A 144179-nucleotide genomic window follows, 5' to 3' on the forward strand; every position below is an offset into this window, starting at 1 on the left:
CTGTTTTCTTCTTGTATAAGTGTATATATATATATTTTGTTTGTTTGTTTGTTTTTTGTTTGTTTGTTTTTTGAGATGGAGTCTTGCTGTCACCCAGGCTAGAGTGCAGTGGTGTGATCTCGGCTCACTGCAACCTCCGCCTCCTGGGTTCAAGCGATTCTCCTGCATTAGCCTCCTTAGTAGCTGGGACTACAAGTGTGTGCCATCATGCCCAGCTGATTTTCTGTATTTTTAGTAGAGATGAGGCTTCACTGTGTTAGCCGGGATGGTCTCGATTTCCCGACCTTGTGATCTGCATGCCTTGGCCTCCCAAAGTGCAGGGATTAAAGGCATGAACCACCGTGCCCAGCCAAGCATATATTTTAATAAGGCTTTCAGTGTGAATTTGGGAACTATGAATTTTCTCATTTTTTAATACCTGAAAATATCTTTATCAGTCTTCTTGAATGTTAGTGTGGCCAAAAATAGAAATTTCAGTGGAAAGTTATTTTTCTTTGGCACATTAAGAACGTCATACTTTTGTCTTCCAGTATTTTTTTATTGCTGATAAGTATATTGAGAGTCTAGTTGTCTCTAATTTCTTTTTGGTGATCTGACTTTCTTCTCTATCTACATTTATAATTGATTATCTTTAATTTCTGATGAATGTCAGTTTTCTCTCAAGACTCAAGTATTTCACTGAGCTTTTGTTTCTTTAAATGATTTCCTACCATTAGGCCACGCTTCTTGGATTCCTGTTAGAGTTGAAGACTCTCAATTTATTCTTTATGTCTCTAAGCTGCTCCTTTATATTTTAAAAATTTACTTGTCTCCCATTACTGCACACCAAAATATTCCTCATTGATTTCTGTTAATTATTTGACTTTGTTCACATCTCTTCTATCGAATGTTTTTCTTCTAGAGATAATATGTTGATTTTTTAGATATTCACTCTATTCACTTTTTATATCATTTTTAATTGCTTTCTTTTCACTTTTGGAGTTGATTCTTTAATGATGCAATTCTTTTATTTAGCTTTCTACAGACTGAACATACTTGTTCCTGTTTTTATCTTTTAAAACACTTCGGTTATTTTCATTTTATCTGGCGTGAAAGCAACTTTCAAGTGTTAGTATTTTGGATCATTATTCTCATTGTTAGATTTGATTATTTATTCTGGATTTTTTATTTCAGGCTCAGTGGAGTGGGACTTTTCACTTTCTGTAAACTCTGCCTATCTTTTAGCTTTTTGGTTGACTGCACTCAATTGTTTAGGAATTCTAGTGCAGAATGAAATCTTAAATTAACAATTCTGATTTCCTGTCCAACAGTGATACTAGAAAACTTTGCATCTTCATATAATTTTCAGTAGCAGCAGAACATGGCAATTTTATCTGGCTTCATTTCATAAGAAATAACTTAAGGAATTGCATGGCTTGAAATAATGAGCTCAGTTCCCACCCTTGTCTTGCACTTTTGTTTTTTGACTACATGATAGCTTTATAATTTTTAACATTTTATAATTTATCCATTACTGTTACATGTATGGTAGTGTCTTGGAGTATAATATACAGTTAACTTGACTGAAAGTGCATGCTGCCTAATGTTTCATTGTTGTTTGAAGATATAGTGGAGTCATAATTTACATGGATGTTAGGTCCTAAAAAACAGCATGCGTTTTCATGAGTAACATGCAGTTACAATTCAATGCCATTCTACGTATTGTGTAATATTGGAAGGGACTTCCTTATTTATCTTTGTATAGTGCCTAGCACTCATTCCTGTTGAGCCAGTGAAGCAATAATTTTTTTTTATTTGCAACATTCCCTTTTGTTTCTCCTAATATAGGCAGAAGTTGACATTCTTTCACTTGAAAAGTAAATATTTCATTTTTTATACCTAAGGGAATAAATTTTCTCTTTCCTAAAGATAGTGACAGTCTCTCATAACATAGAGACTATGAATTATTGTTTTAGATAGACAATAATTTTGAGTAAAAAGTATTATAAGTGCTAAATATTTTTCTATGCAAAATATAGCATGTGACAATGGAGAAAGTTAATTAACTATTTTTGAGATTTTCCAGGGGAGACTCTTGAACGAATTTTAGAAAGACGCGTTTATAACTTCCAGGCAGAGAGAACAAAATTTGCCAAGGCAGGAAGTTATGAAATAGCATTACAAATTTGAGCAATGTACTTCTGACTTTGATATGTCAGATGTAGAAGTTTTCAAAGGGTATCCATGAACAATAAAGTTGAAGAGAAAGTCTGAGATAAATTCATGGAGACCTTTGTGTGCTGTGAAAAAGTGCTTGACATTTATCCAGTAGGCAATTGCAAGGCTTTAGAAAGAAGAGTGTTAATGAAATTTACAGGATAGAAAGCTACTTGATGGCAATGTGGAGAATGGATTGGAAAAGACCTGGGCTATAGTAGTTCAGGAGCTGATGAAAGGTACTAGTGAGAATCAAGAGAAGAGCACGTTTTTTTCTTTTAACATATCAAAATAAATGAAATTACATTTTTTATGAGCTATCAGGAATTTACGGTGAAGAAAAAAGATATTTCCTTTACAATTCTGTCAGCCTGACTATTCTTTGTTTTCCTTAATGGGCCTCGATACCAAAAGATCAGTGATAAGAAAAGATGATCTGGGTACCAGCAACAATGACAATATCAATAATAAATATGACCACTTCTTTAGCAATTAATGTTTCCCAAGGATTTTAGTGAGTGCTTTACGTATACAGCTCTGCCATTTACTACCTAGATGACCTCACCTGTAAAATGGGGACATGAGAAGCATTTACCTCACAGGCTATAGTGGGACTTAAACTGGTTAACAAAAGTAAAATGAAAAGAGTACACCATACATGGTGTGCATTATGCAAATGTTTAGTGCTACTATGGTTACAATGTTCTGATTGGTTCATATGGGACTGTCTGTTCTCCCTCTACCTTCCCTTGAAGCTCGTTAGTTCAATCAATCTGAGATTGCAAATGAAATAACGAATCACATTTTTGTATAAACTTTAAAATGTATAATAACAAGTAGAAACTTCTAATCACACTCCTATCCAGAAACCTGCATACATAAATTTAGTTCTTTTAAAGTTTATATTACAAAATAAGCTTGATTGATTAGTTCAGTTAGTTAGATCATGGTGGTAATAAAGATTTTATAACAAAATAAAACCAAAATATTGAAACAAAAGAGGACAATGTAATAAGCACTCATATATTAATATCTTTCACTCAGCAGTATCTCATAATTATGTCATTTCTTTAAATATTGTTTGAGGAGAGGTTAAACACCCCAGATAGAGTTGAAGGCTTCCTTGACTAAACCCAATCCTATAGTTTGCTATTCTGAGATGTAACTACTCTCATGAATCCAGTGCTTACTAACCTGATAAATGCTTTCAAATTTTTACAATATATTTCTGTTTCCTTTGCATAGATGTTCTATAAATATGTGTAATATTGCAAGCTTAAAATTTTATATAAATATTATTAGGCTGTTTAACTTTATGTAATTTGTTTCTGTGATCCAATATTGATGTGAAGGTTTAATACTGGACTCTAATTTAGTCACCTCCACTGCCTCTGCCCCACAAAGCTGTACCTCTTTCATTCTTTATTGTTTCTCTACATTGCATGTCATTAAGAAAAAAAAGACCGATTATTCTTTTTTCATATAGTCTATATTCCCCTACTATAACATAGATTGTAAGAATAGTCTGTACTTCTTTTCATTCTTTTTTGTTTCCCTACATTGTGTATCATTTAAAAATAAACAGATCAATTATTTTCTTCATATAGTCTATATTCCCTTACTATAACAGATTATAAGAATCCAGAAATTGTGTATGTTTTGTTAATTGTCCTCAGCACTTAGAATAATACCTAACACACAATTGCACATCAATAAATACTTGTTAAATGTTTGCATAAAATTCTTTTCCAGCTGTTAAAATATTTTAGTATGTAAGTTTTAGCATTTTTTGTTCTATTGGTGAGAATTTTGCTGTTTTTTTCTTTCTCACTTTTATTATCAACAAGGAAGGGATGAATATGTTTATACATGTCTTGTGAACATGTGCAAGACATAAGAAAATGAAGATTTTTCCCCCTTAATATCAAATTGTAAGAAATACAGTTTGAAAGGGCTGGAAAGGGCAAAAGTGGATGAACATTCTGCCACTGCATGGCAGAAGAACAAAAGAGAGCAAACCCACTTCCTCACATTTTTAAATAAGATCCTTAATTCCATCCATAATTACACTTTCCTCATGATTTAACTGCCTCCTAAAGGCCTCACTTATTTGCCATTACATTGGCAATCAAATTTCAACATATGAATTTTAGAGGACACATTCAGATCATAGCAATAGGTCATTATAAAATTTTTACATATCACCTAAATATTCATCTAGATTTTAATTGTTAATATGATATTATTGCCTTTTAAGCTCTAATATGTTTAGAAACTTGATTTAACATAGTCAATAAATATTCCCATGCATAAACTATTACAGATAATTCTGAATTTTTAATTCATAGAAATAAAATTTTTTACTTAAAAAGTCTGAATATATTTAGAGTTGCTTTATTGAGAATATTCCCAACACGCTCAGAAAATTATATTGGTTTACTTTTCTATACCACAAAATTTTATGCCAAACAATTTAGTGCAAATAAAGTAGAAATATGGTGATAACAAACATTAATGAGACAAGGGTTTGCTTTGAATGAGGCCACTGATAACCTTGTGGAATTTTCCATCTATGGCCAAGGCTTGATTGCTAGAAAAGGAATGAATTTAATCATGGATGAAGCAATAATAGAATTATCAGTTATCTCATTAAAATATTTCTGAATACACAGCAATTTAATTTTTAATATCAAGCACATTGAGTAGTTCTTACTATCTTACTTGCCCTCTTTAGCATTATTACATAGTTCATCACTCTTAATTTTTGACAACTCTTTTTCCTCTGACTCCTTTCTTTTAGAAATATATAGCTAAAATAGAAATATGGAAAACTTGAAGATAAATAATCTAAATGAACAGCAAAATATAATCAAAGAAAACAGAAGAAAAATAATAAAGGTAAGAGAATAAATTAGTGGAAGTAAGTGAATAAATTAATAAAATTATTAATGAATTAAATTAATGAAATAGACAAGACAAGCTAGTAAACATCAAATAAGGCAAAGTTTGGTTCAAAAAAATGCACTAAAACTTAATAAGCCTCCAGATCACTAGATCCACAAAAAGAGAGAAAAGAAAACATTTTTAAATTAATATCAAGAGCATAAAAGGAGACATCACGGCCGGGCGCGGTGGCTCACGCTTGTAATCCCAGCACTTTGGGAGGCCGAGGCGGGCGGATCACGAGGTCAGGAAATCGAGACCACGGTGAAACCCTGTCTGTACTAAAAATACAAAAAATTAGCCGGGCGTGGTGGCGGGCGCCTGTAGTCCCAGCTACTCGGAGAGGCTGAGGCAGGAGAATGGCGTGAACCTGGGAGGCGGAGCTTGCAGTGAGCTGAGACTGCGCCACTGCACTCCAGCCTGGGCGACAGAGCGAGACTCCGTCTCAAAAAAAAAAAAAAAAAAAAAAAAGAGACATCACGAAATATTATTCATTTATAAAGAGAATTGTATGAACAAGTATAGGTTAATACATTTGGAAATTTAGATAAAATATGCACATTTATTTAAATTAGAACTTAACCAAAACAGAAATAAAAAGACATGGGAAAATCTCGATTTAAAAACTGTTACAGAATGAAACCATAATGTGAGATCTTCAAATTCAAAAATTTCAAGACATTTCCAGTGAATTGCACTGAAAATTTAAGGAAAAATTATATCAAACTTAGACTTTCATAGAGTAGAAAAAGAGGGACAGCTTTTAAACTCATTAATGAGAGCAGCAAAACCTTGATCCAATATCCTGTTAAGGACTTTTCAAGAAGTAAACATCATAGGCCCATTTTCTTTAAAATAGAAATGCAAATATTCTATACAAAATATTTTTTAAAATTCTCATCATAGTATGTTAAAAGCATAATATATAAATGAGAAAGTTGGGTTTATATTGGGCAAATTTTTTTTTGTTTTAACTAGGAGTGGAGAGAAACATTTTTATAAAATGTTTATGTGAAAACCTATTGCCAATCTCATATCTAATGTTGACACATTGATAGTTTTGTCTGTAACATATTGAATAAATAAAGAATACATGATTTTCATTCATTATTGTACTGAGTGTCCTGGCCAGTAAAATAAGACAAAAAAGTAAATAAAAAATACAGAGTTGTAAGTATTAAACAATATATTCAATAATAATATAGCTTTGTATGTAGACTCTAAAGATGATAATTATAATTGAAAGACAGTATATCAAAGTTTATGGATACCAGACAATATAAAAGTTTGCTGTATTTTCATACTTTAGCACTGAATAATTGGAAAATGCAATTTATTAGAGATAATCTTGCAATATTGAAAGGTACAACTCAGCATACCTAATCAGTTACAGATTCATTTAAAAATACTCTGAGCAACAAAGGCTGATTAAATTTCAGTCTACAAACAAAATTCAATTCAAGGTGTGTTCATAATGCCCTTTATTAAAAACGCTAAATGGGTCAACGTGATCCTAGTAAATGTGTCAGTTGAGGAAAATGGCTCAAAGCAAAATGACTAAGAGTTTGGCTCACCCAAGAAAGCCTGATGACTTTAGACAGAGCCTTTTCATGAAAATAATTGTGGGTTTTTCTCTTGGCACATTTCCAACACTTAGACGAATAAAATGGACAAAAGTTCAATAATGTTTGAGAGGATTATACTGCCAAGCATAACCAGCCCGAATTAAGAGTGTCTCTTCAAGATGTATAATGGCCTAAGTTTCCTACATGTCTGCTCACAAGAGGCATTGCTCTTCAGATGTAGCTGAGGAGAAAAAAAAAAAACACACACACACACACACACACACACACACACACACACAGTACACAGAGAATAAAATCAAAAGAATAAGAACTGGGAGGCGACTCCCAGGAAACAAGCATAAGAGTCTAAGGAACACTCCTTATCATCAAGAAAAGCTCTCCTGCAGAATTGCCAGCAGGAATTCACAGTCACTATGGGTCTGTGTCCCTTGCTTGTTTTTGACAGAAGGGTTGGTTGTGATTATTGTTATAACTATACTTCTGAAATTGTTATGTCATCTTATGCACTTAAGTTTGGTAATTTAAACATAGAAACAGTTTCACATGGTCTGTTCTCATTTTACTTCTTTGGAATTTATGGTGGTATATTAGTCTGAGTTAAATGCAGAAAGCAGATGCACTTTATGTCTTCCAAGAAGTATTGGCTGTAACACAGGAAATTAGAGGTTTATGCATCCATTGAACTGGACTGGGGAGTAAAGTTCAGAAAAATTGCTGCTAGAGATTATAAAAATTACATTGCAGGCAATGTTTTCAGCTGCCTACAACCCTCAAATGTGAAATTTGCAGAACCCCCATACAAAATGTTATTACCTTGAACAATCTTGGGGAAACCTGCAGATCCCAGGTGCCCGTAAGCACTGAGATGCATAATTTACAGAAATTGTTTTGGATATTGCTGCAAACCTCCCATTTGCCACTTATCTGTATCCCTTGTTTGCAACTGTCATCAGAAAAAAAGGCTTCTCTCTTTTCTTCTCAGATCTCAACTGAGAGCCTCCCATTGTCAGATTTTGACCTAGGACCATCTTGGAAAGGGATTCTTCTGTGATTCAGAGGTGAAGGTAAGGAGTGAAGTCGGATGCGGAGTTGATGCAGACAAGTCAATAAATAGACAAAAGAACACATCCGATGTAATGAGGAGACATATTTAATTATTTTGGAATGTTTTGCTAGTCGGAATTCTTAGCTGTTGACAATTATAAATATCATCCTGAAACAAGTAATTTATTTAATATAAACAGAAACCATCAATGCAATAATCTCTTTTGATGTGAAGATATTTTGTTATTTTGATATATACTCAGCCACTCTACAATTTGTTATCAAGGACAACCAAAGGAAGTCCAGAAAAAAGGAGAATACACGATGAGAAAAAATTTTGTGTGTGACTGTAACAGACAAGCCACCATAATTTGGGTAGCAAATTTTAAGAGCAAAACCTTAATGTTTGCCAAATCTCTGGTTGATTCACTTAGTCATAGTGCTGTTTTAAAATAGCTCATAGATTTTAAAAAATATAAATAGGAAAATCACTATTTAACATGATTGCAACAGTTGCTTTTGAAATCCTATGTTTGTTTTCAGAATAGTAAAAACTTTAGGTTTTGCTTTGGAAAAACTGAAGGCTTTTAACATGAGTTAAAGATTTGTGTGTATAGAGTAATGTCACCATCTTGTGGTCTTTTAAGATATTGCTGCTACAAATATTGAGTATTTTTGTATTCATGAATAATATGAAGGCACTATCTTTTAGTACTTTTCTCTCAGTAAGATCAAATATATATAACCAATGAATCAACACTTTTAACCCTTATATAATGAACAACTGCTTTAAAAGTTATATAAATATGATATTATGTTTTTGAAAATATCTATTAAATGGAAGGCTTTTATTTAGTAAGTTGAATTCCACTTAAAAATCTTATTTGCTTGTTCATTTATTTATGATTATTTTCTGCCTCTCCCATAAAAATGTAAGTTACATGAAAAGAGAAATTTTTATCTTGTTCACAGCTGAATTCTAGAGAAAATAACAGGGCTGGGCACATAGCTGACCTAACAAATACTTAATGAATCAGTGAATACAGATGTGAATGAATGGATTCTATCTGTTATAAATATTTTAAGACAAATTAGTTCCAGAATGTTCTTGGTTTTGTAACAAACCACACAAATTAAAACTTAGTTTTGTTTAAACCAATCAAATGGGTAAGCTCCAAGAGATACTGGTGTTTGGTTTTGTGTTTTATCAAAGATATTGTAAGGGGACCTAGCTGGATGTTATATCATCAGCTTGATTTTGTTCTAATTCGCTACATTAGTGCATATGTAGGTTTGTAATTTAATTAATTTGGCTCGCTGTGGCTGACGCAATGTGGTGAAAAAGGGGTAGTCTTTGAAGTCAATCAAGCTGATGTTCACTTCTAGCTCTCCCAGAAATGTGTTTTGGGGAAACTAAAGTTTCTCAGCATTGATTTTCTTTTCTGATACTGGAAAAAATAATAACCTCCCTCGTAGCATGTATACAAACTAGAAATGTGAACTTTTACCATTTGAATGTTTAATTATTCTAAACCACATTTTGCCTCCACAAGTGGATCAGTTACCAAACATTTAAAGGTGAATCTATTTTATATTAGGCATAATCAGGGGAAGAACAAACATGTGAGATAGCGTTCCTTTTCAAAAGCTAATAGTCAATGGCTGTTGAATCAAAAATCTTATGAAAAGCAAATTACTATTCATTTGATTTGAAGTTCCAGTTAAGTCTGGGCCCTGACATTGATTAAAATGAATTTGTACTAATATGATAATTATGGAAATCTTATATGTTGTTTCAGGTGGATTCTCCACAGCTAGCTTCAATTCTGTCTTCCATCACATTCAGCATAGAGGGAGGGAGGAGAGGGAAAGTAATGCGGTAATCTTCATTTGTAGATTCTTTCTAGCTTCTGGGGTCTGGCAGATAGTTAAAGAGAATACTTCTGGGCCTTCAGGAGGGATATCTGCTGGGTCCCTCTCCCCTGAAGTTTCCTGATGTGGCTGATTATTTGTGACCCATTCCTCAGCCCCCAGGTATCAAGAGTCACAGCTCCAGCTTCCTTCTGCTCCCCAGTATGCAAGACTGTCATTCCTGGGAAACATTTATGTAACACGTCTGAAAACTCCTAGAGTGCAGAACTATCCCATGGCAATGGTATTCCTTGGATCTGCCACTGAAACATTCCTTGTTCTCTAGATTTTCCGGGTAGGAGTCATACACCCAATTCAAAGGTGAAGCAAAAGCCCTCAGCAAAGAAAACTTCTTTGTGAAATTTCTTTGATTATTTTATTTTCTCAGAATAGGTAAGGGGGTTCACCTACAGGTGAACTGACTGGTCTTCGAACCAAGTCTCATAGCTATTCTTTGGAAAATTATATTTTGGTCTGGCAGTTTGTGTCATAATTTCATGTCTATTGCAACTTGTGCTTCAGTGTAAAGTCCTATTTGAGCACTCAGTAAAAAGAGTACTGTATAAAATCATATTTGAACATTTTCTGATGTGCTATAACAAACTGTGCTTTGGGAAACTTTAATGCCTCAGTAAACAAACAGCCACGTCAATGTTACGTCACTCTACAAGATCCAAATAAAATTGTGTTTAAGGGATACAATTAATATTTACTTTCATTCTTTAGTAATATTTATCAATATCAGAGCATCTGCAACTGAAGTTTGATTTTTCCTTAAATGATTTCACACACCACATTAAATATATCTTATATGCAAAAAAAACGCATCACTGTTCATTTGAAAGAACAGATGTATTATAGAAGATTATCAGAGGCCAAGTAGAGAAAACATATCTGATGTTTTTGAGACTATCTGCTGCATAAGTGGACACTTAGTGGTGAGTAAATCAGGTAGCATGGATGAGAAAATTTTGTGTGAAATGTAGTGTTATAAATTAAATTACAGAATAAAAATAAAAGGACTTAATCAGAGACATTTATAAGTACAATGAGTCATTAAACTGCCAAGTGTCTGAAAGAGCCAAGACTGCAAAGACATCTTTTGCTCTTTTTATAGAATTCTCCAAGGATAAATTTCATTGAAGAGATTTTAGAAGAAAAAAATCAATAGACTTTTAAAATTCCAAAGTAATTCTTTGGCTGGATTAATATGGCTGTCTTTTTAAGAATTTAAGGCGAAAGATAAGGTGACTTAATTAAATGACCCCAAGTTTTCAAAATAATAAATATGAACAAACACTGAAACCATCTTTATTGTCATCATAGGGCCATCTTTTTTTTTCTCTTGTGGCTTTTTCATATTGATCCAAATATAATTTAAGGCAGCTGCACTAAATTTAGGCTGCACTAAATTTTTTTACGTGTATATTTTTTTCTGATAATTACGCCCATAAATGAGGTTAAAAGGAAATCAGGTAATAGAAAATTTTAGACTGGAGTAAGTCCTATTAGGTAAGGTCTACTTATTTTAACAAAACCAAATTAACCCTCTCGTAGTCCCTGTTAGTGTAAAAGGCCCTAAAGTAAAAACATGGTATTTATGGAGTGTTACTATGAAAATCAACATGCAAAAATAAAAAATTAGCATATTCAGTTGTACTACAACTAAGTTTTGATTAGTCAGGGGGCAGCTGTCTGAGCTCTTGCAAATGGAAGTATTTTATAGTTGAACACTAACATTTACAAATGGGTCGTTCAAGTCATCTTTCATATTTAAGAGAGGATCTGTTATTTCTTAGCATAGGAAAATCCCAAGACTTGTTTAAGAAGTAAAAAAAATTAGTTCTCTCAGGACAACTACTCTTAAAATCAAGCTACCCTTTCAAAGAACAGAATTATAATCTGTTAATGATAGCAAAGACCTCACATAATACAGTTATGACTGTTTAATGGTCAGTTTTTAAAACTAGTGCTGGACAATTATAACACAAATGTGTTCGATTACTTGTTACAGAATATGGTTATGCAGCCTATATTCTGACCTTACAAAAGCAGGGAAAGCGTAGAATTTCTTGCCTTAATTAAGATAAAATGGAGTTTGGAGAGTCCACATGAGATCAGGCTTCATGTCTGTGAGCTACAACAATATGTACTTTTCCAACAGAAAAATGTAATAGCTAGAGGAATGTAGATGAGGTCACTAGCTATAGTCCCCGGTATATTTTACTTGCCATAAATTGTAAAATCTTCTGTGGGTAAGTTTAAAATGTGTGACAATAGTTTCCTGCGATCATGCGCAGTCTATAACCTTTATCCTAGAAACCCAGCCCCCTTTCATAGCTGTCTCACTTTCTGGAATCACTGCTTTCTTTCCTTTGTGTCAAAGAAGAAATTGTAAGTTTTTACAGATAGCTACAATTCTTATAGGAACCTTCCCAGATCACAAGCTTTACGTCATCACTGCTTCATTACCTTAACTGACCCATAGTTTCCCCCCATCTGATTTTCAACTCCGCTCCAAATAATACATGTATATTGTTTTCAGATTAAGTTCTGTTACCAGTCAACTATTGTTGCAAAAATCCTGCCTAACAGTCACAGAATCTCATTGAAATAAAACAGTAAGGAATTATCATTACTGTCTGCAGACTTACATCTAGTAGGTAGCTGTTTCTCAGGCTGTATGTCTGCTTGGGATTGGGTCCTTACTGCTATTAATGTGTTAATTCTGTGGTCCAATGTAAAGGGGCACAACTATTGTCTCATTACAAAGTCAGAGACGCAAGAGAGCAAAATCCAATGTACAAGCTCATTTCACGTCTTTTCTTTGGCCAAAGCAAATCATACGACTAACTTTAACATCAATGGGTAGCAAATATTTCCTGAATAATCCAGATGATCAGAGATTTCTTGTTCTAATTACTATTGATATATACAAAATTCCTCGAAAAATTAGTGATTAAAAAACTATTTTGTTTTGTGCATGATTTTATAGGTCACACATTTGGAAAAGCCTTGCCTGCACTGTTCGTGTTTTTGGTGTCTCAGTTGTTGTAGTCAGATGGTAGCTGTGGCTGCAGTATGCTAGATAGAGCCCACTATCAAGCCCACTATGCCAGATACATATCCAAGATGACTCACTTGCATGGTTGGCCATTAATCTTGGCTGTTGGCTAAAGATTTGATGGGCAGTTAACTGAGGAGCTTCCTTTCCAGCACAGAGGCCACAGGATAGTGAGACTTCTTACATGGCAGAGTCCAAGCAGAGTGAGAGGGAATTGTAGCGAGAGTGGAAAAGTTAGGAACAAAAAGTGCCTCTATCGCCTTGTGATTGGATATTGGAGTTCTCCAGGCTTAACGGGTATTTAAAGCTGTCTTTTTTTTTTTTTGAGACAGAATCTCGCTCTGTCGCCCAGGCTGGAGTGCAGTGGCGCGATCTGGGCTCACTGCAAGCTCCACCTCCTGGGTTCACGCCATTCTCCTGCCTCAGCCTCCCGAGTAGATGGGACTACAGGCGCCCGCCACCACGCCTGGCTAATTTTTTGTATTTTTAGTGGAGACGGGGTTTCACCGTGGTCTCGATCTCCTGACCTCGAGATCCGCCTGCCTCGGCCTCCCAAAGTGCTGGGATTACAGGCATGAGCCACGGCGCCCAGCCTAAAGCTGTCTTTTTGGTGTGGGGAGATATTTTCAGATTTTTGGAGGTTCTCTAGTGTCAGAAACATTCTTAAAGTTTTAAAGGGCAATGCGTAGCCTCGGGAATGCTCTTTTACTACCGTACTTCCAGTGATTCTCTTCTTTAGGCTGAGGACATTTCCTCTGGAAGAAAAACCTCCTAAATGATCTCCAGACAACCTCCCATAAAGTCCAAGTAAGGTCTACAGGAAACAATACCTCTGACATGCAGATGTTGGACACAACAGCTGGATTCCGTTGTAACTATGTTTAATCACTCTGTTGACTCCAGAGAAAACTTTCCTCTAATTCTCAGGCATGAGTTAAATACAAATATTTAATGTATTCTCCAAACGTCAAGTTTCTGGTCCTGTTGCCTCAGGATTTTGCTCTCTAATTTCCAAGTCCTCTGGCACCTGTGAATTCCAACCTGTTGTCTCCTCAGACCAATAAGACCACTCATCTCTGTTTGTGCCGCTAGAATGGAACAAACTGGAAGGTCGCCTCAAGGACAAATGTGGATCAATGTGGAGCCTATTGTATGTTTCTTTTGTTTCAAGCATTACAGTCACTCTCTTTCCTGACTCCATTTCCTAATTGCTCCCCAGTGTCATCAAGTAGTTATGTGCCCCCTCTCTGCTTCTGTAATTGTTATTAAATTGAAGATCAGTTAGATTCAAACTACTCCATCATACACAAAAGTGTAAGCTAAATACTTATATCCTGTCATCTGTCCTTTGGTATTACCTAGGTAACAACTCAAGACTATTTTTTTTGGCAACTACACTACACTTAGTGCTTAAGTTGGCACTAACACTTGCTTATCTCTAGGATATCCTCATTTTTCTCTTTCAAAATTATTGCTTTTGTTTGTTAACAATGTGATATTTTTATTATATTTTATTTGGCACCACAGTTGGATCAATGGAGAGAGTTGTTTGGATAATTCTTAGTCTGCCAGATACTGGAAATGAAGTGATGGTGTTGCTAAAAATTAAATACAAGCATGTTATCCTCTGTTTGAACTTTATCATAACCTTCCCATTTCCTAAATTCTAAACTCCTCAAATGGCATGCACTGCCACACTTGAAAAGAATTGGATCCTGCCAGCCTTCTCAAATTCATTTTGACTGACTCTCTTTTCTTCTTTTTCAACAGCACAAAATTGCTTTTAGCCTAGACATCCCAAGCTACTTCATAGCCCAATGCCTTACTTTTGTTGCCTCATCTTCCAGGAGAACTTTACAGTTCTCACTGTCTGCTTCAGTTGATAAAGCTACTCATTTCAAGTACTAATTCTAGGAAGCCTTTCTTGACAGCTCTCCAACACACACACACACACACACACACACACACACACACACCCATACACACATCTCTATCATCATATTCAGTACAATTATAGATCCTGTGCCATGGAGTTTCTAGTCTCTTTTATAGTATATGTTCCTTCTTCAACTAGATTTTATACACCTTAAAATTCTAAGATGTTTCTTTTATAGTCTGCTACATATTAGAAGATTCTGTGCTTATAGTGGGGCATCATTCAGTGCTTTTTGGATTTACTTACAACTGTATTATACATAAACCAAAATACTATTTGCCTTTAAAAATCAGAATTGAAGCAATATTGTCTGATAATAATTCAGTGATTGGTCTTATCTTTTAAAATTCTCTTGCTTATACTGACAAACCACTCATATCTATGTATATTAAACATGAAAATTATTATTTTTTAATTGAATAGATGTATTAGTTCTCACACTGCTAATGAAGACATACCCAAGACTGTGTAATTTATAAAGAAAAAGAGGTTTAATGGACTCACAGTTCCACATGGCTGGAGAGGCCTCAATTATGGTTGAAGGCAAAGGAGAAGAAAGGCACATCTTACATGGTAGCAGGCAAGACAGCTTGTGCAGGGGAACACCCATTTATAATACCATCAGATCTCATGAGACTTATTCACTACAAGAATAGTATCAGAGAACACCAACTCTCCCGTGATTCAGTTATTTCCACTTGGCCCCACCCTTGACACATGTGAATTATTACAATTCAAGGTGAGATTTGGGTGGGGACACAGCCAAACCATATCAATAGTAAACTGAGAAATATAGCACATTATAATCATCATCAATTCTTTTTAAGATCAATGCTGGACTAATCTAGAGGACAATTAAACATTCGGCTGTCTGATTAAAATATTTTGTAAAATATTTACCACGTACAAATATAATTTAAAAAGAAATGTTACCTGTCTAATGTTGTATATATTTATGGTCCTAAAGGAGACTTTAGAAGAGGTGAGAGTATCTACATAGATGAATAATTTCATTGCTTTATGATTACACGGAGCTTATCTTTATCTTGTTTAACCCATATTCTCGGTTTTCATAGATTATCACTAGATATACAATGGGAAATTTATGCCACTCTCACAAATTTAAACTACTTTAGTAATCTCATGTTGTATTCAACACAGAAAGGGTTACTTTTGGAACATGGTTTAATATCAGTATCTATATGAATTATTTTAAACATTGTTATTTCATGTATATTCTCTATAATTTTTGGTTCCCATGTATCTCTTGTGCATAACTTTTCTTTATTTATTTTTATTTATTTATTTATTTGAGATAGAGTTTTGCTCTTATTGCCCAGGCTGGAGTGCAATGGTGCGATCTCGGCTTACCGCAACCTCTGCCCCCCAGGTTCAAGCGATTCTTCTGCCTCAGCTTCCCAAGTAGCTGGGAATACAGGCATGCACCACCATGCCTGTCTAATTTTGTGTTTTTAGTAGAGATGGGGTTTCTCCATGTTGGTCAGGCTGGTCTTGAACTCCCGACTTCAGGTGATCCACCCACTTCTGCCTCCCAAAGTGCTGGGATTAAAGGCATGAGCCACCGTGCCTGGCAAATAGTTTTTAAAATAAAACAAATATTTTGGAATATGGGTTGACTGAATTCTTTCAATCATGACTACATTTTGCGTATTTATTAAATATTTCTAAACTTTGCCCCAATAGCTTTACATTCAGAATGCATAAATGTAACATATTCATCCTATGTTCTTTCATGGTGATTATACCCTATTGAACTTTTTCATCTGGTACTTCTACTTGATGAATCCTATGGTAGTTTGCTCTTATCTAATTCCTAATTGCGCATCTTTGTCACCAATATTCTCGGTCCATCTTTGTCATTATGGTTTCATTTTAGTTGCTTAGACTATCTGATTGCTTCCAGTACTCATTAGTATCTAATTTATTCTATTGTTACACATAGTTCAGACATTTTTACACTTCTTAAAACTTGAAAACTTATATTAAGTGATTTTATGCTAAAATAATCAGTTCTTATAGTTACCTCCTTTTTTGTAAATTACAAGCAAATGCATCATGTGCTTGCATTGACAGGATGGAATAATTGTGTGAAATATATGTCCATTTAAATTTGGGTAAAATAAGCTACTTTTATATAGAAAGGTTTTTACACTTCTATAAATGTGTTTTTTTTTCTGCTGACAATGCCAGATTCTTAATTTTAAATATTAGAAATAAGTGCTTTTCCAGTAGTTTTATTTCGTTTTATCTGTAAAAGGTCTCTTTCCCACTAGTTCCCATCCAACCCGTGTTTCTGCTTGATATTTCATTAGACAAAGATAATACAAAGTCATGGATTTAGTAAACATGCTTATTTTTTCACTAAAACCTCAATTTCTAAAATGAAAGATGAAGGAAATTATGTGAAAATTTTAGTAGAGCCATTATTTTATTTTATTGCTACTCCGTGTGCCTCTTTTTAACCCCAAAATACCTCGTAAGATTAAGCTGAACAATTTTCACTTATGTAAAAAACCATGCAGGCATTTAATAAAAATGTATAACTTGAAAATTTTAAATTTGAAAGTGAAAATAGACATGATCTAGAGCAAGATGACAGCATGTGATGTCTTGAAAGTGGTGCAGGGATGTAAAATTAAAACCAAACAGCTAGTTTTCAGAATTATACGTTCACAGACTTTACATGATATGTCGTACATTAATAATGATAAAATAGCTATCCAAGCCAAATAAAAGTATAGCTCAGTTAAACTCCTTTGATTACAAATTTTGATTAGTACATTGGAATGGAAAATAGAAACCATGAAGATAAAGGTGTGAAATTTGGTATGAACATTTAAAACATTTGTATTCATTAAAATATTATCAATTAGAGATATGTGATAAGAAACTCAAATAAATAACAAATATGAGATACAAAATGAAAAATATGTAGTCATTGCAGGCACATTTTCAGTAGGATTTGATGTTAGGTATCTGACTAAATGAACTGAAACTCTTTTCAGACACATGTTATAAAACAAGTTCATCTACAAGTAATTTAATTTACATATGTGAAAAAGCTCAGCAGTGCTCTGTGTGGCATTAGGTGTCTTAGTCACATCACAAAAGCAATTAGATCATACTGGAAACCAGCTGTGCATCAAGTAGATTGTTTTCATCTAAGTGATAAAATCCTTGTAGAGTGTGAACAATACTGGGTATAAAATGTAACATTTTAATGAACAGCATAAAAGATGAATAGAATAAACAAGAGAAACAGCACATTTGCAGGGGACATGTACAGCTAGAGGAGGGGAAAAAGAAAGTGAGAAATGTTTTTACTGGGTTGAAATAAAACGTTCACCTGTACTGACTTTTAATCAGAAAGAGTTCAACATCATTTAATTAATTTATGAAATAAATAATCTCAATTTATAGTTTAGCTACTCTGGGCAAATTCAGAGTTTACAGATCATATTCTGAAAGAAGTCATCCATAAGGTTATCAATATTTATTCTTTACTAGCGAAGTTTTTGCAGTACAGAAGAAATGAAGGAAGAGGCATGGATGAAGAGTAAGAGAGAATTGAATTATTTTGAAGGACACTCCTGACCAAAAAAAGGCAAGTTCAGACAGGCCTGCTCATATCATTTAGACCAAGTACTATCATATTGTCTTCACTTAATAAAAGTTGGATTAATGAATGGATGGATGGGATACATTTACCTGAGTAGAAGTACATTGAAAGCCAAGAAAGAGAAAAAGAAAAATCAATAATACCACAAAGTTTTCTCAGTATTATTAAGAATATGATTTATTTTACTTTTTAACTTTCTATAGTGACTTTTAACATCTATCAAGTCTACTAAGAGATGTTACATTTTGAATAGTCTCAAACATTTTTAGAATACAAGAACACAATTGTAAACTGCATCTGATTACAGGAACTCACATAACCAGGGGAATTACAGTATTATTTCCCACTCTAAATTATTTATAATTGCTGCCACTTACTGAGCATTTACTATATGCCAAGCCATCTGCAAACCATATTAGGTTTAATTCATTTTATTTAGTCAACTCTCTTGAAGACTTAAATTGAATTTTAACAGCAATATCTAAGACATGACATTTTAAAGCTGTCATATGACCCTATGAATTACATAGCATACTTGTTTTCAACGTTTCCTCAAAATATATGTAAATATGCGAATATATTAAGAAGAATAATCACTAGCCCAACTGAGGAAGCTATGGGTGATTAAACAGACCTGATTTTAAAAAAATCAATGTTTTCCTTAAAACCAAATTCATGTTAATTCAGTGGTGTCAGTAGTTAAATGAAATTCTTAGTAGAATAGTGTAGTTACAGTTATGGAACTTCTTAAAAGGAACCAAATTTTCATATAACTGGCTCAGAAATAACCTGCAAATGAAAGGAGGAAGGAAGTATACAGAAAACAAGAATGTATAATAGTGTTTATTGTTCTTAAAATGTAATTGGTCTCTTGAAACACAAAGCCACACAAGCATTCACTCTTTTTATTTTTTCCTTAATATTTATATTCTACAATTATATACATGTAAAACAGTTGAAAAGGTGACCAAAATTGTAAGAAAAGAAATATAAAAGAATACTCTATGTACTTTCTATGATGATTGTAAAAGTATTTTAGTCAAAGAAGTAAAATGTAATGTGAAACTTACTGATAGAGACAGTTTGAAAATGTCCATGAATGTGACTTTAAGGTGCTGAAAGGAAGATAAATCACAAAAATTTCTAGATTCCAATTTTTCTTATTTCTAGATAGTTCACTTTTTTCAATACATATGGTAATTGTTGTATTAGTCCATTTCACACTGCTGATTAAGACATACCCAGGACTGGGTAAATTACAAAGAAAAAGAGGTGTATTGGACTTACAGTTCCACATGGCTGGAGAGGCCTCGAAATCATGGGAGAAGGCAAGGAGGAGCAAGTCCCATCTTATGTGGATGGCAGCAGGCAAAGAGAGAACATGTGCAGAGAAACTCCCATCTTTAAAACCATCAGTTCTCGTGAGACCCATTCACTAACACGAGAACAACAAAGGAAAGACCCACCCCCGTGATTCAATCATCTCCCACCAGGTCCCTCTCACAAGATGTGGGAATTATGGGAGCTATAGTGTGATATTTGGGTGAGGACACAGAGCCAAATCATATAATTCTGCCACTGGCCCCTCCCAAATCTCATATCTTCACATTTCAAAACCAATCATGCCGTCCCAACAGTCCCCCAAAGTCTCAACTCATTTCAGCATTAACTTAAAAGTCCACAGTCCAAAGTCTGATCTGAGACAAGGGACTTCTCTTCTGCCTATAAACTTGTAAAATCAAATGCAAGTTAGTTACTCCCTAGATACATTGAGACTACAGGTATTGGGCAAATGCAGCCATTCCAAATGGGAGAAATTGGCCAAAATGAAGGGGCTACAGGCTCCAGGCAATTCCGAAATCCAGCAGGGCAGTCAAATCTTAAAGCTCCAAAATGATCTCCTTTGACTCCAGGTCTCACATCCAGGTGACACTGATGCAAGATGTGGGTTCCCATGGTCTTGGGCAGGTCTGCTCCTGTAGCTTTGCAGGTTGCAGCCTCCCTCTTGGCTGCCTTCACGTGCTAGTGCTAGGTGTCTGCGGCACGTGGCACAAGCTGTCAGTGGATGTACCATATTGCGGTCTGGAGGATGGTGGCCCGCTTCTCACAGCTCCACTGGGCAGTGCCCCAGTAAGGGCTCTTTGTGGGGACTCTGACCCCACACTTCCCTTCTGCACTGCCCTAGCAGAGGTTCTCCATGAGGACCCTGCCCCTACAGCAAACTTCTGCCTAGGCATCCAGGCATTTCTACACATTTTCTGAAGTCTAGGTGGAGGTTTCCAAACCTCAATTATTGACTTCTATGCATTCACAGGCTCAACACCATGTGGAAGCTCGCAAGGCTTGAGGCTTGCACCTCTGAAGCCACAACCCGAGCTCTATGTTGGCCCCTTTCAGCCGCAGCTGAAGTGGCTGGGATGCAGGGCACCAAGTCCCTAGGCTGCACACAGCAGGAGGACCTTGGGCCTGGCCCATGGGACCACTTTTTCCTCCTAGGCCTCAGGAAGGGGCTGTCGCAAAGGTCTCTGACATGCCTTGGAGACATTTTCCCCATTGTCTTGGTGATTAACATTTGGCTTATTGTGAATTATGCAAATATCTGCAGCAGGCTTGAATTTCTCCTTAGAAAATGAGTTTTTCTTTTCTATTGCATTGTCAGGCTGCAAATTTTCCAAATTTTTATCCTCTGTTTCCCTTTTGAAACTGAATGTCTTTAACAGCACCCAAGTCAAGTCTTGAATGCATTGCTGCTTACAGATTTCTTCCACTAGATAACCTAAATCATCTCTCTCAAGTTCAAAGTTCCAAAAATCTTTAGGGTGGGGCAAAATGCCACCAGTATCTTTGCTAAAACACAATAAGAGTCACTTTTGCTCCAGTTCCCAACAAGTTACTCATCTCCATCGAGACCACTTCACCCTGGATTTCATTGTCCACATCATTATAAGCATTTTGGTCAAAACCATTCAACAAGTCTCCAGGGAGTTCCAAACTTTACCACATTTTCCTATCATTTTCTGAGCTCTCCAAACTGTTCCAATCTTTGCCTGTTACCCAGTTCCAAAGTCACCTCCAGATTTTGGGGTATCTTTTCAGCAGCACCCCACTCTACTGGTACCAATTTACTGTATTAGTCTGTTTTCACACTGCTAATAAAGATGTACCCAAGACTGGGCAATTTACAAAAGAAGGAGGTTTAATGGACTTACAGTTCTGGGAAGCCCCACAATCATGGCAGAAGAAAAGGAGGAGCAAGTCACATTTTACATGGATGGCAGCAAGCAGAGAGAGAGAGAGCTTGTGTAGAGAAACTTCCATTTTTAAAACCATCAGATCTCATGAGACCCATTCACTATCACTAGAACAGCATGGGAAAGACCCGCTCCCATGATTCAACCATCTCTCACTGGGTTCCTCATGGCAGGTGGAATTATGGGAGCTACAAGATAAAATTTGGGTGGGGTCACAGAGCCAAATCATAACAATTGTATTGAGCATTTCTTATCTTAGTTTTTCTAGTATTATTTTCTTCCAATCTCTGATGTGACTATCTTATGGAAAAAAGTTTTCTTACTTCTACTCCTCCATTCTGAAGACTACATTCTGAACACACAAAGGAAATCTCAAGTGGCTGGGTGTGGTGGCTCATGCCTGTAATCCCAGCACTTTGAGAGGCTGAGGTGGGTGGATCACGAAGTCAGGAGATCGAGACCATCCTGGCCAACATGGTGAAACCCCATCTCTACTAAAAATACAAGAAATAGCTGGGCATGGTGATGCATGCCTGTAATCCCAGCTACTCGGGAGGCTGAGGCGGGAGAATCGCTTGAACCAGGGAGTCAGAGGTTGCAGTGGGCCAAGATTGCACCACTGCACTCCAGCCTGGTGACAAAGAGAGGCTCTGTCTCAAATAAAAAAAAGGAAATCCTGAATCTGTGATATAAATTAAGGAATTCTATCAACTACATGCTGAAACCATTGTAATAGACATTGGACAGAGCTTATCAAATAGAAGCATCTTGAGCCAACTTGCAACTCTTTCTCCTGAGTGGGGAGGCAGTGTCCTTAGAAAGTCATATTAGAAAATCCAAACAAATAATTATATAACATTAGTCAAAGGATAAAAGTTTCTACATTTGATATACTGTATTATCTAATTTTATAGTATTATTTAAAAATTAATAATAAAGGCCAGGCATGGTGGCTCACGCCTGTAATCCCAGCACTTTGGGAGGCCGAGACGGGCGGATCACGAGGTCAGGAGATTGAGACCATCCTGGCTAACACGGTGAAACCCTGTCTCTACTAAAAATACAAAAAATTAGCTGGGCATGGTGGCGGGCGCCTGTAGTCCCAGCTACTTGGGAGGCTGAGGCAGGAGAATGGCATGAACCCAGGAGGTGGAGCTTGCAGTGAGCCGAGGTCACGCCACTGCACTCCAGCCTGGGTGAAAGAGCGAGACTCCGTCTCAAAAAATAAAAATAAAAATAAAAATAAAAATAAAACACAAACTTTTCTTACCACAACTAGAAACCATTACTTAACAACTTAATCATAAAATATTAAATTTTATACTTAATTTAGAACCATGAAAATATCATTCTAGAGATCATAGCCAATGCAATAAAATAGGAAAAAATATGCATTTATAAATTTTGAATAATTTTATAACTTATGAGTTATAATTATAGAAAAATAAAAGAAAAAACATATTTCTGTATTTTTTTTATTTTGAGATAAATAAGAAACAGGCTGAGCGTGGTGGCTCACACCTGTAATCCCAGCACTTTGGGAGGCTGAGGCAGGCAGATCACCTGAGGTTGGGAGTTTGAGACCAGCCTGACCAACATGGAGAAACCTTGTCTCTACTAAAAATACAAAATGAGTAGGCATGGTGGCACATGCCTGTAATCCCAGCTACTCAGGAGGCTGAGACAGGAGAATTGCTTGAACCCAGAGGCGGAGGTTGCAGGGGTCAGAGATCATGCCGTTGCACTCCAGCCTGGGTAACAAGAGCAAAACTCTGTCTCAAAAAAAAAAAAAGAAACAAAGTTAAAAAAATCTATTAATTCTACTGTACTGTGTTCAGTACATTGACAAAAATATTATCCTTACCTATATCAGAAATAACTAGTTAGAAAAACTGAAAGTAAAATATGTCACCACAAAATAACAGCATGTTATAAACTATCTAGGAAATCATTTTAAAAATACAATACCTATTTAATTTAATAGTGAAATGCTTTTTATAATTTTAAATAAATGAAGTAACTTGTAAGTTTCCTGTAAGGAATGATTCAATATTTAATTATATCAGCACCAGGCAGTATACCAATGGGACAAATCTGCACATGGATCTCCTGAATCTAAAAGTTGAAATTATAAAAATGTCTACCTTATACATTTTCAAAAAATGTAATTCTCTAAATAAAATTCTCATCATAAAATAGAGAAAACTGAGGAAAATTCCCAAAAAGTAGAAGGAAATAAGGGAGCATGAAAACCAATATTTTGAGAAATAAAAGTCAATTATTTAAGCTATAAAATAAAAATAAATAAATATGTTCCTACAAACACACTCATAGGCAGGCAGTTCTGGCTTTGCATGGTTCTAATATGCATTCATTTTAGTTATTGCAATTTAGTTAAATACTAGTCCCCCAACAACACAATTTATATTTTACTTACCATTTGTTCTTACCTGTAGGTAATTACATGAAGCACAAACTTTGCTATAAGTCTTACAGTCCACGCATTACTAAAAACAGATGCACATCACAATCTCTGACCAGTTGTCACTTCTTTGACAGTCTGTCAGTGATGAGTCTCTGGGTATCTGTTACTCAGTTCACCCTGAGACAGCAAAGTGTGTAGTTGTGTTGCCTCCTTATTTCCCAGTGAAAAATCTGTGATATTTACAAAAGTGGGTAACCAGAAAATGGCCACTGGCCAAAAAGATAAAAGTGCAGCAAGTAAATGAAAAGTGACAAGGCAGGAAATAAAACTAAAATAGATACAAATGAAGTTATAGAAAAAAAATGGCTGCTTTCAAGAATGTTGAAAATACTGTTGTCAGTGTAGATATGCAGGCAGACGCTTGTAGCAAAAGCAGATTTACCAACAATGAGGCAAGATGTCTCAAAGGAACTGCTGTTGATAAAAAATTCACATTAGAGGGACTCTCAGAGATATTTTGTGATAATATCTCAGAGATATTTCATGATAATAAAAGCTACAGAATAAAATGTTGGAAGCTGATTCAAATTTTAAAAGGAGTAATTCTATTTACTAAGGCATAGAGAGGATGCTTGCTTGTATTGTAATTTATGTGACCAAAGAAGCCATCTTTATTCAAAGTACTCTTGACAAGTATTTTTTTTTTACAAAGAAATCAAACACTAATGTTTCTAAAGTTTTACTTTAGAGTATACTAAAAACATATTTGTTTAACATTTTTTCACTTTCTTATAATCTTATAACTGTTAATAAGAAATTTTTTAATGTTTTGTGAAAAACAATAGTCTTGGGAAAAAGAATCACAATTTTCCTATTGATTATTAGGATTTCCTGTATTGTTCCAGCTGGCATGGTCATTCTTTTTTTTTTTTTTTTTTTTGAGACGGAGTCTCGCTCTGTCGCCCAGGCTGGAGTGCAGTGGCGCAATCTCGGCTCACTGCAAGCTCCGCCTCCCGGGTTCACGCCATTCTCCTGCCTCAGCCTCTCCGAGTAGCTGGGACTACAGGCGCCCGCCACCACGCCCGGCTAATTTTTTGTATTTTTTAGTAGAGATGGGGTTTCACCGTGGTCTCGATCTCCTGACCTTGTGATCTGCCCACCTCGGCCTCCCAAAGTGCTGGGATTACAAGCGTGAGTCACTGCGCCCGGCGCTGGCATGGTCATTCTTAGAGTCCCTCATTATCATCCAAAATGAGCACTGCCTACCAGACAATGAGATCATATTTAAGGGTCCTCCTATTATTTCTGGGAGTTTCCAAAGGAGTGCCTCACCTAAACCCACAGAGCATTGCTCTGTTTACAGCCACTTTGCAGTATCTTCCAGGAACCATCTTTCCTTTCCAAATCCACTTCTGCCTCTTGAATGTTACAAAGACACTGGAGAGTCTCATTTCTTTTACAGCTGTCAGCTCCTGTATGAGAATATCAACGGTAGTGACAAGGTTGCTATCCCTGCATGAGTATAAACTGCAGCTATTTAGACTGTCAAAGAGGAGTAAGATGTTCACAGTGATCATTGTGTGGGCTTTTTTCACAGCAATGGGCTACAAGTGATCCCTTGGAGATGACAAAGCAACTCTGACCATTGGTTGGGTCTCTCTAATTATCTCAAGACCTGTCTCCATCAGATCTTGGTCATCAATGAGTAGATAAGAGTCCTTGCTCGTCATATTTTTCCTTTGTGTAAGCCTTGCTCCCCTCAACCTCTATTTACCTTTCCAAGATAAAAAACTAAATCTTCACATGTCACTCTAAAGTAGCCAAACTGACTTGTCTTGAGTTACATGTAGGTCCTGACTAAACCAGTCAAAATGTTTTGTAACTGAAAGTATAAGAAAATTGCAGTAAAACCTAAAGAGTTTTTTAAAAAATATGACAAATTAGGTAAATATGAAAAAAGCAAAAAATGCTTCAAAGGATGTCAGATAATTGGAAACTATTATCAATGTCATAATTCTACTTAAGAGTGTGATCTTGATATAAGAATAACTAAAATAATACAAAGTGTGTACATGTGTGTTTGTGTGTGTGCGTATGTATCATGCCAATTGAGGTCATCCTTCTATTTACTACTATCTAGTTGGCAGTTCATTGCTTTTCTCTCAATTTCAGGACTTGTGTCTCATAATTACTTCAGCCTCAATTCCTGTCCTTGTTTTTCTTTTGTAAGACAAAAGGCCCAAGAATATGGGCCTAACTAGGTAACTCATCCCTGTTGCTTGAAATATTAGAATTTGTAGCAGAATATACAAGTTGGGGAATGAGAGTGCCTTAACAGGGCAGCAATGGAAACATTTTAGACTGTCTTTCTTAATTACCCACCTCACCTCACTTTTTCCATCAACCATATCCATTCTCTGTCTTATGTTTTAAATATTGGTGTCTGAAATTCTTAGTGATTCACTTGATTTTGTATCTATTATTTTTCTCTCATCTAGAATATAAGCTTTTGAGGGATTTATGACTCAATAGCGAATAATGTCTTTGCCATAAACATTTAGTAAATGTTTGTTGAGTTAAAAAAGGAAGAAATCTCCGTGTAAATATCCTTCAGCCACCAAGCAAGTGATTGTCTTTCACGTGAGACTTCCTCTATTACTTGACATTTTCCTCTCTCCTTCTTTCTACTACTCTCTTTTTTAGGAATTCCCTCTCCTTAATTTTTTTTTTCTTATTTCTTCAGAGCATACACCTCCTGCCACATGGTCTCAAAAAATCATCTTTCATCCCTAAGCAATTGTCAAAATATGTTTTTCATAAAAGAGGGTTCTATATTAAAATAATTTTTGTCACCAGTAATTGGAATAATATATATGATTTTTATCACATGTAAAACAAATAAGACCCCCTGTATCTAAAATAAATGATGAAAATTTGAAAACACAAAAAACTTGGTAATAATAAAGATTATATTTCAAGCCTTTGTGAAAGCATTAATTGTATATCATAGTTAAATAAAATTAAAATCATTCAATAATAGTTGTAGGATTATTAATTATTTTGACAGAAGCTTATAGAAATACCTCAAACTAGGCCCAGCGCGGTGGCTCACACCTGTAATCCCAGCACTTTGGGAGACCGAGGAGGGCAGATTACAAGGTCAGGAGATCGAGACCAGCCTGGCCAGCATGGTGAAACCCCGTCTCTATTAAAAATGCAAAAATTAGATGGGTATGGTGGCACGTGCCTGTAGTCCCAGCTACTCGGAAGGCTGAGGCAGGAGAATTGCTTGAACCTGGCAGGTGGAGGTTGCAGTGAGCCAAGATCATGCCACTGCACCCCAGCCTGGGTGACAGAGTGAGACTCCGTCTCAAAAATAAATAAATAAATACATACATATGAAATATCTCTAACTATGTATCAATAAATTTCAAATGAATTGAGATAAAGATAAAAATCATAATTAGATGGCTAGATAAGTAATTATCTGTTTAATGGTAAAATATTTTATATCCAGTAAGATACATAAAAGTATTAGTTAAAAACAGTTGACAATAAATTACCATTTTTGCGAATAAAGTTTGTACTGAGTAAAAATAAAATAATTGTACTTAGTGCTTGTGATTCAGAACTACCATCTACAAATATCTCAGCTAGATGAGATGCCTTTTCTGATGAGTGAACTGAAACCCGTGTATTTCCATGGGTTGAATCCTTGCTGGTCCTGACTTTCTTAGGTGAGCACTTTCAAATTTCCGGTGTACTAGCACTCTCAGAAGAGGAATACTAAGGGGTGTGTCAGTGATGACTTCTCAGTTTCAGGTATATTCTCCTTATCTTCATTGAGTAACTCTGGCTCCATTTCCCCTGAGAAATTAGAATCTGTCATACAGGCCAATACAGTGATCTCTCACTTTGCCTGTAGAATCAGGAGCACGGGGAACCCAGAATTGCCAGGAGTAGTCTCAGCTTTCAATTTAATAGGATCATGTGTACCCTACATTAACCTTTTATGAACTAAAACCTTCTGATCCACTGACTGAGTTCGCAGATATGTGTAAGTGGTTTACTTGTTGTCAATGAGACAGGCTGTTTTCTTTTCTTTTCCTTTGTTACTGGGGTAGATGGCCCTAGAGTAGATGACACCACATGTGGCCTCTGGTTTGAGGCATACATCACGTATTATAAGAGAGTGTTCTGAGTGTACAGCTGTTGTATCCCAGATGATGTTATAACTGAGCCTTCAGTAGGTGACCCCACCATCCCTTTGCCATGAAATGAGTTCCCTGATGATGTGTGGAATGTCAAATCAATCATGGAATGGCAAATCATCAGTTCCCTGATGATGTGTGGAATGTCAATCATGAATGGTGTTTCAGACAGGAAAAGCAAATCTGTAACTGAGATATGAATCTGTTCTTCTGAGTATAAATGATTGCTTCTGCAACAGTGCAAGGAGGTAATGGAAACAGCCTGCCACCATGGGTGGTGCTGCCAGGAAATCCTGCCAGATTAGGGGCTCATAACTTGTCATTGCAATTGAGACCTTAATGATAGTGGGAAGATCAGCCTTGGTGAGACATGTTCGGTATTTTGAGACCATGCACAGCGTTTCTTCCTGCTGCCATGGACTCTGTAAACACATATGGTCATGTCTCACAGGCTCTCCCAGAATGGGTTGTCTTACTTCATTATGAAGAGTTCCCTCTTCATGGATCCTTTCTGTTCAGCATGTTATAGAACACAGATTTCATAAAAAATATGTTTATGGCCGGGCGCGGTGGCTCATGCTTGTAATCCCAGCACTTTGGGAGGCCGAGGTGGGCGGGTCACGAGGTCAGGAGATCGAGACCACGGTGAAACCCCGTCTCTACTAAAAAATACAAAAAATTAGCCGGGCGTGGTGGCGGGCGCCTGTAGTCCCAGCTACTCGGAGAGGCTGAGGCAGGAGAATGGCGTGAACCTGGGCGGCGGAGCTTGCAGTGAGCCGAGATTGCGCCACTGCACTCCAGCCTGGGTGACAGAGCGAGACTCCGTCTCAAAAAAAAAAAAAAAAACGTTTATTTCCAGAGATATATACTTCTGCCTGAGACTACTTTCTCACCTGTCTTTTAATATTATAAAAACTGACTTCATTTTAATGTATATTACTTTAATTTTTATATTTTATTTATGTTTTTTGAGATGGAGTCTAGTTTTGTTGCTCAGGCTGGAGTGTGATGGCGTGAGCTCAGCTCACTGCAACCTCGGCTCACTGCAATTTCCGCCTCCCGGGCTCAAGCGATTCTCCTGCCTCAGCCTCCTGAGTAGGTGGGATTACAGACGCCTGCCACCATGCCCAGCTAATTTTTGTATTTTTAGTAGAGACAGAGTTTCACCATTCTGGTAAGGTGGGTCTTGAACTCCTGACCTCAAGTAATCCACCCACCTCGGCCTCCCAAAGTGCTGGGATTACAGGCATGAACAACTGCGCCCGGCCCTATATTACTTTAAAGGGCATATCAATCCAAGACTGAATCATTATAGGAAAAACTTCAAGAAAGTTATATACATTCAAAACAGTAACCAAGGCATAGTGTGATAAATGCTATTCTGGTAGAGTACACAATGAGATCATTAAATACATGGGAGATCAAATATATCAGATATACCTGGGTAAATTTGAAGGACAGAGTAAATTTTGAACTGGGCTTGATGAGTACTTGAATTTCAATAGCAGAAATATTCTTGCTCTTTACCTAAAGAGGACATGCATACTCCAGCTTCACAATATTCTTTCAACAATATATTTTTAAATTTCAACAGTCTTAGCAGGCAAGGACACACAATTATGACTATATAATAGAAATAATAATTTCGAGTTGCCAGGATTTGACTAACCAGTTTCATATTCCCATAATAGATCTTTTGTACTATTTTGAGAAAAGAACATTCTTTAGAGTTTTTGCCACCAAATTGTCAAAATAACATTGCTTTTCATCCCACCCTGGCTATAAAATAAGAAATGTATGGCCATCAATCATATAAACTTGAGGGTGAAATTTTCTAATATTTTAAAGTCCCAAAAGTCATGTGAATGTTGCCTTCAAAACCTGTGCCTGAGAAAGGTCAGTCCTGGTCTAAAAGTAGAAACATTAAAGTCACGAGTAGGTTCAGAACTTTTCAACCTCTGTTCTCTTGTTATGGTGGAAATGCTGATGTTTTAGAATAAACTTCTGCAAATACAGTTAGAGCTTCTTTATGTCAGAAGATCAGCGTCAGTATTAGAAAGTCAAATCACCTGTTTCTTAATGATAATAAAATCTCATGAAATTTAGAATACAGTCTTTTGTGGATTCATGATCATTTGGCTTTAGTAAAAATGTTAAATTTATAAATAAGAAGGTTAGTTAAAAGGCTGCAGCTTTTTAAAAGGTGGCAAATATATAAAGTAAGAAAATCAAGTATAAATTACACGTTTTACAGTAATATAAAACATTTACATGCCTTTTGGAAAGTTTTATATTATGAACCTTCTTTTTTTTTTTTCGAGATGGAGTCTCGCTCTGTCACCCAGGCTGGAGTGCAGTGGCGCGATCTCGGCTCACTGCTAGCTCTGCCTCCCGGGTTCACGCCATTCTCCTGCCTCAGCCTCTCCGAGTAGCTGGGACTACAGGCGCCCGCCACCACGCCCGGCTAATTTTTTGTATTTTTTAGTAGAGACGGGGTTTCACCGTGGTCTCGATCTCCTGACCTCGTGATCCGCCCGCCTCGGCCTCCCAAAGTGCTGGGATTACAAGCATGAGCCACCGCGCCCGGCCTATATTATGAACCTTCTAACTGTAAGAAATATTTTGAACTGTGTACAACATTTAAAAAGAATGGTGAACAATCCGGACTAATGAAGAAATGATTATACCTTCTTCTATATTGAAAATTTATTGAAATGCCTTATTATCCATTTATTGCAGTTAGCTTAGTTATTTGAAAATATGTGATGTATATTTTTCAGATTTCTTCAAATTACTTTTTTCTTAGGTTTCGCCAATGCACCTACATATTTAAGATAAAATCACAGCCGATAGCTTTGAAGCTGCACTCCTCTCTCTTTCCCTTCTACCCCACATCTGGGCAAGCTGATGAGAAAGCCAGAGTGCTTCCTGGTGCCTGCATGAAGTTCAAAGCCCAAAGGCCCTGGCACATGGGCACTGGACCCCTCACGCCAGCCCCACCCCTAATCCCACTAAAAGCTAAGATAGTGACAATTCCCTACTTATCTAAGGCATTTGGGCCTCCTTAAGAGGCTGCACTGTTCTTCCCAGAAAGCCTCATTATTTGAGTAATAAACCTTTCCATCCCCTATTGGTGTGGGTTACCCTTTTCAATATCCAAATCAAAATTTGAGTAGGGTAAATCCTGTGCCTGTGGGGGTGACTACAACACTTATTTATGAATAAAAACTTTCATGAAATCTATAATCATTCTTTAACTTAGTCTGTAACTAATTACATAACTATTTACTAATTACATATATAAATTTTGATATATTTATTCCTTATACTAATTGTGTATATATATTATTCATATATATGCTCATACATAATAGCTATTTAGTCTTAAAGATTAGCTTTTAAAGGAGAATAGTTTTTCATTAAAATAGAACACAATTTTTAAGATTATTTATTTATTTATATATTTCTTAGAGACAGGGTCTCTGTCACCCAAGCTGCAGTACAGTGGCATGATCATAGCTCACTGCAGCCTTGAGCTCCTGGGCACAAGTGATCTTCCTGTCTTGGCCTTCCAAAGTGCTTGGATTAGAGGTGTGAGACACTGTGCCCAACTGACAAACATTTTTTTTTTTTTGAGATGGAGTCTCACTCTGCCTCCAGGCTGGAGTGCGGTGGCGCCATCTCGGTTCACTGCAACCTCTGCCTCCCAGGTTTAAGCAATTTCCTGCCTTAGCCTCCCAAGTAGCTGGGATTAGAGGTGCCTGCCACCACACCCGGCTAATTTTGTATTTTTAGTAGAGACGGAGTTTTACTATGTTGGCCAGGATGGTCTCAATCTTCTGACCTCATGATCCACCCACCTTGGCCTCCCAAAGTGCTGGGATTGCAGGCGTGAGCCACTGCGCCCAGCCCACAATTTTTTAAAGTATATATTGTGCTATAATATTAAAGAGCAATAATCAAAGTAGTTCAGATAAGATAATACAACAGCCATAAAACATATTGACTTAGTAAGACGTAAAATTTCAAAGTGGTAATTTAGGAAAAAGAAGAATAGTCCAGATTAAAGTTTGACAAGTTTATAAGATCAAAACAATAAATTGGGAAAGCTCTAATGGAGGAATCCTTTAAAATACCTGTTAGTTAAAAGGGCTGAAATAGACAATCTCTGAGATCCCACTTTGTTACACATCCTATAGATCTATCGTGAAAAGTTGCTTTGAAATCAGTGACTCGCCTTCACTTCCTTCACTTGTCTCTCAAAATATCAATCATTGACATTCACATGTAAACCCTGGATAGGTACTGAGAATACATAGATGAAAAAGATATTATTCTTGGTCTTAATGAAAACTATCCACCTCTTTTATTGCACAGGGTCATGAATCCTTTTAGATAATACTAGTAGCGGTAGCACACAGATCCCTATTAAATTTTGAGAAGGGTTGCTCTAAAACACTGCAGACCAAGTCAGTGGCCCTAGTTTCTCATGTATAAACTAGTAATGTCTTTGCTTAACTCTTCTGCCTCTTCCCTACTATTCCATAAACTAAAGTAGTACTATCTTATACTTTTGTTTTGTTTTGGAGACGGAGTTTTGCTCTTGTCATCTAGGCTGGAGCGCAACAGCGTGATATCTGCTCACTGAAACCTCTGCCTCCCGGGTTCAAGCAATTCTCCTGCCTCAGCCTCCCGAGTAGCTGGGACTGCAGGCATGCACCACCACGCCCAACTAATTTTTGTATTTTTAGTAGAGATAGGGTTTTGCCATGTTAGCCAGGCTGGTCTCGATCTCCTGACTTCAGGTGATCTGCCCACCTCGGCCTCCCAAAGTGCTGGGATTATAGGTGTGAGCCACCCCGCGTTGGGCCTATCTTGTACTTTAATGTGCATAAGAATAACCTAGGGATTTTGTTTAAAGATAATTACTGATTCCCTAAGTCGGGAATAGGGCCTGTAATTCTATATTCTAATATACTTCCAGGTAATGTCGATGCTGCTGGTTAAGTGGTAGAGGCAGTCACCTGTAAAGGCTTTGTTTTTTTTTTTTTTTTTTTTTGAGACAGAGTCTGGCTCTGTCACCCAGGCTGGAGTGCAGTGGCGCGATCTCGGCTCACTGCAAGCTCCGCCTCCCGGGTTCACACCATTCTCCTGCCTCAGCCTCTCCGAGTAGTTGGGACTACAGGCGCCCGCCACCAAGCCCGGCCAATTTTTTTTTTGTATTTTTAGTAGAGACGGGGTTTCACCGTGGTCTCGATCTCCTGACCTCGTGATCCACCCGCCTCGGCCTCCCAAAGTGGTGGGATTACAAGCGTGAGCCACCGCGCCCGGCCTTGTAAAGGCTTTCTTTAGCTCTAAAAAGAAAATTTAAAATGATTGTTTTACCCTGTAAGTTATTTTATAATCTGCCCCTTGTCTATTTTTACATCATTTAATACAACTTATCCTCCTTAATTTACTACAGTAAATAGTATACATTTTCAGTTCCTCAAACATGGAAACATACAAAGTTGTTCACCATTTTGCAGTGCATGGTTTATGCTTCCATCTCTGGCATGACCACCATGTAAAGTACAATATAGGAGCACCCCATTCCATCAATCAAATGCATCAAATCTGGGACAATGACCATAAAATATACTTTGGCAGGCATTTGTTTGGAAACTGGAAAGTATGTATGAATGGTTGAGTGACCTCTGATGATGCTGGGCTACTCAGTAGCCCAGTAGGCCTCCCTAGACATCTCATCTACTTGGGAACTTTTATTTCAGCACCTGGAAGCTTGTTTTCCAATTACGTTGTAACCATCCACCATCTACTTCAAGATTATCTAGGTTATTTATTGAAATGCATTTTCTTGGGGAAGACCTCCACAAAAATTCTTATTTAGTGGGTTTGTGTGTGGCCCCAAAACCTGCATTTTGACAAATTCTCTAGGAATTTAAATGCTCTAAAGTATTAGAACTCCTAAGAGGAAACTATCCTTCTGGGTATACTGTTAGCTCAAGATTGTAACTCTATTGCAAAGAGACTATTCCAGCTCTCCTATTCTAGATTTTAGAAACTAAAGTGAATATTTGTTTGTTTGTAACTGTATATTTTGACACAACTTTTTTCTTCCCTTTGCTAGAATAAGAGAGCAGGAATAATCTCCTCAGCCTATCCTAAGACACTAGAGGCCTAAAGAATCATCAAGTCTCTAATTTCAAAAGCAATTGTGAGATAATAATGAGATGACACTTAAGTGCTTACTTTTTACAATAAGTTAATAATTTTTCCATAAGATCCTTGACAGAGTCACAATTATCATACCCATTTTATAGATAAAAAATTGAAATACAAAAAGGTGAAGCCAATTATCCAAAATTATATAGTAATGATTGATGGATACAGAGAATTCAGAGCTCAATCTGTTAACCACTACAATTTATTGTTGAATTTTCTATTACCGCAGCGGTCATTTCATCAAATGCAGGGCACTATAGAGACTGCACCTGTTATTTACAAAGTCAACTTTATTATAATATTCTATGTAAACTCATTTAACAGAAAATTTTCCTTCCACAGAGCAGATAAATTCTCTAAAACAGGCAAGTTGCTGACTTGAAATGACATTAACATTTTTGATTCGGTTTGCAAGTCTTATTGATCTATGAAATAGAGGTCTTAAAAATAATGTTAAAGATTAAAGCTGAGAGATAGTTTAGTTCTAAACACGGTGGTCTGAATTGACAAAAGTCTCATTGGGGAGATCATAAACTACTTGCCAAAGGCCAAAGCTGACAGGTGAATTACCTGGGAATTTAGTTCAAATATAAACACACATTGAATGGAGACAATCTATGAGCTAGGAGATGAAAATTGGGTCAGAAGTTATATATACCAGAGCCAAGGTCAGAAGCAAAAGTATATTTTTAAAAGTGAGCAGGATACTGGAAGGAGCGAGTACAAGTCGTTGTCTGAAATAGACAGAGAAAGGGTAAGTTGTGGATAAGAATAGTGTTTTTAATGGGTCTTTGATACAAGCATTCTGGAATTCATCCATGCTTGTTGGCTCTCCCAACCGGCTGGGTTGGGGAATTAAAGGGATCGCCTCCTAATAAAAATTATAGACTTTTAGTCCACTATTCCTAAAAGATGAGGTTACAGTACTCAAGATAACTGAACAGAAATCAAACTCTAAAAATTATGGAACACATATAAGACACACATCTGCTGCTACACCCTCAATTTTCTTTTGCTATATACAAGGATATTTCAAAATAAACTGAATTATTCTGAAGGTCATTTTGAGTGAAATTTTTACGATAGTTTTGAATTACAAAGATTGGAATTGCAACATATACAGACTAATTTTCTGGGCTCTAATTTTTTAAGAACACAATCAACTGAATCTAATTGGCATAATTATCCTTTCACAGATAGCTTTAAATTGTTTATTTGGATCATAGCTAAAATGAACAAGGGAAGCAGGAAACAGCAATTAATTTCATGAGTCCAGATTTTTGACTTTATGAAGCTTCAACGAGGCTGTTTAAAGATTGCACTTCTAAACAAATGTATACCTACAAACTACAAATAAGTCAGAAAATAAAATTAATTATTCTACATTTTTTATCTGACATTATTCAATATTATTTTCTACACTAAAGTGTGGAAATGCTTTGCTTAACTTTAAATTCAGTCACATACAGAGATTTTTAGAGCAATATTTTTGATGAAGAGCAAATAAAACTAAAAATGACACAAGTGACTATTAGAATTTTATTTCTTTGAAAAAGAAACTTTTCCAAATTAACTCCAAAACTGAATGCCTTTGTGGATAAATATGATTTCTACTTTATGCTGAGTTCCTTAATGAACCCCTTGACATAAGTTGTGAGTGAAAACATGAGACTATATCAGAATTTTATCCAAAAGACAGGCAATATCAAATGCTGGTGAGGATACGGAGCAAGCAGAACACCCCGTGGGAATGTAAATTTGTAGAGCCAATATGGAGAACAATATGGTGGTTCCTCAAAATAATAATAGAACTACTATATGATCTAGCAATCCCACTGATGGCTGTATATCTAAAGAAGGGAAATCAGTACATCGAAGAGATATCTGCATCCCCACCATTATTACAGCACTACTAACAATAGCCCAAATTTGGAATCAACTTGTGTCCACACCAGCAGATTAATGACTAAAGAAAAAAGTGGTACATACACACAATGGAATATTATTCAGCTGTAAAAAGAATGAAATCGTATCATTTGCAGCAACTTAGATGGAACTGGACATTACGTGAAGTGAAATAAGCCAGGCACAGAAAGACAAATAGCAAATTTTCACTCCGATATGGAAGCTAAAAAAATTGATTTCATGGACATAGAGAGTAGGATGATAGATATCAAGGGCTGTTAGGGATTTGTGGGTGAGTTGGAAGGATGAAGAGAGGCTGGTTAATGGATACAGACTTACAGTTGGATATAAGGAGTAAGTTTTAATGTTCATTAGCAGAGTCAGGTGACTACAATAAACAACAATGTATAGTGTATTTCAAAATAGCTAGAAGAGAGGAGTTGAAATGTTCACAACACATAGAATTGATAAATACTCGAGGTGATGGATCCCCTAAATGTATGACTTGATCATTACACATTCTGTGCATGTGACAAAATATCACATGTACCACACAAATATGTACAAATATTATGTATCTATTTTAAAAGATAGATGCTAGGGGAAAAAAGCCAGAGGAAGACATAGATTACCTTCAAAGACTGATAATTGATCCTGAATAGCAATAATGAAAGGCAGAATAAAATGGGATAATCATTTCAGAGGACAAAGATTAAATATGAGCCAAACAATATATATCCAAAGACACAATCTTTCAAGAACAAGAGAGAAATAAGGACACTTTCAGACAAAATAAGCATAGAGCTTACTTCCAACAGATTGTCAGTAGGCATTTATAAAATATATAATTTTGGGAGAAGAAAATTATTCTGTATGGAAGATCTGAAATGCAAGAGGCAATGGTAATCATTTGTATTATAAGATCAAATTTAAAACAAGTCAGTTGGACTGTGAAAATGAATAATGATAATGTCTGATTTTGAAAATTTAGAAAAATAATTTACTGTCAGCATTATTGAGTTTTAAATTATATGGCATTTGCAGAAGTTCATGCATATTTTTACCTAACAAAGTGTTACACAGGGCTATGGCTCTACAATCAGGTTCCTTTCAGGATAAGTATATTTGTTTTGTTCCCATTTGTTTTATTTTTAGTTTATTTTTAAATTTATTTTCAACTTTATTTTTGGTAATGTATTCAGTTTCTTGTTTTGGTTTTCTCTGTGAGATTTTTCAGTCCTGGATTTGAACCAACGAGTAGTTTGATGACATGAATCTTGATTTTTTATGTTTGGGTACATTCAAAAATTTTAAAAAAAACATAACTATGTTTTATATCATGTTAAAATTGTGAAATTCCTACAAATCTAAAATGAAATCACTTATATAAAGGTCTTTTAAATTTGTTGTTGCAGGGCACAAGTTCAGTCAGTTTTAGCTTATTTCTTCTGTTCTAACTTTGTATTTGATCACCTTTAAGTGGGGTGGGAATTCCTTCAGTTAACTACCACGTACAGAAATGCCTTTTGTCTTATTTTTGGCCATTTCACACATGTATGTTATTTGCTTGATACTTGAATGCATCTGAGTTATTGATTAGTGATTTACAATATGGCAACTGCCTGAAATAGGTGTATGCCAGATTTTAAAAAGTTGGAAATTTCCAAAATATGCCTGCACTTTTCTAGGAAAGCCCAAAGTAATTTTAATACCAAGACTTGTTTAAAGCATAGATTTGCCAATTTTTGATGTATAATTTTTTGATGAGATAGTTATTTAATGTCTATCTCTGCTTCCCATCTACAGAATAAATTTAATTATCAGTGCCCTGCTCATTTCAGCTTGCTTTATAGATAGATCTCTGTTATAAACATTTTCCCCCTAAAAATGAAAGACAGTCCATCTCTCTATAGAGACTGTCTAGGAGATACTAGTTCATATTCACATACAGGCAATCTTGTTTTCTCTTTCCTGAAACTAAGAATAATATCGGTGAGATTCCAGCCAATGACTATTTCATTATATACACAATGTTTCAACATAATATATTTTTTTCCCTAACAAAAGCAAATTCACCTAGGCTCTTGAAAATAGCTTTCCGTAGACGCTATCCTGGTTCATGTGCTTTTCAGGTAGTTTCTTTCTTTTCCTAAAAACCAAAGCCCAAATGCGTGGTGCCTTTGTAACCCCTCAGTTACTATCAACTGCTGTCCTTACTAATTAACTTTGGAGGTGAGGTGTTTTGGGCACTACATGGGCCACAAGAATGGACACAGGAAATATATGATATTCCCTGTTTCTCTGGATATGGTAATACAACCTAATTGTCAATAACCTGTTTAAAAGACACAAAATCTAAAATGTTCCATGTAGGCTTATGTACAAAGCAGTTTATTTAGTCAAAAGGTCAAAATTTTTCTATAATAGCTATCTCATATGATGCTTTCCATTCATCGACTATAGACAAACGTAACATACTGAGTTGCTTGCTTCATTTCAATTAATTAAATAATTAAGTATTTCTCATTGTATGCTTGGCTTCTCTGTGTTAATGATGTCTGGCCATCATCTTACTCTCAAATATAATAATATTGAAGCCCAAATTATCTTTCCTTCCCAGTTTTCCTGCTCCTGTTAATAAGGCAGTTAGTGTCCTACTATTTGAGACCTGAAAACTTTTCATCATCCTTTAACTCATTCCATTTCTGCAAACAAGTTTCCATGAATGTTTCTCTGAATTGCTTGTTCATCTTCATTACCACCAATCACCCACTGAATTATTTCTATCCATGCTTTTCCTGAACGTCTTTGAACATATTTTGTTTCTCTGTATTAATTTTGTTCTGACTCAGATAGATTTTATGGTATTATAAAAGCTGACTTGGTATCAATGATCACAGAGGAATAGGGCACCCCAGGCTGAAGGATATGCTTGCTTGAGATGGAAGTGGGTATAAAGATGGGTCTTTGCAGAGGAGCTGGACTTTCCAGGCGTAGGATCCAGTGGAGAAATACTGCTCAAATTTAGCTCCCCAAATGGTCATTATTACAGTTTTCAATCTGGTGTACAGGGAATAGTGGGAATGAATCCAAATTCTTAGGAACAGTAGCAAAATGGCTTTAGAAATGTTTCCATATAGGGAAGAAAACCAATCAAGGCATTGGTAATGTGGAAAAAGCCTTTGTTCTTTGGGAAGAAAATTGCTAGCCGTGTTCTTTATCAAATATACTTTGGGTGAATATTATTTTAAAGATTCCAATAACAAAATACAATTTCATTTGCAACATGTATGAAGAACACAGCTAAATTCTGACTTCCTTGAATTAATGAAAACAAGTCTAAGAATAATGACCATGAGGTTGCACAGATTTGCAAAAGGAAATTCTGTTTTGGATTCACATGGGAAAGTTTCTGTTCTCAGCTGGAGTTCCTTTGGGAAGAATTTAGTTATTAAAGTGAAGGAGAACTAGTCTTTGCTTAGATAAATAGCTAAATTCTATCAGAGATAAATGATTTCTCTATAACAGAAGTTATAATAACAACGTGACTATTTACATCTATTAAATTAAAATTCAGGAACTAATCTTAGGTTGATTGTATGCATTCAAAGATAGACAACACTCAATAAATGACAAATGGAATATCTACTATATGTTGAATTCTCTGCTATGTATTATAGGAATGTAATTTGTTTTAAAATTTGATTTCTGTAACATCTTCAGTTTTGTTATATAACACTATAAGCTGATTTTTACAAATCAATATGAACAAATGCTATGAACAAGAATCATTTAGCTTTGGGAAAAGATATCTCAATGTCAAGGGACAGCATGGTAGGATTACATGTCAGAGAAATTGAAGCTGGAATTCTAGCTTCTATTTCCTAAGAATATTTCCCTTGGCTATCTACTTAAAATGCCCTCTGGGCCTCAGTGTGCATGCCAATAAACTAGGAATAATATTATTTATAATTCTTATTTACACGGTTGTTAAAATAAGAAAAAGTATTTTATTTGATATGTTTTTTAAAGTTTACAAAATATGTAAGGTGCCTTGACTTAAGAAACTGTTTTTAAAACAAATGTGGAAAAGTCTATATAAACAGCATTCTCCTTTTTTCCAGAGATCAAAACAAATGTTTTTCAGAAACTCTTTCACTATCAATTTATAACCCCTGTTATAAAAGCAAACTTAACTCTTAACTCTTATCAAAACTTGTTTTGATAAGACAAACTGTATGCCTCATCACCTCTGCTTTTTCTCTTACTAGCTTTAGACTTGGACAGCCAACTCACTACTGGACAGATTCAGTTCACAGCCCCAACAGTAACTTAACATGTCTAAAACTGGAAACATCTGTTCCTTTGAACTATTTCTTGAAGTAAAAATAAGTAACAAAAATTAATGCAGTTAATGATACCACTATCAATGTAATTGTTTAAGTCAAAATTTAATTAAACTCTTCGCAGACCGAACCAGGTCCTGTTTCGTGTTCTCACAGCCCAATAACGAGATGCAGACCAACTGGGAAAGAAGAGAGTTTATTTCTGTAACCAGGCACAGGGAGAAGGTCAGAGATAATTCATCAGACCAACTCAGGATTCTAAAGTTTTTCCAGTCCTTTTATATGTTTTGAACTATATGCCTATGTGTGGGGTCATATTCGCCTATGTCTGTAGGTGATGAATTTTGTTTTAACTGAAACGTCAGAGGCTAGAACTGTCTTCTAAATCTACTTAATGCACGAGGTCCCTGGTTCTGGGATGATAAATGTCCCCTAAATCTACTTAATCTATGAGGCCTCTGGTACCAGGGTGATTACTTCTACCTTACGTTACCTATGGTTTGGGTCTAGAGAGTTGCCTCAGACCCCCAACAAATGTGTTGAATCCAAGACGGGTCTTGGTACAAGGAATGTAGGGCTGTCTTGACTCGCCCCAGGCTTTGTGGGCCCAAGACCGGTTCTCGTCGCGACAAGGAATTTAAGAAAATTTCCCTTATCTTGACTTGCCCTGGGCTTCAGCAGAAACCTGGCGAAAGGTCTTACCAAAGATATGTTTCATTTTTGTCTTTGGTGTCTGGGCATTGATTTCCCTAGGTCCATGTTACTTTCAGAGTAGAACATCTAATCAAAAACCTTTGCTCTAGTACTTAAAATTTCTTGATATCTCATTGTGTCCTTTAGGATAATGTCCATAGCGTGCCATATGAGGTCACCATGATTTCCCTTTTTCTTGTAAATGCGCCCCAATTCCCATGATTTCCTACCTAATTCTTGGCTCTCAATCAATGCAGAGGCATTTCAGTGCCCAGGATTTACCATACTGCATTCTACCTTCATGATTTTGCTCAAGCTGTTCTCTCTCTCTGCAATACCTTCAGTATTAGTTTTCTATGTCCTGTGACAAATTGCTGCAAACTTTGCAGCTTAAAACTACACACATCTATTCTTTCAGAGTTCTGGAGATCAGAGCTCAGTTTTACTATGTTGAAATCAAGGCATCTGTGGGGTCTCACCCTCAGCAACACCAGGGGAGAATTTTTTTCTTGCCTTTTTCAGCTTCTGGTGGCTCCAGTGTCCCTTGGCATGTGGCCACATAATTTCAATCTCTGCCTCTGTGGTCACATTGCCTTTTCTTCTGTGTCAAATCTCCTTCTGTCTCTTTTTTGTAAGGACACTTTTCATTGCATCTAGGGCTCACACTGGCAATCTAATATAATCTTCCTGTTTTACTCAGCTCAGGCAGTTACAACAAAATACCATAAACTGGATGGCTTAAATAGCAGATACCTTTTTCTCTCAGTCTGGAGGCTGGGAAATCCAACATCAAGGTGCCAGCAGACTCAGTGATTTGTTAGGGTGCTCTTCCTGGCTTGTAGAAAGCCACCTTCTTGCTGTCTGCACACATGGCCTTTCCTTAGTGAGAGCTCAAGATGGTGTAGAGAGACAGATCTGTCTTCCTCTACTTACAAGGGCACTAATTCCAATGTGAAGGTCCCACCTTATGAGCTAATCTAATCCTAATTACCTATCAAGAGCTCCACCTCTAAATACCATCACATTGGGAGTCCGGACTTCGACGCGTGAATTTTTGGAAGACTTGAACATTCAGCCCATGACGTTCCCATCTCAAGACTTTTAACTTAATGACATTTAAAAATAGCCTTTATCTATATAAAGCAACATTTATAGGTTCCCGGTTAGGTTCTAATATCTTTGGGGTCCATTATTTAGCCTACTGCTGCTTTCTTTTAGAATTTAGCAAGGTTTCTCTTATTGATGACCCTTGGCACTCTATGCTTACCTCTGAATTTACAGTTATTACATAAATATGAAATCTTTCTACCTAGAATGAACACTTCTCAAGGGCAGAGGATGTATATTTTATTCATTTTTCCTTTGCTACTCTCAATACCGTAGGATGGTGTCTGGCACATAGTAGGTGTTCAGCATGTATTTATTGAACTTTTGAAATGATGACATTTCTGATTTTAATGTTTCAAAATAAATGACTTAGCCAGTGGGAATGAACAAGAAAGGTAACATATGGTTGTCTCACTCTCTGGAGCACCTCATGGGCAACGTGGCTTGCTTCCTGACCCTAGCCAATGAAATACAGGTTTTCCTCATTTCACTGTGCTTTGTTTAATTGTGCTTCACAGATACTGCATTCTTCACAAATTGAAGGTTTGTGGGAACTCGGCATCAAGCAAGTCTATTGACACCATTTTTTTTCCAACAGCAGGTACTCACTTTGTATCTGTGTGTCAGCATTTTTGGGCAATGAAATACTTTTAAATCAAGATATGTACATTGATATTTTTTTGTATGTCATTGTATGACACACTTAATCAATTATAGTAAAAATGTAACTTTTATATGCGCTGACAAATAAAAAAATTGGTATGCCTTTCTTTATTGCCATGGTCTAGAACCAAACCCACAATATCACAGAGGTATGCCTGTAATACAAATAGAAATGCTTCATGTTTCAAATGCTGGTTTGTTAATTCACTTTTTTAGGACAAAAATTTTATAACATAATGGCCAATGAGATTATAGGGAGATTTCTGACTCAGAATATCACATTGAACACTAATTATGGCCACAAATGATTATCTATTAATGTAAAACGTGATCATTTTACCATCAATAATACTTTTTTTTGTGAACAGAACAAAATAAAGATATCTCTTGTTCAGAAGAAGTGTCAAATAAAAAGTTAAGGCATGTAACATACACACCTTTAAGTGATCCCAAGAATCTTAGTTTATTTTGTGCTGCCATAAACGGCAGAACACCTGAGCCAGGATAAATTATAAAGAACAGAAGTCTATTAACTCACAGGCTGGGAAGTTGAAGGTTAAGGTGCCACGAGGTTTGGTGTTTGATAAAGCCATTATCTTCTTCCAAAATGAAACCTTGTACACTGCATCCTTTTGGGGAAGGAGCACTAGATCTTCACATGGTGGAAGGCAGAAGGGCCAAGACAAAGAGCCTACTTCTAAAAGCTCTTTATATAATGACATAAACCGTTTATGAGGGTAGAGCTCTTATGGCCTAGCACCTCTTAAGGACCCAACATCCCAATGCTATTAGATTGGTAATTAAATTCCAACATCAGTTTTGAAGGGGGAACAAACATGCAAACCATAGCACCAAGTGAGTCACACTGTTGTATAATCTCCAACCCTGGAGTGCTGGCAGGACCAGTGACTTGCTTCTTTTTTTTATTTTTATTTGTATTTTTATTTTTTATTATTATACTTTAGGTTTTAGGGTACATGTGCACAATGTGCAGGTTTGTTACATATGTATTCATGTGCCATGTTGTTTTGCTGCACCCATTAACTCGTCATTTAGCATTAGGTATATCTCGTAATGCTGTCCCTCCCCCCTCCCCCCACCCCACAACAGTCCCTGGAGTGTGATGTTCCCCTTCCTGTGTCCATGAGTTCTCATTGTTCAATTCCCACCTATGAGTGAGAACATGCGGTGTTTGGTTTTTTGTCTTTGCAATAGTTTACTAAGAATGATGTTTTCCAGTTTCATCTATGTCCCTACAAAGGATATGAACTCATCATTTTTTATGGCTGCATAGTATTCCATGGTGTATATGTGCCACATTTTCTTAATCCAGTCTATCGTTGTTGGACATTTGGGTTGGTTCCAATTCTTTGCTATTGTGAATAGTGCCACAATAAACATACGTGTGCACATGTCTTTATAGCAGCATGATTTATAGTCCTTTGGGTATATACCCAGTAATGGGATGTCTGGGTCAAATGGCGATCCCTGGGGAATCGCCACACTGACTTCCACAATGGTTGAACTAGTTTACAGTCCCACCAACAGTCTAAAAGTGTTCCTATTTCTCCACATCCTCTCCAGCACCTGTTGTTTCCTGACTTTTTAATGATGGCCATTCTAACTGGTGTGAGATGGTATCTCACTGTGGTTTTGATTTGCATTTCTCTGATGGCCAGTGATGATGAGCACTTTTTCATGTGTTTTTTGGCTGCATAAATGTCTTCTTTTGAGAAGTGTCTGTTCATGTCCTTTGCCCACTTTTGATGGGGTTGTTTTTTTCTTGTAAATTTGTCTGAGTTCATTGTAGATTCTGGATATTAGCCCTTTGTCAGATGAGTAGGTTGCAAAAATTTTCTCCCATTCTGTAGGTTGCCTGTTCACTCTGATGGTAGTTTCTTTTGCTGTGCAGAAGCTCTTTAGTTTAATTAGATCCCATTTGTCAATTTTGGCTTTTGTTGCCATTGCTTTTGGTGTTGTAGACATGAAGTCCTTGCCCACGCCTATGTCCTGAATGGTATTGCCTAGGTTTTCTTGTAGGATTTTAATGGTTTTAGGTCTAACATTTAAGTCTTTAATCCATCTTGAATTAATTTTTGTATAAGGTATAAGGAAGGGATCCAGTTTTAGCTTTCTACATATGGCTAGCCAGTTTTCCCAGCACCACTTATTAAATAGGGAATCCTTTCCCCATTTCTTGTTTTTGTCAGGTTTGTCAAAGATCAGATAGTTGTAGATATGTGGCATCATTTCTGAGGACTCTGTTCTGTTCCATTGCTTCTAACCACTAGAGTATGGCATATGGCAAAAGTGATGGAATGTGACTTTTGTGAAATACACACATACACACAAATACACACAACCATATTTATATTCAATACATGCATGTTTACAGTGTTTTGCTTATGTATATGGCAGATTTTATTTATGTATACATTCAATGTATTATATCTATAAATTATCTATCTATCTATCCATCTATCCATCCTATCTTTCTTGTGTTTGCTAACATGCATGAGAGAGATTCCCCTTCATTACTGGCTTTGAAGCAGTAAGCTGTCACGTTGTGCAAGGACATATGAACAAGGCCAAGGGGCAAGGAACCATAGGAACCTCCAGGAGCTGAACGAGGCTGCTGGCCAACAGCCAGCAAGAAAACAGAATCCTACAATCACAAAAGAAAGGGAAGTGGCTGTTTTACCAGTTGGTCCTCAGAGAAGATCATAGGCCCACCTCACACTTGGGTTGCAGCCTGGTAAGGCTCTTCCAGGCTGCAACTCAATCACAAAACCCTCTTTAGCTATGCTCTCTGGACTTTTGGCCTGTAGAAAGTGTGAGATAATAATGTGTGTTACTTTAAGTCACTCAGTTGTGTTAAGGTATTATGCAGCAATAACAAACTAATCCAGGACACAACAGTCTGTGATGTAGATTTGGCGGAAATATAAGGGAGTTATTGCAGAAAATTAGAGTAGTAAAAACTATAGAAGAAAATACTTCATATAAAGCAAAACCAGCAATTCAATTGCTTTTACTTCCAATGAGAAAAAATAGAAGGAAACCTAAAAAAAACATGGCTTTGGGCTTATGAATATAGAGAGCTCCCTAAAGGGCTCAATTTTTGGAAAAATAGTCAAGAAGATGGTAAGAAATAAAACAAATATAAATATATACTGCAAACCTTTTAGAATAATGTCTTTGAGGCTAAAGCACAGGTGATTATAATTTTACAAAAAAGTCAAAGAAGGAAAAATCAATGTTTTATATAAAAATGATAAGCAGGAAATAAGAGATATGTGGTGGCTGGCAGTGTGTTATAGTGGAAAGACTGGGCTTATATTAATTTGGCTTCTATATTTACTATTTGAGTAATCTTCAGGAAATTGCATTTTGAAATATTTAATTAGGTATAAAGAAATCTCTTCAGAAATTTTATTTCTCAGTATCCTCCAGTAAACCCTAGAAAGATATATATGTATATATATCAATTTATTTACCCGTCTATCTACAGATATTTGTAATAGGAAGTTGGATTATGCAGTTCTAGAGGTTGGGAACTCCCAAGGTTTGAAGTTGGCAAGCTGGAAACCCAGAAAAGCCAATGGTGTAGCTCCAGTTCAATTCTGAAGGCCTGAGAACCAAAGCTAATGGTATAGTTTCAATATGAAGGTGGGCAGGTGATATGGTTTTGCTCTGTGTCCCCACCTAAATCTCCTCTGGAATTGTAATCCCCACATGTTGAGAAAGGGACCTGGTTGGAGGTGATTGGATCATGGGGGTGGTTTCTTCCATGTTGTTCTCATGAGAGTGAGTGAATTCTTATGAGCGCTGATGGTTTAAAAGCGTGTGGTGGTTCTCTCCTCTCTTTCTTTCTCGCTCTCTCGCCACGTTAGATGTACCTTGCCTCCCCTTCTCCTTCCATCATAATTGTGAGTTTCCTGGGGCCTCCCCAGCCATGTGGAACTGTAAGTCAATTGAACCTCTTTTATTTATAAGTTACACAGTCTCGGGTAGTTCTTTACAGCAGTGTGGAAATGGACTAATACAGAAAATTGGTGCTGGAAGTTTAGGGCACTGCTATAAAAATACCTTAAAATGTGGAAGTGACTTTGGAACTGGGTAATGGACAGAGGTTGGAACAGTTTGGAGGGCTCAGCAGACGAGAGGAAGATGTGGAAAAGTTTGGAACTTCCTAGATATCTGTTGAATCACCAAAATGCTAAGTCATATGGACAATTAAGTTCAGACTAAGGTGATCTCAAATGGAGATGAGGAGCTTATTGGGAACTGGAGCAAAGGTTACTCTTGCTATGCTTTAGCAAAGAGACTGGCAGCATTTTTCCCCTGTCCTAGAAATCTGTGGAACTTTGGACTTGAGAGAAGTTGATTTAGAGTGTCTGGCAGAAGAAATTTCTAAGCAGCAAAGCATTCAAGATATGACCTGGCTTTTTCTGAAAGCATACAGTCATATGTGTTCACAAAGAGATGATCTGCAATTGCAACTTATGTTTAAAAGGGAAGCAGAGCATAAACATTTGGAAAATTTACAGCCTGTCCATGTGGTAGAAAAGAAAAACTCATTTTCTGGGGAGAAATTGAAGCCCAAGCCGCTGCAGACATTTGCTTAAGTAATGAGGACCCCAGTGTTAATGGCCAAGACAATGAGGTACATGTCTCCAGGGCATTTAGAGATTTCACAGCAGCCCCTCCCATCACAGGCCTGGAGGCTCAGGGGGAAAAAATAGTTTCCTGGGCCAGGCCCAGCACCCAGCTGTTCTGTGCAGCCTGAGGACATGGTGCCCTGTTTCCCAGTTGCCCCAGCTCCCACCATAATTAAAAGGGGCCAAGGCACAGTTCAGGACCATGGCTTCAGAGGATGCAAGCCCCTTGGGAGCTTCCACATAGTGTTGGGCCTGCAGATACGCAGAAGACAATAGTTGAGGTTTGGGAACCTCTGCCTAGATTCCAAAGGAAATGTCTGGATGTCAAGGCAGAAGTTTGCTGCAGGGGCAAATCCCTCATGGAAAACCTCTACTAAAGCAAGCAGAGGAGAAATGTGGGGTTGGAGTCCCCACACAGTCTCCACTGGGGCACTGCCTAGTATCATGGTAAGAATAGGGCCACTGTCGACCTCAGAATGGAAGATCCACTGACAGCTTGTATCACGTGCTTGGAAAAGGTGCAGGCACTCAATGTCAGCCTGTGAAAGCAGTTGTAGGGGCTCTACCCTGCAGAGTCATAGGGATGGAGCTGCTGAAGGCTTTGGGAGCCCACCTCTTGCATCAGCATGCCCTGTATGTGAGACATTGTGTCAAAAGACATTATTTTGCAGCTTTAAGATTTAATGACTACCCTGCTGGGTTTTGGATTTGCATGGGGCCTGTAGCCCTTTTGTGTTGGCCAATTTCTCCTATGTGGAATGGGAGCATTTACCAAATGCCTCTACCCCACTGTATCTTGGAAGTAATTAACTTGCTTTAGATTTCACAGGCTCAGAGGCAGAAGGCATTTGCCATGTCTCAGATGAGATTTTGTACTTGGAATTTTGTGTTAATGCTCGATTGAGTTAGGACTTTGAGGGACTGTTGTTAAGGCATGTTTGGTTTTTAAATGTGTGGAGGATGTGGTATTTTGTTGGGGCTAGGGGCAAAATGTTATGGTTGGACTCTGTGTCCCCACCCAAATCTCATCTGGAATTGTAATCCTCATACATTGAGGGGGAGACCTGGTGAGAGGTGATTGGATCATGGGAGTGATTTTCCACATGCTGTTCTCTTGAGGGTGACTGAGTTCTCACGAGCTCTGATGATTTAAAAGTATGTGGTGGTTCCCTCACCTTGCTCTCTCTGTCTCTTCCGATGCCATGTAAGACATGCCTTGTTTTCCCTTCTCCTTCCACCATGATTGTAAGTTTCCTGAGGCCTCCCCAGCCATGCAGCACTCTGAGTCAATTAAACGTCTTTTCTTTATAAATTACCCAGTCTTAGGTATTTGTTTATAGGATGTGAAAGTGGACTAATATAGCAGGCTTGAGACACCAGAAGAGGCAATGTTTCAGTTCAAGTCTGAAGGCATGAAAAGACTGATGATCCAGCTTAATGAAGCCACACAGAAGGAAATTCCCTGTTCCTTGCAGGAGGTGGTCAGCCTTTTGTTCTGTTCAGTCCCTTCAACTGATTTGATGAGGCCCACTCACATGAGGAAGGACCATATGCTTTACTAGGTCTAACAATGAAAACATTTATATTATCCAAAAACACCCTCATAGGCGCACCCAGAATAATGATTGATCAAATATCTGGGTGCCCTGTGGCGAAGTCAAGTTGAAGTGGACAGGTTTTGAGCCAAGCAACCTTTAATCTACCTGTGCTTTAAAGACTGAGCATTTATGTCTTGTCAAAAAGAATGAATGCTACATCTCCAATAAAACCAGTCCTCGCTTTTCATCCTCCTTACTGTTTAGTATGCCATAAGTTTAAGTTCTAACCAACAGCTGGTGAACAAATAAACCTCTTCCAGGCTAGCCTACCAAACCTCCTGCATATGATTTGTCATGCTCTTCCCCTTCTACCACTGTGATGAAGAGTGTTCAGAAGCCAGACACTGAAGACTTTGAGAGAGATGTCCACTTATCAGAAACATCTATATAAAATTTTATGTGAGCAAGAAATATGCCTATCTTCTTTATGAACCATTGCATACATTAAGGTCTATTTTTAAAAGGCTTCCAAAAAATCAAACTTCTTTATACATTCTATCCTATGTAATTGTAGAAATAAGCTTGAACACTGAAAGTTTATTTCGAAATATTTATTTCTAGAGTAATAAAATGAGCAGAAAAATAAGAGTAACATATCCTTACCACATCTGCATTGTTCAGCCTTTTAAAAATCATGTTTTTGCAGAACTTGCACTCACTGAAGTGTTGCTCCCTCAAACTTCTTGTTCCAGCAGCTTCATTACAGAATGAAGAGCGTTTTTAAAGATCACAGTAACTTCTGTATTATTGACCAACCACAAGTGATTAAGAAGGAGCTAACTAGAATAGTAGCCTATTTTTGAGAAAAACTGTATTAGCTTAGAAGAAAATCACTTAGTGTCTACAGAAAGATTAACATAATTTTTACAGAAGGCAAAAAGGATGAATAGCTGAGTCGTAATTACTGTTAGTGATAATTTTAAAGGTATTATAAAATATTGGAAAACTAAAACCTTATGGAACAATAAACACCTCAAGAATAATTTAAAAGAGTAAAGTAAATACCAAATCATTACCTGTTGTGAGGTATTCATCATTTTACTTTTTCAAAAAAATAGGCCCTTGTACTTTAGTTAATTACTAACATTACACATAAAAATGATATTTCTTCAAATATGATACCTAAATGAAAGATTATCTTTCAAAGCATGTTTTAAAAGTATTTAGAGTTATGAAGACATACTTCTGTAGGTTAATTCTATTAATGATAACAGTTTTTAAGTTGCTTGGGAATGATAGAAACATCTCTATCCTCTTCACTTGAAATTTACACACAGACACAGATATATATTATATCACAAAAATCATACATGGTATATTGAAGTGTAACACAGAACAATTCTGGTTTGTGAAAGTGAATTTAAATATGATGGGAATTATGTACAGTTTAAAATTTTACTGCAGATGTTATTAATTTTTTTCAAAACAAATTAATGTATACAGTATTTCAATACAATAGCAGCACACAAGAAAACACTTAAATTGATATGTATTATAAATGTAACACATACATCACATACATAACATATGTATACACATATATCACATATATAGTATATATAGTATATAAATACATATGTATCACATGTTATATGTGTGATAATCTCTATATGTCACACATATATATAGTATATACAGCTATACACATATATAAAGCATGTAAAAACACAAGTATATATCACATATATAGTGATATATACTTGATACATATACATGTATATATGTGATATATATGGGATATATACATGTATTTTTATATATTTGTATCAAATACTTATATTTATATTTTGTATTTGTATATTATATAATATAGAATATTAAAATATATAAAACACATTAAAATATATACATGTATAATATATATATCTCTCTCCCATACATATATATATCCCACAAAGGTGAAGTTAAAGATATAGAGTAGGGCAATAGGAGAGAAAGAGTTAAAGTCATTGGGAATCAATCTTATAGGTTCAACTGATGTAAGAGTTTCGGACAGGCAGAACACAGAAGACGGATTTGAATAAATTGTTAAGGGGATAATACAATAAAATTTCCCAGAACTGAAAAACAGGAATCTCCACATTTAGGAGATAAAGTGAACACTGGCACAATTAATGAAAAAAGCAACTTGCAACAAGGAATACCATTGTGAAATTTTAGAATACCACTGATATAGAAAAACTCCTAAAAGAACCCAGAATAAAATGAGGAAAGGAAAAGGGAAAGAAGATAAGGAGAAACAAGACAGAGATAAAGAAAGAAGAGACAGAGAGAGAGGGGTAAAGACACAGAGATAGAAATAGTCACAGAAAGAAGGAAAGGGGAAGGAAGGAAAAGAGGGTGATGGGGAGGGGAGGAGAAAACAAAATAAAAGAAAGATCAGGAGCAGTTTTCACAGTAGAGTGGTGTTCAGTATTCAGATATGATTTATCAAATTTGAAGTAGGACTTCCAAGTAGCTTTAAGCCAAATATAATACCACGAATAGGATAGACCCTAAAAATATTCTTCCCAGACCAAATAATGTGGGAAGTACATTTGTTCCGTAATGATCAGTTTCACATGTTCAGATGAAAAAGCAATCCATCAAAAATAATCACATACAAAAGTATTCTACATAGGCAATATGATGTTGTATGCATAGTTTAAACTGATGTTGAACTGTTAGGACATTGTTGAAATAAGCAATTATTAGTTTTATGAAACAGATATTGTAGCCAAAATAATATTGAGTTGTGGGTTAATAGAACCTTTTGTATTTTAGTAGTCATTATTATAATAGCTTCATCATTTGGTTAGATAAATGTCCAGATGTGAATTATTTATCAGGAAGAGATTTTGGAGGATTTGTGATATCTCTAGCTGAATTCCTTTGGTAACTTGGATTATAATTAGAGGTGAAACAAATAATTCTGATTTATAATCATCTATTTGTGTATATGTTTTCATTTTGTTGTGAATAAACATACAAATAAATACACTTTGATAAGTACTCCCATGAGACTAACAAAACCAATACTTACAGTTTAATTATGATGACTGGGTAAGGAAAATATGGTGTGTATGTAAATATACACACATATTATTATATACACACCATATATATATACACACACACCGTATTTTCTATATTTTCTATATACACATTGTGTGTATGTGTGTGTATATATATGTATTATGATATATATGTGTGTGTATATATATGGTATAGATGTGTGTGTGTGTATACACACACACACACACACACACATCATGGAATACTACGCCATAAAAAGGAATGAAATCATGTCTTTTGCAGTAACATGGATGTAACTGTAGGCCATTATCTTAAGTGAAATAATTTAGAAACAGTAAGTCAAATACTGCATGTTCTCACTTATAAGTGGGAGCTAAATAATGTGTACACATGGAAATACAGAGTGAAATAGAGGATATCAGAAACTCCAAATGGTGGAGGGCAGGAGAGGGGTGAGGGATGAAAAATTACCTATTGGGTACAATCTATTACTATTTAGTAATACACTAAAAACCCAGACTTCAAGATTTATTTTATAATCAGCAGTAGGCATTAGAGAATTCTTTATATTGAAAATTAACCATCATTCAATTTCAGTTACATTCTTTGCATTTTTATCTCCCTCCCCCATCTTCCTTTCCTTTCCTTTCCTTCTCTCTCTCTTGCTTCCTTGCTTGCTTTTTTTTTCTTTGTTTCTCTTCTTCTGAAAAGGCCTATATTTCTATTATGTTATAAGTTAGTAACAGGACCTGCCTCATAAATAAAGAAATAAAATGATTTGGTTTTGGTTGGAATGAATATTTCTTTAGAGAGCTGTAAGAAAAATTTAAGTAGTATAATGATGTGGCTATTAGAATATTAATATTTAGCACCCATCATCTGAAGCAAAAAAAAAAATGGCGCTTCTGTTTCTTAAGAAAATATGTACATACTTTTTTCTTTCAGTTCAGGTTCACAACTTCACTCTATTTCAATGCCAGGCCGCTTTCTTGTTAGAGCCTCTTTTGGAATCCAAGAGGAAGTAGGGAGGAAGAGGACATGAGAAAAGAATGCCTGTATATTGATGACAAAAATTTATATGTTCTTTTCAATATGCTCTATGTTATGAAGTTAAATCTTGCCTTAGGTTGAGAGGAACTCAACCTAATTTTAATTGGCTCTAAACCTAAGGCAAGGGTGAGGAACTCAACGTCTAAAAACATCAGAAGTTTCTTAAGAAGACAAAAATAGCATTTCTCCAAATAGAGAAAAAACATCTAATTCCATGGTATAATAAGTCGGCTGGCAAATTTCCTTTTAAAAAATTCATTCTTGTTACTATTTATACAGTTGCAGAAATTAAAGAGATCATATCTATTTCTTTGAAATTTGTAATAAAGAAAAAATGCAATTTGGTTCAGCAGTTACCTTGCTGATCTCACAAACTGTCATACTCTCTCTTGCCCCTTTTCTTTTATGGAGTCTGTTTCTTCTTTTGGAATAGACACATCTCCTTAATCACTGGTCCCTTTTTCCTCCTTCTCTCTATGTTTAAAGATTTACCTACTTTCTGAAGACCTTTATATCCACATGTTCTGCTTTTCCCGGTCCTGTTTTAGCAACAACTCTATTTACTGTAATTTCAATTGTTTCCATTTTCTCTTCGTAGAGTGTAGAATTTATCAGGGCAGGAAATTCATGATTTAACAATAGTGAGTCATTAAACCTAACATAGATTTAAAATATACTTGCAAGTATAAAATGTTGGTTAAATAAATGCGTTTTTAGAAAAGTAAATGGTCTAAAATTCTCTTTTTTTGTTGTGTCTTTGCCAGGCTTTGGTATCAGGATGATGCTGACTTCATAAAATGAGTTAGGGAGGATTCCCTCTTTTTCTATTGATTGGAATAGTTTCAGAAGAAATGGTACCAGCTCCTCCTTGTACCTCTGGTAGAATTCGGCTGTGAATCCATCTGGTCCGGGACTTTTTTTGGTTGGTAAGCTATTCATTATTGCCTCAATTTCAGAGCCTGTTATTGGTCTATTCAGAGATTCAACTTCTTCCTGGTTTAGTCTTAGGAGGCTGTATGTGTCGAGGAATTCATCCATTACTTCTAGATTTTCTAGTTTATTTGCATAGAGGTATTTATAGTATTCTCTGATGGTAGTTTGTGTTTCTGTGGGATCAGTGGTGATACCCCCTTCATCATTTTTTATTGCATCTATTTGGTTCTTCTCTCTTTTCTTCTTTATTAATCTTGCTAGCAGTCTATCAATTCTGTTGAACTTTTCAAAAAACCAGCTCCTGGATTCATTGACTTTTTGAAGGGTTTTTTGTGTCTCTATCTCCTTCAGTTCTGCTCTGATCTTAGTTATTTCTTGCCTTCTGCTAGCTTTTGAATGTGTTTGCTCTTGCTTCTCTAGTTCTTTTAATTGTGATGTTAGGGTGTCCATTTTAGATCTTTCCTGCTTTCTCTTGTGGGCATTTAGTGCTATAAATTTCCCTCTACACACTGCTTTGAATGTGTCCCAGAAATTCTGGTATGTTGTGTCTGTGTTCTCGTTGGTTTCAAAGAACATCTTTATTTCCGCCTTCATTTCATTATGTACCCAGTAGTCATTCAGGAGCAGGTTGTTCAGTTTCCATGTAGTTAGTGGTTTTGAGGGAGTTTCTTAATCCTGAGTTCTAGTTTGATTGCACTGTGGTCTGAGAGACAGTTTGTTATAATTTCTGTTCTTTTACATTTGCTGAGGAGTGCTTTACTTCCAACTATGTGGTCAATTTTCGAATAGGTGTGGTGTGGTGCTGAAAAGAATGTACATTCTGTTGATTTGGGGTAGAGGGTTCTGTAGATGTCTATTCGGTTTGCTTGGTGCAGAGCTGAGTTCAATTCCTGGATATCCTTGTTAACTTTCTGTCTTGTTGATCTGTCTAATGTTGACAGTGGGGTGTTAAAGTCTCCCATTATTATTGTGTGGGAATCTAAGTCTCTTTGTAGGTCTCTAAGGACTTGCTTTATGAATCTGGGTGCTCCTGTATTGGGTGCATATATATTTAGGATAGTTAGCTCTTCTTGTTGAATTGGTCCCTTTACCATTATGTAATGGCCTTCTTTGTCTCTTTTGATCTTTGTTGGTTTACAGGCTGTTTTATCAGAGACTAGGATTGCAACCCCTGCCTTTGTTCGTTTTCCATTTGCTTGGTAGATCTTCCTCCATCCCTTTATTTTGAGCCTATATGTGTCTCTGCACGTGTGATGGGTTTCCTGAATACAGCACACTGATGAGTCTTGACTCTTTATCCAATTTGCCAGTCTGTGTCTTTTAATTGGAGCATTTAGCCCATGTACATTTAAGGTTAATATTGTTATGTGTGAATTTGATCCTGTCATGATGTTAGCTGGTTATTTTGCTCATTAGTTGATGCAGTTTCTTCCTAGCTTCAATGGTCTTTACAATTTGGTATGTTTTTGCAGTGGCTGGTACCAGTTATTCCTTTCCATGTTGAGTGCTTCCTTCAGGAGCTCTTTTAGGGCAGGCCTGGTAGTGACAAAATCTCTCAGCATTTGCTTGTCTGTAAAGTATTTTATTTCTCCTTCACTTATGAAGCATAGTTTGGCTGGATATGTTACAAAAACAAGAAATGGGGAAAGGATTCCCTATTTAATAAATGGTGCTGGGAAAACTGTCTAGCCATATGTAGAAAGCTGAAACTGGATCCCTTCCTTACACCTTATACAAAAATTAATTCAAGATGGATTAAAGTCTTAAATGTTAGACCTAAAACCATAAAAACCCTAGAAGAAAACCTAGGCAATACCATTCAGGACTTAGGCACGGGCAAGGACTTCGTGTCTAAAATACCAAAAGCAATGGCAACAAAAGCCAAAATTGACAAATGGGATCTAATTGAACTAAAGAGCTTCTGCACAGCAAAAGAAACTACCATCAGAGTGAACAGGCAACCTACAGAATGGGAGAAAATTTTTGCAATCTACTCATCTGACAAAGAGTTAATATCCAGAATCTACAATGAACTCAAACAAATTTTCAAGAAAAAAACAACCCCATAAAAGTGGGCGAAGGATATGAACAGACACTTCCCAAAAGAAGACATTTATGCAGCCAAAAGACACATGAAAAAATGCTCATCATCACTGGCCAGAGAAATGCAAATCAAAACCACAATGAGATACCATCTCACACCAGTTAGAATGGCGATCATTAAAAAGTCAGGAAACAACAGGTGCTGGAGAGGACGTGGAGAAATAGGAACACTTTTACGCTGTTCTTGGGACTCTAAACTAGTTGAACCATTGTGGAAGTCAGTGTGGTGATTCCTCAGGGATCTAGAACTAGAAATACCATTTGACCCAGCCATCCTATTACTGGGTATATACCCAGAGGATTATAAAACATGCTGCTATAAAGACACATGCACACATGTTTATTGTAGCCCTATTCACAATAGCAAAGACTTGGAACCAATCCAAATGTCCAACAAGGATAGACTGGATTAACAAAATGTGGCACATACACACCATGGAATACTATGCAGCCATAAAAAAGAATGAGTTCATTTCCTTTGTAGGGACATGGAAGAAGCTGGAAACCATCATTCTCAGCAAACTATCGCAAGGACAACAACCAAACACCGCATGTTCTCACTCATAGGTGGGAATTGAACAATGAGAACACATGGACATGGGAAGGGGAACATCATACATTGGGGCCTGTTGTGGGCTGAGGGGAGGGGGGAGGGATAGCATTAGGAGAGATACCTAATGTTAAATGATGAGTTAATGGGTGCAGCATACCAACATGGCACATGTATACATATGTAACTAACCTGCACGTTGTGCACATGTACCCTAAAACTTAAAGTATAATAAAAAAGAAAAGTAAATGATTACTCTTGTGATCAACTTAGTCTGGAAATGAAACTTTTTCACTTGTGCATCAAAATTTAGTACACACACGTAGACTTATTGTATTTGTTGTAGAATTTTTACATCTCTAAATTGGGAGATAAAAGAGGAAGAAAGTAATGGGCTGGTAGGGAAACCTGACAAAAAGAAATATGAAAAACTCATAATTTTGCATATTAAATTTATCTCTTTATTATAAAGCAGGAATGAATCATGCCAGAATGCCCCTTCCAAATTTTCTTTCCTTTATCATTTCTCTTTTCTAATTTCAATGTACTACAGGAAGAAATATGACAGGTTTATATTTATTTCTTTTCTAACAAATGACATTGATTGCTTTATTTTTCTCCAGAAATATTGCTGTTTTCTATTGACAAAACATTTTTTAAAGGAGAAATTACTTATTAAATAAGACATTGGATAAGTTAAAATTCTGTAGTGCCCATTTTTGCTTCTTGAGAATCTCATGTGATTCACAAACATGGTCTAGATATTTATTTGCATTGGTATCAAACCTAAACTTCTAAATCCTAGATAGTTGTGTTCTTTTTATGATTGAATGAACGGATTTGCCTTTTATTTTTTTCACCGAAGAAACCCTAGCAGATATAGGCTCAGATACTAATAAAACAAAGAAACCAATCCAATCAAAGTAAATTTACAGAGATGTTTACCCATCCTCTAAAAATTTTCTAAATGAAAAGAGATCATACTTTTTTTTAGGTCCTGGGAGAAGGTAGATTCCAGGTACACAAAAATAGAGAATTGTAAGCTAAGGTTCTGTTATAAATATATACATATTGTCTTCATAAGCCTTTGTGTCTAAACAGTAACTCCAGTTTTTTTTTAATGTGATATGAAAACTGAGTTGAAAACTACTCTAGGAAAACATTTTTAAAGTTATTGTTGGCTGGTAGGAATATGGGGTGGAGTTGAGAAATGAGAGCAGCAATAAAAAGGAAATTTAAAAAAAGCTTGTCACAGGGCAGCATAGTTCCAGAAGACAGGACTGACCAAGAAGCAGAAAAGCAAGATGAATGATGTGAAGCTTGCTGTCTTGGGTGGTGAAGGAACAGGCAAATCTGGTGAGTGGTAATGTCTTCTCTGTTATAATAGAGTGTAGAAAGAGTGAGAAACATTGACATGTTAACCATTCACCATGTATTTTATATATATGTGATATATATATCATATATATCATATATATGATATATATATCATATATGATATATATGATATATATGTCACATGTATGACATATGATATATGACATATATCATGATATGTCATGTCATATATATCATATATCATATATATGATATATGTCATATATATCATATCATATATATGAAAATACATCTATAATAACATTATCTCACTGGGATGATAGGCACATTATCTGTCATTAGGAGTTTTCATTTTTATAGGTAAGTAACTGTATGTTTATAGAATATATAGGCAGGCATAGCAAGATAAATATCTGAAATGTTAATTTGTATATTGTTCTACTGATGTTTACAATTCAGAGGAATAACAGGAAATTTCTACATCACTATCCCGCCTACTTCTCACTTCAGCACACTTGCCGTATACCCACTAGTTCCCAAACAATGGCCTTGATAGAACTCATCTGCTCTGAAACTAGGGTAGGGAGATGTTTGGAGATTTGTGGATTGTATTTTAAATGTAGCATTATTAAGATGAAAGAACTTTGGGAGGGCGTGGCTTGGTGGATGTTCTGGAACTGAGCAATAATGTGCTCTAACTTTGGAAGTCATGCTTTTGTTTTGTTGTGTTTTACTTTGGTTTCTGTCACATTATAATGGTAGATGCTACCAATAGGGCCACTTGAGCCTAAAGAATCATAGCATCTTAACTGGCCAAACCCAGGAGCTGTGACACGATGAACGGATACCAGAGGTTCTTTTTCTATTTCCTGGATTTGTTGGTCCCTACATCCTTAAATAACTGCAAATACTTGGTAGTGTCCTTGTGACTATTACACATAGTACCTTGAAGCCAGACTGAGTTTGACAGAGAAAATAAACAGATGTCAAACTTCTTGCATCTCAGATATAATGAGAAATCTGTTTCTGTTACAAAAGGTAAGTGGCCTTATGTTTTTGTGGTAATGAATTAACTGCATAGTGATTTAGATGTGCAGCACTTTAAGATCACTTCCTTTCTAACTTTCTAATCATTTGTTCGTACCATGGAAATATTGTTAACTACTATTTAGAACAGAATTTGGTCAAATTTTAAAGTCTTTATTAATTCTTGAATATTTTTGATTTAAGAACAAAAACCTTATGCACATAACCAAATTAGCTCTTTCCTAAAATATAACAGCCCTAAATCTAGATTGTTTGCTTTGCAGCCCTTACAGTGAGGTTTCTTACTAAGCGATTCATTGGAGAATATGCTTCTAATTTTGGTAAGTTACTACTCTAGACATTTTTACCTTAAAACTTTTAACATCATAATTAAATCCCACTTAAGTACAGAGATGCATTTTGATAGACTATACCATTTTTATGCATATAAAACTATTTATTTATTCACATATTCTGATTAGAAATGCCAAAATAGGTACTTGAATTAAATGTTCTTTTATGGTAAAATTCACCCAATTTGATTTTAAGTAAGACAGTTGGTTTCAAAGTCAGGAACTGGAAAAACATTAAAACTAAGATCCTCTCTTCAAGATATTGTAGAACATGTAACGGAATATTTCTTGTAAGTTATAAAGCAACTTTGAAATTAAATCAACTTTCTTTAAAAAATAAGAGAAAATTAATACTAAAACCACAACTAACAAAGGAGTAAAGTTTATTTTTATTGTAAAACCATAAGAAAATAATAGGAAAATTATGCCTTGATTAAATATCATATCATTATCTAAGTCATTTATATAAATGTAGAAAAATTCTAAAACACATGCCAGGGCATTTTGATGTAATTTTAAGATTATTTCATGAACTCTTCTATAAATTTCTGTTTTTTGACTAGAATTAGCATAATATATGGGAAATAGTGCAACACAAAAAGTGAGAAATTTTGCCATAATTTTGAGCATATTTTTGGCTCACCAATTAAACAATATAATGGTGCTAATATCTTACTCAATTGAAGAAATGAAATGAGGAGATGAATTTTTTTTCTTTTTAAAAAAATAATGGCAGATTACAGAAAATATAAAAATTGAGAGAAAGGAGAATCTTTTTGTTGATTATTACTTTTTTAGACTAAGAGGAATTTATGATTGCAAGTGTATTTTGAGAAACAAACAAAAATCTTTAGCATTCAATCATGAAGTAGCATAATTGGAGTATCTCAGAAAATAGCTTTAATATAATACATTGTGTTTTTCCCTAAATGAATTCAACGTGGTATTTCAGTCCATATGACATTATGAACATTTTAGGGCAAGAGCCTGAAAACTGATTACAGAAAGTTGAAAACATAAAAAGAAAAATTCCTGTTGTTTCATTTGTGAGGGCACTGACATCAGTCAAAAAGGTCAACATAACATACAAGTTAGGACTCGGGCATGGGAAAATGTCCCAGAACTAAAAAATAAAACAAACACAGACCGATAACACCATCCACGTAAGAACAACAAAAGCCCTCAACTTAAACTTTGATATAGGATAGTTGTATAAACTAATGAAATGCTTACACATTTCTGACTGTTACATCTCAATGAAAAATAAAAGACCTAGAGGCATTTTTGAGAAGCTAACCAAATGATCAAAAGCTCATTAACTCTATGAGGGCAAATTAGCAAAAATGACTCCACTTTGTATATTAAAACTAGAAGGGGAAATAATACAATTCTAAAAATGTGAGAATTGATGACACTTGCTGGCAGTTTTTGAGATTTGAGAATGGATAATTTTAATTGGCTAGAAGGAAATAATGTGGTTTGGAGTCAAGAATAAACCTATAAAGTTTAGAAAAAACTGGCTGAAAACATAATTTAAGGTTTCATGCATCTGTAACAAATTTCATTAAATATAACCTGGTAGGAGTTAAGAAGTCAAACCTAATCCTCTGAGAGATGAGGAGTCATTGAACTTTGATCAGATAAGTGATGTGATCTGGCTACAAGGTTCACTTTTCCTTCTGTGTTGAGAATACAATAGAAACAGGAAGGGTGTGAGAGGAAGGATGGAAACAGAAAGATGACTTAGGAGGCTTTGTGATAAATTAGGCAAGTAATGATGGTGGTCTAGACTAGGGTGCTGGCGATGGAGATGGTGAGATACAGACATATTCAAAATATATTTTGAAGATAGACTAAAAGGGAATTTTAGAATAAATATGTGACACAAGACAAATAAATAATCAAGGATAATCCTAAGGTTTTTTACCTGAGAAACTGGAGTTATGGATATGCCATTTAACAAAACGGAAAATTGTAGAAGATGCAGCCTTTGCAGGGACATCAGGGGTTCAGCATGAGGTGTGTTAAGGTTGAGATAGCTATCAAATATCTAAATAGAGATGTCCAATAGTAAGTTATTTGTGTCCAGAGTTCAGGGATGAGGTCTGGGCTTCAGACATAAGTTGGGTTCATCTGAAGCCCAGACATAAGTTGGGTTCATCAGAAATAATTGGCATGTGAAGGCTTGGGACTAGAAGAGATCTGAAAAGGAATGTAAGAAGAGAAGAAACTTATAAACTGGATCCATGTTTGAAATGTGAGAAGTCAGTGGGGGCGGGGAGAGTGAACAAAAAGATTAAGACAGAGCAACAAGGAATTAAAAAACAAAAATAAAAACTGGAGACAGTGTTACCTTGAAGGTCACGTAAAGGAAATACTTTAAGGAGGCAGGAATGATCAACTACATTAATGCTACCAATAAGGCAAATAAAATCAAGGTACAGAATTAACCATTAAGTCATAATACATTTAAGTTAGAAGAAATTTTTCATGTTTGTAAGATGTTGCCATTATATGGTAAAGAGGAAAAAATTATGATCTATAAGAGGGAAGTAGAATTGCTGAAGCCATGTCTTTCAGTGGGTGAGGGGAAATCATCACTAGCTGAGAGTGAATGAATTTACTTTAGATAGAAACACAGATGTTCCATTCACAGTAATAGGATGGAATATAAGAGCAAAAATGTATGTAGGTGAATATAGACAGTGGTGAGATTCATTTGTAAGAAACATATTGGCTGGGGACGGTGGCTTGCGCCTGTAGTCCCAGCACTTTGGGAGGCCGAGGCGGGCAGATCACGAGGTCAGGAGATTGAGACCATCCTGGCTAACACGGTGAAACCCCGTCTCTACTAAAAATAAAAAATAATAAAAAAAAAAAAATTAGCAGGACGTGATGGCGGGGACCTGTAGTCCCAGCTACTCGGGAGGCTGAGGCAGGAGAATGGCGTGAACCCTGGAGGAAAAAGAAAGAAAAAGAAACATATCTGAGTAAATACAACAAATACATGCTTTTGGTCACCAGCAATATAAAAAGGGCACAATACGATTCCACTAAAATGTGAGTGGCTGAATTTATCAGTTCACATTCGGAGTATTTTCATACTGACAGTGGATATGCATATTTTTGCAGAATCTATCTATAAGAAGCACTTGTGTTTGGAAAGGAAACAACTAAATCTAGAAATATATGACCCTTGTTCTCAAGTAAGTAAAACAAAACACCTTTTGTATTGATTGATTGATTTTTTAACAATCATGATTTGAAGATTATATGGGGGTAAGTGAAAAAAAGGAAAAGTTGCGGTGTTAAAACCGAAGTTTCTTCCCATTTTAATTACTAAAAATTTAAGAGATTATTTTCTAGTGTTGTCAATTCCATTATCTAGCACCTCTGTAAGTTCATGTCAAAAATTATCATATCACAAATATCTTTAAAATTGCAACATTAGGCTGTTTCTATATTTCTATCAGGTTACAGTGTCACTGTCAGAAATTAATAAGCAGCTTATCAATTCACTTTTTATTTTCACTAATTGCACTTATAACTAACCAGTTGTCAATAGAACATAATAAATAAAATAGATTAAATACAAACCTCTTTGTCTATTTATATGGGAAAACAATTAAAATGGGATTATCCACATAAGAGAAAAGTGGCCATTTATTCAGGATTTCAAAACAACTATATGAGACAGATCATTTTAGGTAAATCAAAATATACCTTAAATATTTTAGCTAAAACTTTATAATATTTTTTATTTTTATTGATTTAAATCTAGTGGCAAAAAATCAATAGATACTCCATTTACTAACATAAATAAATGATATATTTTCAAAACAAATATGTGGATATTACTCAAAAGACAATTATTGTAGCTCATCAAATTTTCTGAAAAAGTGGAGATGTTTTCTTCCAGAAAAGTTATAAAATTAGATAGATATAACTTTATTATAGTTCTGTTTTACATTGAATCACTTTTAATTAAGGACAAAGCAGTAAGAGAGAAACAGAACTATATTTGAGAAAATATCAGTATTTAACGTATTGATGTATCTTCCAGCTGAAGTGGGTCTCCATTAGTTAACTGTTTAAAGTATAAAAACACAGGTATTAGATCCTACCACTTTTAATGTACTTGGTTTATTTTCAGACACAGAAATCAAAATTCTCCCTCACAAGTGAGCTTCACTGGGCAGATGGGTTTGTTATTGTGTATGACATCAGTGATAGGTCTTCATTTGCTTTTGCAAAAGCACTGATCTACACAATCCGGGAGCCACAAACTAGTCATTGTAAAAGGTAAGGTATTTTTCATTCCTTTCACCTTTCTTTTTAGTAAATCATCAGATAGCTGTAAGCATCATTAGGAAGAGTTTAATACAGCCTTCCAATTACAAAATTTAACAGCCCTGAACAATTCACCTTCTCATTCCACAGGAGCTACACATGTAGTAAAAAGAATAAGATGAGAATGCTTTATATCCTGGCTGACATAAACAGTTACTTGCCCTGAGTAAATGGCTATTTTACAAGACAGCTTCTATTGTTAACATGACACTCACTTGCAAAATAATAGTCCTTTGTATGTAAGATAGTTCTCTTTCCAAACTTTTCTTTTCATTCTCACAAAAATGTTAAGGATACTAAATAAATTCAGATTTACTATGTTTGGCATTCCGTGAAATCCAATTCCTAGTCACTGAGTTGTTCAATCTATCAAAGCAAAATAGACTGAGTGTAATCAAACTGTTTACAAATTCTAAATATGAGAATACATTTTTCTCCATTTTACCTCCTGAAGTGCTGATCAACAATTCCTTTTTCTTAATTGTCTTGACACAAGGAACTATGAAGGAAGACATGATTGTGCCTTAAGCTATTGTTTCATTAGTAGATAAAAGTTGAAGCATCTGAGTTTTCCATTTTAGTTTTCCCTATTTTTCAGTCATTTTGCCCTTTTCCATTTAAAGTATTTATTTTTGCTCAACGTGCTGATTGTAAAAGAGTGTTTGTGCTTTTAACCAATTTTGCTCTTAGATTCTAAATAGTATTCTAATCTGGTAAGTAAAAAATGCACAATATTATGAATGAGAATTGGTATATGTACTTTTAATATCTATTTTAAATGCCCACTATAAAGAAATCATGGGTAATAATTGATAAATCGTACTTCCCTGGAGTTAGATGATGTACATTCTTGCTTTCCTTTGATTTGTCTTAAGTAAGCCACTTTAATCCCTAGAGCTCATTTTTCTAATTATTTAACTGGTGGAAGCAGGGTAGGAGAAACAGATGTGATTTTACTAAGGTGCCTCATAGCTCTTATTTCCTGCAATATTACTGATATTTTAGAACTCCATTGTTTCAATCATTAAATATCTTATATTTAAGCATCATGGTGTAGGTAAGGGACAGGACTAACATTCTGACATTTCTTCAAATCAGAGTGATTACTCAAGAACACCTAAAAACATACTGAAAATATAAACATTTGTATTGAACATTTTTCAGGAAATATTTCCAGTTTCTTGACTAGATAATTCTTTGAATATTCTCAGCTCTCAATCTGTAAAAAAGACTAGGAAAGCAAAATATATCACTATTTCATTAAATTATATCTGATATTTGTGTCCCACCCTTGAAAACACATGTATATATCCTTCCTCATTTACCCTTTTCAATAATTTTATAAACTAGACTAAAAAAAGACCTTAGTAACATTTTTAAAAGTTCACCACACATCGTCATTTGAATGAAACCAACTTTTAGTGGTTCGGGGCCAATAAGAGTTGAAGACTGACTGTGTGCACCCATTTTTTTCCTTATAGTAGATATCTTTGCAGTGTTCTATGCCATTTAAAGCCTAGTGATTTTAATATATTCTTCAACTCAAACTCTATTTTTGTATTGTTTCATTATAACCAAGGAAGACATATTGATATTTGCAGAGACATTTTATCTTAACAAAGACACATTTCTTAAACAGGAGAGTTGGAAAAGTTCATGAGATTATACAGTTTTCTCTAGAGCATGTTATAATGGATATTAGCAGAGCAAAAATAGCAATAAATATTGAATAATATTTTTGCTTATGAAAATTTTATCTAAATTGACTATTCAATTATAGTAACTGTATAAGTAAAGAGACATTTGCTAGATCTTCCCTTGCAATTGATAAGGAACATGAAAAACAATACTTAGTAAGCATCTTTCATTGCCTGGGCCTGTGTTAGGTATTTTTATATACATCATTTAATGTATACAGTCTCCATGAGCTTTAACCTCTGTGAGAATTCTGTGTGAGGAGGATTATTTTACCATTTTTAAAACTTTGAATTTAGGTTCAGGGGTAGATGTGCAGGTTTTTTACACAGGTAAACTTGTGTCATGGAGTTTGTTATACAGATTATTTCATCACCCAGGTATGAAACCTAGAACCCATTAGTTAATTTTTCCTGATCCTCTTCCTCCTCTCACCCTCGACCTTCCAATAGGCATCATTGTGTGTTGTTCCTCTCTATGTATCCATATGTTCTCATCATTTAGGTCTCACTTATGAGTGAGAACATGCAGTATTTGGTTTTCTGTTCTCACGTCAGTTTACTAAAGATAATGGCCTCCAGCTCCATCCATGTCCCTGCAAAGGACATGCTCTCATTCTTTTTTTTTTTTTGGTCGAGACAGAGTCTTGCTCTGTCACCCAGGCTGGAGTGCAGTGGCACGATCTCAGCTCACTGCAACCTCCGCCTCCCAAGTTCAAGTGATTCTCCTGCCTCAGCCTCCTGAGTAGCTGGGACTACAGGCGCGTACAACCACGCCAGGCTAATTTTTTGTATTTTTAGTACAGATGAGGTTTCACCGTGTTAGCCAGGATGGTCTTGATCTCCTGACTTTGTGATCTGCCGGCCAAGGCCTCCCAAAGTGCTGAGATTACAGGCATGAGCCACCGCACCCAGCCACTCTCGTTCTTTTTTTTTTTTTTTTTTTTTGAGACGGAGTCTCGCTCTGTCGCCCAGGCTGGAGTGCAGTGGCGCAATCTCGGCTCACTGCAAGCTCCGCCTCCCGGGTTCATGCCATTCTTCTGCCTCAGCCTCTCCGAGTAGCTGGGACTACAGGCGCCCGCCACCACACCCGGCTAATTTTTTTTGTATTTTTAGTAGAGACGGGGTTTCACCGTGGTCTCGATTTCCTGACCTCGTGATCCGCCCGCCTCGGCCTCCCAAAGCGCTGGGATTACAAGCGTGAGCCACCGCGCCTGGCCATCTCATTCTTTTTTTATGGCTACATAGTATTCCATGATGAATATGTACCTCATTTTTACATTAAAAGAAACTGAAAGTGGAAAAGATAACAATATACTTGGTTAGTAGACAGCACCAGAATTCAATAATAGGTCCATGTTACTTCAATTCCTATGCTTAAAAGCCTTGTTGCTTCTGTGCCATTTACTACATTTTATCTAAAATGATTTTAAGTAATTGAGGCTATGTGTAACTGTACACACACATGACCATAAGTAAAATACACACAGTATTTTTTCTTTTTTGATTTATAATCCTTTGGTTATAAATCTTTTTTTTTTTTTTTTTTTAAAGTTGTTAAAACAATCTTGCTAAAAATTGTGTATCTCTATTTCAGAGCTGTGGAATCAGCAGTGTTTTTGGTTGGCAACAAACGAGATCTTTGTCATGTGCGAGAGGTTGGCTGGGAAGAAGGGCAAAAGCTGGCACTGGATAACCGATGCCAATTCTGTGAACTGTCTGCAGCAGAGCAGTCTCTGGAGGTGGAAATTATGTTTATCAGAATTATCAAGGACATCCTGATAAACTTCAAACTCAAAGAAAAGAGACGTCCCAGTGGATCTAAATCAATGGCCAAATTGATCAATAATGTATTTGGAAAGAGAAGGAAGTCTGTTTAGTAGACAGGTAATCTTGGGAGATTTGTTCTATCAGAGTTTCAAACATTCACATGATAATTAAACTAACCTTTGTATGCATTTTTTTTTTTGGTAAAAAGAATTCTCTTGGAGATATGAAACGATTGAGTATGAACCACAGCTGTGTTGTCAAATATGCAGTTTGCCTTTTTGGTTGTTGTATCCTGCTCACTCTCCTTCACACAGAACCTTTCATTTATTGTACGGCATTGCACTCACCCTAACCTGCTGGTGGACAGCGATCTCAGTTTGTCTTGCCAAATAAACTCTGTTTATGTGAATTTGTTAAACAACCATGCCATAGTTTGTGGTTTACCTTTATTTTATATAGTTATTTTGAATGAAATATGTATTTATATTCATGCAGTTAATAGGTCACAGAGCTTAGTTTATCAATCTATGAAAGTTCTTGATTTATTTAATAGAATTGCATGCATTTATTTTGTGTCTTTACAATAATTCAGTAGCCTACATAATATTATGCATATTTTATAATATAACTTAGGCCCCTAAGCAAATTCCTTCCCCAAGAGTATATCTATTCTGTAGTTGATCTGATGATGAAAAAGTCTTCCCTTCCCCATTTCCATGTGTCACGCTATGTTAGCAAGGATCATTATCACAGATATATTATTTTATAGAGCTAAGGTCCTTTTTAGATCAAAAGATTTAGAAACTCATACATCATAGGATGGAAAGAAGTAAAAACTTATTGGGGAATTTATAACCTTAAAGGCTTTGTTGCCCTGAAATAAGTATTTGTGGATTAGGTACAAACATTTTGGTTCTTCTCAGGTTACTCTAATTACTGTTTCTTTCCAAAGACAAGCATCCACCTCCTAGACCACAGTACCACTCCCACAGCCCTTGTGGATCTTTGACGCAAGACGTGTTTCAAGTTGAGACCCAAGGCTTAATTTTGGCCAAATTGCTGACAAAGTTAGGTGTCAGGCACAGGAAATTACCACAACAAGCAATGCCACATGTACACACTTGATTAATAAGTATTGTCAAGACCCTGGGGACCAATGTGATGAAGATCTTTAATAGAGAGTGTTAGAGTGGCCTTGGAGAGGGGTGAAACAGAATATTAAGCTCGATAGGAGAAAATTTACTGACATGAGATCATTCACCATGAATCACAATGCAACATTGTAAGAGTGACACCTACAGCTGGTCTAAATAGATTCGCTGTTCCTTAGAAGTCTGACCTTGACAATATACTAACGTAAAAGTAGTGGGAAAACAGAAATTAATGTGGTAGTGTCCAAATTGGTTTAGAATGTTTATAACGACGTGAAGGAGGAGTTTAGGGTTAATATATTAAACTAGTCCCAAGAACCCAGTGTTTGACTATGATCCCTGGGAGAATTCAGGGGAATTTCCTTTACTCAGGAAGTAAGGATGCACTGATGAGTAGGCACAGACAACTCTGAGAAGCTTAGTGGTGACTGCTCTATGGGTCAGAGTTAACAGTAGATCCACTCCGTTGTTTTACATCAGTGGATGCTACCACTGAACTGTGCTACCCCATATCAATGCAGATCATAGGATCCTGGAACAGCAAAATCTGGATGTTTGCATTTAACCTGCAGCTTGTTATCTACTCTCCCGGCAACCTAAGAATGGTGCCATACCCAGGGTGGAGGTTGTATTTCGGAAACTGACTGGTTGGATACTTAGAAGTGATGTGCTCAATCAGCCACATTGAGGAAAAGTCCATATTGTAGACTCATGCATTGCTTCCATCTCTGCCACCATGGCCACTGTTATCGTGGGTCAGTTACACAAGGAGAGATGGCCAGAAAAAAGAGTCAGGTGGATATCTGATGGCCAAGTCATCCTGTCCAGCTGGTTGTAAAGTTATATCTCTGCTGGGCATTAACATGATACACAAAGATCTGTGTATTTTATGATTCCTCTGAGAGTTATCCTTTCACATACTTTTCCTTTAAAACTTATTGTCATGGGTATTCCAGCTTAACCTTTTACATAGTTCTGACCAACTGGAAAAACTATTAATCACTGCCTAGAAATAGTGTATTACATGCCACTTTTCTTACCCTACGTTTTTAAAGTGGTGAACTTCTAAAAATGTTACTAAGGCCTTTTTTAGTCTAGTTCATGAAATTATTGAAAAGGGTAAATGAGGAAGGATACATACAAATGTTTTCAATGGTGGGTCACAAATATCATATGTAATTTAAGGAAATAGTGATATATTTTGCTTTCCTAGTCTTTTGTAGACAACAAAGTGTACTTCTTGAAATTCTGCCAACCGAGATAATTTCTTTCTGTTAATAAACTTCATGGTCATCTCTGTAAGACTGTAATGACACAGTCTTCTTCTGGCTGGCACTAATATATCACGTTTCAGTGAGGACAGCTTCCCATCAACTAGGAACATTTATATTAGATAGCTATGTGAGTGAAAAATAAACTTCTATTGTACAAAGTTATCTTAGCAAATTTAATGATACACTCTTACTATCAATTGTTTATAAAAATTGTATTAATCTTTGATAGTTTTAATATTGGCTATGTATACATATATATTTATCAGTACAAGTAGTTATACTTGAATATGGTTTTTGTTTGTTTTGGTTTTCTTCTGGATCATTTCATTTTTAGAGATATGGTTTTCATTCCTTAGAATCATTTTTCCAGTTAAAGAAAGATTTGGGGACGATTTTGCTTTAAAAATAACATCTTTACCGGCCGGGCGCGGTGGCTCACGCCTGTAATCCCAGCACTTTGGGAGGCCGAGGCGGGTGGATCACGAGGTCAGGAGATCGAGACCACGGTGAAACCCCGTCTCTACTAAGAATATAAAAAATTAGCCGGGTGCGGTGGCGGGCGCCTGTAGTCCCAGCTACTCTGAAGGCTCAGGCAGGAGAATGGCGTGAACCCGGGAGGCGGAGCTTGCAGTGAGCCGAGATCGCGCCACTGCACTCCAGCCTGGGCGACAGAGCGAGACTCCGTTTCAAAAAAAACAAAAAGCAAAAACATATTTATCTATGTTAAATGTAAGAACTCTAATGTTAAATGGTAATTTTTAATAGTGTAATTCAGGCATATGTACCTGTGATAAGTCAGAGATCAAAATTTTTCTGTCAAAGATACCACTTATATTTTCATATGTTTAAAATTTTTAATTAGACGCTGATGTTTTAGAAAATTGACCTTGGATGACACACCTTGTCATAAGGAATATATGGAATGTAGTAACAAGAACAAGAATTTATATTAAAATTTTTTCTGATGCAGTAATTTTAGAAACGAACAGTTAATTATTTTTTCAGAGTGATATTTGAAATTATTAGATTAATTCCACCTTTGATAATGTGACAATTTTAAAACACATAAACACATTTTTTGATACTTCTCCCATCAAAAGATTGTTCCAATTCCCTTCCTATTGATGTGGATCAGTTTTACGGACTCGTCTTAACAAACAGATTGAGGCAGAAGTAACGTGTATGACTTATGAAGCCAAATTAGAAAAGGAGACACAGCTCCCATCTGTTTCTCTTTCCCATGTAACTCTGCTTTGGAAGCTATGAGTCAACATGTATGAATCCAGCTACCTGGAAGGTGCCAGGCTGGAGATAGCACATAGAGTTAATGACCACACAGCCACCAGATAGATATACAAGCAAATCTTTGGGTGATGCCAGCCTACAACCTTTGGGCTACTCCAGCTGATGGCAAGTGAAACAGAGATAGGTGACTTCCACAGAACTCTACCCCAACTACAGATTTGTGAGCATAGTAATATTGTTTTTATTTTGGAATTGTCATATGGCAATAGATAACCAGAAAAAATAATTCATTAAAACCCTCAGCAACTCAGCCGATATGAAATATTTGGCTTTCTTACTAGGGAAAAATGAGATGTTAAAAGTAATTCTCCAACCAGATTCAAAATTGTTTAGAACATGATATTGTCCCAATATCAGTTTTCTTGTGAACATAATTCACTTGTAAAACAACTTGAAAAACCTTAAAAATAATAAGTTGCATTTTTCTAAAGTGAGCAAAAACCACATATACCTACAGAGAAACAAATACATCAACATTAAGCAATAGAATATTATAGTTTGAGGACAGCAAGTGTGTCTATAAATCTCAGAGCTAGCCAAGCTGTATCACTAGGCCGGGAATTGTCTATGCTGCTTCTAGTCAGAAAGATGCTGTCATTCATTTTGGATGAGCTTCAGTGAGATAACACATAATGAGGGGCAACAGCTGAGGAAGGGAATGCCAAAGGGGAGGGGTCCTTAAAATGGTTTTGATTTAATACAAGGCATGCACTATTAATAAAGAGGTTGAATGATACCTGTATGTTTTATAGGTTTATAAATTGGCTGTAGTAAAATGTTTTACATCTTAGATCACTAGGTATTGTTTCAGCTTATTATGGGAGATATCTGTCTAGAGTTAACTGAATTGTATTAATCTGAACCTAGTTTAATGATGCCTTAACATTTTTATGGGGGAATTTAATGTTTGCAATATCCATGTTCCTTATTTGAAAGCGTGACTTATAGGTTTCTCATCTTCCTTAAATTATAAAATCCTTCAGCTAATAAAGGAAAATGATTATAGTTTGCAAAAAAGGCAAAGTCATTTAACAATCCATATAACTGTCTATTGTAGGGCTTTGCATAATAATTGTAATTTAGCTATTAAGGATTCTAAAGGCAGTTATCAGTCATACTCTACAATTCTGGGGAATCAGGCAAAGCCCAAATTATTTAAAGTATTTTAAATTCCCAAAGATATAAAGGCACAGCATAAATTTGAAATATAGTCTATAGTGACAAGATATTATTTCATAAGAAAAGAAAAACTTCATCATAATTTTCAAATATATAAACCACCAAACATTATTTTTCTTCCTTTTGGATATAGATGTAGCACAAGTTTATGTTTAATAATGGAAATATAAATTACTCTAAGAAGGAAATTTGCAGACTATAAAGTATCAGTGTCAGTGTAAAACTTGACCAACATTTTAATGGTCCTGGAGCAGCTAAGGCATAATGAATTAAGAAAAATGTGAGTGGCGCCGGGCGCAGTGGCTCACGCTTGTAATCCCAGCACTTTGGGAGGCCGAGGCGGGTGGATCACGAGGTCAGGAGATCGAGACCACGGTGAAACCCCGTCTCTACTAAAAATACAAAAAATTAGCCGGGCGTGGTGGCGGGCACCTGTAGTCCCAGCTACTCGGAGAGGCTGAGGCAGGAGAATGCGTGAAGCTGGGAGGTGGAGCCTGCAGTGAGCCGAGATTGCACCACTGCACTCCAGCCTGGGCGACAGAGCGAGACTCCGTCTCAAAAAAAAAAAAAAAAGAAAAGAAAAATGTGAGTTATGGAATCACTTGACATTACATGAAAGAAAGTATAACCATGAGTTGCCTGTATGATTTTTAGACCGTTTTATAGAACTCAACATGAGCATTTAACAACTAGACACATGAAAACTTGTAAAAACACATATGTAAAATCAAGCTGATATATGCTTTTTCAACTATAAATTTCAAGACAATATAATATTTACGTTCACAAAACTTAGTCATGGGTAGTATGTTTAATTAACTCAAACAGCAACTATAACTGTAATGAAAAACCAGTTGTTTGATTTGATCAGAAGATTTTGAGGCCTTCAGTGAAATACGTCTGTATGTCACGCAAAGTTTGTTTTCCACAATACATAGCTCATTAACCCGCTTAAAAATAGTATAAAAATATGGAATCATTATTAATGAAGTAATTTTTAAATAAACATATTATTATAGTTAAACACATTTGTTTGCAGACTAAGACAAACACATGTGTGTATACATATTCTTAGGTAAAACAGTGTTCTTTATATGAACTTAATCTCTCAGAAAGAATACAAACTATCAAGTAAATTAAAGGCAGAGAAAGAACAGAGCAAAATAAGAGAAGAAAGAAGGATGATCAGATGTGAGAAATGTTACATTCAAAATCACAAACTTGGAAAAAGGTAAATTCCCAGATGGGTTCCTTTAGGACAGAAAGAAAAAAGTGCAATTACAAAATGGGGAATAAGTGGATATATACAAATATTATAGCAATTGATTTGAAATTACAAAAAAATGAGTAGGAGCTCAGTAATTTAGCATGATAATTACTTGAGTGGGCATGACCGAAACATGTGAGTGAATAGTTTAGAACAAAGAGGAATATAATTGAAATACGATGAGGTAATTTTCCCATTGTTCTCAGCAAACGTCAGAATTGGGATAAGAATTATTAGTCATGTATGAAATGTTAGAAGAGTAAACGTGAAATAAAGGTTTACAAATAGAGGATTTTGTGTCAAAAGGAAAAACAATTTGATAAAACCATCTTCAAAAATAGATGTATATCCATTATAGACTGCATAAAATGGGCTTAAATTGTGACTTGTGAAATTCAGATTATTTTAAGAAAAATATTCCTGAAAGTGAGGACTATAGTGCAGTGAGATGGAATTTAAGATGACTGTGGGCTCCCTTTTCTGATAGCTGTGTGAATGCATGTGGAGATGTGGAGACGGGAAAGAAAATAACTCAAGGGTCTTTTCAACTCTTTGGGCATCTTATGTTATAACAGTGAATAGCATGTAACTAAGAAGCTACTAAAAATGAGAAAATGATTTTCGAAAAAATAACTTCTACATTTTTCATTTTAAAACATAAATACAATAGTTTGTGTTATTCAATATTGTAAACTGTCAGGTATAGAGCCATAATTGTGTATATTACTTTATTATTATTTCTCTTTGAGTGACACTCCTGTGTCAGTCCCCTGTTAGAGAACATTCACAAAATTGTGTTGACAAAAAATGATTTAAAAAAATAGTAGTGATCTTTGATCAATGATGCTCTCATTGAATATCTTCAAATAAATAGAATTTCTTCTGTAAGGAAAGCATAAAAGTGGCTTCAATAAATTTATTTTATATTTACACATCCACTAGTAACTGATATCCACTAACAATCAATATTGTATACATAGTAGTATTTTTTTAATCACAGGGGCTTGAGACAGTGACTAGTTATGAGAATGGAATCTGCCATTTTATAATTTTCTGTTAAAATTCTAGTTTTTAATTTGAATAATGACAATTTACAATTGCAATGAAAGTTCATGTAACAGAAATCATGTTAACAGAAATTCAATGTTTTACTGTTGAGAATTAAAATGATAAATAAAATCATAGCCTACGTTTGTGCCACCTTCAAACCGAAAATGCATAATTCATCTGGTAACAGGTAGCTACAATATTTTAACTTATTCTTAAGTCCCAGCTTGCACACAAGCTTTGCACAACCAGAGAACTGGCCAGATGTCCTTCCCTTACATGAGTATAGTTTTCTAAAACTCTTCTGTCACTCAGGACCCACCACTGGCATCTCTATCTTTCTTCAAACATTCATGGCTAAAGGAATACAAGAAGTGGTAGTGGCAAATTATCTTAGCCTGTGTAGTGCCCATGACTAAAGGCAAACACAGGAAATGTAGATTCAGTTGTTGGAAATGTTGGGGCAGCATCTCAAAGAGCCTTTGTTATAATCACTCATATAAAGTACTTGGGTAAAAAAAGAAAAACCCACAATCTGTGTCTTTTCTTTCCAGTAATGAGAGGATGGTCAATTTGGGAACCACCTTCCACCTCAATAAAACACTAACAAAGTAATTCAATTCTGGTTACACATAAAGATTATGCTGAAACAGGTACAGCAAACAGATTTGTAGTGTGAGATTGGACAGAGCTACATTATCCCCTTCCAAAAATAATGATTGAAAGAATAATGAAGATACAGATAAAATAGGTGTACCATGTATCAGCAAACCAGACCATAGAATATCTTTCCTTTAAAGAAGATCAGAAACATAAACAAATCCTTTACATACACATGCACAAATAGGAATGGGTTCAAAAATATTCCTCAGGAAAAGAACTGAAATATTAATATAAAATGAGAAATTACATATATAATTTTTAAAACAGAAGATAGAATACAAAGTCCAGATCAGACTTTAAAATTTGCATTTTAGGCAGTGAAGAATTGCACTGACACTACCAATTGGTAAAAGATATAGATGTAAAACCTGAGAAGATTTTTAAGAACACAAAGGACAAATAAATGAAAAACATGTACAAAAAGCATGCAATGGATATACATAAATATTATAGGTGTAAATATTAGAATCTAATCTAGAATACTTTATGTTTCTGGAATATAGAACTCAAAAATCCACAGCAGAAACAATTTCTATTCTGGGAGGAAGGAAGACAAACTTCTACGTCTCAAATACAGTTCAATGTGTTTCACACGAAAAAATTAATATTTTCTCAGAAGAAGCAGGTTAAAAAACAAAGGAAATAATTCAAAAATGGCTTTATTTTCTTGGCAAACTATATAATAAGAAGTTAAGAAAAGTCTAAAGAGTTTCAAGGGAAACTTTTGTAAAACTCTACTTATAAAGACAGATAAATTCTGTTTGAGAAATGAAGAAAATATGGGTAGATGTCCAAGTGCTCTGAAAAAATATACTCAATTACTTTTGCTAAGATTTTTAAAGATCCAATCCCCAAAATAAATTAATCATTTAGAAACTAGAAGGCTATAATGTAAAAGAAATAGTGATAAGCTTGGTTGTGGTACGGAAGCGGGTCAGGGAAGTGCTGCGAGGAGAAGGGCGGGTCCCTAGGGAGGGCTCTACCCCTGGGCCTGTGCACACGGACTTAGGTGAGGACAGGGACTCCTGCCCTCATGCCCAAATGTTGCATTTCCCAAGATCATTCTGGCCTACCACACCCCCATCCTGCACCTATAAAAACCACACAAGCAGCTGGACGCTGAGAGGGACACACCAGCGGAGGAAGACGCAAGTAACTGGACGTGTAGAGGAACGCACTAGCATAAAAGCACACTGACAAGCACCAGCTGACCCCAGCAAGCCATCCACCAGGGCAACCACATGAAGTTTGGTGAGGGTGGTTGGAGGAGAGTCTGGCGCTGAGTGGCCCAACTCCAGGGGATATTTTTCCACTCCCCTTCTGGCTCCCCCACCATTTGCTAAGAGCTACTTCCGCCATTCAATACAAAACTTTGCACTCATTCTCCAAGTCCACGTGTGTCATCCAATTCTTCAGGCACACCAAGGCAAGAACCCTGGGATACGGAAAGCCCTTTATCCTTGCGATAAGGCAGAGGGTCTAACTGAGCTGGTTAAGGCAAGCCGCCTACAGAGGGCAAAACTAAAAGATCACATGGTAACACACACCTGTTGGGGCTTCAGGAGCTGTAAACATTCTCCCCTAGATGCTGCCCTGGTGTCAGAGCCCCACAACCTGCCCGTCTGTAGGGTTCCCCTAGAGGTTTGAGCAGCAGGGCACTGAAGAAGCAAGCCACTCCCCCTCTCTCACGCCCTGTGACAGGGACAAGGGCACTTTTCCTGTTTCAGTGGTATATATAGAATAACATGTGTGATACTGTCAGCAGTGATCCTAACCTGACACTTCTAGAAATCTAGGTTATGGCTAATCAGAAAAGCACTAGATGACTTAAATATATTTTATATAAATACACATAAGTACCCTGCAAAGGTGATATTGCTGTGTTATTTTACATAATCTAATCATTTACATATCTCAATATAGATGAAAGGGTTAATCTAGGTCAAAGGTCAGTTATTGACAGGGCCGAATTCTCCAGAATACAGACTCAGACTCTTAGCTGAGAGTCATAAATATAACGGGTTCTAAATGGCTGTCCCCACATCATACTTCAACGCTACTGAAAAGTGTATACAAATTTAAAATCACTTCTACAGGTGTTTTTGGAGATTTTATGGCGTTGGGGTGATCAGACCCAACACCAGGTCATGGGGGTGACAAAGTCCAGCAGAATCACAGGATTGAGAACAAGAAAAAGGTGGGACACCAGGTGCCACCACTAGCGTACAGAGGCTGCGAAGGCTCCGAGCTCTGGGAGCCCACGCTGTTTATTGGTAATCCAACAAAGAAACAGGTGGTGAGAATGTGGAGGTCAAAAGGGCAGGTTGCATTAAGCACATGATTTACAGCTGCGATGGTTTCGCATTTATATGGATCATGTTCTGCTACTTGAGATAATGGAAATAGGAGCCTAGGAGGACTAGAAGCAAGGAGCCAGCAAGTCTAGACACATTCCCGAGGACGTTATGCAAGCCCTGCCTCAGTTTCCCTCTGAACACTCAGCTTTTTCCCAACATGCCCCCCTTCTTTTTGTAAAAGAGAAGGTATCATTATTACTATCATTACTAGCTATCATTAGCAAGGCGATTGCAGGCTGTGCAGCCCTTAATTGCCGGTTGGTGATCCAGCTTCATTTTTCTTAGCCCTTATTCAAACAGGAGTTGCTCCGGTTTGAATGCTTCCCACATACCTCCCCTTTCCCCTTTACAAGAGGACCCTTAATCCTAGGGGATGCAGAAGGATGAAGGTCCATCTTCTGTAACTTCATGCTGAATAGGGGCGATGATATTCCTGCCTAACTATTAGGGTCTCTTTATTCAGGGTAGAGAGGAGCTGAGTCAGAAAGCATTGGTCTGTTAAGCATCGTGACCCCAGTTGGTCATCTTTCCATCTTCTCATTCAGATTCAGCTGGCTCATGGCTCGTACTGGGGGAACCTGGTCCATGGTTGGGATCCATGGGTCCCTCCAGTCTCCTGGTCCATGGTTGATACACATCTTGAGGGCATCCACACTGTTCGTTCATCTCCTGCAAAAACATAAGCATACCCTCACCCCCACGTTAGTAAATCTACTGAAACAGAAGCAAAAACTTTTGTGGTTGTAGCTGAGAGGTCACTGATAATGAGAAACAGGACTTTTCTGATTAACAGAAGGCACAGAGAAAGCAAATTAAGGCTTTTCAAACCTTCAATTCACACTGTACAGGTGGGTCCACTAGATGCTGTGGCTCATGATCTTCAGATGTTTGGTGGGCACCCACACAGGCACTTGATTGTCACCTGAAGAGACACAAGCAAATCCTCTTCCTGATAAAATGAGCTTTAGGCAGGGATCGGAGGAAGTAGACTCTGAGGTAAGGAGAATTCTGGGGCCTAATAGCTTCCTGATGTTTGATAGGTGTTCCCTCGGAAGTTAAGAATTCCCTTTCTCTCCATATTGCTGCGTGGGCATGGAGGACTAGGTAAGCATACTTCAAGTCTGTATATATATTTACCCTTTTTCCTTCTCCTAATTCTAGTGTATAATGCTCACTGCTTTTGCTAGAATGTCTCTCCCTAACAAAGGAGTGGGGCTTTCGGGCATAATTAGAAAGGCATGTGAAAAGAGTAAACTTCCCCAGTCACAACTTAGTGGCTGGGAGAAGTATCTAGTGACTACCTGTCCCAGGAACCTTCAGATAGTGACAGATCTGGAGGATAGTTATCCAGGACAGGAGACTAAGACTGAGAAGCCCTCGACAGTGTCCAGGAGACAGTTAACCTCCTGGCCTCGATGGTCAAGCATACCTGGGGCTCTGGGAGGGTGACGGCATGGGCTGGTGCTTGCCCTGGGCACCCTCAGTACTGGTGGTTAGTGGTTTCTGACTTAGAGGACCTTTGTCCCCTGGGGCAGTGGGCCTTCCAGTGATTCCCTTGACATAAAGGACATGGACCAGGGGGCGGCTTATTTCTATTCAGAAAATCTTTTTAAAGTTCCTTGCAGACCACACTGGAAGCAAGCCCTATTAGGTATTCAGTTTTCCCAGGCTTTCCCTTTTCCAGAGCCTCCCAAGTCCACTTGCCTGAGGGTCATGACTAAAGTGGTGGCTTTTTTTTTTCCCGTTTGTCCCTCTTGCCTGTTCCTCCTGATCTCTATTGTAAAAAACTGAGGTTTCCAAGTTCAATAGGGTTTCTAAGTTTTGCTCTGGGCCTAAGGTGAACTTTTGAAGCTTTTTCTAAGGTCTGCAGCTGACCAAGTGATAAACGTTAAGATTAGTTGGCCTTCAATAGAGTCAGGTGACAGAAGTTTGCTTCCTCAATGCCTCCCTTTGTTTCTCCAGAAAGATAGTAGGATTTTTTTCTTTTCCCTGTGTTACAGTGGACATCACTGAATAATTTACAGGCTTCTTTGTAATTTTCCTTAGTCCTTCTAGCATGCAAGTTAGCAAATGTCTGCGGCACCAATCTCCCTGTTCTGATTCTGCATCCCAATGAGGGTCTACACTGAGAATTGCTTGCCGGCCTGTGGGGAATTGTTCTCTTTCCCCTGTTGTCATCTTATCATTGACCTGACTGAGATACCAGAGGTCACCAAACTCTTGGGCTGCAGTTATGGCGGCAATTCTTTCATTTGGAGTGTCTGATCTAGCAGTAACATTATATGTCTCCATGACAGATCAAAAGATTGTCCTAACCCTTGTAAAACATCAACATAGCCATCAAGGTTATCTGAGAATTTGCCTGGGTCTATTTTAATTTGCTTCAAGTCTGAGAGGGAAAAAGGTACATACACTCTGACAGGGCCGAATTCTCCAGAATACATCTTAAGGGAGTTTTTGCCTTGGGGGGAATGTTTCCAATCTGAAAAGAATAACATAGGGATGCCACCACCCCTAGTCATTTTCCGATGAGCATTAGTCCTAGAGCGTCCTCGAGGGTCCTAATGCTTATTCCTTTCCAGGGTGCGTAACCTCCCATGGACCTCTGCTTATTGGATTAGTTACGCTCACCGATTTAGCAGTCCTGCACCCGTTTTCCTGCATTTCTGGACCACAAAGAATGGGGTCTGGGCTGCTGGATTCTAGTGGTCCTTTACCAGTGTGCCTGACGTTGCCTTTGCACTCAGGGGTGAGTTCTAGAGCTGGGATGGGTTCCTATTTCATAACAACCCAGCTGCCCTATCAAGATGCATTCCCATAAACAGTTCTTACACATACGTTTCAGAGTGGGTGTAGGTAACCTTTTGAGTCAGGATTGAGATAGACATTTTTGATTCTGTAAGTACTTTAAGGCTTAGGCTGAGTGCAAACAGCTCACATGTTTGAGCAGACCAATTATTAAGCAATTTTTCTAACTCTGCTTCTAGAAGTCTCCCTATCAATTACTGAATACCCATTGTGTTTTCCCCTCAATCACCTGGGAGGAACCATCTGTCCTGTCCTGAAGGGAGTTCCTCCTAGGTCTGGTGGACATTTGTATGGTAATTACGATTTAAATTCCTCATTAGGAAACCTGCTGGGTTAAGGGAATTTTCAGTGGGTAATGTTAAATCACCTTTTCCTAACAGAATAGCCCCATACTTTGAGTTAGTAAGCTAACTTTTTGCTTTTTTACTTAGGATAGCTCTGAACTAGTGAGGTGTGCTCACAATGAAGTTTCTTCTAAAAGTTATTTTTCTACTTTTTTTCTGTTAGCAAAGCAGTTGCTGCTACCGATGAATGCATTTGGGCCATCCGCAGGTTACGGGCCTACGGATTTTTGATAGGAAGGCTACTGGTTGTCAGTGGTCTCAGTGCTTTCAGGCTACGCCCTTGTTTACACTAACAAGGTAGTATTGGAGTGTTGATAGGGTCATGGAGAAGACCTTCAGTGATCAATTATAGTTTTTAAATTTACCCTGGCTTTTAAAGGAATAGGGTACACATTTTTCTTCAACTGCTTGTATGTCTTTCTCCTTTGTAGATGGATTTTGGAAACATAGCGGAAGGACGTTTGCTGTCCTCCCTGTTGGATTATAGTTAGGGGAAATTCACACATTTCAGTCTTCTTTGGCTCTAGCCTTTTGAATAGAATTTTGTATAGCGCCACCGATTGCTCCAGGTTTTAATGTTGCAACTACAGGCGCAGTAGGTTTGGTAGCTAATTCATCTTCTAGCCCATTAAGGGGAGAGAGAGGAGGTGGCCTTTCACTTAATGCAGCAGGTGGAGCCGACAGTCTAGTTAAAACATACTTTGTTTCCCTTCTAATTTCCTCTGTTTCCTGTTTCTCACTCACATTCAGAATCTGAAGTTAGTTTTTCACACTCACTCTTCCTCTTCCTCATCTGAATCTGCCTCATCATCTGTTTGAAATGGCTCAAGAGCTGCTTTTATTAGCGCTCACATTGACCAAACCCAGACTGGAGTTTTTGCTCCATCTTTATATGCTTTTTTAAAAAGTCTCTGCCAATTCTCTCCCATTCGTCCAACTCCATAGTCCCTCATTCTAGGAACCATGGACAAAACTGCCTTACTGCACCAAAGAGTGAGTGACAAATTTTGAGTACTCTCACTCCCCCTCTTCATAATAAATGCCTTAAATTTAAGTAAGCAGAATGTCTGCTTTCACTTTGTCCCATTGTTACCCTGGTTCTTCCCAGGGCTCAGCTTTCCGGCCGAGCTTCTTTTAAGAGTGCGGATGTCTCTTTGAGATTCATATTTCAGTGTTTTTGGATATATACCCACTAGTGGTGTGGCATGACAATATGGTTCCTTTTTCCCCAAGTTTGTCTATTTTAGATACCTCATATAAGTGAAATTATGTCATTTTTCCTCCATGTGACTGACTTATCTCATTTGACGATGCATCTTCTGCTTTCACGTGCTCTAGCATTCCTTCACTGGGGTCTTTGTCACCCCACATTGAGCATCCAGGAATGTTGGGGTGATCAGACCCAACACCAGGTCGTGGGGGTGACAAAGACCAGCAGAGTCAAAGGATTGAGAAAAAGAGAAAAAGGTGGGACATTAGGGGGGGCCATTGCTATTGTACAGAGGCTGCAAAGGCCCCGAGCTCTGGGAGCCCACGCTATTTACTGGTAATCCAACAAAGAAACGGGTGAGAATGGGGAGGTCAAAAGGGCAGGTTGTATTAAGCACATGATTTACAGCTGTGATGGTTTAGCATTTATATGGAACATGTTCTGCTGTTTGAGATAACGGAAATAGGAGCCTAGGAGGGCTAGAAGCAAGCAGCCAGCAAGTCTAGACACATTCCCCAGGACATTATGCAAGTGCTGCCTCAGTTTCCCTCCCAACACTCAGCTTTTTCCCAACATATGGGGATATGCCTGTTTTATTTATAATTATAAATATGAAAATATGATACGAAAATATGATACAAAAATATAGGCCATGTGATTTCATTTATGCATAAAGGTATCTAGAAAAATCTTTGCAAAGGAATATGCCAAAAGATTGTTAGCCTTTAGATGATTTTCTTTCTCTGCTTTCCAAAATTTTCTGTACATGATCATGAAATATTTTTGTAATCAAAGGATAACTAATAATTTCCTATTTATAGATGTGTTTATTATGGTGAATTGTATGCTCAAGAATCTTATATTAATTATAAAAATTACTTCCAAGCTTATATTTATTAAGATCTTTTAAATCTTTATCTTCCAATCTAAATCAAATCCCAAATCTCATTAACAGGCTTTGTTAATTATTTATTTAAAAAATGGATTTCCTCATTCAAGTTTTCTAGAATAGTATGTGTTATATTTATAATTGAGGAAAGAATATATAGCTTTGTATTTTTCATTAAGATCACTTACATACGACAATATGTATATTTTAAGTGTACTCTTTCATAAGTTTTAACAAATGTCTAAACCTATAAAACAGTCAACAAATCATGAAATAGAACATATCTAACATCCCAGAAACTTCTTTGTGCCCCTTACAGGTAATTTGAAAGTCAGTTTGACATTTTCTTTAATAAACACAAATGTAACATTTAAAGTATGGGGTATAAACAATAAAAAAAATTGCAATTATTATTCAGTGAGTATATCCATATTACATTACTCCAAGCTCCAAAAAACCAGTGTACCTTTGATTTTTGTTCAATGCCATCTCTCAAGGGCCTTAGCACAGTGTCTGGCACATAGTTGGAGCCCATAATATACTTACTGAATAACATGAAAATGTATATTATACCACAGACACTGTATTATTATCTTTAAGAAATAGTTTTATTATAATGTTATTTTATCACAGAAATACATGCTGTTAATAAGTGTTGGAAAATAATACAAAAGTTATAAAGGACAAAAATACAGTTTTCTTATATTATCTTCAAATGATCTCTCCCAGGGTATTCATTATTAGTGTGGTGTGTTCTATTCATTTTTATCTTTCCTCTTGTAAACATAGAACATATACTTCAAAATCAAATCAAGCAATAATGTTTATTGACAGTCTATTATAGATCAGGGCTTTTTTCTAAAATTCGAGGAGAGAGAAGCAAACAACATATGTAAAACTCCATATTCCCATAAAGTTTATATTTTAGTGGAAAGACACAATGATAAAACATATGAATTACACAGGATGTTAGAAAATGATGAGTGTCTAGGGATTACAAAGGAAAATTAATCATGCAAGAAGGATAGGCATGGCAGGAGTGAGAGAGAGAGGTATGGCTGCTTTAAACACAAGTAGGGCTTACTTCTTATTGGTCTGTTCGGATTTTCTATTTCTTCTTAGCTTTAAGTAGATTGTAGGTAGCTATGAGTTTATCCATTTCATTTAGGTTACCAAATTTGTTGGCATATATTTGTTCTTAGCAATCTCTGTGATTTTTTTTTTCCTTTGGCATCAGATGTAACGTCTCCTCCTTTATTTCTGATTTTATTTGAGTCTTCTCTCTTTTTTCTTAGCTTAGCTAAAGATTTGTTAACTTAATCTTTTTCAAAAATTAGCCTTCACTTTTGTTGATTTTTTATTTTGTTTTTATAGTCTCTGTTTCATTTACTTCTACTCTTACCTTTATTATTTCCATTCTTCCACTAATGTTGAGTATAATTTGTTCTTTGTTTTCTAGTTCCTTGATGTCTAGAGCTAGGTTGTTTATTTTATATATTCTTCTTTTTTAATGTAGATATTAATGAACTTCCCTCTTACAACTGGTTTTGCTGTATCATATAAGTTTTAGTATGTCATGTTTTTATTTTCATTTCTGTCAATATATTTGATTTCTATTTTGATTTATTCATCGATTCACTGGTTGCTCTGGAGCAGTGTTTTATTTTGTTGTGTAGTTTTTTTATTCCTTTTTTTCCTCTCTTTCCTTCGTATTTCATTATTTTTTGGTAGAGACATTTCTTTGATTTTTTTTGCTCTTTTTGACTTTTATATCTTCTATTTTGTTGTTGTTTTATTACTGTGAGACTTACAAAAATCATCCCTTGGTTATAATAGTCTATCTTAAACTGATAGTAATTTCAATCACATACAAAACCTTACATTTTTATATTTCCTCTCCCCACACTTCATGTTATCAATGTCACAATTTAAATCTATTTATATGAGGCATACATTAACACTTTTTGTAGTTATGGTTATCCTTAATGTCTTTTTTACTTTAACACTAAAATTAATAGTGGCATGCATACCATCATTACAGATGTACAGCATTCTCTACTTTAAATTTCTTTATTGAGTTTTATACTTTTATACATGTTTATTTGTCATTTAGGGTCCTTTCATTTCAAGTCGAAAAATTCACTATCATTTCTTATAATGCAGGTCTGATCGTGACCAGCTCTTTTAGCTTTTATTTGCCAGATACGATTTTTACTTCTCTTTCATTTTTAAAAGGTAATTTTTCCAGTTACAGAATTCTGGGTTAGGAATTTGTTTTTCTTTCAGTTTCTTAAATGTTTTCCTGCTCCATTCCATCCTGTAAGGTTTTTCCTTGAGAAATCCCTGATAGTCTTATGGTGGACTCTCTTGCACCTGACAAAGTGTTTTTATCTTGCTCTTAAAAAATTTTCTCTTAGACTCTGACTTTTGGCAACTTAGTTATCTTATGACCCAGTATAGACTTCATTAATTTATCTTATTTGAATTTTGGAGGCTTATGAATCTGAATGTCCCTTTTCCAGAATTATGAAGATGTCAGTCATATATCTGGAAATAAGCTCTTTATCCTTTTTTCTTTCTCTTCTCCTTCTTAGACTTCCATAAAGAATATATTGGTTCACTTGATGATGTGCCATAAGTCCCACAGGCTTTCTTCACTCAATTTGTTAATTTGTTCCACTGACTGGATAATTTTGAATAACCTATCTTTGATTTTGCTGATTATTTGTTTTTCTTCATTGAGTCTGCTCTTGAAGGCCTCTATTGGACTTTGCAGTTCTGGTATTGTATTTTCAGCTTCAGAATTTCTATTGGTTCTTTTTTGTGGTTCCTATCTCTTTGCTGATATTCTAATTTTTCCTTTATATATTTTTCCTGATTTTTGTTCAGCTGTCTGTCTTCTTCTTTAGCTCACTGGACATATTATGACAATTATTCTGATTTTTTTTTTCCAGGTAATTTGGATTTTTCCATTTCTTTAGGGTTAGTTACTATAGATTTATTTTGTTCGTTTGGTAGCATTATATTTCCTTGTTTTTTCTTATTTCTTGTAGCTCTACATGTCTCCTCATGTGACGCAGCAGCCACCTCTTCTGGTCTTTGCAGACTGGCTTTGGCAGGTAAAGATCTTCACTAATTAGCCTTACTACAGATCGTGGGAATGCCTCAATTTTTTTTTATATGTGTGCATGTTACACTCATTTCCTTCTCTTGTGGAAAAAAAAATCTTAAAATTTTGCAACTTCTACCCATCCCACAGACCCATGCTGGTTATTGAGGGCCACTCTTGCATTTTCCCAAGGACTGTGCATTGGAATGCTGGGACATTAGGTGCAAGCTCCACTATTTTCTTTCCACAGTGAAATAAAAGTACCAGAATTGTTTTCTTTGTCCCAATCCCACAGAGTCGTGCTGGCTTTTCAGACCTGCACTATCTGCCAAGATTGGTGCCATCTGCCAAGATTTTCACCTCCTCCTAGGAATTATGCCTTCTGCTTTATTCAGCACACAGTGCCTGGTGCCATCCTCGTTTCTGGGGACACACAGCTGTTGTGATCCACACAGACAACAATAATCTGTGTTGGGTTCTGGGTGCTGCACGTTTTGCTGCAGGCCTTTTATCAGTTGTGATCTGTGTGGAAAGCTGCAGTCTGCACAGAGCAGCTGCAATCCATGCCAGCTCTTGGGAGCCATTTGACTGTTGGAGGCCATGAGAATTGCTGGTGATCTTAATGATTGCAGAAAATCCTTCAGCTGCTAGAAGCTGGGGAGATGCTGGGGACTTTGCCAACTCCTGGAGACAAAGAGGGTGCTGAGAGTCACCTGTTCCTCCTCTTCATCTTAGCTGCCCTTGGGCGTTCTAACTATGACAAATTCCTCAGTATTGTGGGGTAGGCAAAACAAGAACAGGTCTCTCTGGAAGTGTCCCTAAAGGCTGATGACATTGGCTATACTCCTTGTGCTCTCCTTTCTTCAGAGAGGAAATGAGGAAACAACAGCATCTCTCTTGGTACTGAGCTATGCTGACTCGGGGGAGGAGGCGTCATAGGCAAAATCAAACTACTACTCCTATTCATCTCAACATAGGCGTTCTCTGTTCAATGATTTCTGGGGCTGCTGCAACTTCTTAATTGTATTCTATGGTTCTCACAGAAGTATTCTGGTCTGTATATAGTTGTTAAATTGGTATTCCTTAAGGGACGGGGGGCGGGGGACAATAAGGACCTTTTATTCTGCCATCTTGCTGACATCATCCTAGCATCATATTTCTTTTTTTTTTTTTTTTTTTTGAGACAGTCTCGCTCTTTTGCCCAGGCCGGAGTGCAGTGGTGCTATCTCGGCTCTCTGCAAGCTCGGCCTCCCGGGTTCACGCCATTTTCCTGCCTCAGCCTCCTGAGTAGCTGGGACTACAGGCGCCCGCCACCGCACCTGGCTAATTTTTTGTATTTTTTCAGTAGAGACGGGGTTTCACCGTGTTAGCCAGGATGGTCTCGATCTCGTGACCTCGTGATCAGCCCGACTCGGCCTCCCAAAGTGCTGGGATTACAGGCGTGAGCCACCGTGCCTGGCCCCTAGCATCATATTTCTCAACTGTAGCAGTATGTCAGTCATTTTCACTAGAAACTAGATGGCCTTGGGATGAGATTGTCTGTCTTGCTCATCATTGTGTCCTCAGTACTCAGCATAGAGTAGGTGCTCAATAAATATTTGCTGAGAAGTTAACAAATAGATATAGGTATCTTCTAGAATATAGAAATTATGTGTATGTTTTTGTTGTAGAGAGTGGAGTTGGGGAGAAACACCTAGAAAGAAATATTTCAAGGCGAGCAGAAATGTTCGTTATGTATATGACAACAGATGATGGGGAAGATGGTGGCATAGTGTGTATTAGAAAGTGCCTGTGCCTCAGTAGTTGTAAACAACATAAAAACATTCACAGTCAAATGATTCAGAGGACCTAGTAAGAATTACCAAATGAATTTGTTTAATATACTACTTCTATCCCAGAATCTTGTATATTCACAGCTGCTTAATAAATATCTCTCTATGTAAATTACTAATCCTTTACCTAATTTTACAAATAAAAGATGTGTGTGCATGCACATCTGAAATTATGGACATAGACTGAGTGAATGTGCTTTGCAAAGGGAGGCTCAATCTAAAGCCACCTTTAGCAGTATAAGATCTGCATCTTATCTTGGATGAGAAATGATCTTCTGCAATACATACCACTGGATATGTCTCTGGGCTTTCTAATCCTCCTTTTTATTATTATTCCGTTTTTGTTTTAAGCATCTGAAAATTGCTTGTCTCTTCATTTCTAAACACCTAACATAAAAGTCAGTATTCCATATTGTTTCTTTAAAATACAATTATAAAAGACTTTTTTTTTTTTTTTGAAACAGAATCTCACTCCATCGCCAGGCTGGAGTGCAGTGGTGAGACCTCGGCCCACTGCAGCCTCCGCCTACTGGGTTCAAGTGATTCCAGTGCCTCAGCCTAAGTAGCTGAGATTACAGGCACACGCCACCACACCCAGCTAATTTTTGCATTTTTAGTAGAGACGAGGTTTCACCATGTTGGCCAGGATGGTCTCGATCTCCTGGTCTTGTGATCTGCTCACCTCGGTCTCCCAAAGTGCTGGGATTACAGGTGTGAGCCACCGAGCCCAGCCAAATCATTTCTTATATATCATTCAATTTATTTCGGTGATATTTTCTTACCTGGAATATAGAAAGTTAATAGGTCTCATGCACTGTATCTAGAATACAAGTTGTACTGGTAGCATATTCCAACCTCTAAATGCCTTTCATGTCAGCATGTGAGATACCATCATGCATTTGAAAGCTCTGGCCTATTTATAAAGATACCATCAAAACCTGCCTGATGTAGCTGGCTTATGAATCAATTATCAACTACCCCCAGTGATGTATCTATTCTGAATTTAGAGTCATATATTTGAAGCGAAACTACAAACAGATAAACTATTCAATAGCCTATCATGATTCTTATCTTCATGTTTATACCTGTCAAATATAGGAGAAAAAAGCAAAATCATACCGATTTTACTGAAGAGTTTTTTTTTTTTTTTTTTTAATCACACACATATTTTCCCTCTTTCTCTCTCTCTCATACATAAATACAGACACATATACACCCCTGGCTATCAAGTTACTTATGACGTGAGGGATAATGAACACAAACATTTAAAAAAATAATAAGAAATAAACTCAAGAGCACACAAGGAATTACTCTTGCAAAAGGGATAAAAATAACAAGTAAGATTAATTCTCTTAACTTTATGTCTTAAATGGCTGAGTATTGTAGTAAGAAGAAATGTCATTTTTATTGTAAAAGTTAGAAAACTACTGGATGTAGAGAGGAAATGGTTATGTTTTATGTAAGATGTTGCTGAAAATAAGCCAAGCTTGCCAGAGACGTGTTTTGTTCTCTTTTTAGGCTATACTTCATGAGCTATATTCTATTTCAGAATCTACTCTTCATTTGTAAGTACTGATTATCTCAGTTTTATTACTACATCTGGTAGTAGTCGTATTTCAGGGAAGTTTTACTCATGCTAATCAAACTAATAAGAAACTGATATGCTAGCGTGGTGATGTATTAATACAGAGTGAGGAATGTAACTTTCAACTTCTTAGTGAATTATCTTCTCAGTAGTAACACCTATCCAAAAGACCAAATTAATATCTGAAGTTTGCTTTTCTGCATAGGATTATGATTTTAAAAAGTTAACTAGCGCTACTGCTTTTTTTTTTTTTTTTTTTTTTTTTTTTTTTTTTTTGAAAAACAGTGACTATTAATATGAGGCCAAAAAAATGAGAATTTAATGCGACACAAATCAAGGTTTTGAAGTTATGTTCCCTATGCAGAATCTTCTGAGTGTTGGCTATGGAGAGATAGGAGTTAACTTAAAATATAAAGTTCCGACCACCAACCTAGGTTTATTAAATTAAAATATGTGGGCGCATTCTTGGATCAGTTTTAATATACTTTTAGCAATTCTTGGGTATATTCAAGTTCAAGTTCAACTTTTTGGTAAATAAATAATCAAAAGAAAAAGCTAGTATGATAAACAGAAGACATATTAAGAAGTGCTTAGGCATAGTGATAATGTGTCCAAAATTGATGGGTTCTTGGTCTCACTGACTTCAAGAATGAAGCCGTGGACCCTCGCGGTGAGAGTTACAGTTCGTAAAGATGGTGTGTTGGGAGTTTGTTCCTTCTGATGTTCAGACAGGTTTGGAGTTTCTTCCTTCTGGTGGGTTTGTGGTCTTGCTGGCTTCAGGAGTAAAGCCACACACCTTAGTAGTGAGTGTTATAGCTCTTAAGGCGGCATGTCTGGAATTGTTCATTCCTCCCAGTGGGTTCATGGTCTCGCCTAAGTAGTGAAGCTGCAGACCTTTGCGGTGAGTGTTACAGCTCATAAACGCAGTGCGGACCAAAAGAGTGAGCAGCAGCAAGATTTATTGCAAAGAGCAAAAGAACAAACCCTCCCCAGTCGGGAAGGGGACCCAAGTGGGTTGCCTCTGCTGGCTTGGACAGCCTGCTTTTATTTCCTTATCTGACCCCACCGACATCCTGCTGATTGGCCCATTTTACAGAGAGCTGATTGGTCCATTTTACAGAGAGCTGATTGGTCTGTTTTACAGATAGCTGATAGGTCCATTTTGACAGGGCACTGATTGGTGTGTTTACAATCCCTGAGCTAGACACAGAGTGCTGATTGGTGCATTTACAATCCTTTAGCTAGACACAAAAGTTCTCCAAAGTCCCCACTAGATTAGATTAGACACAGAGCACTGATTAGTGCATTTATGAACCTTGAGCTAGACACAGGGTGCTGATTAGTGCATTTACAAGCCTTTAACTAGACATAAAAGTTCTTCAAGTCCCCGCTAGATTAGCTGGACACAGGGCACTGATTGGTGCATTTACAAACCTTTAGCTAGACACAGAGTGCTGATTGGTGCATTTACAATCCTCTAGCTAGACATAAAAGTTCTCCAAGTCCCCACTTGACTCAGGAGTCCAGGTAGCTTCACCTAGTGGATCCCATGCTGGGCTGTGGGCGGAGATGCCCGCCAGTCCCGTGCCATGCACTCCTCAGCCCTTGGGTGGTCAATGGGACTGGGCGCTGTGGAGCAGGGGGTGGCACCTGTTGGGGAGGCTCAGGTCACGTGGGAGCCCACCACGTGGGGGCTTGGGCATGGCAGGCTGCAGGTTCCAAGCCCTGCCCCACGGGGAGGCGGCTGAGGCCTGGCGGGAATTTGAGCATGGCGTGGGTGGGCCAGCAGTGCTGGGGGACCCAGCGCACCCTCCACAGCTGCTGGCCCGGGTGCTAAGCCCCTCACTGTCCAGGGCCAGCAGCGCCAGCCGGCTGCTCCAAGTGTGGGGCCTGAGGAGCCTGTGCCCACCTGGAACTCACGCAGGTCTGCGAGTGCCCTGCGCAGCCCCGGTTCTCGCCTGCACTTCTCCCTCCACACCTCCCCGCAAGCAGAGGGAGCCAGCTCCAGCCTCGGCCAGCCCAGAGAGGGGCTCCCACAGTGCAGTGGCAGGCTGAAGGGCCCCTCAAGCACAGCCAGTGTGGGTGATGAGGCCGAGGAGGCACTGAGAGCAAGCGAGGGCTGCCAGCACACTGTCAACTCTCAATAAGAGATTCGAAAGTTACGCTCAAGTAAACGAGAAGCCATTGGGCAGCAAACTGATGGGCTCACATTTGTGTCTTTAAAATATTATTCTTTCTGTAATCTAAAGAATGGCTACATGAATTAGGAAAATCATTATTGAAAGACGTTGGCAGTGTTCTAGTCATAAGATGATAGTGGTTTGCATTAGTAATACTTAACAATATTAAAAGGAATAGTTAACATTTGCTGAATAAGCATATGCCAAGAGAAGTGCTTTACAAGCACTTTGTGTAGTAACAGATCATACCTCACCCATGAGTGAGGTATGAACTATTGCTATCTTATATGAACAAAACAGAAAACCTGAACCTCAGAGTAATTAGGTGCTTCATATAATTAGTAAATGGTAAAACAGGGATTCAATTCCACATCTCTCTGACTCAGCTGCTTATAGTGTTACCTGGGGAGTTACTTTGACCAAAATAAATAAATAAATAAAGCAGCAAACTAGGAAGCTACATAGAAGGTAGAATTGACAGGACTTATGACTGATTACATGACAAAAGAGATAGGGAGGACCAAGATGATGCCTGAAATTCAAGGTGCATTATCATGCTTTTCACTGACATAAATGAATATAATATGAGGACTGGCTTAGGAAGGAAAGAAAATATATTCAGTTGGAGATATTGAGTTCAAGAGGCCTCTGTGGAAACTTCATGTAGCTACATCCAGTAGGCAGATGAATATAACATTATAGAGTTCAGGGTACAAATCTGTATAAGATAATTTAGGGAGACAGATGCACATAGAAGAAAGTCAAAGTCTCAGGATTGGGGATGACAGCTGCAACATGGTGAGATAGGAGGTCCCAGGCTTTCCTTCCTCCCCCACAGAAAATTTAACTAGTAAGTATCTATAGGCAAGAATGTCTTTTTGAAAACCCCCAAAGTTAGGAATGAGCCTGAGACAACGTGTGGAACACAGAGCCAAATAAAAACTGCATTAGAAGGGTAAGAGGAACAGCCTCATTTAGACCATGTCACTCCTCCTTCAATTTGGCAAAGCAACAGACAGAGTAGATTCTCTGCCCACTCTAGAGTAGGAAAAGAGAACTGGAGGTAGATGTCCGACTTCTCTAGCATTCCAAGGTGCTTCCCAGAAAGCCTACTCCAGTCTCACCTCATGGGAAGCCCTGGAATTACCAGCATGGCTGGACTATTCATGGTGAGGTAGAAACAAAACAGGCAGAACTAACGGCAACCAACTCGCAGATCTTGCTGGTTGTTCTGTGTTACACACTCACGTGCACACACACACAGCCTGTTACAATATTACAATAATATTACAGATGCTACTAAATTGCATGTTAAAATTTTCTGTTGGTTTTCTCTTTGCCTTTTTAACTTTGATTTCTTAGTGTCTTCAGAGAATAGTAGCCTTATGTACTGCTGACTAGACTGGGATAAAACCCATTTATGCCCATGACCTTGCTGTAGTTACTCAGTTTTCCTTTTACTCTCAGAGTGACTCTGTTTGGAAAATATATATATATATGTGTGTGTGTGTGTGTATGTATATATACGCATATATATACATACATATATACACATATATATGTGTACACACACACACATATATATACATAATTTTAGTGACAATCTCTCTTATTTTCATTCTCTGCCTCTTAGTGCTCTTCAGGTTTCTCTGCTGTTCCTTCTTTTTCTTCTCATTATGGTTGAGACATTAATATGAAACATTACTATCCATTCTCAATACATTTTTATTAGTTGTAAACTGTCAAATTATAATTGTATATATTTTGTGCATACAACATGCTGTTATGACAGATGTATACAAAGTGGAATTATTAAATCAAGCTAATTAACTTGCCTAATACTTTGAATACTTATTTTTGTGATGATAACAAACATTTGAAATTTACTATCTTAGCAATTTTGAAAGATACAATATACTATTTTTAACTATACTCACCATGCTGTGCTTTAGATCTCAAACTTATTCCTTCTGTTTAAAGCTCTGCGTCCTTTGACCAGCATCTTCCCCTCACCCACCTACCACCCTTTGGGAAACAATGTTCTGCTCTGTATGTTTATGAGGTTGACTTTTTTTTACATTTCACATGTGAGCGAGATCATGTAGTATTTGTTTTTCTACGCCTGGCTTATTTCACTTAACATAATGTCCTCCACGTTCATGCATGTGTTCACAAGTGACAAAATGTATTTTTTTTTGAAAGGCTGAATAGTATTCCATTGTTTTCATACAGCACATTTTCTTTATCCATTCGGAGCTGGGTAAGCTAATTCCAGAAATTGGTAACTAAAGCTTCAAGGAAATGGGAGTATAGATATCTCTTTGACATACTGTCCTCAAAACATTTGAATATGCTGGCACATGGATGCCTGTGAACCAGGCAAAGTCTCTGCCCTACAGATACCAGCACATGCATTCATGTGCACTGTACCATGTCACCATCACTGATGTGCACAAACACTGTCACACTGATATTCTGGTGTAGCTGGCACATGCAGGTAAGCATGGATCCTGCTGCCATGACTCCAACAAAAGGCTTTTACTAGCACTCCCCATCAAAGGGTTGTTGCCAGTGGACTGGGAGGAATACCTTGGCCCCTCCAGTGCACCAGGGGCTTAATCTTGAGGGGCAAGAGAAAAGGCCATGGGCCTTGTCCCAGTCCCCCAGAGTTATAGCACACAGCCTAGGAGTGGAGAGCTGAGCCTTGGCCCCCTGAAAGTGCCAGAAACAAAGCCAGTTGACTGAACCTATCTGATACTATTGAGGGTAACTTTGATACCCTCAAGGGCATCAAAGACTGTGAAAGTAAAAAGCCCCATCCGAAATACAGAAACTTCAAAAGCTTAAAGAAATATTAGCCCACACAAATGAGAAAGAACCAGTACAAGAATTCCTGCAATTCAAAAATCCTGAGTGTCTTCTTTCTTCCAAATGATCACACTAGCCACCCAGCAATGGTTCTTAACCAGTCAGAAATGGCTGAAATGACATTAAATTCAGAATCTGAATAGCAATGATATTCATAAAGTTTTAGAAGAAAATTTTAGACATATATATACACATACATATATATACACATATATATATACATATATACACATATATATGCATATACATACACACACACACACACATATATATATATATATAACTGTAGTGACAATCTCTCTTATTTTCATTCTCTGCCTCTTAGTGCTCTTCAGGTTTCTCTGCTGTTCCTTCTTTTTCTTCTCATTCAATCTAAACAATCCAGTAAAATGATACATGAAAGACAAAATAGCCATTTTAAGAAAGCACCAAACTGATCTGATAGAGCTGAACAACTCACTATAAGAACTACAAAATACTATCAGAAGTGTTAACAGCAGAATAGAGAAAGCAGACGAATGAATCCCAGAGCTCAAAGGCTGGTTGTTCAAATCAACACATTCAGACAATAAGGAAGAAAAAAATTAAAAAATGAACAAAACCTCTGAGAAATATGGGATTATGTAAAGAGACCAAACTTATGACTCATTGGCCTCCCTGAGAAGAAGAAAGAGGGCAAGCAACCTGGAAACTATATTTGATTATATTGATTATAATTCCCCCAACCTCACTAAAGAGGCTGACATTCAAATTCAGGAAATTCAGAGAATCTTTATGACATTGTATACGAGACTACCATCCCCATGATATGTACCAAATTAAAAAATCAGTACAAAATTAAAAAATATTAAAAGCAGCTAGAAAGAAGAGGCAGGTGACTTATGAAGGGAACTCTATAAAGCTAACAGCAGATCTTGAAGGAGAAACTCTACAAGCCAGAAGAGAATGGAGACTTATATCCAGCATTATTAAGGAAAAAAAATTTCAACCAAGAATTTCATATCCAGCCAAACTAAGCTTCGTAAGCAAAGGAAAAATAAAATCCTTTTCAGATAAGCAAATGCTAGGGGTTTTCATTACGACCAGACCTGACTTACAAGAGGTCCTTAAGGAAGTGCTAATCATGGAAACAAAAGACTGTTAGCAGCCGCTACAAAAACAACTTAAGTACGTAAACTGGTGATATTATAAAGCAACCACACAATCAAGTCAGAGGACATTACTGTTAACCCACAGAATTACCCCAAATTTTCCTTTCTTTATAAATTACACAGTTTCAGATATTCCATTATAAGCAATAGAAAGTAGACAAAGACAAGGATACAGCTTCTAAATGGAGTTAAATGGTTATTTTAGCAGAAATTTCTTTAATATTCTTGTTATGAAAACTTATAAGTATTCTTGAAGATATAATGTCTTAATTTTAAGAGAGCACTAAGAAATTGTGATGAAGATTAGGTAGCCTCATTATCTTCTGCTACTTAGTTGTTGTTGTTATTATTTTTTGAGATGGAATCTTGCTCTGTCATCCAGGCTGGAGTGCAGTGGCATTATCTCGGCTCACTGCAACCTCCACCTCCCGGGTTCAAGAAATTCTCCTGCCTCAGCCACCAAAGTAGCTGGGACTACAGGCATGTGCCACCACCCTTGGCTTTTTTTTTTTTTTTTTTCATTTTTAGTAGAGATGGAGTTTCACCATGCTGGCCAGGCTGGTCTTGAACTCCTGACCTCACATCCACCTGCCTTGGTTTCTCAAAGTGCTGGGATTACAGACGTGAGCCACTGTGCCTGGCCAGCTATTATCTCTTAAGTATACATCTCTGAGAAGATTTATACAGATGATTAATGTAACCCATTTTCATTTATTTTGTGAATATTTCAGACAGTGACTTTTTAAATTACCTTTATTTCAAATTTTGTGTTAAATGTTATTTCAGTTTGGCACCCTGCAATGAACCTGCTCATATAATTTTTAAAAATATAGGTGTTTTAGGCAGGGCGCGGTGGCTCATGCTTGTAATCCCAGCACTTTGGGAGGCCGAGGCGGGTGGATGACGAGGTCAGGAGATCGAGACCACGGTGAAACCCCGTCTCTACTAAAAATACGAAAAAAAAAAATTAGCCGGGCGTGGTGGCGGGCGCCTGTAGTCCCAGTTACTCCGAGAGGCTGAGGCAGGAGAACGGCGTGAACCCAGGAGGTGGAGCTTGCAGTGAGCCGAGATTGCGCCACTGCAGTCCAGCCTGGGCGACAGAGCGAGACTCCGTCTCAAAAAAAAAAAAAATAGGTGTTTTAATATTCTCATGACCAATAATCCGTTTCATTCATAGAGTAACTCCAGTGCTTAGTAACTCCACTTAATTTCCCATTCTTCCCTAAACATTTGTAGTGGGCTCCAGCCATATAGCCTCCTTTCTCCTTTCTGATTGTCTGTGTTATTAGTAGTTAATGACATTAGGCTATTTTATAACTGCCCCTTAACTCATGAGATATTTCTCCAGTTCATAATTGTTTTGTCCTATTGTAGATTTAGTTAGGCTTTACAATAGTTCTATAAAAATATGTGCAAAAGTAAATCTTTGACATGTGTTTTTTTTCCATGATATCTTAAAATCAATTATGGTGCAGGACACATCAACATGCACAGTGTAAGGACATAGTGAGTACTCAAAAACATTTATTGAAAGGAATACATTTTAAAATTAATTCAAGTAGAGAATAGTACCTTGTATAAGGTAGATTCAGAAATTGTAATTTGGCCCTGAAAGCCTAGCATTGTGATAGAAAATGCCCATTTTGTAAGACAGTCCTTATATTAAAATGCCCTATACTTTTCTCAGCATTTGTTAATGTTATTTTGGGAGGACTTTTAAAAATTTCCTGCAATATATTTAATAATTGAGTGTATCTTACTAAAGGGATAATGTGGCACTGTATTTACAGAAGCATTTGACAATTATTGTGTAATATATTTTAATTATCAAAACACCTCACAATGTACCTGTAAGAAATTCTTCTAATTTAAAGTTTATTATATCCTTAGAAATACTTCACAATATTCAAAAATACACTATAACAAGTTTACCTTTGCACAGGAGATAACAAAAAATTACTTTTTCGTAATTGTGTGTATTAATAACAAAATGGAAAAGTATAAAGTATTAAAAGTAATATAAATATGAGTAGAAATGTAGTAAAGTTCCAGAGCATATTTCTTTCATATAAAGTGTTCAAATATGATATCCCTAACATTTAAATTGTTGTCTCATAAATCATAAAGGAAAATGAAAACAGCAGCAACTCTATATGAAAATGACTAAATGACAAAATGAGAAAATACAAAAAAAATGAACATAGAAATACTGTTCAGGTCCTCTATTAACTAAATTGATTTTATAAAAACATCAAGAAGATTCTAGGGGTGGCTAATATTCAGTGCAAACCCCAGGATAGTGAGGTTGCCATCCTCATTCTGCTGGGAGCATACATATTCGTATAACTTTACATTAAAACAATTTGTCAATATCTATCCAAAAATATGTTTTTCTCTATCCATTTACACCACACTATATAGACTTAGTATGCTTTATTAAAAAAACTAAAATAACTAAAAACATGGCCAGGTGTGGTGGTTTACTCTCGTAATCCCAGAACTTTGAGAGTCCTACACGGGAGGATCCCTTGAGCCCAGGAGACTGAGACCAGCCTGGGCAACGTGGTGAAATTTTATCTCCCAAAAAAATGCAAAATTTGGCAGGGCTCAGTGGCCCATGCTACTCAAGAGGCTGAGTTGGGAGGATCCCTTGAGCTTGGGAGGCGGAGGCTGCAAAAAACCAAGATTACATCACTGTACTCCAGCCTGGGTGACAGAGTGAGAGCCTGCCTCAAATAAATAAATAAATAAATATGAATAAATTAAAAACACAAAATAACATTTTAGATTATTACATCATTTATTTTTTTCTGAATTATGTATTACTAAATTTAGAGAGAAAAACTACAGGAAAATATATGTCTTTTTTCCACATCTTTGCTCAGCTCCACAAATGTAGAATATATGATTTTTTTGTAATGTTTCAAATTTACAGCAGTCAAAATTATATCAAAATGTAAGTTAGTTTAAATTTCTACAGTTTTTAAACGAATATTAAAATAATTTGTTACATTTTTTGTGTGAAAAAAGAAATACTGATATTTTTGTACTATTACGCATATATTCCAGTTGATTACAAGTAAATTTGTGCAAATAATTTGCTTTAGAAGCTTGAATGGATTGGTTTTAAGTGAAGATATGTTTAAGCACATAAAGTTCTTTGATTTTTTTCCTATGAGACCTATTGTTTTGACAGCGTACTAAATTGAATCAGAATTATTAGCAAAGTTTCAATCATTGTGTTTCTAATTTTTAAGAATATAAAGTTCACATTTGCTTTAATGTCTAGTCCACGCTGACTTTTGGTAAGAAATCTTATACCCCCAGAGTATTTTTTTATGATTTCATTGGAATATTTTAAAAAGCTTAAGTGTGCAACTTAGAAGTTTTTAATTTGTAATGAATTTGAAAGAAAATGCAGAAATAATACATAGGACAATTATTCCTCTTTTAAATTATTCCTTCAAGACACACACACACACACACACACACACACTCACCCCTCAGTCTTGTGAAATAGTTGCATCTTTTTGCCACGAAGCATTTAATATCTTCATGTAATTTTACAAATTGTTGTTTTTATTGAATGAGGACAGTAAGAAATTTTAAGGTTTTTATCTAATTATCTATTTAATATATATTGCTGATTTTTATAATGTTTAGTATTTAGCATGAATGTAATTACTCTCACTTTTATCATTTGAAAAATTCTTTCAAAAATAAAATTATAAAATGATATTTTATATGTAATTTTAAAGTTAGAATTATAATTTAATGCTAATATATCAATATTTTTAATATAATCATTTTAAGTTGCCTCATTTTACTGTGTAACATTCAATATTTAATACAGAATTAACATTCTGTACTGACATATTTGTTTTTTCAATTTTATTAGAAACAATATACTTGTGTTATACATCTTTTTCATAGAATATTACATATAAGCTAAAATTCTAGAACAAAAATTTTTATCTTAAATGATATGCATTGTTTCAATACTTTGATACATATTTCCAAGTTACTTTCTTCTTTCTTTTTTTTTTTTTTTTTGAGACGGAGTCTCACTCTTTCACCCGGGCTGGAGTGCAGTGGCGCCATCTCGTCTCACTGCAAGCTCCGCCTCCCAGGATCACGGCATTCTCCTGCCTCAGCTTCCAGAGTAGCTGGGACTACAGGCGCCCACCATGGCACCTGCCACCATGCCCGGCTATTTTTTTTTGTATTTTTAGTAGAGACGGGGTTTCACCTTGTTAGCGTCTCAATCTCCTGCCCCTCGTGATCCACCTGCCTCAGCCTCCCAAAGTGCTGGGATTACAGGCATGAGCCACTGCGCCCGGCCATTTCCAAGTTACTTTCTAAGAAAGTCTTTCCGTTTATATGATCTCCAGCAGTGTATAAAAGTAATAAAAGTACCTTGGACCTTTGCTTATTATTTCCTTCATTTTTCAGCATCTTTTGCATTTAGTCCCCACGGGATTTTTTTACTGTCAAGTGCATTCTCTATATTTGAGAATATCCAATTCTGTCCTGGAAAAGCAAAAGGAATAGGATAACTCACGTGCTAAGCAGAGGTGAGTGAGTATACTGTGGTGCTTGTTAGAAAGATAAAGTAGATATTTACGCATATAGAAAGGAACGCAAGAATGCAGTGATACCTCCCCTATATTCATGAGGCACTAAATATACATGAGACACCTGGGCATTAAATATGCATGACATACTAAATATACATGAGACACTCAATGTTCATGTAGCCTTAATTCATTCAACATTTGGTGACATCTATTACAGCCCCATGAGTCCTCTGCCCAAAATACACTCAGATCTAAGCTTTTGTCTTTGTATCCGTACTGTAGTGGGGGAGGCCTGCACAGCAGAGAGAGAATATGAACGTTACCTACTCCAGGGATCAAGTAGTGTAGTGTTGTCTTTTCAACTAATTGCACCATATCCTAAGTCTGAATTCATTTTATCTGTTTCACTTTGCTTTACACTGTCTGCTTTAAATTGATTCAAGTCATTCAATTTGATCTGTGAAACTTTTTGCTCCCCAATTGGGGGCATAGCTTGCACGCTAGTTTACTTGGAGGCTACTTTTGTGTCAAGGTAATTTTCCGCATGACACTTTCTTACTTTTGGAGCTATACTTTTAAAATATTTTGATGCATTTAAGCACCAAAATATTGCATAAAATATTTTAAGCATTTGTAGGTGTTTTGTATGAAGAATCTTAATATCACACAGTGTTAGCCAGAAAACAGAAAAATGAGAATAAATGTACTAATGGGCATGTAAATTTACACACATACTCTTTCATCCAATAATACAACCTTTAGTAATTATTCTGCAATAACTTTTAAATATACACAAATATGTGTTTCAAGTTATACCAAAATTTCTTATACAATGTAAATATACATTAGGAAATAAATAGTTTGAAGCTTTTAGAATAGATGCTAATATAGAGAGATCTCAATAATAAATTGAATTAAAAATGAAAGATATAAGAGTAAGCATGCTTGTATGTGTACAAAAATAAGGTAGAGCTACACTGAACATAGAACTTTTTCTAAAATGTCATATGTTTGTATATTTATTTGAATGTACATGTATACCTGATAAATATTTGGAAGAACACACAAGAAAGCTCAGAATAGTTACCTGTGAAAATGAAATAGAGGTCTGGAATGGGGAAAAAAATCAGTATTTTATCTTTTTTTAATTTTTTTTCTTATGGAGTGAATGTATTATTAATGTGATTATAATAATAGATTTTATCCACAAAGTAGTAGTTATAATAAGTTCAAACTCTGGAGTTGGGCTACTCCTAATTCTATCAATTTGTGATGTTGGGCTGGTTACTAAATATCTTAGTGCCTAAGCTCCCTTGTCTGTAAAATGTAAATGACGGTAGTTCCTAGTTTCATAAAACTGATAGTTTAGGAAACAAAAATATTGAAAAAGTGATATTAATATTTTAAAAATCTGATAGATATTAAATATTATTGCATTAAATACAATGTTATATAATCTTATTGTCTTCTTCAAAGAAATAGGTCTTTGTAATGACTCTTACACTGATAAGCCTTGACATTTAGAAAAATGTTAAAATAAAAAAAGAGATAGGGCAGAATAAAGACAAAATAGAATGGTAGCTTGTTTTCCTTTTCTAAAAAATAATGTTTGGGATAAAGAGAAAATGTATTAATGACTTGAAGTATGGCAGGTACAATAATGCCTTTTATTTTTAGCTGGAAACTCCTTACAAAGCAGAAAGGAAAAAAATAAAGGTACAATAATACCTTCCATACTTCAAGTCAGAGGAAGGAATAAAGTAAAGAAGTTAAGAAAGGCAAAAAAATAAAGTAAGAAAGAAGGAAGGGAGAGTTAGAGTGAGAGAGAGAAAGGAAGGAAAAATAAATGAAGGAAAAAAAGAGGAGCAGAAAAGATAACTATTGGGTACTAGGCTTAATACCTAGGTGATGAAATAATAGGTACAACAAAACCCATAACATGTTTACCTAGGTAATAAACGTTCGCATGTACCCCAAACCTAAAATAAAAGTCAAAAAATAATAATTTTGTAATTATTAAATTGAAAAGTAAAGTATTCCAGGAAACAGGGTAGTTGTTTCTATTTTTTTTTACTGTCACTAATTATATTATTTTGTATAAGCCACTCACGTTTGTTTGTGATTTTAAAAACTACATAACATGAAATCTATATTAACAAATTTTAAGTGTATGATACAATATTGTTAACTAGAAGCACAATTTTGTACAGCAGATCTTTAGAACTTTTTGACCTTTGGTAAGCCACTCATTTTTATAATTTTTTTCTTTTACCTCAAGAGATTTATGGGCCATAGGGTGAGAATCAATGAAAGTACATTTTGAATGGCATAACAAGTTATACAAGAGTGAGGGATGCTGGTATTCTGGTTGTCAAATTCTCGGCCTTCTGTTGGTGCACCAGAATCAGCTATTTAAGAGTACATTATTAACATTGATGAAAGACTTTCTTCCTTATCCTGGTAGTATAACTGCTATGCTGGTGAAGCAGAGGGTCACCCTGTGGGTAGACAGAGATGAGAGTATTTTCAGGGACACTCTTTAAAAAGATAGTTTCCTTTTAGATATATTTATACATGAGGCAGAAGGAACCATTCTAGATTTCTTCTTTGCTGCTGTTGGGTTACTGGAACTCATGCCAGATGTGTTAGCTGCTGCTACTAGAACCATCCCTCTAAGATATATGTGCCTTGAATTGGGAAGTGCATGGGAGAGAGTAGTCACCATTGTCACAAATGAAGATAACAAACTCTGGATACGTGTGGCTGTCTCAACTTGTGAAGAATAATTCTCTAAATATTTAGAGTGAAGCTTTTTTTGTTTCTCCTACTTATGGAATAATGTTCTTCCAACTTTCAAACTGAAAGTTGGACCTCATACTTATATGCTAAAATTAAAGTTACAAGACTCAGGTGAAGTGAAATGCTTTTATAAAACTACCCACAGAACACAACTATAAAAGAGATGAATAACTAGTGTGGTTGCCAAACAAATAAACTGTTATCAACCAATAATTTAACTGCTGTCTTGAAACGAGAGTGGCTTCATTATTAATGCAATATATATTTCTTTAAGAGTTGAGAACCTGAAATTAAAGAATAGAACACAGAGCCCAGAACTCATTTAATACATACATTCACTACATTTTAATTAAAATCTTATATACTACTTGCAAAAAGTACTTTTGTGGCAGCTATTGTATGTGTGCATTCTAGTTTATGGTTTCATACATACTAGGAACTAACAGTTTCACTATTTCCTTAGAAGAATACTTTGACATAAAGGTCATTAGGTACACAAGGGGGAAGATGTAATGAGTTACATAAGCAACTGCAAATTCTAGATAAAGAACAGATTATATGCTGGTATGCAGCTCTCTCGCGTAGTATAAAGAATTCCTTGGGAGTCTCTTAAATTCCTATTGAAAGAAGTCATAGTTGGGGCTATACCTATGAATATACCAGAGCCAGCAAGAGGGAACTGAAGCACTTATAATATAGGGGAGGAAAAACTGAGAAAATAGGTGGCACAGCATCCGACATCTATTCTCAAGAAATTTATTATCAGTGGAACCACTTAAAATCCATTCCGATCCAGCATCTATACTGCTGTTATAGCCGATGAGCTGTCTTGAGACATGTGTCAGCACCAAGTTACATTCAAGAGTCATCAGTTTAAAGTCTATAGAACATTGAAAAGCAATTCATATCTTTACTAAAATTTCTCAAATAGGTATCAAAATAAATTGCATCACACATCTCAGGACCAAATACCCTAAAATCCACTTACCTTTGCTAGAGCCCCTGAAGTCCTAAATATCACAGAAGCCCCCAGCCTACTGATCTATCTGATTCCATTTAAAAATATGTGTTCTTTGCCTTTTAAACATTAATTACAACTTGCTAATGTTATCTCCTCTCTGTTTGTATAATTTTGTAGATCAATTTAATTGCTCCCTAACTAAGCAAGCTTGTCACCATTATCACAAATAACTCAGCAGTTTTAGGTGGAAACCTCCTTACAAAGCAGAGAGGAAAAAGAAAGTTTTCTAAGTATTTGTCCATGTCACTTTAGTGTTATGAAAGTATACAGGCTTGTGACTCTAGGGGAAAGCTTTTCTTTTCTTTTTTCTTTTCGCATCTTTTGTTTCCCTTTTTATATACTTAGATCCCCTGTTTCTCTTTTCTTTGTTCTGTCCTCTGTGTTTTTTTTTTTTTCCTTGTGTAGGTCAGGGAAGATTTCACAGAAGTGAAATATAAACCAGTCATTCCTCCAGCAGTTTCTCTACACTTAAAGTCAATAATCCTTACCATGGCCTGAAATGTTTATTAAGTGGCTGGTGTCAACCTACTGGACCTCAGCTAGTCACAGAATTCCAAATCATCTAAAATGACTGAAGTTAACTCTTGCTGTTAATTGGAGTGGTGGTATATATTGTAGTCACTGGAACTTCACCAACTATACCCAAGGTGGTCTTCCTCACTCTCATTGTTTCTCTCTCGAGCTCTCTCTCCACCCCTTTCTCTTAATATGTATTTCCCAGCAGTAAAGTGAACCATACGTAAAGCAGAAGCAAAACGTGTGAAAAAATAAAGACTAATTGGATTTCTGGGACCTATAAGGCTGCCTCCCAGAACTTTATGAAGATAATGAGGCTGTTTTTAGGCACTCATTCTTTTGTCCTTTCAAATATTCTACCTCCCATTTGTCCCTGTTACCTTTACTTCTGATGTCTACTCAGGAGAAAAATATTTGGAGACACCTGCTTTTCAAATTAAAGCTTCAGCACCTAATAGCTGTGAGATTTGTGGCTAGTTACTAACCTTTTTTTTTTTTGCAGTTGTTAACATTTGAAGATGAAAAGAACAATGTATATCTTATAGAATTAGAGGCATTAAATCAGATAGCATATAAAAAGCACTTAGTGTACTGTCTAGAAAACAAAAACAAGTCAATAAATGTCCTTTACCTCCTCAATTACTTTTCTTTAATAGAACATATTTTCCTGAAAAGGCCTAATAAAAGTTCACGCTAAAGGAACAAGTTTTTCAATGAATTTCTTATCCTGAGAGCACTCAAAATTGGAGCTTCATATAAAATAGTAAAATATAAATTTATTCTATATTAAAGTGGATTCTCAAATGTTTAAGCCAGGAGAATCGATCTATAATTTTTTAAGTAAATTTTTTCTGTAGGAGATGATAGTATTTGAATACTTGTTTCTATTAATCACAAATCTTCTTTCATATATTCTTGTTGGTTAGTAGAATATTCAAATATATAAAACATGAAAGAAAAAGTTAAACATTGTGAGTTTCAAATATTACCTGGTTACAAGTTATCAACATCTGAATATCACAGTTTCACCATAAGCACAATGATGTTTTACATCCTGCACAAGATAGCATAGGAACCATTCAACTACTTTTTATAAAACTTCTTCATAACTAGTGAAATGCAGTTGTTAAATTATTGCTTTACATGGTAAAAGCTTTACAACTAACAAGCCAGTGATTCAAGTCACTATCAATTTCTTTGTGTTTATTATAGCTTCCATAATAATCTGCACTTTAATAACATAGATTAGGCAGCACTTTAATGAGCAGAATCATTAGCCTTTGTTTTACAAAAAGATGAGAAGAAACCAGACTTTTAACTGATTTGAGTCTCAGTGTTGCAAAATAATACCAAAGCTTTCAAAGGGTGTAAACAAATAGTGGTATATGTAATTTTGAATATGAGTTTTTCTTTGTTCTAAAACTACCTTTGGGAGTTTTACATTCATTACTATTTTTAAGAATTATTTTTCATTTAGATTTCAAAATGGAAATAGAGTAGCACCTGGAAACTAAGGCAGTTACCGGAGACTTATTTGATTAACTCTGATTAATGTTTATTGTCTAAAGAATATACATATAAGAAAAATAAAAATGATCCCAGAAGAAAAGCCTAAGATGCAATAGTAATGTATCAGAAGTACTGTGAATATGGTCGAATCCAGACAAATGGCGGCAGTATAAAACAATAACAATATAGTTTTAATTGAAGAGATAAAAATTCAGGACCAAACTAAAATGCTAGGAAAGAATATGCCTTTTTCTAAAGACAACTAAAGAAAATAATTCAGTCTGTGTACTCTCAACTTATATGTGTGTTTATAATTTCTATGATTAAGACTTTAAGTTATGATTGGGATATGGTAGTTAGCAACAAACCAGCATTCCCATCTGGTATAAAACATAAAATGCATATGATAAAATTCATAAAATATAGAAAAAATATAGGGACAAATTGAAGGAAGTAGAGAGGTACTAGAGTAAAATAATATAAAAAATCATAAAATATCATAGATAAAAAATGGTTTCTATACCATTTATAACTTGTGGGCATTTGGTAAACACAGGCATATGGAGAAGGCTAAAACTCTCTCACAAAGACCAGGAAAGGTTACTGAGAAAATCAAAGAACTCTAAAAAAATTTCATTCCCACGTGAGTGAAAATATGTGATATTTGTCTTTATCTGCCTGGCTTGTTTCACTTTTACCCTGAATTGTTTAGTACACATTTATGTTTGTATCAAAATTTCACATGTACCACATAAATATGAAAACTATATGTTCCCATATTAAAAATAACAAAAACAAAATGAAAAGCTTTAAAGCAGTACAAATAAGGTATATTGACTTTAATAGAATTACAATAGAGCTTTGATTTATTACAATCTCTGATTGGATTAAAATGATCAACCACCACTCTTTATATACAGTGAAATGAAGAATGATTATTCTCCAGACATAAAATCACATGTGAAAATACCATATGATTCTCTACAATATTTTAGAAACACAATGTCAATAACTCAATAAGAAATTAAAATGCATGGCAAAAAGAGGACAATTGGGACAAAAACCAAGAGGAAAACAAAAAATATAAATATATCTCTACATAGTACAAATATTTGTGTTATGTAAAAAATAACATTACAATAATGATAGTAAATTGGTTCAAGACAGTTGCAGCAATAAATGAAAAAATAAGTTCACCAGATAACTGAAGCCTTCACAAGTAATCAAATATAAATAATAGGAGATATATCTACGTCTTAAAAATATATATATCTTACTAAAAGACTTTAAAATCAGATTAGAGTAGAAGATAGACTTACCAAACTAAATGATATGATAATGGAAAATATTTGAGCCTATGCCTAGGAAAAAGAATTAGGAACATAGAAAAACATTGAAAAGTGTTAGAAAAAATAATCCGACTCAGAAATAAGACTTAATGTTAATGGAGCCACCAAGTAGAGGACATAAAAAGTGGGGACAAAGTTGTTACTGAAGCAGTTAGTATTGGGATACATGGAAAAATTAGATAAAACATATTCAAAAAGTATTGAAAGATTCAGTACAAATAAAATAAAAACTACATTTAGGTATATTTTGCTAAAGCCACCAAGAATTAAAGACAAAAAATAAGTAAAAGTAGACAAAAAAAGGTAACATTTACTTCAAAGCAGCAACAATAAAACTGACAACTGACAAATGACTTTTCCACAGGTGTGATGAAAGCCAAAGGACAATTGAACACACACACACACACACACACACACACACACACACACACACACACACACACAGTTGACAACTGAACAACATAATGAGGCGATTAGAGCTGCTGACCCCCTCACAGTTGAAAATCTGCATGTAACTTTTGACTCCACAAAAACTTAAGTATTAATAGCCTACCGTTAACTGAAAGCCTTACTAATAACATAAACCGTCACTTAACACATTTTGTATATGTATTATACACTGTATCATTAACACATGTTTTGTATATTATATGTATTATACACTATATATATATATTTTTTTTTTTGAGACAAGAGTATTGCTCTGTTGCCCAGGCTGGAGTGCAGTGGCGTGATCTTGGCTCACTGCAAACGCTGCCTCCTGGATTCAAGTAATTCTCCTGCCTCAGCCTCCTGAGTAGTTGGGATTAGAGGCATGCACCACCACACTTGGCTAATTTTTTTTTTTAAATTATACTTTTAGGGTACATGTGCACAACATGCAGGTTTGTTATATATGTATACATGTGCCATGTTGGTGTGCTCCACCCATTAACTCATCATTTAACATTAGGTATATCTCCTAATGCTATCCTTTCCCCCTCCTGCAACCCCACAACAGGCCCCGGTGTGAGATGTTCCCCTTCCTGTGTCCATGTGTTCTCATTGTCCAATTCCCACCTATGAGTGAGAACATGCGGTGGTTGGTTTTTTGTCCTTGTGACAGTTTACTGAGAATGAAGATTTCCAGTTTCATCCATGTCCCTACAAAGGACATGAACTTACCATTTTTTTGGCTGCATAGTATTCCATGGTGTATATGTGCCACATTTTCTTAATCCAGTTTATCATTGATGGGCATTTGGGTTGGTTCCAAGTCTTTTCTATTGTGAATAGTGCCACAATAAATATATGTGTGCATGTGTCTTTATAGCAGCATGATTTATAATCCTTTGGGTATATACCCAGTAATGGGATGGTTGGGTCAAATGGTATTTCTAGTTCTAAATCCCTGAGGAGTCGCCACACTGTCTTCCACAATGGTTGAACTAGTTTACAGTCCCACCAACAGTGTAAAAGTGTTCGTATTTCTCCACATCTTCTCCAGCACCTGTTGTTTCCTGACTTTTTAATGATGGCCATTCTAACTGGTGTGAGATGGTATCTCATTGTGGATTTGATTTGCATTTCTCTGATGGCCAGTGATGATGAGCATTTTTTCATGTGTCTATTGGCAGCATAAATGTCTTCTTTATTTTTTTTTGAGACGGAGTCTTGCTATGTTGCCCAGGCCGGAGTGCAGTGGCGCGATCTCAGCTCACTGCAAGCTCCGCCTCCAGGGTTCATGCCATTCTCCTGCCTCAGCCACCCGAGTAGCTGGGACTACAGGTGCCTGCCACTGCACCTGGCTAATTTTTTTTTCTATTTTTAGTAGAGACGGGATTTCACCATGTTAGCCAGGATGGTCTCGATCTCCTGACCTCGTGATCCGCCCACTTCGGCCTCCCAAAGTGTTGGGATTACAGGCGTGAGCCACCGTGCCCGGCCCCAAATGTCTTCTTCTGAGAAGTGTCTGTTCATATCCTTCACCCACTGTTTGATGGGGTTGTTTGTTTTTTTCTTGTAAATTTGTTTGAGGTCATTGTAGATTCTGGATATTAGCCCTTTGTCAGATGAGTAGATTGCAAAAATTTTCTCCCATTCTGTAGGTTGCCTGTTCACTCTGATGGTAGTTTCTTTTGCTGTGCAGAAGCTCTTTAGTTTAATTAGATCCCATTTGTCAATTTTGGCTTTTGTTGCCATTGCTTTTGGTGTTTTAGACATGAAGTCCTTGCCCATGCCTATGTCCTGAATGTATCGCCTAGGTTTTCTTCTAGGGTTTTTATGGTTTTAGGTCTAACATGTAAGTCTTTAATCCATCTTGAATTAATTTTTGTATAAGGTGTAAGGAAGGGATCCAGTTTCAGCTTTCTACATATGGCTAGCCAGTTTTCCCAGCACCATTTATTAAATAGGGAATCCTTCCCCCATTTCTTGTTTTTGTCAGGTTTGTCAAAGATCAGATAGTTGTAGATATGTGGCGTTATTTCTGAGGGCTCTGTTCTGTTCCATTGATCTATGTCTCTGTTTTTGTACCAGTACCATGCTGAAAAGAATGTATATTCTGTTGATTTGGGGTGGAGAGTTCAGTAGATGTCTATTGGGTATGCTTGGTGCAGAGCTGAGTTCAATTCCTGGCTATCCTTGTTAACATTCTGTCTCGTCGATCTTTCTAATGTTGACAGTGGGGTGTTAAAGTCTCCCATTATTATTGTGTGGGAGTCTAAGTCTCTTTGTAGGTCACTCAGGACTTGCTTTATGAATCTGGGTGCTCCTGTATTGGGTGCATATATATTTAGGATAGTTAGTTCTTCTTGTTGAATTGATCCCTTTACCATTATGTAATGGCCTTCTTTGTCTCTTTTGATCTTTGTTGGTTTAAAGTCTGTTTTATCAGAGACTAGGATTGCAACCCCTCCCATTTTTTGTTTTCCATTTGCTTGGTAGATCTTCCTCCATCCCTTTATTTTGAGCCTATGTGTGTCTCTGCACATGAGATGTGTTTCCTGAATACAGCACACTGATGGGTCTTGACTCTTTATCCAATTTGCCAGTCTGTGTCTTTTAATTGGAGCATTTAGCCCATATACATTTAAGGTTAATATTGTTATATGTGAATTTGATCCTGTCATTAAGATGTTAGCTGGTTATTTTGCTCCTTAGTTGATGCATTTTCTTCCTAGCTTCGATGGTCTTTAAATTTGGCATGTTTTTGCAGTTGCTGGTACTGGTTGTTCCTTTCCATGTTGAGTGCTTCCTTCAGGAGCTCTTTTAGGGCAGGTCTGGTGGTGACAAAATCTCTCAGCATTTGCTTGACTGTAAAGGATTTTATTTCTCCTTCACTTATGAAGCTTAGTTTGGCTGGATATGAAATTCTGGGTTGAAAACTCCTTAAGAATGTTGAATATTGGCCCCCACTCTCTTCTGGCTTGTAGAGTTCCTGCCGAGAGATCAGCTGTTAGTCTGATGGGCTTCCCTTTGTGGGTAACCCAACCTTTCTCTCTGGCTGCCCTTAACATTTTTCCTTCATTTCAACTTTGGTGAATCTGACAATTATGTGTCTTGGAGTTGCTCTTCTCAAGGAGTATCTTTGTGGCGTTCTCTATATTTCCTGAATTTGAATGTTGGCCTGCCTTGCTAGATTGGGGAAGTTCTCCTGGATAATATCCTGCAGAGGGTTTTCCAACTTGGTTCCATTCTTCCCGTCACATTTGGTCTTTTCACATAGTCCCATATTTCTTAGAGGATTTGTTCATTTCCTTTTATTCTTTTTTCTCTAAACTTCTTTTCTCGCTTCATTTCATTTATTTCGTCTTCCATCACTGCTACCCTTTCTTCCAGTTGATCGAATCGGCTACTGAGGCTTGTGCATTTGTCACGTAGTTCTTGTGCCATGGTTTTCAGCTCCATCAGGTCCTTTAAGGACTTCTCTGCATTGGTTATTCTATTTATCCACTTGTCTAATTTTTTTTTCAAGGTTTTTAACTTCTTTGCCATGGATTTGAACTTCCGCCTTTAGCTTGGTAGAAGTTTGATTGTCTGAAGCCTTCTTCTCTCAACTAGTCAAAGTCATTCTCTGTCCACCTTTGTTCCATTGCTGGTGAGGAGCTGTGTTCCTTTGGAGGAGGAGAGGCGCTCTGAATTTTAGAGTTTCCAGTTTTTCTGCTCTGTTTTTTCCCCATCTTTGTGGTTTTATCTACTTTTGGTCTTTGATGATGGGGATGTACAGATGGGGTTTTGGTGTGGATGTCCTTTCTGTTTGTTAGTTTTCCTTCTAACAGTCAGGACCCTCAGCTGCAGGTCTGTTGGAGTTTGCCAGAGGTCCACTCCAGACTCTGTTTGCCTGGGTATCAGCAGCGGAGGCTGCAGAACAGCGGATATTAGTGAACAGCAGTTGTTGCTGCCTGATCGTTCCTCTGGAAGTTTTGTCTCAGAGGAGTACCCGGCCGTGTGAGGTGTCAGCCTTCCCTTACTGGGGGGTGCCTGCCAGTTAGGCTACTCAGGGGTCAGGGACCCACTTGAGGAGGCAGTCTGTCTGTTCTCAGATCTCCAGCTGTGTGCTGGGAGAACCACTACTCTCTTCAAAGCTGTCAGACAGGGACATTTAAGTCTGCAGAGGATTCTGCTGCCTGTTGTCTATGCCCTGCCCCCAGAGATGGTGTCTACAGAGGCAGGCAGGCCTCCCTGAGCTGTGGTGGGCTCCACCCAGTTCAAGCTTCCTGGCTGCTTTGTTTACCTACTCAAGCCTCAGGGCAATGGCAGGTGCCCCTCCCTCAGCCTCACTGCCGCCTTGCAGATTGATCTCAGACTGCTGAGCTAGCAATGAGCGAGGCTTTGTGGGCATAGGACCCTCCGAGCCAGGCGCAGGATATAATCTCCTTGTGTGCTGTTTGCTAAGACCATTGGAAAAGCACAGTATTAGGGTGGGAGTGACCTGATTTTCCAGGTGCCATCTGTCACCCCTTTCTTTGATTAGGAAAGGGAATTTCTTGACCCTTTGCACTTCCCAGGTGAGGCGATGCCTTGCCCTGCTTTGGCTCATGCTTGATGTGCTGCACCCACTGTCCTGCACCCACTTTCTTTTTTTTTTTTTTTTTTTTTTTTTTCTTGAGACGGAGTCTCGCTCTGTCGCCCAGGCTGGAGTGTGCAGTGGTGCAATCTCGGCTCACTGCAAGCTCCGCCTCCCAGGTTCACGCCATTCTCCTGCCTCAGCCTCTCCGAGTAGCTGGGACTACAGGCACCCGCCACCACGCCTGGCTAATTTTTTTGTATTTTTTAGTAGAGATGAGGTTTCACCGCGGTCTCAATCTCCTGACATCGTGATCCACCCGCCTCGGCCTCCCAAAGTGCTGGGATTACAAGCGTGAGCCACCGGGCCCGGCCGCTGCACCCACTTTCTGACACTCCCCAGTGAGATGAACCCGGTACCTCAGTTGGAAATGCAGAAATTGCCCATCGTCAGGTCACACTGGGAGCTGTAGACTGGAGCTGTTCCTATTCGGCCATCTTGGCTCCACTCCTCTATAATTTTTTTTTTTGTATTTTTTAGTAGAGATGGGGTTTCATCATGTTGGCCAAGGTGGTCTCAAACTCCTGACCTCAAGTGGTCTGCTTGTCTTGGCTTCCCGAAGTTCTGGGATTACAGGTGTGAGCCACTGCACCCGGCCTATACACTGTATTTTTACCATAAGGCAAGCTACGGAAAAGGGAATGTTGTTAAAAAAATCATAATGAAGATAAAATATATTTGTTATTCATTAAGTAGAAGCGGGTGATCATAAAGGTCTTAATCTTCATCCTCTTTACATTAAATAGCCTGAGAAGAAGGAAAATCAGAGGGAGTTGAAAGTCAGAGGGGGTTGTCCTTGCTGTGTCAGGAGTGGCAGAAAAGGCAGGCACACTTGGTATAACTTTAGGGAAACACATCATAATTTCTGTCTGAAATTTTTGCTTTTTCATTTCTCTAAGAGTGTTTCCTATATGGTACCAATCCTTTTCCCATTGTTTGATTTAGTTTCAATGCTCATATAGAATAATGCAGGTCATAAAAATGTCAAAAGCAATCTTGAAATATTGAAAGCCTTCTGTCAGATTGGTTAATGTCAATTTGGTTTCTGGCACTGCTCCTTCTACATCTTCTTCCTCATAGTCTGGCACTGTTTGGAAGCATACATGTTCATCAAGTCATCTTTTGTTACTTCCTCTGGTGTGGCATCTGTTAGTTCTTGAATTTCTCTTAGATCTATATTTTGAAATCCTTCACCCCCTACCTTTCTGCCACATTCACGATTATTTGTATGATTTGCTTGATTGGCTCTGTCATATATCCTGTGTCATCATTCACAACATCTAGACATAGTTTTCTCCACCAGAAATGTATTGCTTTAGGCTTTATGGCTTTCACAGTATTTTCTACAAGAACAATGACATTTTCAGTGGTGTACTCTTCTAACTTTCATTACATTCTCTCTACTAGCTTTCTCTTCCCCAGCCTTGACATATTTTTCCCATAGAGTACCATGGATATACTTCATGATGCCTAATTGAAAGGAAGAATACCTGTTATTGTATTTAATATGATTCGAACAATCTCTATACGCAAAAAAATCTTTCACAAGAATTCTCATAGTAGTGCTATTTTAATAGTACAAACCAGGAAATAATTTCAATGCTCAAATATACTAGAATGTGAAAATAAATTGAGACCTATTCATTCAATGAAATGAATATTATTATTGTTACCATAATAAAAATAAACAAACCACATTAAGGCACAATGACTTGAATGAATTTGACAAACATAATGTTGAGTAAATGAAACCTGACACAAAAAGGGCACATGTATTATATGCATTACAGGCCATTGTGAGGAGGGTATTTATACTCGGGCTGCAAGATGGAAAGCAGAAAGAGAAGTCTCTGAGGTTTTATAATATTTGTTTTTTACTTGGGTGATTGTTATAATTTCATTGCTGATAATTCATCTAGGGGAACACTCATACCTACACATTTTTTCTATTTTTTAATAATTCAATTTAAAATATTAATTATGTAAAAAAATCCAAATACTGCTTCTACCATGGGTCCATGTGTAAGTTGCCTGTTATATGTTTTGCTGATATCACTGATTTCTAGTGATTTTTAAAATTTTTATTTTACTTTATTTTATTTTCTTCTTTCCAACTTTTATTTTCTTCTTTCCAACTTTTATTTTAGGTTCAGTGGGCGAATGTGCAGGCCAGTTACATGGGTAAATTTTGCACTGTGGGCATTTGTTGTGCAGATTATTTCATCACCAAGGCAATGAGCATAGTACTTGATAGGTAGTTTTTTAATTATCACGTTCCTCCCACCCTCCACTGTCAAGTAGGCCCCAGTATCTATTTTTCCCTTCTTTTTGTCCACATGTAATCAATGATTAGCTCCCACTTATAAGTGAGAACATGTGGTATTTGGCTTTCTGTTCCACGTTAATTCACTTAGGATAATGGTCTTTGACTGTATCATGTTGCTGCAAAGAACATGATGTCATTATTTTTTATGGCTGCATAGTATTCCATGGTCTGTATGTCTCACATTTTCTACATCCAGTCCACTATTGATGGGTGTCCATGTTGTTCATAATTTGCTGTTGTTAATAGTGCTGCAGTGAATGTATGTGTGCATCAGTCTTTATAGCAGAATGACTTATATTCCTTTGGATATATATCCAGTAATGGAATTATTCAGTTGAGTGGTATTTCTGTTTTAAGATCTTTGAGAAACCTCTAAACTGCCTTCCGTGGTTACTAGACTATTCTACACTTTCACCAGCCATGCATAAATATTCTCTTCTTTTTTCACAACCTTGCCATCATCTGTTATTTTTTTACTTTTTAATGATAGCAATCTGACTGGTGTGAGATGGTATCTCATTGTGATTTTGTTTGCATTTCTCTAATGATTAGTGATGTTGAGCATGTTTTCATTTGCTTGTTGGTCACATGTATGTCTTCTTTTGAGAATTGTCTGTTAATATCTTTGACCATTTTTTAATGAAGTTTTTTTTTTTTTTTTTTGCTTGTTGATTTAAGTTCCTTATTGATTCTGGATACTAGACCATTGTCAGATACATTCTTTGCAAATATTTTTCTTCCATTCTGTAGGCTGTTTAGTCTGTTGATGGCTTATTTTGCTGTGTAGAAGCTCTTTAGTTTAATTAGGTCCCATTTGTCAATTTTTGTTTTTGTTGTAGTGGATTTCAGTGTCTTCATCATGAAATCTTTCCAGGGCCTGTATTCAGAATTGTACTTCCGAGGTTTTCTTCTATGGTTTTTATACTTTTAGGTTTTATATTTAAGACTTTAATCTATCTTGAGTTAGTTTTGTATATGATGAAAGGAATGAGTTCAGTTTCAATCTTCTGCTTATGGCTAGGCAGTTATCGCAGCACTATTTATTGAATTAGGGGGTTCTTTCTCCATTGCTTATTTTTGTGGACTTTCTCAAATATCAAATGGTTGTGGCTGTGTGGATTTATCTGTGGGTTATCTAATCTGTTCCATTGGTCTACAGATCTGTTTTTATACCTGTACCGTGCCTGTTTTTGATATTGTAGCCTAATAGTGTAATTTGAAGTCAGGTAGTGTGATACCTTCAGCTTTGTTTTTTATTATTTAATTTTTTAATTTTTTTGCTTAGGATTTTTTTTGGCTATTTGTGCTCTTTTTTGGTTCCATGTGAATTTTAGAATAGTTCTTTTTCTAATTCTGTGAAAAATGTTATTGGTGGTTTGATAGGAATGAAATTGAATGTAGAAATTTCTTTGGGCTGTGTGGAACTTTTAACAATACTGATTTTTCCTATCCATGAACATCAAATGTTTTTCCATTTCTTTGTATCATCTCTGAATTCTTTCAGCAGTATTTTTAAATTATTGTTGTAGATATCTTTCATCTCCCTGCTTAGCTGTATTCCTAGGTATTTTATTCTTTTTGTGGCTATTCGGAATGGGATTGCATTTTTTTATTTGGCTCTCAGCCTGGATAATATCAGTGTATAGAAATGCTACTAATTTTGTACACTGGTTTTATATCCTGACTCTGTTGAAGTTGTTTATCTGTTCTAGGAGGTTTTGGGCTGAGACTTTGTGGTTTTCTAGATATGGTATTATATCATCTGTCAAGTGAGACAGTTTGACTTCATCTTTTCCTATTTGATTGCCTTTTATTTCTTTATCTTATCTGATTACTCTAGCTAGGACTTCCAGTACTATGTTAAATAGGAGTAATGATAGTGACCATCTATGTTTTATTCCGGTTCTCAAGGGAAATGCTTCCAGCTTTTGCTCATTCAGTATGATGTTGGCTGTAAGTTTGTCACAGATGGCTCTTATTATTTTGAGGTATGTTTCTCTGATGCCTATATTTTTGAGGATTTTTACCATGAAAGTATGTTAAGTTTCATTGAAAGACTTTTCTGAATCTATTGAAATGATAAGGTAATTTTGTTTTAGTTCTGTTTATGTAATGAATTACATTATTGATTTAAGTATTTTGGGCCAATCTTGCATTCCAGGAATAAAGTCTACTTGACCTTGATGTAATAGCTCTTTGATGTGCCTCTGGATTTGGTTTGCTAGTATTTTGTTGAAGATTTTTATGTTTGCGTTCAGCAGGAATATTGGCCTGAGGTTTTATTTTCTTTTCATTGTTTTTATGCCAGGTATGGGTGTCAGGTTGATGCTGGTCTCATATAATGAATTAGGGAGGAATCTCTCTTTTTCAATTGTTTGAAGTAATCTCAATGGGACTAGTCCTAGCTCTTCTTCATTTGTCTGATAGCAATTGTCTGTTAATCTATCTGGTCCAGGACTTTTTCTGGTTAGTAGAATTTTATTACTTATTCAGTTTTGGAACTCGCTATTGGTCTGTTTAGTGTTTTAATTTTTTCCTGGTTCAATCCAGGGAAGTTGATGTTTATAGGAATTTATCCATTTTTTTCTAGATTTTCTAGTTTGTATGCATAGAGGGGTGCATCAAGGTAAAAGTCTCTAAGGGATTTTTGTATTTCTCTGGGGTCATTGTTTATGTTCATTTTGTCATTTCTGATTCTGTTTATTTGGATTTTCTCTTGTTTTCAGCTCAGTTCAACTCTGATTTTGGTTATTCCTTTTATTCTACTAGTTTTTGGGTTGGTTGGATCTTATTGTCTAGTTCCTCTAGGTATAATGTTATGTTATTAATCTGAGTTCTAACTGTTTGATGTGGGTGTTTAGTGCTATAAACTTTCCTATTAACATTGCATTAGCTGTGTCCCAGAGATTTTGATATGTTTTATCTATTCATTAGTTTTCATTCATTTCAAAGAATTTCTTCATTTCTGCCTTAATTTTATTGTTTACCTAAAAGTCATTCTGGAGTCAGTTGTTTAGTTTCCATGTAACTGTATGGTTTTGAGAGATCTTCTTACTATTGATTTCTGTTTTTATTGTGCTGTGGTCCTAGAGAATGGTTGGTATGATTTTATTTTTTAAAATTTGTTGTGAAGTATTTTATGGCTGAGCATGTGGTCAGTGTTAGAGTATGTGCCATGCGCAGATGAGAAGAATGTATATCCTGTTGTATGGAGTGTTCTGTAGATGTCTATTAGTTTCATTTGGTCAAGCATCAAGTTTTAGGTCCTGAATATCTTTGTTAGTTTTTCGCCTCAATAATCTGTTTAATACTCTCAGTGGGGTGTGATGTCTCCCATTATTATTGGGTGATTATATAAGTCTCTTCACAGGTCTGCAACAGCTTGTTTTATGAATTTGAGTGCTCTAGCATTGGGTGCATATATATTTAGGACAGTTAATTCTTCTTGTTGAATGAATCCTTTTCATTATGTAATGTTCTTTTTATATTGTAGCTGGTGTAAAGTCTGTATTGTCTGCAATTAGAATAGCAACACCAAGTCTATTTTGCTTTCCTTTTTCTTGGTAGACTTTTCTCTATATCTTTACTTTGAGCCTATGGATGCCATTTCATGTGAGATGGGTCTCTTAAAGACAGCACACAGTTGGGTCTCACTTCTTTTTTATTTTACTTATTTATTTTATTTTTAATTGTTAAATTTTTTTTTTGAGACAGAGTTTCACTCTTTCATCCAGCCTGGATGAAGTGTCACTATCTTAGTTCACTGCAACCTCCGCCTCCCATGTTCAAGTGATTCTCATGCCTCAGCCCCCTAAGAAGCTGGGACTACAGGTGTGTGCCACCATGCCCGGCTAATTTTTGTATTTTTCATAGAGACAGGGTTTCACCATCATGGCCAGGCTGGTCTCAAACTCCTGAGCTCAGGTGTTCCAACCACCTTGGCCTCCCAAAGTGCTGGGATTCCAGGCATGAGCCACTGTGCCCCACCATACTTCTTTATTCAACTTGCCACTCCATGCATTTTAAGCAGGGTATTTAGACTATTTTAATTCAAGGTTGATATGAAACATCCAGATTTGATCCTGTCATCATACTGTTAGCTTGTTGTTATATAAACTTGATCATATAGTTGCTTTATAGTGTCTATGGTCTTCGTACCTAATTGTGTTTTTGTGGTGGCTGGTAACAGTCTTTCATTTCCATGTCTAGTATTCCCTTAAGGGTCTCTTATAAGGAGGTCTGGTGGTAACAAATTCCCTTTGCATTTGCTTTTCTGAAAAATATTTTATTTCTTCTCCACCTATATAGCTTAGTTTTGCTGAATATGAACTTCTTGGTTGAAATTTGTTTTCTGTAAGAATGCTGAATATGGCCGGGCGCGGTGGCTCACGCTTGTAATCCCAGCACTTTGGGAGGCCGAGGCGGGTGGATCACGAGGTCAGGAGATCGAGACCATGGTGAAACCCTGTCTCTACTAAATGTATTAAAAAAAAAAATAAGCCGGGCGCGGTGGTGGGCGCCTGTAGTCCCAGCTACTCGGAGAGGCTGAGGCAGGAGAATGGCGTGAACCCGGGAGGCGGAGCTTGCAGTGAGCCGAGACTGCGCCACTGCGCTCCAGCCTGGGCGACAGAGCAAGACTCCGTCTCAAAAAAAAAAAAAAAAAAAAAAAAAGAATGCTGAATATAGGCCTCCATTCTCTTCTTGCTTGTAGGGTTTCAGCTGAAAGGTTCTCCATAAGCTTGATAGGGTGCCCTTTGTAAGTCATCTGCCTCTTCTGTCTAGCTGCCTTTAATATTTTTTCTTTCATGTTAACCTTAGAGACACTGATGACTTTATGTCTTGGAGATATTCGTCTTATATTGTTTCTCAAAGGGGTTGTCTGAATTTCCTGAATTTGAATGTTGACCTCTCTATCAAGGTTGGGAAAATTTTCTTGAATAATGTTCTTGAATATGTTTTCTACTTTGTTTGATCTTTCTCTCTCTTTTTCAGAAATACTAATGAGTCATAGGTATGGTTTCTGTATATAATCCCACGTTTCTCAGGGATTTTGTTCATTCTTTTTTATTCTGTATTTTTGTCTGTCTAAGTTGATTCAAGAAACCAGTCTTTGAGCTCTGAGATTCTTTCCTCAGGTTGGTGTATTCTGCTGTTAATACTTCTGATTTTATTATGAAGTTTATGTAGTGAATTGTTCAGCTCTAGAAGATCAGTTTGGTTCTTTCTTAAATTGGTGATTTTTGTCTTTCAGTTTTTGTATCATTTTATTGGATCCCTTAGATTCTTAGGATTGGGTTTCAACTTTCTTCTGAATCTTGATTATCTTTGTTGCCATCCAAATTCTGAATTCTGTGTCTGCCATTTCAGCTGGGTTAAGAACCATTGCTGGAGAGCTTTGTGGTTGTTTGGAGATAAGAACTCTGGCTTTCTGAGTTGCCAGAGTTCTTGCACTCATCCTTTCTCATCTGTGTGGGCTAATGTTCCTTCAATTTTTGAAGGTGCTGTTCTTTGGATGGGATTTGTTGTTCTTAATTCTTTGATGCCTCTGACAGTTTAACTGTGGTATAAGTTGGCTTTAGTTAACTGGTTTTGTTTCTGGATAATTTCAAGGGGGCAAGTCTCAGCTCAACACTCCTGGGCTGCATCCTCTTACTCTGCAGGACTGGGACTAGGCCCATAGGCCCATTACTTTGTTCTCTGACTCCTCAAATGTATACACTTGCTATCTATAAGGGAGCAAAGTGTTCCTAGCCTGCTAGCAACAATACTGTAATGATGGATTCCAGCAATAGTGCTTGATCAGTGCAGTGGCTGTGAGATCCACACTTACACATGCACACTGTCAACAAAGCAGCAGGACTGGTTTACATGCTTGTACACCAGTGACGGTGAGATGGCAGGGTCCAGCATACATTCAATATGAATGTTTATTTAAATAAGATTTACAAAAAATAACATAACATAGAGATCCTAGGGTAACCATTGAGAGAATAGAAAGAGTCCCTTATTATAGTACCAAATACATCAGATTTTTGATGTATCAGGTATATCAGATTTGTAAGCTCATTTTTAATTATAAAAGCCCAAGAAGAGAGATAATCAACACACTTATTTTATGTAATTATTCGACATAAATAGAAGCTGCTCCTTTGAATTAGAAATATATTTATACCTATCTCTATAAGTATAGCTATTTTCTAGCCCCATAGATTATTTTCCCATTTTTGAGAGAAAAAAATAACAGCTTAGGATAAGGAAAGGAACAATATTTTTGTTCTGTATTTTAGTTGTAAATAATTTAACTTTAAAATAACAAGTGATAGATGTTAAATGTAGCTCAAAGGGAAAGGTTCACATTATTATCTTGGAATTATATTAAAAATATTGGGCTTTCAAAAATTATGAATAATATTATATTTTTTAGTCAAAAACATTTGGACAGGTTGTTCATTTATCACATTAAATTTCAATATACTTAATATTATAAGCCTGTGTAAGAAAAAGTTTTGTGACAATGACATAATTGTTATCCAAACCTTCTCCTTAAGAATATTAAGAGCTAACCATGTGATCCATCTATTTCACTGATCTTATTCAATTTCTGCTTGCCTTTTTTCATATCCCATTAAATTTCTCTATGTATTTCAAGAAAATATACAATACTTGCTAATTTTCACTTAAGCAATTTAAGACATATTCAGAAATATGCCACATGTCCTTTCTAAAGTGCTTTGTTCATGTTTTATAAAAGAACTTTTAAAAATGTATTTGAACAATGTGAAACATTACCATGTCTGCTATAGTATGTTAAGATTAGCAGTTCTATTTATGTTAACTGTATAATTACATTATACTGAAGATATATCTAAATTTTAGTAGAGCAATCAAGACAGAGCTAGGTATAATAATATGATGACATATTATCAAGAGATATTCTGCATAACTTTCCGCAGTAACTTGCTCATAGCAAATTGCTATTAAAAATAAAAAACCCTAAAAATTATCTTCAAAGAAAATTTCAGTTTGAACACTGTTTATTACTAAGGTAAAAAAAGACACAAAATTATAAAGCCATTGAAATAAAAGTGAATATATTTATTTATACAGAAATAGCCTAGCATGTTTAGAATTTTAATCTCTTTAAGAGAACAAATATAAATGCTCTTATGAGTATTAACTAGATCTCTGAAATTGTTTTATTTTTATAGTATAAAATAAATTTCTGCCTTTGGAAAAAGGTGTTTAGAATGATAATTGATATATTTAGAGATTGGAAGACTGAACATAGTAAAGATGTTAATTTTCCTATGTTGTTCTATAGGCTCAACACAGTTTCTATCAAAATCTTAGCAAGTTATCTTGGAGAAATAGACAAGTTTATTATACATTTATATTCAAAGAGAGGCTCTAGAATGGCTAAAACAATTTTTAAAAGAAGAATAAAGTGGGAAGAATCACTCTCTGAAGTTAAGGTTTACTACTTAGCTATGGTAATCAAGATAATGTGATATTGGCAGAGGGAGAGACACATACATCAATAGAATCTAACAGAAAACACAGAAGGTAAGCACAAATATATAGTTAAGTGATTTTTTACAAAGGTGCATAAACAATTCAATAAAAGAGACTTTTCAATAAATTGTGCTGGAATAAGGGGGCATGTATAGTAAAAACAAAACAAACACAAATGAACCTCAATGTAAGCCTCACACCTCATATAAGAATTAACTCAAAATGAATCATGGAATTAAATGTAAAAAGAACAAATATAAAATTTGCAGCAGAAGAAACAGAAAATCTTTGAGACCTGTGACTGGTCATAGAATTCCTAGATGACACCAAAAGCAGAATTCATAAAAGGAAATATTGATGTTAGACCTCAACAAAATTAAAAACTTTTACTTTGCAAAAGATCCTGTTAAAAGGATAAAAGCAAATTACAGATGGGAAGAAAATATTTTCAAATCATATATCTGACAAACAACTTTTATCTATAATATATAACGAATTTTCAAAAGTCAACATTTAAAAATCCTAATATTTTAATTTGACAGTGGGCAAAAGACATAGGTAGATATTACATCGAAGAGGTTTTTCAGGTGGAAAATAAATATTTGAAGATATGTTCCTCATTTGCCATTTGTAAAAGCAAAATTAAAATCACAATGAGAAATTACTACATACCTACCAGATGACTAAAATAAAAAATGGTGATAAGACCAAATGCTGACAAGAATGCAGAGAAACGGAATCACTCACATATTGCTTATGGGAATAAAAAATGGTAGAAGAACTCTAGAAAATAATTTGGCAGTTCCTTTTGAAACTAAAAATGTGTTTACCATGTGATCCAGCAGTTTCCCATTTGCACATTTATTCTAGAGAAATAAAGACTTATTTTCATGCAGAAACTTGTATGTGAATATTCATTATAGCTTTAGTATGATAACTCAAACCTGGTAACTGCCAAACATTCTTCACTGGGTGAACGGTTAAATAAAATGTAGTACATCCATACTGTAAAATACCTTTCAATAATAAAAAGGAACAAATGATTAATAGTCACAACTTGGACGAATCTCAAGAAAATTATGCTGTATGAAAAAGCCAGTCTCAATGGACATAGACATATACCCATATTACATTTATATAACATTTGCAAAATAACATACCTCTAGAGATCGAGTACAGATTGAGCGTTCCAAGGGTTAAGGATGGAGGAGGGGTGGTTTTAACTAAAAAAGCATGGTAGAGTCTTGTGGTGATAGTATAATAAAATATCTTGACTGTGATGGTGCTTTTTTTTTTGTTTTTTATTTTTTGACACGGAGTCTCACTCCGTTGCCCAGGCTGGAGCGCAGTGGTATGATTTTGGCTCACTACAACCTCCATCTCCTGGGTTCAAATTATTCTTCAGCCTCAGCTTCCTGATTAGCGGGACTACAGGTGTGCACCACCACACCCAGATAATTTTTGTGTTTTCACTAGAGACAGGATTTCAGTATGTTGGCCAGGTTGGTCTTGAACTCCTGACCTCAGGTGATGCACCCGTCTCCGCCACCCAAAGTGCTGGGATTATAGGCATGAGCCACTGCACCTGGCCATAGGGTGCTTATTTCAAGATACACATGTGATAAAATTGCATAGAGCTACACAGACACACACACACACAGACACACACAGGAGTGCATATATAACTGGTGAAATGTGAATAAACTCTGTGGATTGCATCCTTGCTAATTTTCTTGTTTTGTATTGTACAGTTATGCAGGATGTTAACACTGTGGAAAGCTGGGTGAAGGGTACACTGAATGTCCCTGTACATTTATTTGCAACTTCCTGTGGATGTATTATTTCAAAATAAAAGTTGAAAAAAAAAACTGATATATATACAAGACTTCCACTTCTACCCAAAATAGAGTATCAGGGACCAGATTTACTACCTTGTCTGAAACACAGAATAACAATGAAGGACAATGCTTACTGGGAAATGGGAAATAAGTGAAATGAACCTCACAATTTCCCCAGCTGAATGCCTTGAGTGAGAGAGACAGATTCCAGGCCACAGTATATGGAAAGTGTGAATGAAAACAGAGCCTAATGTGGCTCCCATCATTGAGGCGATGGGGTTAAAATCCCAGGACATGAAAGCATTCGGAGTTCACAAGACAAAGAACAGCAGAGGCTGGAGCTGCACAAAATATTCTTAGAGATCTTCAGGGGTATTCCACAGAGATCAATGCATGTATGTGAGAAAACTATGCACAGGCAGTGACAGAAACATGAAAGTACTAGAGAGAGAATACACGATGCTCTCATGGGGCCAGGAATAGTGCATGTTCCCACCAGCCAGACTAGAAAATCTCATAATTCACAGGGCTTTAAGCAGAGTGCTGAGATAAGGCTTGCCTTTATGGTGGTGAATAGTTCACCTTAAGCTAAACTCTGCTCTGTCAGTGTTTAAGGTTTGTTCAAGCAAACCTTAGAAAAGCAAGGCACACATTATTCTAAGTGAGGTAACTCAGGAATAGAAAACAAAATATCATATGTTCTCACTTATATGAGAGCTAAGCTATGGGTATGCAGAGGCATACAAAGTGCTATAACAGACATTGAAGATGTGGAACTGGAGAGGGTGGAAAGCAGGTGAGAGAGAGAGAAAAAAATCTATTTGGAACAACACATGATACTTGGATGATGGGTACACTCAAATCTCAGACTTCACCACTACACAATTTATCCAGGTAACCAAAAACCACTAGTTCCCCAAAAGCTATTGAAATACAAAATTATATATTTAAAAGAAGAAGGCAAGGATGGCCTGCACTTGCCCTTTTTGGTCCATATTATACTGGAAGCTGTAGCCAATGAAATCAGAACAACAAATTAAAGGCATACATATTGGAAAGAAGTAAATCTAAAAATAAAAAATAAATAAATAAATAAAGTATGCCCTTGAAGAGATTAGTCTATGAACTAGGTAACCTGTTGGGGTTCCTTTCAAATCTGTGTTCTTGTGATTTCAATAATTATGTTCAGTTGGCGGTAAATAGGTCCTGATAATTATGTGTGAGGTGATTTTCTTAACCTTTTGGCAAAGAGATTACATGTATTACAAAATATTTCAAATGATGGTAGTATTTATGATGTGCAATATAGAAATATTTGGATTATTATAAAACTTGTAGCTAGAGCAATCATCATTCATGTTACATGTTTTTGCAGAAGAAAAAAACAAATGTTTTGCATTTTTTCTACTTTTGCATTTAACCACTTTTGTGTATGTTAATTCCAGATGTAATAGAAATACATAACATCTTAGAGATAACTAGCTTTGAGATAAAACATTTTGTCAGAATGAGAAGATAAAATATATTTGAATTTTTATTTTTGTAAAATTCACTTCAGTACCTTTTAGTAAGATTCTAATAAATAGAAAATCACAGACAAAAAAGAAAAGCAAGGCACAAAATGATCAAACTGTTTCAAAGTAACTTACGTGCATCTCAGGATAATGCTCAATAATATTTATAGAAAAAAATAGTATTCAGTACCTAGCAAGGTGAAAATCTGTAATGTTTGACATCTGATTAAAGATGATCAGGCATGCAAAGATTCAGGACAATAATAACGCATAATGAGGAAAAAAAAACAATAGATCAAAACTGAGGACTGACCTAGATGTTAGATTTAGTAGAAAAGGATAAAAATAATTATGTCGAAGTGCTTATGAAGAGATATAGAAGACATACAAAAGAGAAACAAAAATTTTAAGATGACAAATAACTTGAATGAAATTAACAGCAGATTTGACATTAAAAAGGAAAAATTTATTGAAATTGAAGACATAGCAATAAAATTTCCAAAAAAAACACTCAGAGAAAAATAATGGAAAAAATAGAAAAGCATAAGTGAACTGTGTACAACTTCATGCAGCCTAATGTCTGTGTAATGAAGATCCATAAAGGAGAGGCAAAAACAGGAAAAGCAAAAAAATTGAGAAATAATAGTTGTAGAATTCCACATTTTATAAAATATGTAAATTCAGATTTTTCAGAAATTTCAATAAATTCTATGCAAAAATATGAAGGAAACTACATCAAGGAATATAATCAAGTTACTCAAAATGAATGATAAAAAGAAAATCTTAAAAACAGCCTGATGAAAAAAATAATGTTATATATAGCAAACAAAGATAAAGATGACAGAAGATTTCTTGTTGAAAACAGTATAAGCAAGAAAAGAGGGTGTACTAACATCATTGAATTACTGAAAGAAAAAAACTTCTACCAACCTAGAACTCTATATACAGGAAAAATAAATTTTACAAAGAGTGGTACAATAAAGCCTTTCTCAGACATAAAAGCGATAAGAGATTTCATCACTAATAGACCTGTACTCTGATAAATGTTAAAGAAAAGCTCTCAATCAGAGAAAATGGTATCAGCTGGAAATCTGGACGCCTAAGAAAGAGTAAAGAGCTTTGGAAATACCTGTATGGCTAAATATGTGGTTGTTTAATCATTTAAGTTTCTTTAAAAGGAAAGTGATGGCCTAAATAAAAATAATAGAAATGTATTGTTGGGTTAATAACATATGCAAAACTAAAATACATAACAACAGTGTCATAAAGGTCAGGAGAAGATAAACGGAAGTCCACTGATGTAAGGTTCTTAAACTATGTTTTTAGTACTATAGCACCTCAAGGTAGACTGTGTTAAAGGTATGCCCTATAATTCTAAAACTAACTGGTTAGACAGTGAAACAGCAAAGGAGCTAAACTGGCATTATAAAAAGTACAAATTCATCCAAAGGCAGAAAAATTAGAAAAGGGGAACAAATAAGAGATAAGAAAAATAGACAGTGAAGAATAAGGTGCTATAAACTTAACCATATGAATAATTACATATTAAATTATCTAAACACTCACTACAGTTAAAAGGTCATGATGGTCAGATTAAATAAAAAAGTAAAACAGATATATGCCATGTAAAACATAATTCAAGAAAACATACATAGGTTTCAAAGTGAACAGATGGAAATGACACAGAATACCTACATTAATTAAAAGACGTTTAGATTATATGTTAATATCACAGAAGTACCATTTAGAGCACATTCATACACATATAGTACATACAACATAGCACACCCAGACACACAGATACAGAGACAGACTTTTATAACTTTAGAGTAGTGACAAAAGAGGTTTGAAAACCATATTTTGTATGTTTTTGCTTTGCTTCTTGAGCCAGAAAACTTCTTTTGAGTTTGTATATGATTATGATACAAACTTTTGAGTTTGTATATGATTAACAGATATTAATAAAGAGATGTCTAGGTCTCAATAAACTTTGAATATTTAAATTAAATTTGAGAATGTAGAGAAGCACCTTATTGCTAAAATTCAGAGATCCTGTAAACTCTACCATTGTGAAGGTTTCCATGAGGAAGCAAGCTTATATAAAATAATTATATATGAAAAAATTGGAACTTGAGTTTACTAAGTGTTATATTTCAGAAATTTTTCTGTATGCTTGGATACTTTACATATGAAATGGTAATCATAAATATAGTAACATGATAATAAACCACTTAGAATCACCAATGAGGTATTGGAGTAGTTAATTTACACATTATTCATTTTGTTCTTTTCTACATGTGTCAAGGAAAGTATTTTTGTCTCCATATATGAAGAAACTGCTGCTCAGTGACATGTCCAAATGGTTCAGCTAGTGGCAAATTGGGACTCAAACTATTTTAACTCCAAAACATTACATTTTAAAAATGTTGACAGATCATGAACCTGTAACTAATAATACTACAAAAAATAGCATAGCCAAAGCAGTAAAATTCCTATGTCAGCAATATGATTACTTTTGCTCATTAAATTGAAGGCAAAGTTCATCTAATCTAGTTTTCAGCGGCTATTTAGCTGGCAAGAGTTCCACCTAGAATTTTGAGATTTTAATTCCACTATCAGGTTGAATTTGATTTCAAGCCACTACTAATTTTTCCTTTTCATAACAGAAATAATTTGACTCTGACCAACTGGCTATGCCCAGATTCCATCTCTCTCTAGCCTCTCATATTTATATTCAGCATCAGCTTTTCTTTCCTGATAATCTGACCCTGCTCAGGCTTCTGTTCTGAGCATTAGGCTACTATTTAGTTCCAGAGTCTTCTCTCCATACTGGCCAATTTTTACTATAAGTAGGGTAATTTGGCTGCAAGCAACAGACACTAAGTTAAGCTGCCTTAATAAACATGACTTACAATTAGGAATCACATAGACTGAACCTGAAATAGGAATTCTTTCAGTATAAAACATCTTTGGAAATCAGCTTCAGTCTGTTTCTTTCTGAAGAAGTGGTATTACAGCATACTGATGAATATAGATCAGCACCGGTCCTCAGCTCAGTGACGTTACTAGCTTTGTGGTCTTGGGAAATTATTTCATCTTCTTTTTCATCAAAACACAGAAAAAGGTAGTCCCTACTTTATAGGCATGTTCTGATTAATAGATTTAGTACATGTAAAGCAGTTAAATTTTAGCTGGATCAAGCCCTAAATCTGTGTAAAATTTGCTACTATTTTGTATAAACTTTGCTATTGCTTTGTATAAACTTCATAGTAACCTTTTTGCATTTATCTATTTATCAAGGTAACATTTATGCAATTCAGTGATATTTACTGCATTCAAAATGTTGTGCAATCACCACCTCTGTTTAGTTTCAAAATAGTTTAATCACCCCAAAAGAAAACTCCATGCTCATTAAGGAATCTGTCTCTATCCCCCCACCACACACACACTGGGGCAATTTACACATTTTATTGATATTTTAAAAGTAATACACTTCACTTTTTAGAGCAATTTTAGGTTCACAGCAAAATTGAAAGGAATATACCTAGAGTTCCTGTATACCCCCTCACCACATATGCAAAACCTCCCACAGTATTGGCATCACACAGCACAGTGGTATATATTTTACAGTTGATGAACCTACATTTTACACTTTATTATCCCAAAGTCCACAGTTAACAATTAGTTCATTCTTGTTATTAGACATTCTTTGTGTTTGGATAAATAATGACATTTATCCAACATTGTAGTATCACATAATAGTTTTACTGTCTTAAAAATCCTTTGTACTTTGCCTTTTCATCCCTCTCTCCCCTCCAATCCATGGGATTCACAAATGTTTTTACTTCCTCCATAATTTTGCCTTTTCTAGAATGTTCTGTAATTTGAGTCATCCATTCTATAGTCATAATGTATGTAATTATACATGGTTTTATTCTGAAAAGGAGTCTTCCTCTGTTGCCTAGGCTGGAGTGTAGTGGCATGATCTCAGCACACTGCAACCTCCGTCTCCCAGGTTCAAGCGATTCTCCTGCCTCAGCCTCTCGAGTAGCTGAAACTACAGGCAGTTACCACCACACCCAGCTAATTTTTGTATTTTTGGTAAAGATGGGATTTCACCATGTTGGCCATGCTGGTCTGGAACTCCTGACATCAGGTGATCTGCCCGCCTGGGCCTTCCAAAGTGCTGGGATTAGAGGTGTGAGCCACTGCACCTGGCCTACACATTGTTTTAGATTTACTTCTTTTGCTTAGTGATACGCGTTTAAATTTCCTTTACGTTGTTAGCTGTCTTGATAGCTCATTTCATTTTAGCACTGAATAATATTTTATTGCCCGCATAAATCACAGTTTATCTATTTACCTACTGAAAAGGACATCTTGGTTACTTCCATGTTTTGACAATCATGAATAAATCTGTCAAAAACATCTGCAGGCAGGTTTTTTGTTTGTGGAAATAAGTTTTCTTTTCATTTGAGTACATATCAAGGAGCACAGTTGCTTGATCTTATAGTAAGAATATGTTTAATTTTGTAAGAAACTGCCGCACTGTCTTCCAAAGAGGCTGTACCATTATGCATATCCACCAGCAGTGAATGAAGGATCCTATTTCCTGACATCTCTGTGGCATTTGCTGTTGTCAGTGTTTTCAATTTGGGCCATTTTAATTTGTATGTGGTGGTATGTCCTTGTTGTTTTAATTTGAAATTTTCTAATGAGATACGTTGTTTAAAATATTTGTATATGTTTACTTGCAGTCTGTACATCTGTTTTCTTTGTTGTTGTTTGTTTGTTTTTTGAGACAGTCTCACTGTGTCTCCAGGCTAGAGTGCAGTGGTGCGATCTCTGCTCACTGCAACCTCCGCCTCCTTAGTTCAAGCGATTCTCCTGCCTCAGCCTCCTAAGTAGCTGGGACTACAGGCACGTGCCACCATGCCCAGCTAATTTTTGTATTTTTAGTAGAGATGGGGTTTCACCATGTTGACCAGGATGGTCTCGATCTCTTGACCTTATGATCCACCCACCTTGGCTTCCCAAAGTGAGCCTGGGATTACAGGCGTGAGCCACCATGCCTGGCCTGTACATCTTTTTTGACAAGGTGCCTGTTCAGGTCTTTTGCCCATTTTTTATTTGGACTGGTTGTTTTCTTGTTTTAAGTTTTAAAAATTTTTATGTATTTTGTATGAGTCCTTTATTAGATGTGTCTTACACAAATATATTTTTCCTCGTCTGCAGCTTGCTTTATGATTCTCTGAAGACAACGATTCTGACACTGTCTTTTGCAGAGCAGAAGTTTATTTTAATAAAGTCCAGGTTATTGATTTTTTTTAATTTCAGACCTTTGGGGATGTATCTAAAAAGCCATCATCATACCCAAAGTAATCTAGGTTTTCTTCAATGTTATCTTGTAGGAGTCTTATTGTTTTACATTTTATATTTAGTTCTGTGATCTATTTTGAGTTAATTTTTGTGAAGGGAAGGGCAAAAGGTGTTCTGTGTCTAGATTCACTGTTTTGCAAGCAGATATTCAGTTGTTCCAGCACTTTTTGTTGAAAATACTATTTTCACTCCATCGGGCAGTATTGCAGCTGTTCCCTTGTCAAAGATCAGTTGACTATATTTATGTGGATCTATTTTCATGCTCTTTATTCTGTTGCATTGCTTTATTTGTCTGTTCCCTTGCCAATATACTGTCTTGATTACTGTAGCTTTATAATAAGTTTTCAAGTCAGGTAGCGTCGGTCTTCAAACTTTTATCTTATTTGGTATTGAGTTAGCTATTTGGGGGGTTTTGCCTCTCTATATAGACTTTAGGCTCACTTTGTTGATACCAAAAAAATAATTTGTTGGGATATTGATTGGCATCCTGTTGAATCTATAGATTAAGCTGAGAAGAACTGACATCTTGACAATATTGAACCTTTATATCCATGAACATGAAGTATCTCTTCATTCATCTAGTTTTTGTTTGAAATCTTTCATCAGTGTTGTAGTTTTCCTTATATAGATCTTGTACAAATTTCTTTAGATTTATATATAAATATTTCATTTTTGGTTGCTGATATAAATGATAATGTGTTTTAATTTCAAAATTCACTTGTTTATTGCTGGTATATAAGAAAGTGGTTTACTTTTGTGTATCAACTCTGCATCTTGCAAGCTTGCTATAATTGCTTATAATTTCCAAGAACTTTTTTGTTGATAACTTTGGATTTTCTACATAGACCATCATGTTATCTGTGTACAAAGAGAGTTTTATTTATTCATTCTGAATTTATATATCTTTTAGTTTAATGTCTTTTTGCATTAGCTAGGACTTCCAGTATGACTTGAAAAGCAATGGCAAGGGAGGATATCCTTGCTTTGTTCTTGATATTAGTGGGAAAGCTTCAAGTGTTTCACCATTAAGTATGATATTAGCTGTAGGTTTTCTGTAGATATTCTTTATCAAGTTGAGGAAATTTTCCTCTATTCCTGATTTACTAAGAGTTTTCACCATGAATGGCTATTAAATTTTGTCAAATATTTTTCTACATCTATTCATATGATCATGTTTTGTCTTTAGCCTATTGATGTGATGTGTTATATTAATTAATTTTCTAATCAGGAGCTAGCCTTCCATACCTGGAATAAGTTTTACTTGATCATGGTTTGTGATACTTTTTATACCTTGTTGGATTCAGTTTGCTAATGTATTAATATTTTTGTGCATCTACGTTCATGAGAGATATTGAACTGCAGTTTTCTAGTTATGTACCCAGAAGTGGTGAGCAGGATTATATGGTATTTTTAGTTTTTTGAGGATCTTCTACACAGTTTTGCATAATTCTTCTACTAATCTACATTTCAATGAAGAGTGTATAAGGGCTCCCTTTTCTCTACATCTTTGTCAACACTTGCTATGTTTTGTCTTTTTTATAATAGGCATTCTAGCAGGTATGAGGTGATACCTTATTGTGGTTTTAATTGGGATTTCCCTTAAGATTGCTAATGTTGAGTACATTTGTTTTTTTATTGTTGTTAATTGAATCTTTGTGTTTTCTATATATTTTGGAATTTAGACCCTTATCAGGTGTATGTTTCAAAAATATTTTCTTCTATTCCATAAGTTGTCACTTTTCTCTGTTGATTGTTTCACTTGCTTGAATAAGCTTTTTCATGTGTTGCAATCCTATTTGCCTGTTTTTGCTTTTGTTTCCTGTGCTTTTGGGGTCTTATCTAACAATTTATTGCCCAGACCAATGTCATGAAGCTTCCCCCTATGTTATTTTTTTTCATAAATCTTATGCTTCAGGTCTTATGTTTAAGCATTTAATCCATTTTGAGTTTGCTTTTGTAAATGATGTGAGATAAGATTTCAATTTTATCCTTCAGCATTTGAATATGCAGTTTTCCTAACACCATTTATTGAGGAGACTTATTCCTTTATTGTGTATTCTTGACACTTTTGACAAAGAGTAATTGACTGCAAAGGTTTGTATTTATTTCTTGTCCTTCCATTCTGTTCCAGTGATCTTTATGTCTGTTTTCATACCAGGACCATATTGTTTTGATGACTATAGGTTTGCAATATAATTTGAAATGAGATGGTATGATGCGTCTAGCTTTGTTCTTTTGTTCAAGATTGCCTTATATATTTAAGTAACTTTGTGGCTTCATATGAATTTGTAAACTGTTTTCATTTTTTCTATATCTGTGGGAAATGCCATTAGAATTTTGATAGGGATTGCATTGAAGTTTTAGATTGATTTAAGTAGTATGGGCATTTTCTTCCATTCATGAACAGAGAATACCTTTCCATTTATTTGTGTCTTCTTTGTATTTATTTCTCATTTCCATTCTGTTAATGTTTGCTTTATATATTTAGTCATTCCTATGTTGAGTAAGTACATATTTATAATTTTTATATCAATTTACTCCTCTATCATTACATAAAAATCTTAATTTTCTCTTGGGACAATTTGACTTAAAATCTATTTTGTCTACTATTATTATAACTACTCAACTATTTTTTGGGTTGATTACCATTTTCACAGAATCTCTTTTTTCTTTATTTAACTATTTTAGTCAAATAGACTAAAAGAACACTTTTAGTCGATTTGTGTTCTTAAAGTGAGTTTCTTCTGAGCAGCATATAGTTGGTTGTTTTGTTTTTTTTTCCAATCCACTTAGCCAATCTATGTTTCTTCAATTGGAGAATCTAATCATTCACATTTAAACTAATTATTAATACATTAGGACTTAAGACTTTCATTTTGCTGTATCCCTACTGTTTTGTAGCTCCTTTGTTCTTTTATTGCTCTTTTGCTGTTTCCTCGTGATTTCATAATTTTCTATTGTAGTAGCTTTGATTCCTTTTTGTCTTTTGTGTATCTACTATAGATTTTGCTTTGTTGTTACTATCAGATAAAATATGACAATCTATTTTAACTTGATAGAAATTTATCTTCAATTGCATATAACTCTACATTTTTACATCCTCTCTCACATTATAAGTTTTGATGTCAAAATTTACTTCATTTTTATTGTATTCATTAACACATTTATTTTCAGTTAACACTTTTGTCTCATAACTTTTATACTCATGTTTAAAGGGATTTATATACCACCTTACAGTATTAGATTATTCTGAATTTGACCGTATACTTTCCATCGAGTTTTATACTTTCATATTTTCTTGTGTTAGTTAGAATCCTTTCATTTCACTTGAAAACATGTCCTTTGGCATTTCTTATAAGGTAGGTCTAGTGCTGATTTCTCCGAAGATCCCAAATATCTTTGCTGGATCAGTTTCTCCCCCACCTCTTCTTGCTTGTAGTTCTCAGAATAACTGTAGAGTGCACTGAGAATACAACACCCTGAGATAGAAAGTGTCCAAACAGCTCAGGCTTTGTTGCTGTTCCTGTAGAAAATTGTAACAGCATGAGAGAGAGAAGAATTTCCTGAGATATCCTGTGGCAAGGAGAGCCCAGACTCTGTTCCTCTCTCCCATAGAAACAAATGTTCTTTAACCCTGTAGTTCAGGGTATCATGCAGCCTGAGGTATATAACCTGTAGTGGGCTGCCTTTCAAAGTCCCTCAGCCTTGGCACAAGTGTGCCACATGAAGTCAAAACTCCTTCCACCCTAGGAAGCTTTTCTCAGTTTTGTAGACTGGCTTGCAATAACTCATAGCCTTCTCTTGAAACATTGCTGCCTATATGTAAATAACAAATCCACTTAATATAACTTGTTGCATGTGACTGTGTTCTGCCTAACTGGACTCAGGCAGTTAGTAAAACTGAAACCCGTGACGAAATCAGCAGAAACACTCAAACTTCTATTTCTAGTGATTGGCACAGTGATGATCTTTGCTTTCCTCCATGCAGTGTTAATTCTCCCTTGCGACTGGTAATTGGTAAACCTCCTTTGCACTGATGAACTGCCACAGCACTTGATTTTCTAGGAAATTCCTTATCTTTCTTTTGCATATGAAATGTAGCCAGGCTGAGTGTAGTATTCTTGGTTGTCAAGTTTATTTTTCTTTCATATCATCCTCCTTTCTCCTGGTCTGTAAGGTTACTGCTGAGAAATCTGCTTACAGTCTTGAGAACCTCCCTTGTATGTTACAAGTCGCTCTTATTGCTTTCAAAATTCTCTCTTCATCCTTGATTTGGAGAATTTGATTATAATGTGTCTCAGCAACAAATTCTTTATGTTTAATCTAATTGTGTTTCTTTGGAATTCATGAATCAAGACATCCATTTCCTCTCCATATTTGAGCAGCTGTCATTATTTTTTAAAGCAAGTTTTCTGCTCCTTTCTTTTCGTCTGCTTCTTCTAGAATTTCTGTAATGCATATATTGGTTCATTTCATGGGGTCACCTATCTCCTATAGACTTTCTTCAATCTTTTTCATACTTTTTGTCCTTCTAACTGGGTAATCTCAAATAATCTGCCTTGGAATGCATTGATTCCCCTGCTGAAAAGCTCTCTATGAGATTTTTTAGTTCATTCATTGTATTCTTTAGCTCCAGAATTTCTGATTGGTTTGTGGTATCTCTTTGTTGATGTTTATTACTGTTTTCCTAATTTGTTTTAATTGTATATTTGTGTTATCTTAAAACTCACTGAGTTTCCTTAGGGTGATTAGTTTGAATTCTTTGTCAGGCAGTTCATAAATCTCTTTTCTTTAGGGTCAATTACTAGTGTTTTTTTTTTTTTTTTGGTGGTGTCAGGTTTCCATTATTCATGATTCTTGTGGCTGTAGGTTATTGACTGTGCATTTGAAGAAGTAGGCACCTCTCTTGCCTTTAAAGACTGGGTTTGCTGAGAAAAGCCCTTTACCAGTTAGCCTATCCATAATTTCTGTGTGTGCTATTTGGTGGGTTAGTAGGTTGGCTTGCAGCTGGAGTCCTTGGCAGAGAGAACTGATGGTTTGGTCTGCAGTTGGGTGGACCTTGGGTCTGTTTTCACAGGATCAAACCTGAATTTTGGGTCCACAGGGACTGGCCTTGTGTCAATGTCTATGGGTGTGAATCTGCTGAATGAGTCCATGAGGTGGTTCTGGATCCTAGGCTTACAGTGCTGGGCCTGCAGCTTGTGTCACAGGAGTCAGCCTGAAGCCTGGGTCCACTAGGGCCATCCTGGTGCTACAGTGGGTCTTTAGCCAACTTGATTCTATAGATGCTAGCCCAGCATTGAGTTCATGAGGACAAGCTTGGAGTCTCAGTCCTTGGGAGCTGACCTGGCACTGAGGTGGGTATGGAGTCTAAGTTTATAGGGGAAGGTCTTAATTTGTAGTCATAGGGTCTGGCCTGTACCCTGAATCCACATGGGCAGTCCTACAGTGTGGGTTCATGGAAGCCATCCCATGTTATTTCAGCATTAACCTGAACCCTAGGTCCAATGGAATGGGCCTGGACCCAACCTGGACCAACAAGCTTTCGGGGACCAAGCTTGAACCTGAGCCTGGCCTGGAGCTGGGACAAGCTTGGAGACTGAGTAATTAGGTTCTAGCCTGGCACTGGTGCTGGCCTGGTGCCTGCTACTCCTGGGGCCAACCTGAAGCTGAAGCATGCCCAGAAGGTGAGTCTATGGGGCAGACCTGGATCCTGGGGCTACAGGTGCCCCTCTGACACCTGGGGCAAGCCTAGAAGCTAGGCCTGTGGGTGTTATCCTGGAGTCTGGGGTGGAGGGAGCTGGCCTGGTACTGGGTTGGGCCTAAAAACTTAGACTGAGGCTCACCTAGACTTTGGAGTATGGGGGCCTACCTAGCACTGGGTTTCACTATGGTGGGATTGGTACTGGGTTCCATAACTAAGTTAAGTGCAGTGAGTATCTCTCCGTTCTGGGCTACCAGGGCTTTTGACATGGATAACATGAAAGTGCCCTTCCTACCATCTTCAGTGACTTTTATTTCTGTGCTGCACCCCTGTGCTGTAATCACTCATTTGGTTTCCTTAGTTCTTGTGAAGATATTTAAATAGTCACTCAAATTGCTGTTTCCTCAAGGGAACGAATGCTGGAAAGTCCTATGATGCCATGTTACTGAAGTTCCCCTGATGTCTTTTAATTAGTGTTATTGTGGTATATATTTCTCCATCTTTTTATCTTTAATCTATATGTCTTTATATTTAATGTGGAACTCTTATAGACAACATATATTTTGGTCTTGTGTTTTGATTCACTTTGACAATCTATGCCTTTTAATTGATGTATTTATGCGATTTATTTTTAAAGTGATTATTGATATATTTGGATTAATATTTACAATATTTGTGACCATTTTATTTTTATTTATTATTTTTTTTGAGATGGAGTCTCGCTCTGTCACCCAGGCTGGAGTGCAGTGGCGCGATCTCGGCTCACTGCAAGCTCCGCCTCCCGGGTTCACGCCATTCTCCTGCCTCAGCCTCCCTAGTAGCTGGGACTACAGGGGTCCGCAACTACACCTGGCTAATTTTTTGTATTTTAGTAGAAATGGGGTTTCACCCTGTTAGCCAGGATGGTCTCCATCTCCTGACCTTGTGATCCACCTGCCTCAGCCTCCCAGAGTGCTGGGATTACAGGCATGAGCCACTGTGTCCCCCAATATTTTTTACCATTTTCTATTTGTTTCCCTTGTTCTTTGTTCCCACTTTTGTGCTAAATAATGAATACTAAACATGTTTTAGTGTCATTATTTTCATTGTATAGGTTAAGATAGTGAGGGTCAGAATTAGACTCCTGCAATAAGAAAAGAAAAAATGATTGTACTATTATGTTTAACTTAAGTTTCAAGAAGTGAAGCAGCAATCAGAACTGAAGACTTTATGATTTATGTATCTTCTTGTTGCTTGTTTCAGAAGAATTTTGGACTATCAGCTGTGTCCTTTTATCATGTTCCATCAATGCTGTTTTATTACTGGAAATTCCAGTAAGCCATTTTTTTTTTTTTTCACTTGAGCCTCTAGACTAACATTTGAGAAAGTATTTCTTTACCTGGGGCTCCAAAAGCTTTCAGATTGTGCTGGCTATTGAGATACTCTCATCATCAACTATTTTGTCAGGGTGTCTTTAGTATGATAGTAGAACAAATCAGAAATGAGTTTTAAAGATATTATTGTAGGGCATCTGTCTTAACTAGTTATTACCATCCTTCAATGGGTTAAATTATATGGCAGATATCAGTCACTAGAAAACAATGCAGGACTTTCCTAATTATAATTAGAAATTATTTTTAATAACTTGTATTTGAAGCTGTATAAATGAATTCCTGGTTTCTAACTGCAGCTCCCACCTGACATTTTAATGCAATACCTGCATTCATGAGGGATCAGAAAATGGCTATGACATTCTCTGAACCCGAATTGCTGTCCTTGGGCAGTTTATCGTTTCATTATCACATTCTGTAAGAAAGGCTAATATTCTTCTTGAGAAGTTAGGGGACACATTTGAACATATTTTCTATAAGATATAAATACGTTTTACATATTTTTTATGCTAATTTTGCATACGATAATATTTTATTGTTTCTTAAATACTGTATTTCTGATTATGTCAAACCTTGATTTTCTACTTATAACTTGAAAATCCAAGTGGTAATCTATTCCTTATTTACCCATTGGCTCCCTATTACTCTTGTAGGGTCAGGAACCTCATTCTATTAAATTATTTGTTTTCCAATTTAAGACAACACCATTGAATTAGAGAATATTTGAGATGGAATGCACTAGTCTCCTCCATCCTAGATATAGACTCACACTAGGGGACACTAGTATACTTATGCCCACTGATTTCCCAGAAATTTATTAATTATTCTCATAATTGAATTGTCTTCTCTTTTCCTTCATTCAATCGTATTCATTTCCCAACTGTTGCTCTTCTCATTCATATAGAATACTGTTTATTTATGATTATCTCAAATTTGACTTCCCATCTTGATGCTTCAGCATCTGATTTCAAGATCTCATTTAACTTTTTCCTTGATACATTTGTCTTAATCTAATTCTTTGGAACTCTCAACCCACTATTGTCAGCTTCCAAGTAAACCAGCTAGCTTGTCCAATCTCTGATGAGAGGAGACTTTCAGCCTAAGAAAACATATCATTAATTCTCATTGTTGGAGGGGGAAACTGAACACCAGAGATGAAGCACCTTAATTAAAGTGAGCATAGTCAAATCTTTGGTTTTCTGACCCTTTTTTTCCTCCAATCATGCTCTTCTAGGAGAGTAATCTTTAAGTGTTACTATCATCAAAATGTATAAAATTAAAATACTCCACCACTAAGAATGTATCTATCTCATGACCAGCCTGGCCAACATAGTGAAACCCCATCTCTACTAAAAATACAAAAAACTAGCTGGGCATAGTGTGGTGGCGGGCGCTTTAATCCCAGCTACTCGGGAGGTTGAGGCAGGAGAATTGCTTGAACCAGGAGGCGGAGGTTGCAGTGAGCCGAGATCGTACCATTGCACACCAGCCTGGACAAGAGAGTGAGACTTCGTCTCAAAAAAAAAAAAAGAAAAAGAATATATCTATCCATCTATCTAGCAAAGGTAAATACGGTAGCCACAAATGTGAATGTGTAATCTTTGACTAATATGGTTTGCTCTCAACAAGAAGGATATACATTCCTTTATTATTCTGCTGTACTGTTCTGGTTTCTGGGTAAGATTCAGCCATGTAAATCCCAGTTCACATTTCAGCAATCATTCTTGCCCTCACATGCCAGCTAATAATAATATTTATCACTCAGAAAGTAATATTCAACTTTAATCAGGGAGAATAGTAATGACATGTCCTAAAATTGTATATATACACTTACATAATGGAATAAAATAGTTATTCTATACATACAAATACATGATTCTCTGCCTATTTCAACTATGCTTTTATGTGACATTTATATCAACTCTTTTTTTTTCTATTTAACAACTTCACTAATTTGAAATATAACTGAGAAAAAGAAATTCAATAATGAAATATTTCAAATATATTTAACAAGTAGTGAACAGAAGAGTGTGCTATTGTCTTTCCCACCAATCCCATTCTTTAGCTGACCTTACTGTCAGTGGGTAGCTGCCTTTAATTTGAACAATAGGTGTACTGTACATTAAATAGAGGGCAAGAAATGAGCAGAGTTAGAAACTGGTAAGAATTTCTCTTTTTGTGATTTGTGGACATAAGAGTGACAGACAGAAATAGATAAAAAGTGTGATCAATATTAGAGATAACCACTACTTAAGCCAAAGAAACCACTGTTGTGCTCTAAAATAGCTTCAAATTGTTTAAGCCTAAAAACTAATTCATGCTCCAAACTTACATAAAGGAGAATCGGGCTGAAAAGTCTGAGCAACTACAAAAGCTAGCATACTCTTCAACACACCCTTCAGATGTGGCTGAGAAGAAAAAGACAACAGAGAATCCATTAGCTGGAGGAGCAGGCGGCTCTGGAAATGTTTACCAGAGATCATACTCAGGTCTAATAAAACAACTTTCTCCAATCTAAGGGAAGAAGGCCTGGTTTTTGTATGTTGGAGAAGGAGAGATAATTTGTCTTTTTAATGTGTTTGCCATTGGACTTGCTTCTGAACATCATGGAGAAATCTACACAAAACCAAGTGATTCTGGACTTTGAGCTGGACAGGACTTCAGGTTTTCTCCTTAGAAAAGAGTGTCAGCATATTCTATATATGGCAAGAAATGTGCAAATGGATATTTGATTACCAGTAGGCAAACTAAGACAGGGAATGTTAGCTGTCACCATATTTTTTTTCCTCCATGGTCCTATCTCCACTCTACTTTTGACAGTCATGGTCATGGGACCGAATTTTGGCTCAGTTCTAGTGGAAATACTGTAAAACTTGCAGGCCATTTTCTCTTCTCTGATTGACTGGCATGAGTGATGTTTGGGAACCATGGAATCTGCATGTTGAAGATAAAAAGGCGTTGGCCTGGCTTCCCAAAGGACTATGTAAAGGACATCATTAATCTAAAGCGTTATTTAATAAAAAACAAAACGATTTGGTATTTAACCACCTGTTATTTTGCAGTCCATTTGATATCGTAACATATTGAGGACCCATTGTCCTATTTTTTTGGCAAAAAATGGGGCTTTTGCCTCTAATATAGTACCATGATCTATGGGATTAAAATCAATGTCAAATGTGGTCATATCTTACTAAAACATTGTAGATTATTTACTTAGAAAGAAAAATACCAAAATTTTTCTTCTCTGATTCCATTAAAATGTGAGAAAATAATATAGTTTTTGAAGCAGGAGCTCTTTAAGAATTCAAAGAACTTGGAAAACAAGCCATTTTCCACAGTTTTAGGCTTAACGGGGATATAGAACATTTCAATATTTCTAATTAAACTGACAGAGTAGGTGATGATAACATCTGTTTTTCTGTAATAAAACCTATTGATGTTGCTGACCTGAATGTTTCTTATCTGCAATAGACAACAAATGAAGATAAGCCAAGTTTAAAAGGAAGAAAATGGAGAAAATGTCACCACGAAATAGCTAGTTTTATAAGTTTAATATTAATTATTCCCCTAGAAATTTTTCAAGAAACTTTTATTTAACAAACATTAGTTCAATTAATCAATAGGAATATTCCAGAGTGTTCAAGAGATATTTGAATACAGATAAGAAATGTGCTACAATTGTCTCTTGTATCTCTCAAAAACATATTCTGGTAAAAGATTTAGTCTCCTTAATGAAACCCAATTTTTAAATCACAAGTAAATGGAAATTTTAACCCATTTGTACCCACTTGAACATTTTTCAGGTTTTGTTTTTGGTGTGTTTGTCAAAGACGGGGAAAAATAAAAATAAAAAGCTTAGGGGAATAACTAGATGACACTGCTAATCATATGTGCAATAAGTGCAATGGAGCCACCTTGTGTCTAACCCTCAAAACCCGACCCAAAAAAGTACACTAAAAGAAATCTGGCTCTAATAAACGAAGTGGTTTGCAATGTTTGAAATTAAAGAAGCTTTTTTTAAAAAATACAGAAACAGGCTGGGCGCGGTGGCTCACGCTTGTAATCCTAGCACTTTGGGAGGCCGAGGCGGGCGGATCATGAGGTCAGGAGATCGAGACCACGATGAAACCCTGTCTCTACTAAAAATACAAAAAATTAGCCGGGCGTGGTGGCGGGCGCCCGTAGTCCCAGCTACTCGGAGAGGCTGAGGCAGGAGAATGGCGTGAACCCGGGAGGCGGAGCTTGCAGTGAGCCGAGATTGCACCACTGCACTCCAGCCTGGGCGACAGAGCAAGACTCTGTCTCAAAAAAAAAAAAAAAAAAAAAAAAAAAAATACAGAAACAAATGTTTCACAAAAACCAGTCTTGTTTCTAATCAGAGGATTGAGTCTGTAATCATTGCCAACTCCTGCATTTTGACTATAAGATGAAGGCGGTGTCAACAGATGTGTCTAAGCAAAACAAACACACGAAGAGCTAGTCCTTTTAAACATCTCAGAAGTAAATTAAGCATGAAAAACATAATGCTAACTTAACTTGTAATTGTGACAATCAGAACCAAAAATTATATCCAGCCTGGGCAAGCAGCACGTGCTCTTCCGTCTCTGTAATTATGCTGTTTATTTTCTCATTTTTATATTTTTTTCCCACTAAAGCAAATATTTCATATAGCGTTTGTATTCTTTTTATTACTATCAGGTTTGCATTCGGTTTCCACAATATTTAATTTCTACGCAAGATTGTCTTATCTTTTGACCTTTTGGGGTGGATTGCAAGTAAAAACAGTGTTTGAAATGGGTAATTTATGCAAAAAAATGAGGAATATGGAGGTCGGCCACTAGGGGGAGAGCAAATACAGTTCTGTGATAGCTGGAGAAATATCAGAAGGGAACTAACATGTATTGAGTCTACTTTCTGTGGTCCTTGAGGTTTGACATTTTTACATATGTTATTAATAATTATGAAATTCTTACAATAGCTTTGAGGGTAGGAGTCATTTATCCTGCTTAAGGCTAACTAGCTTTTATGATGCTGCAGAATGTTGTGATTCGTGCAGCAGAGTTAGCAAATGCTGGAGCTTAAATTCCAATCCAGGCATGTATTCTTACTCCCTAGCCAGAGTTGCTGGTATTTTCTGATGATAACGGAGAGAAATTGAAAAAAATGATAACAGTGGGGGAAAAAAAAGAGTTTTTGTTACTTCCATTGTTTTCTGACACCTCCTCCCCAACACACGCATGTAAACATCTGCACACACGTGTACTTGCACACGAGCACACTAAGACCAACGACTCTCTGTGTGAGTGAGACCGACCAGAAATGGGCAGGGAGGAAATCACTAGAGGTGGGATCAGGAGTAGTAACCTGCAAGCCACTGGCCAGAGTCTTCCATTGTGAGTGATCCCCTGATAGAAAGGGGGTCAACATTGAAAGTCAGAGCAGACAGGAGCAGAGGTGAGAAGACATGCTCAATTCTCTCCAATTGTGAGAGAAGCAGAGATATTTTTGACAGTTGAGGATTTGGATAAATTTAGCTTCCATTATACCTTATATATTTTTAATGTTTGTTGTTTTGTTATAATCTTGCTTTAACAATGTCTATAAATGTGTAGTTTTAAGTTGTTTAAAATGGAATCTTTTTCAAGTTATGTTGGGTGAAATTCAATGTTAAATGAGGTGGTATATCAAATTATTGTTACCTTGTAACAAAGCTTGATGGATAAAGGTCAATTTGATAGGGAAATGTTCTAAACATTTTCTCTATTAGAATACCAGGTTTTCTTTCAGTCTTCATGTAGGAAAGAGATAAGGATATATCTGACATCTTATATTTGACAATAGCTAACTTATTTTTCCCTAGGTTGTGCCATGTTAGATTATAGAAAGTTTTCTAGGTACTGGTTATAACTGGA

At 36.3% G+C, this 144179-nt stretch overlaps 1 protein-coding gene across 3 annotated transcripts; it reads left to right on the forward strand.

Moving 5' to 3' along the window:
• The first annotated feature begins 7767 nt into the window (after positions 1-7767).
• RERGL (RERG like) lies at positions 7768-67996 on the forward strand. Of its 3 annotated transcripts, XM_063640775.1 has the most exons (6): positions 7768-7789; positions 58312-58412; positions 59705-59761; positions 62906-62979; positions 63927-64075; positions 67415-67996. In XM_063640775.1, the coding sequence occupies exons 2-6, from the start codon at positions 58361-58363 to the stop codon at positions 67695-67697; spliced, it is 615 nt and encodes a 204-aa protein (XP_063496845.1). In that variant the 5' UTR covers positions 7768-7789; positions 58312-58360; the 3' UTR covers positions 67698-67996. The 3 variants fall into 3 exon arrangements, with proteins under 3 accessions (XP_063496845.1, XP_063496846.1, XP_055136480.1); XM_063640776.1 differs by lacking the exon at positions 7768-7789 and having other exon boundaries at positions 58308-58412; XM_055280505.2 differs by lacking the exons at positions 7768-7789; positions 58312-58412 and adding an exon at positions 59252-59432.
• The last annotated feature ends 76183 nt before the right edge of the window (positions 67997-144179 follow it).

Source organism: Symphalangus syndactylus, chromosome 5 (genome assembly GCF_028878055.3).
Source record: "Symphalangus syndactylus isolate Jambi chromosome 5, NHGRI_mSymSyn1-v2.1_pri, whole genome shotgun sequence".
In the NCBI taxonomy this organism is placed as follows: Eukaryota; Metazoa; Chordata; class Mammalia; order Primates; family Hylobatidae; genus Symphalangus; species Symphalangus syndactylus.

Excerpts from the sequence above, each read along its gene's own strand:
- RERGL (XM_055280505.2), top strand. The coding sequence starts at position 59,378 with ATGTCAAACTTCTTGCATCTCAGATATAATGAGAAATCTGTTTCTGTT. Across the intron at positions 62,980-63,926 it reads TATATGACCCTTGTTCTCAA|ACACAGAAATCAAAATTCTC; the intron begins GTAAGTAAAACA and ends GTTTATTTTCAG. Across the intron at positions 64,076-67,414 it reads CAAACTAGTCATTGTAAAAG|AGCTGTGGAATCAGCAGTGT; the intron begins GTAAGGTATTTT and ends TCTCTATTTCAG.